This window comes from Leucoraja erinacea, chromosome 12, assembly GCF_028641065.1.
Source record: "Leucoraja erinacea ecotype New England chromosome 12, Leri_hhj_1, whole genome shotgun sequence".
NCBI classification, from domain to species: Eukaryota; Metazoa; Chordata; class Chondrichthyes; order Rajiformes; family Rajidae; genus Leucoraja; species Leucoraja erinaceus.
Window position 1 is genome coordinate 36,371,589 of NC_073388.1, and position 132,535 is coordinate 36,504,123.

General features: G+C 42.3%; 1 protein-coding gene across 4 annotated transcripts; it reads left to right on the forward strand.

Moving 5' to 3' along the window:
• Positions 1-16,223: 16,223 nt before the first annotated feature.
• lrch2 (leucine-rich repeats and calponin homology (CH) domain containing 2) lies at positions 16,224-121,694 on the forward strand. Of its 4 annotated transcripts, none has more exons than XM_055643929.1 (21): positions 16,224-16,447; positions 50,831-50,975; positions 54,907-55,033; positions 57,142-57,247; positions 57,365-57,501; positions 57,640-57,770; positions 63,417-63,504; positions 67,261-67,372; positions 68,146-68,255; positions 70,612-70,676; positions 72,758-72,865; positions 73,526-73,603; positions 75,868-75,930; positions 76,363-76,411; positions 84,531-84,665; positions 97,514-97,609; positions 97,828-97,897; positions 103,504-103,616; positions 108,370-108,507; positions 115,339-115,416; positions 117,136-121,694. In XM_055643929.1, exons 1-21 carry the CDS (start codon positions 16,261-16,263, stop codon positions 117,253-117,255), a joined length of 2,256 nt encoding a protein of 751 aa, XP_055499904.1. In that variant the 5' UTR covers positions 16,224-16,260; the 3' UTR covers positions 117,256-121,694. The 4 variants fall into 4 exon arrangements, with proteins under 4 accessions (XP_055499904.1, XP_055499905.1, XP_055499906.1 ...); XM_055643930.1 differs by having other exon boundaries at positions 76,366-76,411; XM_055643931.1 differs by lacking the exon at positions 73,526-73,603.
• The last annotated feature ends 10,841 nt before the right edge of the window (positions 121,695-132,535 follow it).

Sequence of the window (132,535 nt, forward strand, 5' to 3'; positions counted from 1 at the left end):
AAGCAGAACAAAGTTCAGTTTCTTCCACATACTAAATATGAAGTATTAAAACATGTAACTGGGAAATTCTGCTTTCACGGGTGACGTTGAGACTAGTTCCCTAAGACAGTGGGAATTGAAACTCACCAGTAGTGTGTTCTGATATCAAAGGAAAGAGCATTTGGTACATTTCAATTTGGATGATTTTTCTATTCAAAGCATATAATAATAGATAAACAGGATTGATGCAGTTAATTATTTCTTCATTCAGAAATAAGACTTTAATTCAACTGTCACCAATGCAACAATTATTTTACAAAGTGTACTGTAAATCTAATTAATTAGTTTAGTTTATTGTCATGTGTACCAAGGTACAGTGTGAAACTTTTGTTGCATAATATCCAGTCAGCGGAAAGACTATACATGATTACAATCAAGTCATTTACAGTGTATAGATACATGATAAGGGAATAACGTTTAGTGCAAGTTAAAGCCAGTAAAGTCCGATCAAGGATAGTCTGAACTGTATCAACAAATTAAATTAAAAAATAAATAATCTTAATGTGTACAGATATTTTGCTGACTGGATCTTTTTGGTTGTAGTAGAGAAAGGAGAGAAAACGACTGAATATCCCGATGAGAATGCAAACTGGTATCAGTCCCTGCCGTTGGCTCAACACTTCCAACAAACTTCCTGATGCAGTGAAGACAATCGACAGGACAAATGGAAAATTGTTCAGTCTGAAGAAAAGTCCCGATGCGAAACGTCACCAATCCATTTTTTCCAGAGATGCTGCTGGATCTGCTGAATTACTCCAGCATTTTGTGTATATCTTTTATGCAAATTGTTCAATATTCATCACTTTTATTCCATAACCAAGGTCACTCAATTTCAGTCATTAAGCTGCAATATGTGGATGTTGCTTAATTTCAGGCTGAGTGCGGCTTTCAGCGGCTGTGCCAAGTAGATATTAACTTGATTATTGATGTAGATAAGACCAAATGTCCTACACTTAATATGCAGAAAACTGGGCCCAATTACACAAGTATTTCCCATATCTGGGTATCACGTTTCGATTGAGGCATGGATCAATGTCATGAATGACATTCTCCTGTCATCATCGAAGGAAAAGAATGTTTGAAGATCAATACCTGAAATCTGGCATAAAGCTATTGGTCTACCAGCTATCCGTGGCCTCATGCACCTTTATTGTTGGGGAGACATTCTTGTGCAATTCTGCAAAGGTTTGTGGATACTAAGTGACCTTTGTCCCATATGCTTAAATTATAAATTTCCTGACCTCCTGCATACTTGTGTGACAAGAAGTGCCGAAAGCAGGATGTAGATTGGTTATTGCCAATTAGAGTGTTTGTTAGTAGTAGCCCCCCCTAGTACATGCTTTATAATATTAGGAACTCGCCTCCGTCAGGCATTAGATGTAGAAGCTTGGACATGTAATGTGCTGCATATCCAATACTGTGAGTAGTTTAATAAAGATGTGTTGTATCTTTAAATGTGTATGAGTCCGGTAATTACATGGTGTCAGACAACTGCTTCGGCCCCATTCCGCTGTTTACCACGATTCTTTTCTTTTATCAGTTTTATTTTATATTTTTTCTCTTTCCGTTATGGCTAACTCTTGCTGCAAACCGAGCCCTTTGATCTTTGATTCAGACATCACCGAGCGATGGCGTCTCTTCGAGCGTGACGACAATCATTATATCCGCATTGTTCATCGTAATAACCCTGACAATTTAAAAGCATCACTATTGCTCAATCTAGCAGGTCCAGAGGCAATGAATCGCGCCGACATCTTCGAATTTGCTCCTGCCATTCTGGATGGCAACGGGCAGATCCTAGTGCCTGCCTAGGCCATTGATAACCCAACAGTTCTACTCAGAAAATTCAGAGAGCTGTGTGACTTGCCATCAAACCGTATAATCGAAAGAACAAAGTTCTATGCGAGTTGGCAACATGTCGACAAACCTGTCGAGCGGTTTATCAGCGATTTACGACACATGGCTGCATGCTGTTGTTTCGGTGAGTTGACGAATGAACTTGTGAGATAAGATTGTGCGGGGAATGATTGATCGTAAACTGAGGGCTGAGCTCCTTCGCAACCTCGAACTGACTGGAGCAAGCTGTTCATTCATGTCATATGTCAGAAGCTGTTGCACCACTTGCAGACGCTGTGTCTCCCAGCCCTTGACAGCAACACGACATCAATCTTACTAATTACTCCTCCTGCAAAAGCCTAAATGTACCTGCTGCGTGATGTCGGAACTATTTCCACGCGAGGGATCGCCAGTTTTGTGTGGCTTACAGTAAAACCTGCAACCACTGTAAAAAGCTTAATCACTTTGCGAAATGCTGTTGTTCCTGTGGGACTGTCAGTACTTCAAGGACGAACTTGCACCTGCTCCAAGAGTTATCAGATTCTGTCTCCCAAGAGCTCGACACTGACTCCCACGAGAACCATTCTGACAATGCTGATAGCAGCCCTGCGATTCACTCCCTCCTACGATCCTCTAACAAGCTGCTTGACCCTGAAGTGAATGTGTTCATAAACAACAGGCCTTTGCTAGCCAAAGTGGATACAGGTGCAAAGGTCAACGTAATGTCGATAAGGGAGTTTAACAAAATACGGAATGCCAAACAAATGCAGAAGGACTCCTTCAGGCTTACGGGGGTGAGGTTTTGCATTCACTTGGAAAAGCTGATTTAAAGTGCACGGTAGATGACCAGACAAGAAACCTGCAGTTTCACATCGTACAGTCAGACTCGGGGACCCTTCTCAGTATTAATGTGTGCCATGACCTGGGCTTGGTGTATTTTGGATGTGCCGTCCACAAACTATGTCTCACAGACGAGCCAGCACAGCAGCTGCTATCCCAGTACAAAGACCTGTTTGATGATGGACTTGGAAAGTTGCCCACATAGTATTGGATCGCTGTGGATCCTACAGTTACACCTGTGGTCCGTGCCATGCGAGATAGAATACACAATGAACTTAAACGCATTGTTTCTAGTGGAGTAATTGCTGAAATCAGCGACCCGTCTGATTGGGTTTCCACCATGGTCGTAGCGACTAAGAAAAACAAAGAAGAGATACGCATCTGCATCAACCCCAGGGATCTGAAAATCTGCAATTAAGTGCCCCCATTACCCAATGAGAACCACAGAGGACGTCGCTGCGCAGATTGGGAATGCAGCAGTGTTCTCAGTCCTGGATACCAAAAGCTCTTTCTGGCAAATACCACTAGATCCTGCATCATCCAACCTGATGAAATATTTATATTAGAAGCATATACATATCATAACCAAAACACAAATTTGTTTATCAGTTACATATTAACACAGCTTCTATTTGTTTATTTTTGTTAATAGATTTTTTGAAAGATAGAGCTATAGAAAGAAGGGAGGGAGAAAAAAAAAAAAAGAGAAATTACCAGTAACACAATTTTGGAGATAGGTCCGTAGATTATAAAGTGTAATTATTCATCCAATCCTGGATTCAAGTTTCAGTCAAGCTTCCATGCTGGATCAATTTAACCTTTCAGAAAATCTATAAATGGAGACCATATTCTAGCAAATAATTCTGGTTTGTCAATTAAGACGTCTAATTTTTTCCAAGTGTCGGGTCTCAGACAGCTCCATAATCCACATTTTAATTGTGGGGGTTGTTGGGTTTTTCCAAAATTTTAATATTAATTTTCTCCCAATTATTATACTATAATCAAGGAAATGTATTTCACTTGTTGTAAGTTTTAGGCTTTGTTCTGATATTCCTAATATTATTAGTTTTGGATCAGGATCCAATTGGATATTAACAACTTCAGAAATAAATTTAAAAATATCCGTCCAGAAATTTTTAATTTTTATAGTTTACAAAAGTATGAGAAATTAGCTTCTAAATATTGACATTTGTCACAGATAGGAGAAATATTTGGAAAGATTCAATTTAATTTTGTTTTAGAATATTGCAGTCTATGTAGTACTTTAAATTGTATTAAAGAGCGTCTGGCATTTAACGAGCATTGATGTATAGGTTGTAGACTTTCATCCCATATATCTTTCATTATAGGTTGAGCTAGTTCATTTTCCCATGCTTGTCTATATAGTTCCGTCGACGGGACCTCACTATCTAAAATAATATTATAAATGTGAGATATTAAGTTATCTGTGTTAGGATGTTTATTCAAACATTCATCAAGGATCTCTGGCTCCCTAGTTCTATATTCGTGTGTATGTGATTTAATATAATCTCTAAATTGTAAATATCTAAAAAAAGTAATTGAATATAGTCCATAATTCTGTTGTAACACCTGAAATGAAAGAAAAAAACCTTTTCTGTAAAGATGTCCTTTCTAATTCCATAATTTTTCCATTGTACAAAATCTTTATCCAACACAGAAGGTTTAAATGAAGGATTATGGGGAGAAGGAATGATAAATTATCCAATTTTAAAGTCATTTTTAATTGTTTCCAAGTTCGTATACCACTATATATTATAGGATTTTCATTATGTTTTTTTTATTTAGTTTTGTGGGAGCTAACAAAATCGAGCCAATTTCAAAAGGTAAACAATCTTCTTTTTCCATCTTTAACCAATCTGGTTGTTGATCCATATCTTCCAACCAGAAGTTCATATTTTAAAAAATAACTGCACAAAAATAAAATAAAAAATTGGTAAAACTAATTCTCCATTCATCTTGGATTTACATAAATGTTTTTACTTATTCTATGGTTCTTATAATCCTAACGATTTTTAATCCTGACGACTTTTGCCACCCCCTTTGGCCGTTACAAATATTTCAGGATGCCCTTCGGCATCAACTCTGCCAGTGAAGTTTTTCAGCGCACAATGGAACAAATGTTTGCAGAATACCCGTGTGCCATCATTGTTGATGATATTCTCGTCTATGTTCGCGATCTGGCTGAGCATCACGCAAACCTCAAGAAAATACTAGACCGTGCCAGAGACATTAATCTCAAACTTAACCCACTTAAGTGCAGATTTCGGGTTCCTGAGGTCACCTACTTCGGATATGTTTTCACCAGCAGCGGCCTAAAGCCTGATCCACTGAAAACTGATCCATCAACCAACTGCCTGTTCCTACCGATGTCACAAGTTTGCAACGATTCCTCGGTATGGTAAACTACCTGGGCAAATTTATTCCCAACCTCAACGATCTGTCAGCCCCCCTGCACCAACTGGCACAGTTTTGTACTTCCTAGTATTGTACTTCCAGTGGCGCTGGTGCCAGCAGCCTCCACCTACAGCCCGGTATCTTTTTGTTTTTTTGTTTATTTAGTTATGTTAAAGTGTGTTTTTTTTTAATTTTTTGGTGTTTTTATGTGGGGGAAGAGGGCACGGTGCGGGGGATACCGTCCTTCAGCCGCTTCCTGGTGAGGACGCGACTATTATTCGAGTCGCGTCCCCCCCCCCCCCCACAGCGGCCTACCTACCTGGATTGGCGCGGCCTTTCCTGCCGGGATCGACCGGAGCTCCAGCAGCGGCGGGACAGCGCTGGAACATCGCGGGGCTGGTGATGCCTTACCGGGGGTCGCCGTTTGGAGCCCGGAGTGCTGGACCTGCTGTACTGACATCCTGGAGCTGCGGTTTGCAGAGCTCCCAACGCGGGCGGCGCTGACTAATCAACGCGGGGTCCTGCGACTCCGCCTGGCTCGACCTGCGGACTCGGGAGCTGCAGACTCCGGCAGCGGGAGGCGGCTGATCAGGAGGTCCGGGCCGCTGAGGAGGAGGCTGCTCACCGTCGGGGTTCGGCGTCGGCGTTCCACCAGCCCGGCGTGAGGGCCTGAACATCGGGCCACCCGGGGCAGCGACTGCGGGTGCTTGGAAGGCCCCATCCACGGATGAACACGGAGGGGAGGCTGGCTGGACTATGGTGCCGTCCTCACCTGGGTGCCATTTATGTTATGTTGTGTCGTGGACTTCTGTATTTGTGCTTTTTAAAAAATTTTAATTCAATTTCAATTTTATTTTTAATATGTTTTATTATTTATTTATTATTTATTTTTATAATTTCTTTGTGATTTTTTTTAATGATACTGCCTGTAAGGAAAATTCATTTCGTTGTCTCAAATTGAGACAATGACAATAAATTGAATACAATACAATACAATACAATACATAAGGACACAGCATGGTCCTGGTTCCTGCAGCACCAAAGGGTTTTTGACACTCTCAAACTACAACTGGCCAGCACACCGACACTGTCATATTTCGACCTCAAATTACCGGTCACCATCGCATGTGACACGTCCCAATACGGGCTAGGCACAGCGTGCCTACAGAACACCACCGACGGCGACGTAAAGCTAATCTCATATGCCTCCCGTACACTGACTGAGACCGAACAATGTTATGCCCAGATTGAAGGAACTGCTTGCAGTGATTTTCGCCTGTTCCAAATTCAAGTATATAATTTTTGGTGAAACCGCCACCATCGAAAGTGACCATCAACCATTGGTCACTATTCAGAACAAGCTGGTCCACGCGGCCCCGGCATGGCTGCAATGGATGATGATGCAGCTGCAGCGTTTTGACTTCCACATCGTCTACAAGATGGGTAAAGACATGCACATAGCAGACACCCTTTCCAGAGCACCGCACACAACCAGTGAAAAGCACCTCATCGAACAGGACAAATTCTCAGTCATGAAGGTCTCGTTTGTGCCAAAGGACCGTTTACACCGCCTTGCTGAATACATAGCTGCAGATGGAACTTTCCAATTGCTGTCCACCACCATACGGAATGGCTGGCCCCATAAACAGTCGAGCACCCCCCTCGAAATACGACCATATTTCCTAGTTCGCGACAAATTAATGCTGCAGGACGGAATCATAGTCAAAGGCCATAAGGCAGTGGTTCCGACCGCACTACGGGATGAGTACTACGACGACATCCACAGGAGCCACCCCGGCACAGATGCCACCCTCCAACTGCCCCAGGGTATGTTTTACTGGCCTGGAATGACAAAGTTCATACGTGAAAAGACCGAAACATGCGCTATCTGCAACACTCTAGCACCAATCCAGCAGAAGCAGCCTCTTCTGCCCCAACTAGCTCCCTCCCTCCTGTGGTCATCACTGGCCATAGACATCTTTGAATGGCTCTATCTAGTTCTTGTAGACTATTACTCGGGATGGTTCGAGTAAACTGCAAACCATTTCCTCTCAGTGTGATCGAGAAGCTGCAACGACACATTTCCGTACATGGCTCCCCTGTCCAGCGACTAATGTCCCGCCAGACACAACCACCCTTGCCTGTTTCTCAGCAGCAGCTGCAGCTGCGCGTTCGCTCCCTGACCGCAGTGCAGAAGCAACTGCAATTTAAACATGACACACAAAAGCGTTTCTACGACAAGTCCAGCAAGCCACTTAAACCACTGGCATATGGACAAGTTTTTCGCCTGCAAACCGACAAAAGACATACCTGGCTGGGGCACATTTTCGGCCCTTCCAAAGAACCACATTCGTACCTGGTCGAAGTGAACCGTGTCATCTACCGTGAATATATCCTTCCAGTGAAGGAACCTCGTCCTGCGCTTACAGGTCCTGATGCCCCACCTCTCATGTCGGCACCAAGGACTGTTCCAGCTAATCCACCAGCTACTCCACCTACAGCTGTTGTTGCTGCCGCGTGTTCCCCGCGTCGTTTTACACCTAGCTCGCCTGTGGCATCTTCTCCCTGCACCTGCTCCCTGCAGATGGGTGGCCTGCCAGGATGCCGGTCGTGTCCCCACTCCCGATTCCCATTTCTTCTCCCACAAAAGAAGGTGAGGCGGCCTCCTACCGCACAAGGGCTGGACGGGTTTGCAGGCCACCCATCAGATATGGTGATTTTGTATAATCTTGCTAGCATATTCCCCTCTGTATATAGCTTAAGGTACCGTAGCTACCTTTTATTTTCTACAAGAAGAGATGTAGATTGGCTATTGCATACTAGCCAATTAGCGTGTTTGTTAGTAGTAGTCCCGCCTAGTACATGATTGGGAAAAACACAACTCTCACATAGATTCCTCTATTAATTTCTGTGATGCCTTTAACCAAGGTAGCCAGTGCCTAACCTATCCTAGGAAACCCCAGTGGTTGTTCCACTTGGTCTTCCCCTTCCCCCTCAAACCATGTGATCCAAGCTCTTCCCCACCCACACTATAGTCCTCATACCCCCTCCTCCCTGACCACCCCCCACCCCCCACCAGACTTCGCCTCGGTCTCAGTCCACTCACCTGCCTTCCTCCGGCCTCAACCCGCATCCTTGCCGTGAGTTCACCATCCCCCCTGACCTCCCCCTCTGATACTGAACAGTCTGTCCTCAGCAGAGGCCTCACCTTTGTCCCCCTCCGTCCCCACCTCAATGAGTTCCGCGCCCACCACGATGTGGAGCTTTTCTTCTGTCGCCTCCACCTCAAAGCATTCTTCCATGAGAAGGAGTCCTCGTCCCCCCATTGAAGACCCCTTCTCCCGTCTCCAACGGACCCCCTCTTCTTGGACTCCCCCTCATGGCCATCTTCCGGCTTTAGACCTTTTTATTTTAAACTGCCAGCGGGACATCAACTACCTCAACTTCTCCACTCCCCTGTCTTACTCTAACCTCTCCCCCCATGACGGCACAGCCCTCCACTCACTCTGCAACAACCCAGACTGGGTGATCAAACCCGCCGACAAGGGAGGTGCCGTGGTAGTCTGGCGCGCTGATCTCTACAAGGCTTCAGCCACGTGCCAACTCGCAGACACCTCCTCCTACTTATCCTTGGACCATGACTCCACAAACGAGCACCAGGCCACTATCTATAGCACCATCACTAACTTCATCAACTTCGGCTCCCTGCCCTCCCAAGCCTCCAACCTCATCATTCCCCAGCCCCGCACGGCCCGATTTTACCTTCTCCACAAAATCCACAACCCTGACTGTCCTGGCAGACCCATTGTTTCTGCCTGTTCGTGTCCTACCGATCTTATTTCCACATACCTCGACTCCATCCTATCCCCTCTGGTTAAATCCCTCCCTACCTATGTTCAAGACACCTCACATGCTCTTCATCGACTCCAGGACTTCCGTTTTCTAGGCCCCCATTCCCTCATCTTCACCATGGATGCCCAGTCACTCTACACCATCCTCCACCAGGAGGGTCTCAAAGCCCTCCGCTTCCTCGACCGGAGAACCAACCAATCCTATAAACCCATTGACTCCCATGGCTATCTGGACTACACTTCTTCCCATATTGGTTCCTGTAAGGACTCCATCCCCTACTCCCAATTCCTCCGTATCTGCAATGCCGCATCTGCACCCAGGATGAGGTGTACCACACCAGGGCATCAGAGATATTCTCATTCTTCGGGGAACGGGGGTTCCCCTCTTCTACCATAGATGAGGTTCACACCAGGGTCTCTTCTATACCCAGGGCTCAAAATTAGTGGTTGACCGAGTGGCAATGACCACCCAAAGTGCCGCCGGGCAACCCAAAATGCCGAGTCATTTTGCCCGGCATGGCACTGCAGATACTGGTTTATACCGAAGATAGACACAAAAAACTGGAGTAACACAGCGGGTCTGGCAGCATCTCTAGAGAAAAGGAACGTGACGTTTCGTGTCGGCGACGGCTGTATTGCAGGTAAAAGATACTAGGTGCGGGGTGACGAAAGGTCAGAGCGAATGACGGGCCCTGCACAGCAGCAGCAGCGGCCGCGACAGCGGCTCCACGACCTCCTCCTCCCGCACCCAGCCCGCCCTGATAGCAGCCGCTGCTTGCAAATCCGCTAACGGCGATAACCGCTTTCAAAACAAACCCTCAGGCAGGCCGAAGCTGGGAGGATGGAGGGAGGGGGAGGCCTGCTTCCGTCTGAAACAGCTGCACCAAAGATCTTATAGCTATAGGATCTTTGAGCTGCACCGCTCGGCCCCGCACCTTGCTATTGGCTGACGGAGGAGGGGAGGCGGGGGCGAGGAGATCCCAACCGCCTCTCCCTTTGGTGGCGGCACTTGGTGGTGGACAGGGACGGCCAAGGCAGCAGGGCGATGTTGTCCGAGGAGCGCTGACCTTCCGTCCTCTGTGCATCCCTTCCTATCTAACCCCCCCCCAATCTATTCATCCTGCGCTGATCACCCGATCCACCTCGCATAGATTCTCCTGTCACCCCCCCCCATCCATCCTACACTGTTCCTCCAATTTATTCTTTACTTACCCCCCCTTCCCATCTATCCTGCACTGTCCCCCACATTCATCCTGCACTGCTCCCTCTTCCATCCTATACTGATTCCCCCAGTCATCCTGTACTGATCCCCTCAGTCATCCTGTACTGATCGCCCATTCATCCTGCACTGATCCGCCCATTCGTCCTGTACTGATCCACCCATTCATCCTGTACTGATCCCCCATTCATCCTGTACTGAACCACCCATCCATCCTGTACTGATCCACCCATTCATCCTGTACTGAACCCACCCCATTCATCCTGTACTGATACCCCCCATTCATCCTGTACTGATCTCCTCATTCATCCTATAGTGATCACCCATTCATCCTGCAGACGCTCCAATCCACACTGTACTAACCCCCCCATTCATCCTGTACTGATCCCCCCCCATTCTTCCTGTGCTAATCCCCCCCCATTCATCCTGCACTGACCCCCCCCCCCCCCTCCCGCTATCCACCCTGTACTGATCCCACCATTCAAGAAGAATGGGTGGAAGTCTGAAGAATGGTCTCGACCCGAAACGTCACCCATTCCTTCGCTCTATAGATGCTGCCTCACCCGCTGAGTTTCTCCAGCATTTTTGCCTACCCCGATTCATCCTGTACTGAACCCCCCCCCCCATCTATCCTGTACTGATCCCCCCCATTCAACACCACTAACATCCCCCGTGCTACCCCCTCACAATTTTACATACTCCAACCAACACATACTAATTCCCCTGCCTCAATCCATCCATTCCGCACCGATTGCCTTCTCAACCCCTCCCCCGGCCATCTATCCACCCCGCACTAATTTCCCCCCCCCCCCCCCTCCCTGACCCTATTGTGCTGGAAATGTCTTCAGAGCGAACATTGACTATGTTTGATAACGGAATGCAATCAAATGTGTTTTAATTCCCAATGTTAGTTTTAGTCCATAAAGAACACGTGAAACATTAAAACTGCAGTGTTCGATTGTCACTGCTACCATTGACACGTTATTACAGAATTCATTTTAACGGCAAATCAATGCTCTTAATATGGAGTATCAGTACTGTAGTTATTTAATGAGCAACATTCACAACTATACGCTGAATTTATCCAAGTCTTACTTCTACAATCGTTCATATGATACAGTGGACCATAATATCTTGTTATCTCGGCTACAGCAGTTAGTGGGCATCTGCGGCAGTGCCCTGGGATGGTTCAGGTCCTATCTGGCGGGCAGAACCATGTGTGTTAGCCTTGCTGGGTTTGAATCCTCTTCCGCTCCCCTGTCATATGGGGTTCGACAGGGTTCGATTCTGGGGCCCCTGCTTTTCTCGCTGTACATACTTCCTCTGGGTTCCATCCTTAAAAAGCATGGCATCTCTTTCCACTGTTATGCAGATGATACCCAGCTTTATTTGCCGCTGAGGGGGAAGACGCCTCTTCTGTAAAATCGCTTGTCTTGTCTTGATGACATTAAGTCCTGGTTGGCCCTAAACTTTCTTGGATTTAATGAAAAGAAGACAGAGGTGATTTTATTTGATCCCAATGGCTGCCGTGAACCTCCATTTGTTGATTTAGGTCCATTGTCAAGGTACGTGAAGCCAACAGTTGTGAACCTGGGTTTTAGGATGGACAGTGACTTTAAATTAGATCGCCAAATATGCGCGTTGGTTAAGTCCAGCTTCTTTCACCTAAGGAAGCTGGCGAAGGTGAAGCCCATTCTCGAGCGGCAGCATTTTGAGACAGTAATCCATGCCTTTATTACATCTAGGCTGGATTACTGTAACGCGCTCTATTTTGGTGTTGCTCGTTCTTCACTGGCTCGTCTCCAGTTGGTTCAGAATGCTGCTGCTCGCCTTTTAACAGGGACTCGAAAGAGGGAGCACATATCGCCAATTCTGGCCTCCCTCCACTGGCTCCCAGTGCACTTTCGAGTTCATTTTAAGATACTGTTATTTGTTTTTAAATCTCTGAATGGGCTCGCCCCGCCTTACCTCTCTGACCTGCTCCACCCATACGCTCCTGCCCGGTCCCTCAGGTCAGCTGGTCAGCTGCTCCTGGAGGTACCGAGGTCTAGTCGGAGGCTCAGAGGGGATAGAGCCTTCTCTGTTGCTGCTCCGGCACTCTGGAACACCCTGCCGTTGCACATCAGACAGGCCCCCTCACTGTCCATCTTCAAATCCAGTGTTAAAACACATTTGTACTCCCTGGCTTTTGACCATTCCTGAGACTTTGCTTCTGTTTTTGGTGTTTTTGATGTTTCTTTATTTTACATGTCTTTTCCTACTATTTCTTTTGATTATTATTTTTGGTGTGTATTAACTTTTTTGTCAATGATTAGTGATGTACAGCGCTTTGTTGCAGCTATGTTTGTTTTTAAAGTGCTCTATAAAAAAATTATTATTATTATTATTATATACATCACAAATTTGGTCAGGAGATATTTCAGTTGAAATTTTAACGTTAATTCTGAAGTGGGAATGATGGAAACAGCGTTTATCAATATTTTTTTTCCTAAATCTGGTGCGTACAAACTGGGTATCTTCATTGCTGTTCACAACACGAACATATAATCTGAATGTCCGGTAATGTGGCGTTTTGACACCTTTAAACATATTATCAAAAGAACATTTGCTGCAGTTATGTCCTTTGGCCATCTCTTGTCAGTTAGTGTAATGTTTTACCTGTCAGATGGGTATAGTTGGTTTTAACAGCTATTATCATAAAATGCTTTTAGAAATTTCCATGCAACCTGTATATTTTGTTATGGATAAATTATGTGGGAAGCGAGAATGTTGCCAATAGCAATAACGACCCATGCTATGGCCATGTCATGGTAATTTTCGGTCCTTCACAGAAATCATGCTTGCATCAATCTGTAGTGTGCATGGTTAAGCATATATATTACCATGGTCCAGGATTTATTGACACAGGTTGATCATACGCTGAATAATCCAACCATATTTTTGTTTGGAAGTGGAAAGAACTAATAGAAGTTGCATTAATTGTGCAACGTGTAAAAGGAGTTGAGATACTGTATTATAATTTTGCTGCATGTTATTGTGGTATATATCATGTCTTGATTGGTGAATATGTTTAGTTTGTGACTTTATTTGAAGCAGAAATAATATGTGAATACTTAATTGTGCATAATTCCGACTAGTAACTACGCACTTCGTCCGAGCACATTATTGCACGCGTCATGCAAACCGTGTTAAATGACCACCTAAACTGTCATTTGGCAACCTAAAGAGCTGCCTAGGTTGCCCGGCTGGCAACAGGGAAAAAAAGTTGTGAGAGCCCTGTATACCCCGTGACTCTGCTCTCATTCCCCATCCCCCCACTCGTAACAAAGTCCCCCTTGTCCTCACCTTCCACCCTACCAGCCATCATACAACAAATAATCCTCCGACATTTTCGGCATCTCCAACGTGATCCCACCACTTGCCACATCTTCCCTTCTCCTCCTGTCTACTTTTCGCTGAGACCGCTCCCTCTGTAACTCCCTGGTAAATTCATCCCTTCCCACCTGAACCACCCCCTCTCCGGGCACTTTCCCTTGCAACCGCAAGAATTGCAACACTTGTCGCTTTACCTCCCCCCTTGACTCTATTCCCCCTTGCTCTAGATGTCAGCTGCTTTACATCGGTGAGACCAAGCGTAGGCTTGGCGATCGCTTCGCCGAACACCTCCGCTCGGTTCGCAATAACCAACCTGATCTCCCCGTGGCTCAGCACTTCAACTCCCCCTCCCATTCTGAATCCGACCATTCTGTCCTGGGCCTCCTCCATGGCCAGAGTGAGGACCACCGTAAATTGGAGGAGCAGCACATCATATTTCGCTTGGGCAGTTTGCACCCCAGCGGTATGAACATTGACTTCTCAAATTTCAGGTAGTCCTCACTTTCTCCTCCCCCTTTCAGCTCTCCCTCAGCCCTCTGGCTCCATCTCTTCCTTTCTTCCTCCCTCCACATCAGTCTGAAGAAGGGTTTTGATCCAAAACGTTGCCTATTTCCTTCGCTCCATAGATGCTGCCTCACCCGCTGAGTTTCTCCAGCATTTTTGTCTACCTTCAATTTTCCAGCATCTGCAGTTCCTTCTTAAACATAGCCAGTGCCATCATAAATCTTTCTATTGGGCAATCAGGGAATAAAGATTCCCAGCAGTAGGAACGTTATGTTGTTATTCAACAAAGCTTTGATAACATCCATAATTTTTCATTTGCCTGGTAATCGACCACTAGGGGTGGCGCATGAAGGCTGCCTCTGCCTAGTCTGTCCGTTTTTTCCATCTTTTTTTAATTTTTAGTTTGTTTAAAAGTATGTTGATCAGGTTTCTTTAGTTTTTCTATGTGGGGAGGGGGGTAGGGGTAAGGGGGAAACCGTCTCCCAGTCACCTCCTGGCGAGGATGCAACTATTCTCCGAGTCGCTTCCTTGCCCCCCTCCTCACAGCCTACCACCTGGATTGGCGCGGCCTTTCTGGACGGGGACCGGACCAGAGCTCCAGCAGCGGCGGTGCAGCGCTGGATACATCGCGGAGTGGGCGATGCCTCACCCGGGATCGCCGTTTGAAGCTCCGGAGTGCTGGGCCTGCTGCAACAACATCGCGGTGCTGTGGTTTGAAGAGCTTCCAGCACGGGCAGCGCTGACTTCAACAGGGCGGTGCCCTGGCACCCTTTGCCGAGGGCCGCCAGTGCGGCCTGTGGACTTCCGGAGCCGCAGACTCCGGAAGGAAGTGGCAGATTCGGATGTCCAAGCCGCTGAGGTTGTTCTCCCGTTCCGACGTCGGAGTTTCATCATTCCGGCGAGAGGGCCTGAGCATCGGGCCACCCGTAGCGGCGGCTGCGGAGGGCTCGGGAAAGCCCGACCACGGGTGTACATCAAATAACATATAACATGGAAGAGGAGGATGACTGAACTTTAGGCCTTTCCTCACAGTAGGAAACTTTGATTCCGCTGTGCAGGGGATGTTTATGTTAAAATATTGTCGTGTTTTGTTCTTTTTTTATTCGTATGGCTGTATGGTGACCCCAAGTTTCACTGTACCAATTGGTGCATGTGACAATAAATGTCTCTTGAATCTTAACTTCTGGCTGTGACAGCTTGTTTGTTATTGGAGTCATGACTTGCCAAATGTTGATGACCGAGTTCAATCAGGGTCTCAGTGGTGGCGATTTTGTCTGGGAGAGGGCGTTTGTTTACTTATCCTTCCATTAGGTGTTAAGAAATTTATGGATAAACGTTGGTGTTATCTATCTAATACCTTGATATATCAGCTCTAGGTCTGAATAGTGTATAGGGTGGTCGCACGTAAGGTCATCAGGTCAAATGGTGTGACGCATAAGTTATTTGGACACTTGGGCTATTTAAAACTGTAATTTTGTAATTAGCTACAATTGGGTAACTAACTAATTATATGCTTTAATTTCAGGTCATCCAAGTAAGATTGTTTCATATTTGTTTCAGAATGCATTCAGTTCTCTTAATTTTTAAGAACGTTATGGGCTTTTGACTGTCCTCGATCACAGTTTTTGAGTTAAGTCAATGGAAAAGCAATAGGGAACAAGATACTAATTTCCGAGTATGAAAATGGCTATAACTTTTTTAATACAGAAGATATGAAAGTGAATTAGGTGTCAAATTAAACTTATTTTTATGCTTTATCCGATGGAATAATTGCAGGTTTAATTCTCAAAATCTCAAAATTTTATAACATTGTAACCTTGCGCGTACGCTGAGCAGATGCACTGCCATGATGCCTGTTGAAGTTTGTTGTCGACCGAGCACAAAATGATAATAGTAGTATAAATACAACAGTTAAGATTGGTTGATTGAATTGACTGAAAGTTACTCCTTGCTAACCTTCAGCGCCTCTGGCCTGAGCTCTGGGTCCGTCAGTCGGACCGTGACCGTGACCGTGAGCGTGAGCGTGAGCGTGGGCACGAGCGGCCGGCCGCCGTTGCGAGCGGGTCAGGTGACCAACGGCCGCCGCACGCGCCCCGCCCCGCCCCTCCCGGACCGGCTGCGAGGGGGATGCGTCTGCCGGCTGCGCGTGCGCGCAAGGGACCGCTCACACAATTAGGAGAAATGGCGGCGGTTTTGGGTGGGCACCAGCCTTGGTATTCGAGGACCGCCATCACATCCTCGCAGCTCAACCGCAGCCTCGAGAGAGTCTTAGAGGAGGCCGTTCATTCTGGCATTCTCAATCTAAGCGGGCGGAAGCTGAAGGAGTTCCCTGCTGTAAACTACGACTTGACAGATACGGTGCAGGCAGGTGGGTTTGTTCGCATTACCCCGCCCTCTTCTCCCCCTTCCTGGGCCGAGCCTGGCTCTTTAATAGGAAAAAATGCAGCCTTGGACATGATTTATGAAAAGCCATATATTTCTTACAAACAAAAGCACGGAGACCAGACGGGGGCGTATGATGCGCAAGCGAGCAGCGTTAGTGTCAGATGTAACTGCGCCTAACGGTGATGCCCGGGACTCGGTGCACTTCAGTGTTCAAGGAACAATAGCTGCGATCTACCGGATTTGGTGGTGAAACCACCTTCTATACACCGTGGAAGGATGAAATATAGATTTTTTTTAAATGCCGGAGTTTACACCATCTGTCATCGATTTTGTCATCAGGAAATATCATTGGCATTAATTGACTCTTGCTGTTCACTCCTTCCTCTTCCCCATTCTCCCCAATTTAGATAATATCATTTTATAGATGCAAAATATTACAGTTTACAAAATTCGTTTTGATACCTCAACGTGCACGCGTTTAACTTGTATCGTGTTGCATCCTGTTGTGGGATTTGTATATTAAGCACAATCGCACATTTGTTACTTTTAATGCAACACATTGAATTGAATGAATTGATCTTTTGGGTTTTTACCAATTAATCCAAAACGACTTCAAGTGTTGGAAATCAAAAAAAAAGATACAAAGTACCGTAGTCGGGCAGTATCTCTGGATAACATAGATGGGTGACATTTTGGGTTGCTACACTTCTTCACACTGATTGTAGGGGGGGGGGGGGGGGGGGGGGTGGAGAAGAACAGCATGTCATATTTCGCTTGGGTAGCTTGCAACAATGAACATTGACGTCCAATTTTAAGTAGAAACCTATTCCCTTCCACCTGGGTGCATACTATTTCTCCCTATCTCACTGAGTTATTCCAGCTTTTTGTGTCCAGTTTTTTAATATTTTGTTTGTTGTATGTACAAATATTTAATTCTATCACTCTTAACTGAGACCAGTAAACCTAACATCTGTGTTGGGTAAGTTACTGCAGAGGATTCTGAAGGATAAGAGGTACTTTCATTTGGATAAACAGAAGCTGATTAGGGATAGTCAACATGGTTTTGTACGTGTCTCATGAATTTGATTACGTTTTTGAAGAGGTAACCAAGGTGGTTGACGAGGGGAAGGCTGTAGATGTTGTCTATATGGACTTCCACAAGGCCTTTGAGGTTCTGCATTGTAGGCTGCTCTGTAAGATTAGAGCACGTGGCATCCAGGGAGAGCTAGCTGCCTGCATACAGAATTAGTTTCATGGAAGGAAGCAAAGCATGGTGGTGGTAGGTTGTTTTTGTAGTGAAGATAAGTGATTAATGGTGTATCGTAGGGATTGGTATTGGGCCAATGTTTTATGTGATTTATATCACTGAGTTGGTTGAGAACTCGGGACAGGTCGGGGGAGTTCCCACCGCCACGGTACCATGTAACGGTACCATGTAATCCCGTGCTACCTACTCCTGGTTTGCCAGGTGAGGAGGGGGTTGTACACCCCCAGCAGGACCAAAAAAAGACCTGTCAAAGAGCAGATGAGCTTCTAGTGAGCCAATGACCATCCACACTTTAGTAGAAGTTGCGATCACTGTCGTACACAGCATTGTAAGGAATGATGATAAAGCACACACACCCAAATCTTATTCCTCCAGCGGGGGACATCAGCAGGAACTGGAGGACAGAGATGTGTGTGTGTCCGTCACCGTTCCCATCGGAAATCAGCACCACTGTGTTGCTAATGTTTTCAATGATGATGATGTCGGTTGAGTATGTGCAAGGCATGATTAGTAAGTTTATACTTGACACTACAGTAGGTGGTATTGTAGACAGTGAAGGTAGTTATCAAAAAATTACAGAATAATCTTGATCAGCTTGGCAAATGGACTGAGGAATATCTAATCGAGTTTAATTGAGACAGGTGTGCGGCGTTGCATTAGGGGAAGTTGAATGAGCGTAGGACCTTCACAGTGAATAGTGTTCTGGGCAGTGTTGTAAAGCAGAGGGATCGAGGAGTACAAGTACACAGTTCCTTGAAAGTGGCTTCATGGGTAGATAGGGTGATAAAAATGCTTTTGGTACATTGGCCTTCATCGGTCAGATTATTGAGCATTATTGAGTTGTACTTGATGTTGGTGAGTCTGCATTTGGAGTTTGTGTTCAATTTTAGGCATCCAGCTATAGGAAAGATGTCGTTAATCTGGAAAGAGTGCAGAGAATATTTACAGTGACCTCCATAATGTTTGGGACGAAGACCCATCATTTATTTATTTGCCTCTGTACTCCACAATTTGAGATTTGTAATTAAAAAAAATCACATATGGTTAAAGTGCACATTGTCAGATTTTAATAAAAGCCATTGTTATACATGTTGGTTTCACCATTGAGAAATTACAGCAGTGTTTATACACAGTTCTCTCTCTTCTCCCCCCACACCCCCCCCCCCCCCCCCCCCCCCCCCCCCCCCCCACGCCTCATCCCAGTTCAGGGCACCATAATGTTTGGGACACAGCAATGTCATGTAAATCAGGGTGGGCGGCGCGACCAATGTCGCAGCGGCCTCTGCAGTCCGTCTGTTTTTTTTGTTGTTTTTTTTTGTCCCGTTGAGGGTATAGCTTGTAGTGGGTTTTTAAATGTGTATGTGTGGGGGGTGGGGGGGTGGGTGGGGGAAACTTTTAAATCTCTTCCCTGTACGGGGACCCGACCTTTTCCCTGTCGGGTCTCCGTTGCCGTTGGGGCCTAGCGACGTGGAGCGACCTCCAACCGGAATGACAGCTCACGTCACGGAGTCGGCGGAGCTGCGGACCTACCATCCTGGAGCTGGCCGGCTTCGGAGCGTGGAGAGCTGTGATGGCGCGCTGTTGTGACCCGACTCCGGTGGATGGTGACACCAGGAGCTCGCGGGTCCCCGGTGTGAGACTGCTTCACGGAGCAATAGCAACTTCTCCCGCCCGAATTGCAGGGTTGAAAGTGGCCTGGAGCGGGGCCTTACATCGCCCTGCACGGCTTAAACGGCCGCGGGACTTGCTAGCGCCCGCTGGGGGCTCCAACATCAAGACCTGGAGCAGGGCCTTACATCGCCCGGCGCAGCTTTAAATGGCCGCGGACTTGCTAGTGCCCGCCGGGGACTTTGACTTTGACTTCGGGAGAAGAATGGAGAGCAGGGGAGAGACAAGACTTTGCCTTCCATCACAGTGAGGAGGAGATTCACTGTGATGGATGTTTGTGTAAATTGTGTTGGTGTGCGTCTTGGTTCTTTTCTTGTATGACTGCAGAACCCAAATTTTGTTTCATCCTCATGTGAGGTTCAAATGACAAATAAATGGCATTGTGTTGTGTATATATTGTAAATGAAACTAGTCCTGTTTAGCATTTTGTTGCATATCCTTTGCATGCAATGACTGCTTGAAGTCTGTGATTCATGGACATCACCAGTTGCTGGGTGTCTTCTCTTGTGATGCTCTGCCAGGCCGGTATTGCAGCCATCTTTAGCTTATGCTTGTTTTGGGGGCTAGTCCCCTTCAGTTTTCTCTTCAGCATATACAAGGCATGTTCAATTGGGTTCAGATCGGGTGATTGACTTAGCCACTCAAGAATTTACCATTTTTTAGATTTGAAAAAAACTCCTTTGATGCTTTAGCAGTATGTTTGGGATCATTGTCTTGCTGTAGAATGAATGGCCGGCCAATGGGTTTTGAGGCATTTGTTTGAACTTGAGCAGATAGGATGTGTCTATGCACTTCAGAATTCATTATGCCACTACCATCAGCAGTTGTATCATCAATAAAGATAAGTGAGCCAGTACCTTCAGCAGCCATACATGCCCAGGCCATAAACCCCCCCCCCCCCACTGTGTTTCACAGATGAGGTGGTATGCTTAGGATCTTGGGCAGTTCCTTCTCTCCTCTGATATAAATTAATCTTCGTCTCATCTGTCCACAAGACGTTTTTCCAGAACTGTGGTTGCTCTTTTAAGTACTTCTTGGCAAACTGTAACCTGGCCATCCTATTTTTGCGGCTAACCAGTGGTTTGCATCTGCAATGTAGCCTCTGTATTTCTGTTCATTAAGTCTTCTGCGGACAGTGGTCATTGACAAATTCACACCTGACTCTCGAAGAGTGTTTCTGATCTGTCGGACAGGTCTTTGGGAATTGTTTTCGTCCTCATGTTGATAAATAGCAATAAAGGTTTCCAACGGTGATGGAAAGACTGGAGGAAAGACTAGGTCCTGAGAGCTCTCTTATACCTGCATTAAAGAGGCAATTAAACACACCTGAGCAATTACAAATGCCTGTGAAGCCATTTGTCCCAAACATTATGGTGCCCTGAAATGGGGGGACTATGTATAAACACTGCTGTAATCTCTACATGGTGAAACGAAAATGTATAACAATGGCTTTTAATAGAATCTGACAATGTGGCCTTTAACCACATGTGATTTTTTTTAACTATAAATCTCAAATTGTGGAGTACAGAGGCAAATAAATAAATGATGGGCCTTTGTCCCAAATATTATGGAGGGCACTGTATGAGGACATTGCCAGGACTTGAGGGGCTGAGCTATCGGGAGAGTTTGAACAAGCGAGGACTTTATTCCTTAGAGTGCAAGAGGCTGAGTATTGAACTTGTAGTAATGTACAAAAGCATTAAGGGAATTGATAGGGCAACACACAGTCGTTTATCCAGGGTAGGGAAATCAAGAGCCAGAAGACATACGTTTAAGATGAGAGGGGAAAGATTTAAAAGGAACCGAGGGGCAACCTTTTCACTCGGGCGTGGTGGAAGCATGGAATGAGCAGTCAGAGGATGTAATTGAGCCAGATACAATAACACCGTTTAAAAGACATTTGGACATGTGTATAGATTGGTAAAGTTTAGAGGGCTCTGGGCCAAATGTGGACAAATAGGACTAGCTTAGATAGGCCATCTTGGTCAGCATGGACAAGTTCGACTGAAGAGCCAGTTTCCATGTTGTATGACTTGTCTCACTGACTCTTCTGGACTAGGAATTGGGGTGAGTAATTTTCAGATTCCACAATTCAGATGACAATTAATTAATAAAAAAATAAACCTAAGTATGTTTGAACTCTGAAATGTAAACAGAAAATGGCGAAGCATTCATTAGGTTAGGCAGCATCTATGGAAAGGGAGACGACCAAAATAGACACTTGAATAGATTTATAACCAAATTCTTTGCAGGTATTTGTTTAGTTTAGAGATAGGACGTTGAAACGGGCCATTTGGCCCACCGAGTCCGCACTGACCAACAATCACCTGATCACTAGTTCTATCGTACACACTAGGGAACATTAACTGAAACCGATTAACTTACAAACTTGCATGTCTTTGGAATGTGGGACCGGAAACCGAAGCACCTGGAGAAAACCCATACGGTCATGGAAAACGCACAAACTCCGTGCGGACAGCACGCATAGTGGAGATCGACCCTGGGTCTCTCTCTTGCGCTGTAAGGCAGCAACTCCACATCTGAGCCACTGAGTTTTGTCAGAAATTAATATATTTTAAAGGATAAGGTCATTTGTATCAGCACTATTTACAAATAATGTTCAATGAAAAGGGTGTCTGACACAAGTTTAAATAATTGATGGATGTAGATTAGTTTAGGATATTGTCATGAAATGTAAGGTTATTAAAAGGACATATATCGAAGCTAGAGGATGTGTGTCTTCTCAAGCTTGGTTCATCTTATTTTTGGGCTCATGACATCTTATTTTTGGGCTCTTTGCTCTTTCTTGTGATTTTTTTTTTTCTCCCCCCATATCCAAGGGATTTTCATTGTCGTCAGACCCTGAAGATACTATATATCTCTGTATACACAGTGGTAGAAAGTTCCCGTTTGGAGCCCCAGAAAGTAGAAATTCTGCCTCTTCCATATTCTGAATGTTCAAACCGTTATTCTGTAGGTTGCTAAAACATTTTTCAGAATTAATTTGCACCTGTTTAAGGCAAAATGGGCATTCTGGAATCTGCCAGACTGAGGGCAGTTTCTTATGAGGCACTGTAAGTTATCTTTGTAAAATAAATGGAGCCCTGCTTATGAAGAGATACTTAATTAGTGTGCAATTGTTGTGGTTTTGCATGAGCACATCAGTAAGTTTTGATAATATAGGTGATTAGAATGTTTGATGGGATTTTTATTCAATGTTACTTTATTTGTTACATGTACCGAAGTACATTGAAATTCATTTTTCTATACAGATAGAGTACACGTATACAATGGCAGGACACTGCGACAATGTACAGAGTCGTCAGATTTGGGGGGGGAAGAGGGAATGACTGGGATGGAAGAGGTCCTTGATTATATTACCTGCTTCTCGGAGGAAGTGTATATAGATGAAGTTAATGATGGGGTGTCTGGTTTATGTGATGGACTGGACTATATTTCATTTGTCAATAAATTATATTAGACCGTGTCAACTTTGCCCAAAATGGAGGATAAAACAGTTAGCACTTCCTAATTTAGGATCTCAGTTTGAAGGAATGATTAAACTGGTTTAGGAAGTGGATTGGAAATATTAGACAATGTTATGGATTCTAGTTCTTGACTAGAATCTGCTCATATTAAGAATCTAAGCAGAAAGAGAAGATGCAGGTAATATTTGTGATACTGATTTATTTAATGAAAGGTATAATACTCAGCAAGGTGGCACTTAAGCCTTTATTGTTCCTATTCCATATATGTTTGGTAATCAAATGCTTGCTCAACTTTCCAGATGATACTAAGTTGGTGTACACATGCTGCCGGGAGCTGACGAACGATCAAAATGAGTGAGCAAAAGTTATGACAGAAAGCATGTAATGCAGGGTTTAGCTTAGTTTATTGTCACGTGTACCGAGGTACAGTGAAAAGCTTTTGTTGCATGCTATCCAATCGGCAGAAGGACAAAACATGATTACAATCAAGCCATTACAATGTACAAATACATAAGGAAATAAAGTTTAGCGCAAGGTTAAGCCAGCAAAGTCCGATCAAGTATAGTCCGAGGGTCACCAATAAGGTAGATAATAGTTCAACATTGCTCTTTGGTTGTGGTAGGATTATTCAGTTGCCTGATAACAGTTGGGATGAAACTGTCCCTGAATCTGGAGATGAGCATTTTCACACTTTTGTACCTTTTGCCTGTTGAGAGGGGGAAGATGAGGGAGTGGCCAGGGAGGGGACAATAAAAAAATTACACATTGGATGAAAATATAAGATGCAGCTAATGAAAGTTTGTGTGATTTGAATTCAGAATGGAGAGACCTGAACTAATGTGATTGCATGACAAGATCTCACTGTTGGAGCTGCTGAAACCTATTTTAATTACATTTTAAAGTATCATGGATGTGATTTTTGTTGTTTGTTTGTAATTTTTTTTGTTAAATCCATTGGCTATTAATATTCATTGGAAAGGGAAGTCTGTCATCTTTGAATTTGTAAAAGTGATAACTCAACCGTTTGACTCTTACTATCCTCTAAAATTGACTAGTAAATTCACTCTGCACCACCGCTTTTTTGAAGGCAACAAACTCTCCATGAATACATTAACTAATTTTGGAGGCAGTCCAAAAGAGTTATTCTTTCACTAACTTCTAAGTAATTAGATCTGTATTCTTAGGAAGAATGAGAAGTGATCTATGGAATCCAAAGGGGACATGACTGGGTTGATATCAAGATGTTGTCAAGTGGGAGAAAAACAACACAGTGACACGAGAAGGATAAAATTGAGGGGCGGACAAACTTCTTGCACTGTGATTAATTTCTGGAATTTTTCTTTGGAGAAATGTGAACGCTCGATTATTTGGGGTATTAGAAGAAGAGGTCACTTTTTTAAGGAATAGGGATCAATAAATTGAGCAATACGGGGAACTGGCATAAAAGAGAAGATGAGACCTGGAGCCAATCGGCATTGATCATATTAAATGGTGACGCAGGCTTAAGGGGTTGATTGGCCTATTCCTGTTTCTGTTTTGTTATTCTCAAGAAAAAAACAGTGTTTGGGTAAAGCTGACAGCTGTGAGGAACAGTGGAGTCTATAGCTTCCATATCTTGTCATAATGCGTCAGCACTTTGATATTAATCATGTTGACTGAAAGAAAGAAATCGATATGCCTGAGTTTGCATACATTTTTGTCATCCCAAACTTTTTGCAAGGCTAGTTTAAATTCTAAAATATAAAGGAAACCTCCAAACAATGGATACTGGTTGACCCCGAAAGTCCCATGGCTATGGTCATAGAGGGTGACGTGGGGCTAAGGATAGGCAGAGGTGAAGAGATGGGTCTTGAGGCGGGACTGGAAGATGGTGAGGGACACGGAATTGCGGATCAGTTGGGGGAGTTCCAGAGCCTGGGAGCTGCCCTGGAGAAGGCTCTGTCCCCAAAACTGCGGAGGTTGGACTTGTGGATGGAGAGGAGACCGGCTGATGTGGATCTGAGGGACCGTGAGGGTTGGTAGGGGGAGAGAAGGTCAGTGAGATATGACTGGAGTGATGTGATGCCAGGATTTGGTGTGGGTGATGAGTCGGGCGGCTGCGTTCTGGACCAGTTGTAGTCGGTTGATGTAGGTGGAGCTGATGCCAAGGAGAAGTGAGTTGCAATAGTCCAGTCGGGAGTGAGTTGCAATAGTCCAGTCGGTAGTCAAGCCACTTGTCTCTCCCCTCCCCCTCTCTCCCCTCCCCTCTCCCCTCCCCCCTCCCCCTCTCCTCCCCTCCCCCTCTCCCCTCCGCCCTCCCTCCCCTCCCCCCTCCCGCCCTCTCCCCTCCCGCCCTCTCCCCTCCCGCCCTCTCCCCTCCCAACCTCCCCCCTCCCCTCCCCCCCCTCTCCCCCCCCTCTCTTCTCTCTCTGTCCTCACTCTCCCCCCCCCCCCCCCCTCTAGACGCGCCTGCGAGTTGGGGGCTATGCGTCAGTAGATAGGGCGATTATGGGGTAAAAGGAGCAAATTAATAATATTAATAAGGGGGGTAGTTATCGTGTGTGCGGGGGGGGGGGTAGTTAGTGTGTGTGTGAGGTGGTTAATGTGTGTGACGCCCAATGCCCCCCCTCCCCCCCCCCCAACTGCATGTTGAGGGAACAGACCCAACGGGTCTGCACTTGGTCTAGTATAGACTTAAATGTGAAAATTCGGGTGAAGTTTAACATAAGCACTTAGCTTTGATTGGAAGAAGGAAATTAATGCGGTCTCCCAGGTTTTGCACACTGCTCTCTCTCATCTTGACAGCCAGAAGGGGGGCTACGTGAGGATGCTGTTCATAGACTTCAGTTCAGCCTTCAACACGATAGTCCCCACCAGACTGGCCGGGAAGCTACTGGACTTTCTCTTCCACCCATGCAACAGACTGTTCCAGCTGCTACGGTCAGGCAAACGCCTCCGTTGCCATGCTGTGAGAACAGAGAGGTTGAGAAGGAGTTTCTTCCCAGAGGCCATTCGGACTGTAAACTCTATCTCACCAGGGACTAACTTACTGAACGTTTTTCCTTCCAATATTTAATATGTAAAAGAATATGTGTGTGTGTTTATGATTGTGTTTATAGTTTGTTTGGTTGTTTGTTTGTCTTTTTGCACAAAGTCCGTGAGCATTGCCACTTTCATTTCACTGCACATCTCGTGTATGTGACGAATAAACTTGACTTGACTTGACTTGAAATGTCGTCAAGGAATTGTGGGACAGCGCGGCAGGGCAAGTCAAGAGGCTGTTAACATTTTTTTCAGGATCATTGTATTTGTAAGAAGTTGCAAAATAAAATTAAATGGACAACTTTATGCCAAATGCAATGGTGTGGTGCCATCTTGTAGTCAAGTCACTTGTCTCTCGAACCTTCGATGATTGGGTTCGCTCTCACGTGGACCGGGCGTGTTCTGGGCCGATCAATCACAGTCGGGGGTGGGCCGTTAAGCGGTTGGAATTCGAAGGATTGGCAGTTGGATTGGAACTCGGGTGTGCTCACAAGCGAGGGCACAATAGTAGTAGTAAAATATTAACTTGACGGGGCTGTGTCGGTTAATTATTAAACAGTGTCTACACAACGCGTGGACCTTTACAATGGACCACTTTATGCTAACCTACTTTGGCCAATTCTGGTCAGTGCAATTTAGAATGAAAACCAAGACCGTGGAAACGCACAGTTAAATGGTATAGATGATGCTGTGGATAAATTACTTCAATTTTGTGGGAAGATAGGAAAAATGAAATCCTAATCAGGGCTCTAACTTAACTTTTTTTCCCTGTTGCCAGCCGGGCAACCTCGGCAACTTTTTAGGTTGCCAAATGACAGTTTAAGTGGTAATTTAAGACGGCTTGCATGACGCGTGCGATAATGTGCTCGGACGAAGTACGTAGCTACCAGTCGGCATTATGGTCAATGAAGCATTCACATATATTTCTGCTTCAAATAAAGTCACAAACTAAACATTCGCCAATCAAGACATGATATATACCACAATGACATGCAGCAAAATTATAATACAGTATCTCAACTCTTTTTACACGTTGCAATGAATGCAATTTCTATTATCTCTGTCCACTTCCAAACAAAAATGTGGTTGGATTATTCAGCGTATGATCAGCCTCGGTGAGATCAAGTGCAGGCTTGGCGATGGCTTCGCACAACACGTCCACTCAGTTCGCAATAACCAACCTGATCTCCCGGTGGCTCAGCACTTCAACTCCCCCTCGCATTCCGAATCCGACCTTTCTGTCCTGGGCCTCCACCATGGCCAGAGTGAGGCCCACTGCAAATTGGAGGAACAGCACCTCATATTTTGCTTGGGTAGTTTACACCCCAGCGGTATGAACATTGGCTTCTCCAATTTCAGGTGCAGGGCGGCACATGCGCACAACCATGGCGAAGATGTGCTGTCTGGTTGTGCGCATGTGCAGGGGGAGGATGTGCAGGCTGTGGCAGTGCGCATGTGTAAGGTGGCCTACCGTACCGAGCGGGGACCCGAGACCCGGACACGGATGGTGGGCGGAGACGGAGAGTGACGGAGAGAGATATAGAGGGGAGGGGGGGGGGGGGGGGGGGCACTCAGAATTAAATGATAGGTGTCCTGGATTCTTGCCAAGCCAGGCAAAATGGCATAGCTTTTAGGTTGCCCGGCGGGACTGTAGATTGCCATTGGCACCCGGGCAACCGCTAATTTCGAGCCCTGCTAATAGATAAGCTAAATATTGTTCAGGCGTGTACAAAGCCTATTTCTGATGGAACAATGGAGAGGGAATGTTTCCAGCAAGTAGAGATCAAAGGGAAAATAGAACAGAATGCTGTGAGATAAAAGCTATCCAGTTATGTTCTGATATAAAATATACTACCAGAAGGGGCAGTCAAAGTAAGTTCAAAATAACTTTTAAAGTATTTTGGATGTAATTCAAGAGGAAGCATTGACTTGTGAAGAAAGACGTTGGGTGCAATTGTAAAGAGATGTCAAAATTATAATGAGAAAGGCCCCTCATTTTGTTATGCACCTTTCATGTTTCTTTATCCTATTTCTATCAGGGATGGGTTGAATTAGCCTGTTTCCATGATTTAGCCAGTTATATGAAACAGTTTTTTGGAATGAAAAATTTACCCCTCGGGTTCCTATTAAATCTCTTCCCCCCCCACCCCACCTACCCTTCTATATGATCACCCCTTATCCTCCTGCGCTCCAAGGAATTGAGTGCTACCCTGTTCAACCTCTCCCTTTAGCTCAGAACCTCGAGTCCATACAAAATTCTTGTAAATCTTCTCTGCACCCTTTCCTGATTGACACCATCTTTCCTAGAACATGGTGCCCAGAACATACTCTAAAAGCGGCCAAACCAACGTCTTATACGACTGCAACATGACATCCCAACTTCTATACTAGATACTCTGACTAATGATGGCCAAAGTGCCAAAAGCCTTTTTGACCATCCTATCTACCTTTGGTTACACTTTCAATGAATTATATACTGATAGATCTCTCTGCTCTACAACACTTCCAAAAGCCATACCGTTCACTGTATAAGGTTTGCCCATGTTAGTGGTCCCAAAATGCAACACCTAACTTTTCTGTATTAAATTCCATCTACCATTCCTCAGCCCACCTGCCCAGCCAATCAAGATCCTGCTGCAATTTCTGACAACCATCTTCAATATCTGTAATTACACCCACTTGTGTCATCAGCAAAATTACTTACCATTCCATGTACGTTCTCAGCAAGCCATGTAAGTTAATGCAGTCTAGCATAGTAGAACAGGTACTGCAAAAATGTAAATACCAGGTTGCAGAATATACAGTGGTGTTACAGTTACAGAAAACATTGTGCAGATTTTTTTAAACGTGGAAGGGCTGCAATGAGGTAGTTTGGGAGATAGGGACTACACCTTTAGCTGACCGTTCAGTAGTTTGATAACAACGGGGAGGAAGCTGTACCTGAATCTGATAGTGTGAGCTTTCAAACGATTGAATCCTCTGCCCAACAGGAAATTGGACAAAGAGGAATGATCGAGGTGTAAATAGTTATTTGCTCCATAATAATTGGGACAAAGACTCATCATTGATTTATTTGCTTCTGTACTCCACAATTTGAGATGTAACAGAACAAAATTGTGTGGTTAAAGTGCACATTGTCAAATATACCTTTTGGTTTCAGCATGTAGAAATTACAGCTGTGTTTATACATAGTCCACCCATTTCAGGGCACCATAATGTTTGGGACCCTAGGATAGCACTCTTGTCTGCTAGTCCCAGAAAAGGATCCACTATCATCCACATCAATTGTCCCACTCTTTTAAATATACTATTAATGGAAAGTTGAGGAGTTGAGGTCTGGGATAGATGTCATGACCATATTAATTGATAGGCTCGGGGGATCAGGTGGTTTGCACCCATTTTCTTGTGTTCTTGCGGCTCACTACTGTGTTTGGTGGCCGAGACCGCCAAAATAGCCAATTGCATAGTTTTTCCTATAATGAGGATATCATCCAAATAAGCCATTACTATGTGTTTCTGCACTAGTAATAGAGCAAGAGCAGGTTTCAATATTTAAGTGAATAACCTGGGAGCTGAGGTTAAATCATTAGGCAACGCTTTAAACTGCCATTGCTGCCCCATCCAGTTAAATTTCAGGTACTTCCCGTGATCCTTGTGAACAGGTACCGAGTAATAAGCATCTTTAAGATCAATTGGATTGGATTCAATTTATTGTCATTACACTTTTCAGTGCAACAAAATGGTTTAGCCTGCAGTCATAACATAGAATAAATAACAAACACTCAACACAGTTTAAAGTCCCAAAGTCATTGTCTCTTCCCTCCTTGCTCTCCCTCTGTGCTGAGGCAATCCAAGCCTCCGATGTTGTGACCCCGCCGGGTGATGGTAAGTAAGTCCCGCGGCTGAATCCGTGCTCCGCAAACGGGCCGGTTCAAACTCCACGGCCCGGGGTGGTCGAAGCTGCCGCCCTCCAGTCCAGCGGACGCAGCTGTAGTTGCGGGAGCTCCGGAAAAACAAGTCACCAACCTGCGAGCTCCCGACGATGCCGTCCAATGGCCCGCGGCAGAGCCTTCGAGGCTCCAAAGTCGGGTCGGAAATTGGGTCGCCCCGCAACCACAGCCCCGAAGTCGGCCAGCCTCGCGTTGGTAAGACCTGGCTCTGCGTCCGCAGCCTCGAGGTCGGTCGCAGATGGGCCTCAGCGCAGATGGACACGGAGACGGGGGATACGGCAAGAATGGGCGCATCCCCCCCCCCCCCCCCCCCGAAGGAAGTAAAAAAACATGTTACCCCCACCCCCCCCCCCACACATATACGACTAAATAAACCGAAATAAGCTGTAAAAACGGGACAAGAGAAAACAAAAAACAGAAAAGACAAACGGACTGCAGGCAAGCCGCAGTTGCAAGACAGCGCCGCCACTTCCAATGCATGCCATGTAACATCCCCTGGAAATCAATTGTTTAGCAGGAACAAGCTTTCCATTTTGAAATGTTGGTACTGCACAAAGGTGTTAATTTGGGTCAAATCCAAGATGATGCGGTACCCCCCCCCCCCCCCCCCCCCCCCCCCCCCCCCCCATCCTTCTTTACCCTGGTGAAAATATTGGATGCGCATTCAAGGTTCATGACTGGTTCTTTCAATTACCCTTTTTGCACATAAAGTTTCAATTTCAGCCTGAACTTCCAAACCATCCTGTTTTGAACGAACAAATGTATGGTTTGGAGCATGCTGCGTGGGTGGCAGAGAGCCAGCAAACTCTATTTTGAACCCGTCTATACTGTGCAGTATGTACAAGTCAGAAATTATCCACCTCCACTCATGCAAAAAGAAACGTAACCTACCACCAACATGCCATAAACCCACACCTGGTATGTTACATAGTGAACCAGACCCACCTACCTCCATGTTAGTTGGATTCTGGATAATTATTTCCTTCCCCGATGTTTGGGGATTTGAGGTGCTGGTGGGCGCCAGCTGCGCATCTTGGCTGTCGGCCGGTTTGGGCCATGTCCTAAAAAAGACTTCCGGCCAGTTCTTTCGGTCCTCGAGCTGGAGGTAGTTTCCGCAGCCGGTCTTGTGCTGGTCGAGGCATACGGGTGCTGACGTTCAAACGATGACTGTCTGTTTGCTGGTGGAGACCCACGAGACCCGCTGTGATATGACTCAGGACCGAGGAGCACATCATGTTGGAGCATCTTCTCCATGAGATGCTCCGCTCAGGAAAGGCGTTCGACAACGCTTCCCGCTCAGGGAGGCGAACCCTCCCGGCCGGACTCATCCGAGTCAACCGGCCTGTTGGACTTGCACTTGGCCTTCCCGACCCGCTGGGTAGCCAAAGTGCTATCCATGGGCACCAAGCCTGAAGTCGCTGGCTGTGCTGTCAGCGACCGTGATGGTGAAACGGACTGCCGCCCGCTGACCGCACTCCCGCTGTCTTCCGAAACGGTTCTCCCTGCAGCCCGTCAAGACTTCACCCTCGCCTTATCCATGGTGTTCTTGCTTTAACAAGACAGAAGACAAAACGACCGCAGACTAAGTTCAAGAACTTACCTGGAGGTCTTTTAAAACTTCTGGTGAAGTGACGTGCCAACCAGCCAGTCAGAGCGCCATGCTTTTGACGTAATGATGCGCATGCGGGCTGACGGGGTCTTCACGTAGTCACTCGCGTGACTCCGAAGTAAAATTTAAATTGTCAGCTTGTGACATGGATCACGAGCAGTAAAACCAAACTGTTGGAAATACGTAGCACTCTGGCAGTGACTGGTAATAGACTGGTGAAGAGATGTTTTGGGAAGTGAAAGATGTCTGCCTTAGATTTTGCCAATATATTTACAGAGTGAGTTAATTATAGTTAATTAAGCAGATCTAGTGAATTGCTTTCTTTTGGAAATGTCGGAATAAAGAGGTCGAGGTTTGTGATGGGGGAAAAAGCTCTGGGAAGAGGATGAATGGGAAGGTTAGTGATGGAAGAAAGACCCAGTCTGTCCCAGAGGGAATAGTCCTTTGGATTTGTCAAAGAAAGAAAGATGTGTTGGATTGTGACAACTCCATGGATAGTAGAAGATCATCTGTTGAATTGGGAGGTGCAGAGGAAAACTGAACTGGAGGAGAAAGCAATGTTTGAAGCACCTGTTATCTCTTGGCATGAGTTTTCTGCCAAGTCTGGGATCTTTATCAAATGCCCTTTTCTTGAATCAACCAACGGCAATGCTGACACATTGAATTTAATCATCACTTTTGCTGTAAGGCAGCTTCTGAGGTATGGGAAGTGGTCTTTTTCCTGTGTCTTGGTATTATTTTTTTTGTCATTGGGCTTTGTGCTGTAGTGGTAGGTATTTGTTCAAGGCTTTTTCTTTTGGAGGTAAGAGTGTTGGGCTTGGAGCTCAGTCTCGAATTTGCAAAGATGCATGCTTGACTGCTGAGATTTGGGTGACCTTGGTTCTGAGTAGAATTGCTCGAAGCTAAGTTGAGATAATTTTAAAGATCAGTTCCACTCCTGGGACATCAGTCATTCTTGCTCACCTCATGTTTTTCAATTTGGTTATCTATAACAGGCTATAACATAGGATCAAGACTGTCTCTTGAAATTCTCATTTATTGGAAGTACAAGTAAATTAATGTCAGTGTCTGCTCCAAAGACAACATTCGCAGTAATGATGTTCAAATTACACTCTGTGAGCTAGGTGCTTATCGTCTGAAGAAAAGTGTCTCGACCCGAAATGTCACCCATTACTTCTCACCAGAGATGCTGCCTGTCCTGCTGAGTTTCTCCTGAATTTTGTGACTATCTTCGGTTTAAACCAGCATCTGTAGTTCTTTCCTCCACATACTTCATATGTGTGCTAGATACCACGTTGCCAAACAGAGATTTGATGCCAGGCCCTGCCAAAGGCGAACAGACAAAAAGATTCAAAGGTGCACTCCAAGCCTTAAATTGCCGAATAGTTTACAAAAACAACAAATCCATTCCAGCTAATTATTGACCACTTGAAGATGTCATCGGCAGGCTTGTTAAGTGGCACTTACTCTTAACGAGATCCCCCTCCTCGCTCTCAGTGGTCCCCTCTCCTTGCTCTCTACACGGCAAGATTATCAAACCTGAATACTATACTCCAAGTGCTTTTGATGGCATTATGTTGTGAAATTTACATTTTGATTTATGCTTAATATATGGATGCACTTCTAAGGGAACAATGTCTTAAGCCACTTGGCAAGCATTATGAATAAAGCATGTAGATCAGATTTTAGATTTATTTTGCATAAATGTAGCATGCAAAATGTGTCGTTGAAAACTTTCTGCAAGAAACAACAAATCTGCGTTAGCAAATTTGAAAATTGTATCAAGTTCTGAAGCAGCAGTAGTCTCAGCATTCCCAGATATTTTATCCTACAGGATTTATTTCAGTCGTTATTACTTTTTCCAGTTTGTCAGAATTAAAGATGCTCTCTGTGATTTGTTGATTTACGTATTTACGTTGGAGTATTTAAGTATCAACTTTGTCAATTTCAGTGCACTCTTGGAACATAAAACAGTACAGCACAGGAACGGGCCCTTCAGCCCACAATGGCCATGCCGACATGATGCCAAGTTAAACTGATCGCACCTGCCTAGACATGATCCATATCCCTCTATTCCCTGAACTTCCATGTGCCTATCTAAAAGCCTCTTAAAAGCCACTGTCGTATCGGTCTCCACCACAAACACTGACAATATGTTTCAGGCCCCCATTACTCTGTCAAAAATAAACTTGCCCTCTGTATTAAAAAAAAAAAGTCCTGTGTAACGAAACAAAAGCTTGGCCTGCTTTAAAATCTTCTGTATCATTATTACTTAGATTTCACATTAGGTTTATGAAGGGCACATTCTTTAATTGTTACTAATTTTTACAATGTTTTTTTGATGTGGAGCATTAAAGCTTTCACGTCCAATATCCAAAATGGCGCTAGGCCGACACTGCAACGCTGCCAGGACAACGGGGGCCTTTATGGTCATACGCATTTAAAGTAACTTGGACTTTGAAAATAAGCTGGCGACTCTTGTACATTGTCTCACTGGACTATTTCTATACACTTTGTACTTAAGGTAATATTGTGCTATGTATAGTAATACTTTACTGAAATGTATGCAAAAAATAATTTTGCTGTACCTCATGTACATGTGACAATAAAGAACCATTGAACCATCAGAAAATCCTTCAGTGAAAGTGCCGTAATTTTCTCCATGCTCTCATTAATGTCTCACTTCTACCTGAAGCCTCCGCATAAGGCTTTTACATTTGACTTTTAATGATATAAAATGACAGGAAACCTTGAACAGCACCATCATAACATTAGCTTCCTTCGGAAATCTTTCCTGTAAAAAGGCTTTCTGTTTTAATACTTTGGTTAATTGGAGGTTTCAAAAGTGTTATAATAACAAGCAAGAATGTTGGAAATATATTTCCAGAAGTGAAACTAGGTAAGAATGTGTGCAAAAGCTGACTGGCAAAATAATATATTTGCTATCTTTTTTCCAGTTTTTGAGATGCTTATTAATATCAGGCTTTGTGATGGTACCATTAGTGGGAAAATGTCTATTTATCCACACGTGGAATTGAAAACTTAAAACAACTTCCCTCTACATTTAAAAGCTCAAGGGTCTTTGTATTAACTGACCATTTATAGTTTCACTTTGTGTTCCTGCAGGATGCCCACTGGAAATACTAATTCAGTTGTTATGGTGATGTCCAGCAGCACTAATATCAAAAATAATTGAAATGGGCAAACATTGCATTTATAGGCATGTTTTCCTCCACATTGTATATTTGATCTGGGGCTAAATCATGTTGTTTTTTCAGATTTATTGAAGATGTCAATGTCAATATTAATCTGCCAGTTCTTGATCTGATTTCTACTTAACTATTATGTCCAGTCGATTTATTCCACAGGTTACACAAAAAAGCTGGAGAAACTCAGCGGGTGCAGCAGCATCTATGGAGCGAAGGAAATAGGCAACGTTTCGGGCCGAAACCCTTCTGGCCGAAACCCTCTCTGTCCTGGGTCTCCTCCATGGCCACAGCGAGCAGCACCGGAAATTGGAGGAACAGCACCTCATATTCCGTTTGGGGAGTCTGCACCCTGGGGGCATGAACATCGAATTCTCCCAATTTTGTTAGTCCTTGCTGTCTCCTCCCCTTCCTCAGCCCTCCTGCTGTCTCCTCCCATCCCCCAGCCTTCTGGCTACTCCTCCTTTTCCCTTTCTTGTCCCCACCCACCCCCGCCCCCGATCAGTCTGAAGAAGGGTTTCGGCCCGAAACGTTGCCTATTTCCTTCGCTCCATAGATGCTGCTGCACCCGCTGAGTTTCTCCAGCTTTTTTGTGTAACCTTCGATTCTCCAGCATCTGCAGTTCCCTCTGAAACACGATTTATTCCACAGTTGAGGCTGAAGTAGGAAAACTAACTGTCAGAAAATGCCTACAATTCAGCTTGGCACATTTGATCTTGAAAATCATGTTCCTTTGCAATGAACACCCTCATAATTTGAGTGCAAATTATGTACATAAAGTGTATTGGTCTAATTTAATTTTATTCTATAGCATGCTGTTTGTGTACAATTCTAGTTGGTTCAGTGAAATTATTCTATTATTTGTACTTTGATATTGTAAAGGATGGGGGAGCCTGTGTTACATTCCTTCAATAAAATATATATTTTTTCAAAGTAGTCAGAGAGAGGAGGACCCGAAAAGTTGCCTATTTCCTTCGCTCCATAGATGCTGCCTCACCCACTGAGTTCCTCCAGCATTTTTGTCTACCATGTATTTTCAAGTTTCTTTCAAACGTTTGTCTTATTATGCAATAACACCCTTGTTTCTAATGTTATAAATGCCCTTCGTTAATCTAGAGGCAGCGGTAGACTTGCTGCTTCACAGCGCCAGAGACCCAGGTTCGATTCTGACTAGGGATGCTGTCTGTATGGAGTTTGTTTGTTCTCCCCGTGACCTGTGTGGGTTTTCCCTTCGATCTTCGGTTTCTTCCCGCACTCCAAAGACATACAGATTTGTAGGTTAATTGGCTTGGTGTAAATGAAAAATTGTCCACATTGTGTGTCGGATAGTGTTAATGTGCGGGGATCACTGGTCAGTGTGGACTCGGTAGGCCGAAGGGCATGTTTCCGCACTGTATCTTTAAGCTAAAATATGTGGCCGGCCAGAAAATTGGTGAATTTTGGAAATGGCAATTTTGGAATGAATTAACTCCTAAGAAATATTAAAATAGACTGTGGGAGCTTTTACAACATTTTTTTAAAAAGTAGCCAGAGGATAAGACTGGGGAAATAATGGTAGGAAGGAAGTGAATCGTTAGGACATGGACAACATTTATTGTATGTCCTAATGATAGCAGAAACTTTGTTTAGTAGAAAATTGGGATTAATTTAAAATAATCATCAAAAGAAAAGGCTGAAAATTCCCTTTCTGTTTATAGTCTATATTTTGGCTTCTTGGAAAAAAGTTCCACAGTGAGTGCATTGTTTGTGATTATCCAAAATTCTGATTCTGATAATGTGCCAAGTGGCAAAAATAATACCCCTTATCAAGAAAGGAGAGAAACTAAAAGCAGGAAACTATACATGTAGGAAAGAAATGCTGATGCTGGTTTAAATTGAAGGCAGACACAAAATGCTGGAGTAACTCAGCGGGACAGGTAGCATCTCTGGAGAGAAGGAATGGATGACGCTTCGGGCCGAGGCCCTTCTTCAGATTGATTATGTTCAGTCTGAAGACCATTCCTTCTCTCCAGAGATATGTTAGTCTTTCAGGAAATAGCATGGAAACTTCTAGATGAATACAGGGAGCAACATCAAAATAGGCTTTTTGCAGGGGGGTTAAACCTGGGGAGATTCCCGGCTCTAAGGGCCGGGGAGCCTCAGCCTCTGGCCCTACATGCGACGCACCAGGGGCGAGCCCAGTCGTCTCGCCGCCTTCATGCTGCTCGCTCTCTCCTCTCCAAAAACTGGAAGCACGCCACGTGGGGTGGTGCAACGGGAGCTTCATGCCGTTACCAGACAACTGGCACGTACTGCGAAGGAGACACAGATTTAGTGTTGCGCTCTGCGTCTGCATCCACCACCCAAGGACCTTGCTTTGTTGCAACACTGCAAACCCATGTCCAATGCAACGTTCTTCAATTTTTACCCCTCTCTCCCCGCCACCGCCTTTGCTCCACCCAACACTGCGTTTGGTGACGCCTGCCACCTCGAACGGATGTCTCAATCAAAATAATCAAAATCCGTTATAAAGAGAGCCACAATGAAGAGGGTAGACTGTAATGACTGGTCAGCAATTTGCAATGATAATAGTAGAGGTTAACACAATGTTCACCGAACAGCCAAAGTAAACAACTTCTAGAGCGCACGTAAATATGGAAACCCTGAAGTTGCAGTTGATGATTCTCTGTCCCGCCATAGGGATTGCAATCTTGTTAGGAACGGTGAAATGCATGTCATTGGGACTGGTCGGCTTTTGTGAGCAGAATTCTTGGAGGCCAGCAGCTGCTGATTGGAAAATTTATGATAGTGTTTTATCAGTTAATGTTCTTTTTCAACAGTTATTTGTGGTACCAGGAAGAAATGTGGCTGTATATTAAGTGCTACTATGCACATATGATTTAGAAGATTTAAATAAAATTTCTATGGCAAAAGTGTCGGAGACAGGGTAGCTGGCACATGGAGTGATTGATATAATGGAAGGATTGCTATACTAGGATGTATGAGCAGCAGGACAAATTCAGCAAAGATTGATGTATCAGAATCGAAAAAAAATTGATTCAAATTTTTAAAAGAAATGGATGGTATATGATTAGTACAAATGTTATATTGGGTAGTACCAGCTGGTCAATGTATTTATGTTATGTTCTTAGTATTTTTTTTAAGCTTGTTAAGTGATCGTTTTGATTCTTTTTAATTGCATTCTCAGTTGAATGAATTTTCGTAGTGAATTAGCTTGGATTTTATATTTTTTAATTGAGAATATTTGATCATATTGATCACTTGGTTTTAATTTGAATTCTGAAGTGTTAAAAATGAAATTTGAAGGTACTAAAAGTATCATGCTTGCAATGCTGTATGAGCAATATTGTATTGTAATAACTCAGATTTTAATAAAGGGCATTTTTATACATTTTGGTTTCACCATATAGAAATTACAGCAGTGTTTATACATAGTCCCCCAATTTCAGGGCACCATAATGTTTGGGACACAGCAATGTCGTGTAAATAAAAGTAGTCAAGTTTAGTATTTTGTTGCAAATCCTTTGCATGCAATGACTGCTTGAAGTCTGTGATTCACGGACATCACCAGTTGCTGGATGTTTTCGCTGGTGATGCTCTGCCAGGCCTGTATTGCAGCCATCTTTTGTTTTGGGGGCTAGTCTCCTTCAGTTTTCTCTTCAGCATATAAAAGGCATGCTCAATTGGGTTAAGATTGGGTGATTGACTTGGCCACTCAAGAATTGACAATTTTTTAGCTTTGAAAAACTCCTTTGCTGCTTTAGCTGTATGTTTGGGATCATTGTCTTGCTGTAGAATGAACCGCCGGCCAACAAGTTTAGATGCATTTGTTTGAACTTGAGCAGATAGGATGTGTCTATATATTTCAGAATTCATTATGCTACTACCATCAGCAATTGTATCATCAATGAAGATAAGTGATCTAGTACCTTCAGCACCCATACATGCCCAGGCCACATCACCCCCACCACTGTGTTTCACAGATGAGGTGGTATACATTGGATCTTGGGCAGTTCCTTTTGTCCTCCATACTTTGCTCTTGCCATCACTGATATGTTATTCATCTTATCAGTCCACAAGACCTTTTTCCAGAGTTGCGGCTGCTCTTTTTAGTACTTCTTGGCAAACTAACCGGACCATCCTATTTTTGCGGCTAACCAATGGTTTGCATCTTGCAGTGTAGCCTCTGTATTTCTGTTCATGAAGTCTTCTGCGGACAGTGGTCATTGACAAATCCACACCTGACTGCTGAAGAGTTTTTGTTCTGTCGGACAGGTGTTTGGGCATTTTTGTTTATTACAGAGAGAATTATTCTGTCATCAGCTGTGGAAATCTTCCTTGGCCTGCCAGTCCCTTTGTGACTAGTAAGCTCACCAGTGCTCTCTTTCTTCTTAATGTTCCAAACAGTTGATTTTGGTAAGCCTAAGGTTTGTCTGATGTATCTAACAGTTTTTTATTGTTTCTCAGTCTCATAATGGCTTCTTTGACTTTCATTGGCACATCTTTGGCCCTCATGTTGATGAACAGCGATAAAAGTTTCCAAAGGTGATGGAACGATTGTGCTAAAAGCTCTCTTATCCCTGCTTTAAGTAGGCAATTAAACACACCTGAGCAATTACAAACACCTGTGAAGCCATGTGTCTCAAACATTGTTGTGCCCTGAAATGGGGGGGACTATATATAAACACAGCTGTAATTTTTACATGGTGGAACCAAAATGTATAAAAATGGCCTTTAATAAAATCTAACAATGTGCACTATAACCACATGTAATTATTTCTATTACAAATCTCAAATTGTGGAATACGGAGGCAAATATATACAGGATGGGTCTTTGTCCCAATATTATGGAGGGCACTGTAGTCAGTCAGACAGCACAGAAATGGGTTCTTTCACTGTACTTTTCCAGGGCAACAGTAATGTATTCATACATATTCATGCATATGTTAATGAGTTGGTGTTATATATAAGCAGGGAATGTTGGGTAATAAATCTCTCTCATGATCCTGGCAACCTGCGTGTAAGTTGTTATTCATTCTGCCGCCCGAAATATAACAAAATTGGCGACGAGGATGGGAAAGAGTTTGTGAACTCATCCTTTAAATACAGTGCAGGACTGTTTTGTAACATGCAACATTGTAAACGGTACATCTGGAGTTGTGTCGTAGTTGTTTGTGAGCTGGACACGATAGGCCGTAGATCCTTCTATGCAGGGGACTGTAGTTTAAAACAGCAGCTGGACAAATCGTCGAGAGTTTGTCAGGCTATCTCTATGTTGTGTCTATGTGGCAAGATTGTATGATTTTATTTTTGTCGAGTTCCTCAAGCTGAATACCCTTTGTACAGCTAAGTTTTAGATGAAATGTTACACCAGAACAGACCGGAAATCAGGGTTTTTGAACGGACTTAAAAAAAAAAGAGAACGACACAATGGCAGTGTCCACGGGCTACATCGGAAATCTTGGCACATTTGACAAGAGTAGAGAGCAGCTCAGCTCCTATATGGAGAGAGCAAACATGTTTTTCACGGCAAACAACATAATGGAGAATAGTGACTGAAATAAATAAGACCGTTTGCGAATGCATGAAAGCGATTCTGTTCACGGAGATCAGTCCTGATGTGTGCGACACACTCGTGAATCTCCTTGTGCCCATAAAGGCAAAAGACTTGCCATTCAATGACATGAAGAAGTTGGAGGAGCATTTCAACCCATAGCCTCTCGAAATTGCAGAAAGCTATAAATTTGGCACTAGAAACCAGAAGCAGAATGAAACAATCAATGAATACATTGTTGCCTTGAAAGACTTAACTGTGCACTGTAACTTTGGAACCTTTCTCGGATGCGCACTACGCAACAGATTTGTTTGTGGTCTAGTGGATGCACAAAATCAGTCCAAACTCATGAACACTCCAGATCTTACATTCATGAAAGCATGCAAGATTGCTACCACAATGGAGATGGCATCAAAGAATGCTCGCGAGTTTCGTCCGCCATGGACTGCAGTGGCCATTTACAGTCCTAAGGCAGTGCCTATGGCCAAACCAAGAGGCGCTAAACCAAAAACAAAGTATAGTGGGGAGCCGAGTTCAGCCAGTTGTTATCGTTGCAACGGTAATCACTCATCCCAATTTTGTCAGTTTAAAATGGCCAAGTCCTATAACTGCCAGAAGAAAGGCCATATCGCCTCAGCATGTCGGGCCAAGCTTAAAATAGGAAACCAACAATCTGCTGTGAAATAAGCGACAACACCAGAAAGGAGTTCATAACTTGGAGATGAACCCAGATGGAAGTGAACTTGGGTACTACACCATTTATGCAAGTAACATCAATAAGCCTACAACCAGCCAAGGCAAGGACTTTCAAACTAAACTAATGATAAATGAACAGCTAATCGATATGCGTATGGACACGACAGCAGATTGTTCGGTCATGAACAAAGACCTGTACGAAACAAAGTTCCCACAGATACCATTGTTTGAGAGTAAGGTCAAGCTGAGAACCTACTCCGGCAATGTTTTGGAGACATGTGGACAAAAGAACTGTAAAGTTCAGCATAATGGTCAGTCAGTAACACTGCCCATCATAGTGGCCAGCTACAGAAATAAACCAACCCTCCTTGGAAAGGATTGGCTGAGTAGAATAGAATTAGACTGGAAGAACATTTTCAGCGTTGATTTATCCAAATCACGTCTTGAAAACATCATAAGCAAACATGCAAACATTTTGCATGTTACATGGGAATAACAGGGTACTCTGCACATATTCGACTTGAGCAAGATGTGAGACCTGTGTATTGTCAACCAAGACCTGTACAATATGCACTAAAGCAACAAGTGGAGGAAGAAGTCGACAGGTTAGAGCGGAATGGAGTATTCGTGAAGACCGACCATAGTAACTGGGCAACGGCAATTGTGGCCGTACCCAAGGCCGACAAAACTGTTCGACTATGTGGTGACCACAAAGTCTCAATCAACCAAGCCGTTGATGACGAACAATGTCCGTTACCAACCTCGCAAGATCTGTACGCAGAATGTAGCGGAGCAAGAGTCTTCACTAAACTGGATTTGTCTCACACTTACGCCCAACTCAATGTCGACAAGGAAAGTCAGCGATATTTGACTCAAAACACACATTAGGGTCAGATACAAAGCTGCCCTATGATATGAAATTCTCCCCTAAAATTGCTTCAGTCTGTCATGGACAAAATGTTACAAGGCATTCCGCACTGTGTGTGCAACCAGGATGACCTACTGATATTCACAGAGGGCATGGTAGAACATCTGGAAATCCTTGAGCAAGTTCTCAGACGATTGAACTGCCACAATGTCAAACTTCGACAAAGTAAATGTGCATTTGCGCAGTCAGAGGTGGTTTACTTTGGACTCAAAGTAGATGCCTCCGGACCACCCTATGAAGGCGAAAGTTGAAGCAATAGTGAATGCTCCAAAACCCAACAATGTGTCAAAGCTACGATCATTCCTTGGGATGGTGCAGTTCTATGCACGATTCCTTCCAGATTTAGCAACTGTGCTAAAGCCACTACATCATCTGCTACAAAAAGATGTGAAATGGATGTGGGGAAAGGAACAGCAACGTGTATATGACGTCTGCAAGGAAAACTTGAAAAGTGACAAACTCCTTGTTCACTACGATACGACACGCGAGATGAAACTTGCTTATGATATTTCAAGTTATGGTGTAGGTGCAGTGATCTCCCACGTAACGAATGACGGTCAGGAAAAGCCTATTGCTTTTGCAAACCGCACCTAATCACCAAGTGAACGCAATTATACACAGATAGAAAAGGAAGCACTCCGCATCGTGTTCGGAATCAAGAAATTCCAATCAGTTTCTTCTCGGCAGACCATTCATCCTAGTGACTGATCACAAGCCACTACTAGTAATACTTGGTCCCAAGCCAGCTATACCTTCCATGGCTGCATCAAGGATGCAGCACTGGGCAATTTTGCTGTCTCAATATGACTACAAGGTTGAGTACAGAAGCTCCAAGTGCAATGCAGTTGCAGATGCGTTGTCCCGGTTGCCACATGAGAACTCTGATGTGGGAAGTGAGAACTCAATCTACACACTACAAGTTGTAGATGAAGACTTTCCGGTGACTGCAACAGAAATTGCAGCAGAAACAGAGAAATGTACTGTGCTGAAGCGGGTCTATGAACAGACATTGAACGGTTGGACTGAAATCGACAGTTCTGAACTCAGAGCTGAAGCCTTTCCATAATCAACGCCACGAATTATCATGTGAGCAGGGATGCATTGTGGGGTTACAGAGTCTTTGAGAAGCAAAATTATGAATGAACATCATGCCGAACTTCCTGGCATAGTAAGCATGAAGTCAATTGCCAGATGTTTTGTGTATTGGCTTGGTATTGACAGCGACATCAAGTCACTGGTAAGCAAATATAGCGTCTGCCAAAATTGCCGGAGTAAACCAGCAAAAACACCACTGCAACCCTGGTCATGGCCAATTAGACCTTTTCAAAGTTCATGTAGATTTTTGTGGAAAGGGTATTGATCACTTTCTGGTACTAGCAGATAGTCATTCCAAATGGATTGAGGTTAAGCATATGGGGTCAAGCACTACTACTGAGTGTACCATAGATGAGTTGAGATCCATTTTTGCGTGCCCTGGTTTACCGGAAGAACTTGTTTCTGACAACGGGCCTCAGTTTAATTCAGAATAGTTCAAAGAGTTCATGCAGCAGAATGGTGTAAAAAAGCACACACTTGTTTTCCCCCATACCATCCAGCCTCCATTGGGTTGGCGGAAAGGTCTGTTAGAGTGGTCAAATATGCTCTCAAGAAACAGGTTTTGCAGGGTAGTTCAAAGCTTAGCATGAAACATCGTTTGGCTAGTTTCTCGCTGAAATACAGAACCACACAACACACAACAGGTTACTCATCTGCAGAACTGTTGATGAAGAGGCCAAGAATATGCCTAAGTCTAGTTCGACCCAATTTGCCCATGAGTGTTGAGCAAAAACAGTTAAGTCAAAAACGCCATTTTGACTGCCACAAAAAGGAGAGGTACTTCAAGCCAGATGAGCAGGTTCGTGTTCTCAGCCCTCCCAACAAGTCCAGTCGAGACAAATGGGATGTTGGGAAAATAGTGGAAGTGTGTGGAACAAAAAGATACTTAGTTGAAGTTGGAGATAGGATTAAAAGTGTTAGTACAGACAAAGAAACAGATTCCTCTGGTCAAAGTCAGGGTATTAAAACAGAGCTAAACAAGCCAACAGTTGAGTCAACACCTAAACCTGTTACACCTGTTACTGTTAGACGATCAGGCAAGATCCATAAACCAGTCGTCAGATTAGGTTTATAAGTTAAGTAACTCAGTGTATAGGTAAAATGAAAATATTTATTTATCATTTAAGATTTCATAAATAATGGTTTAAATCGAGTATCACCACAACAAAATTGTAACTGAGTACTTAGATTTAATACTTAAAAAAAAGGAGAGCAGTGTAATGTGTTCATGCATATTCATGTATATGTTAATGAGTATACAAGCAGGGAATGTTGGGTAATAAATCTCTCGTTGTCCAGGCAAACTGCGTGTAAGTTGTTATTCATTCTGCCGTCCAGAATATAACACCAACCAAGATGTCCCCTTCTAAACTAGTCTCATTTGCCTGCATTTCCCCACAACCTAGTAAACCCTTCCTATCTAGATTCCTGTCAAAGTATTTTAAATGTTATTGTACCTTCCTCAACTACCTCCTCTAGCAGCTCATTACTTATACTCTCTGTGATGTATATGTAATATAAATGCCAGCGCCCCCGGAGGCCAAGAGCAGAAGCTGGCAAATGTGCCTGTGCCTCGTGACTGAGGTCAAGTGACCTTCTAGAAGTTTCAGGTAGACAAAAGTGCTGGAGAAACTCAGCGGGTGCAGCAGCATCTATGGAGCAAAGGAAATAGGCAACGTTTCTGGCCGAAACCCTTCTTCAGGCTGATGTAGGATGGGGGTGGTGGGGGGGGGGGGGGGTGGCGAGAAGAAAGGAGAAAGGAAGAGGAGGAGCCAGAGGGCTGAGGGAGAGGTGAGACGGGGAGGCGGGGAGCAGACAGCAAGGGCTACCGGAAATTGGAGAAGTCCATGTTTATGCCGCTAGGGTGCAAACTGCCCAAGCAGAATATGAGGTGCTGCTCCTCCAATTTCCGGTGGTGCTCACTCTGGCCATGGAGGAGGCCCAGGACAGAAAGGTCAGATTCGGAATGGGAGGGGGGGAGTTGAAGTGCTGAGCCACAGGGAGATCAGGTTGGTTAATGCGGACCGAGTGGAGGTGCTCGGCGAAACGATCGCCAAGCCTACGCTTGGTCTCACCGATGTAGATCAACTGACATCTAGAGCAGCGGATGCAATAGATGAGGTTGGAGGCGATGCAGATGAACCTCTGTCGCACTTGGAACGACTGCTTGGGTCCTTGAATGGAGTCGAGGGGGGAGGTAAAGCGACAAGTGTAGCATCTCTTACGGTTGCAAGGGAAAGTGCCCGGGGACGGGGTGGTGCGGGAAGGGAAGAATTGACCAGGGAGTTCTGGAGGGAGCGGTCTTTGCGGAAAGCAGACGGGTTGAGATGGGAAGATGTGGCGAGTGGTGGGGTCACGTTGGAGGTGGAGAAAACGACGGAGGACTATTTGTTGTATGTGACGGCTAGTGGGGTGAAAGGTGAGGACTAGGGGGACTCTGCCCTTGTTACGAGTGAGGGGATGGGGAGAGAGAGCAGTGTTACGGGGTATTGAAGAGACCCTGGTGAGAGCCTTATCTATAGTAGGGGAGGGGAACCCCTGTTACCTGAAGAATGAGGACATTTCCGATGCTCTGGTGTGGAACACCTCATCCTGGGAGCAGATGCGGCGTGGATGGAGGAATTGAGAGTAGGGGATGGAGTCCTTACAGGAAGCAGGGTGGGAAGAATTGTAGTCTAGATAGCCATGGTAATCAGTGGGTTTATAGTGGATGTCGGTCAGAAGTCTATCACCTGCGATGGAGATAGTGAGGTCAGGAAATGGTAGGGAAGTGTCGGAAATGGTCCAGGTGTATTTGAGTGCCGGATGGAAGTTAGTGGCGAAGCGGATGAAGTCAGTCAGTTGTGTGTGGGTGCAGGAGGTAGTACCAAAGCAATTGTCGATGTAGCGGAGGTAGAGGTCGGGGATGGGGCCCCGGTACATCTCGAACAAGGATTGTTCGCATACCGTACATGGGATCCGCGTGCCCATAGGCCTTGTATTTGGAGGAAATGGGAGGAGTCAAATGAGAAGTTATTAAGGGTAAGGACCAGTTCCGCTAGGCGGAAGAGAGTATCTGTAGACGGGGATTGGTTGGTTCTCCGGTCGAGGAAGAACCGGAGGGCTTTGAGACCCTCCTGGTGGGGGATGGAGGTGTAGAATGACAGGACATCCAAGATGAAGATGAGGGGATGGAGGCCTAGAGAATGGAATGCCCGGAGACGACAGTGAGTGTCTGAGGTGTCTTGAACATGGGTAGGGAAGGATTTTACCTTGGGGGATAGGATGGAATCAAGGTATGTGGGAGTAAGTTCTGTAGAGCACGAACAGGCAGAGACAATGGGTCAACCAGGACAGTCAGGTTTGTGGATTTTTAGGAAAAGGTAAAATCGGGCCGTGCGGGGCTGGGAATGATGAGGTTGGAGGCTTGCGGGGGTGGGGGGGGGCAGGGAGCCGGAGTGGATGAAGTCAGTGATGGTGCTAGTGATAATGGCCTGGTGCTCGTCTGTGGGGTCATGGTCCAGGGGTAAGTAGGAGGAGGTGTCCCAAGAGTTGGCGCGTGGCCTCAGCTTTGTTGAAATTGATGTGCCAGACTACCACGGCACCTCGCTTGTCGGCGGGTTTGATAACCCAGTCTGGGTTGTTGTGGAGTGAGTCGATGGTTGTACGTTCAGGCGGGGAGAGGTTGGAGTGAGACGGGAGTGGAGAAGTTAAGGCGGTTGATGTCCCGCCGGCAGTTTTGAATAAAAAGGTCTAAAGCCGGAGGTCCATGAGGGGGGTTCCAAGAGGAGGGGATCCGTTGGAGACCGGAAAAGGGATCATCAATAGAGGGCGAAGTTTCAGTTAATTGTAGAATAAACTCTTCTTTCAAGATGTCGGAGATGTATTCATTGTGCTAGTCACAACAGGGTCATACAGCGGACATTATATGGTGTCAGTAAAAATGGAGGGACTCAAGCCACCGGGACCACTCTCCATGCAAGAAGAAGAAGCATGAGCGACTGTGCCGAAAAACAAAAAGAAAACTCGGAGCCGAGGACAGTCAACCTCGGACCTGCATTCATTGTGCTAGTCACAACAGAGTCGTACAGCGGACATTACACTCTCTCTCTCCCTGTGGAAGAAAGTTACCCCTCAGGTTCCTATTAAATCTTTTCTCACCTTAATCCACTGAACTCCAGTTCTCGATTCCACTACCCTTGGAAAAGACTGTGCATTCACCCCATCTGTTCCCCTCATAAGACTGCCCCTCAACATCCTGCATTCCAGGAAATAGAATCCTTGCTTGCCCAACATTACAACTTGGGCCCTCTATTCCTGTCAATGTCCTCGTACATCTTTGCATTCTTTCCAGATTAATAGCAAAGTTCCTATACCAGGGTAACCAAAACTGAATACTATAAGTGCAGCTTCATCAACATCTTGTATAACTGTAACTGCATAACTGTAAATGTTCCAACTTCTGCACTGACGGAAAGAAATGTATCAAAAGCCACCTCCACCACCCTGTCTACCAGTGATGCAACTTTTGGGGAACTGTACATATACTCCTTGGCACTACAACACTCCCCAGGCCCCTACTATTCACTGTGATCCTTCGCTAAACTCCCAAAGTGTCCTTGGATATCTATCACAATCACAACAATACTTTATTAGCCAACTATGCTTTGCAACATACGAGGAATTTCATTTGCCAAGTCAGTCATACAATAAAATGCAACGGAACACACATAACACATTTTAACATAAACATCCACCACAGTGACTCCTCCCTGTGATGGAAGGCGAAAAAAAGTACAATCTCTTATCTGATCATGTTCTGGAAACGTATCAACCATCATACGTCTTAGGACGTCCAGAGCCTTATATGGACTGTCTTCAAGGCTTCTCTTTCATTAAATGCCTCAGGTTCTCTGGTCATTGTGTCTTTCGCCGCAATAAAAATGAAGGAGAAATATTTATGGAGGGCCTTGCCCACCTCCTGTAGCTTCACACATAGATAACCACTTTGGTTTCTGGGGAGACCTATTCTCTCTGTCTCATTACCCTTTTAATATAAAATATCTTTGGATTCTCTTTGGATGCAGGAGATTTGCATTTCTTATTTTCTCCCTTTAAGGCTTGGTGTCTTTGCCAGCACTGCACCAATGATGTGGGGGGCAGCCTGGCCCAGGATTCTTTCACTGTCGTTCTGTGCAGTTACTGCAGGCTGCGCTTGATCTGCATGCAGGGCAGAAACTTAAATCTTAGCGACAAAATGCCACCATTTTGTTTCTTGAGTAAAATAGATCCTGCTTTAGTGACATCCTATTTCCCTCCTATTTTATCATAACTGTAAATACTACTAATCTGCTTTTGCCATGCTGTAAATGCCTAGGAGCATTACTGCCATCACATGTCAGTCATAGAAAAGCTCAAATGTCAGTGGCAGATATAGTTGTATAACATAGAAACAAGCCTTTCGGCCCACCATATCCATGTTGACTATGATGTCTAGTTTGTCAAACTATGCAAATTATTTCACAAGGTGGCATTGACAGATATTACATATCAAAAACAAGTTAGAGTGTGCCACCCTCTGGTAAACACGTGCATTGGCTTTGCCTCTCTTTGCAGAATGGTTACCTATATGCTGCACGCTTGCTATCTCTTGAATGGTTGTGTGACCACTTACTGGAATCGAATGGGCACTACAGCATATCTTCAGCCTCCTAAATGCCCCACATTGAATCCAACTGCTTAATAACTTGGAAATGAGGTTGTGCTTGAGTGACAAGAATTATTTGTCTGCTCATACTTGGGATGTGTAAAATATCTTGAAGTTTCCACATGGATGCACTTGGCTTGGGATTTTACAAACATGGCAAAAGTAACACTGATCCACTGCTTTGAGGTTACTGCTTTAGCTGTTCCATGTGTAGTATAGAGAAGGGATCACTGATGCCTGAGACTATGAACTTAGTCTATGTGCTGGGTTTAACATACTGATCCTCTAAAGCTCTTTAACCAAAGGTTGTGGTGGGATACTGGAGGCATTGGTGAATTTTATCACAGATATCTACGTTACTCTAGTACTTCTGTCGGGTTTTTTTAAATCAGTACGTACAATGCTTCAAAGACGTCTCTTTAACGTCTAGTTGATTTGGCCTTAAAAGGAGGCTGCAGTTTAAATTACCATATTGACAATATCAGTGCGGTAAAGGGGCGCAGCACTAGCACTGCTGCCTCACAGCACCAGAGACCCTGGTTTGAGCCTGACCGCTATGGGGGGGGGTTTGCACATTCTCCCTGTTACCATGTGGGTTTTCTTCTGGGTGCTCCAGTTTCCTCCCACATTCCAATGACGTGCAGATTTGTAGGTTAATTGGCTTCTGTAAATTACGCCTTCTGTGTAAGTGGGATAACACAGAACTGATGATCGATGGTCAGTGGGTCAATGGGCCTATTTCAACGTTGTATCTTTAAACTAAAGTGTTCCTCATAAATCGATCCAAAGTACTAGTTTTGAAAGCCTCTGCAAATTCTGCCTGTTACACAAAATTCCTGGCTCTACATCCCATTGGATCTTAATCTGCTTGGATTGTTAGTCTCGCTGTGCAATCTACCTTTTGTATACAGTAGAAATGAAGAACTGCAGATGCTGGTTTATACATAATAGGATGCAAAATGCTGGAGTAACTCAGCAGGGCAGGCAGGATCTGTGGAGAATGTCTCTGGATGATGTTTTGGGTCAAGACCCTTCAGACTGATTGTGGGGAGGAAGAAGAAAGCTAGTAAAGGGGAGAGGTGTGGCAGGCAATAGATCGATATAGACGAGGATTTTTTATGATCGGCAGATGGTTGGACCAGAGGCTAGAAATTAGAAAGGAAGGTGCGAGATGGGTTTAAAGATTTGCACATTGTGAAGCTCGAGGGAGGAATCTATTGATGAGGTGTACCCGTTGTAGCCTCCTGTACGTCGCCATGACCAAGCATAGACTTGGCAACCAATTCACTCGGCACTTGCGCTCGATCTGCTGAGGCCTATTGGATCTCCTGGTTGCTAATGATTTAAACTCCCCTTCCCATTCCCACACTGACGTTTCTGTCTTGGGCTGCCTCCATTGCTAGTGAGGCCATACACAAATAGGAGGAACAGCACCTCGCATTCCACGGGATCCTTATAACCCAACGGTGTGAGCATTGAATTCTCCAATTTAGGTAACCTTTCACACCCTTCCCCCAACCCCTTCCCCCAACCGACCTCCCCTCCCCCCCCCCCCCCCCGCTATTTTCCTCCCTGTGGCTGCACAATTCACAATTCTTCAAGCCTGTCTCACATATTTTCTTATTTCTGGCCTTTGTTCCAACCAGTTGCTTATCAAAACCACCAGTCACCTGTGTCGATGTATTACCTGCCACACTTTGTTCTGTCTCTTTTCCAACTATCTTCTCCCCCCCCCCCCCCCCCCCCCCCCCCCCACCACCTAACAATTAGGCTGAAGGGCCTCGGCCAGAAAAGTCACCTATCCATGTTCTCCAGAGATGCTGCCTGACGTACTTAGTTACTCCAGCACTTTTGTATCCTTTTTGCATTAAGTACTTTATACATAATTTGTTGAAAATTTGATTACAGCAAGATGTAATCTGATTTGTTCAGATAGTTTATCATATATTGCCTCTTTTTGTGATATCTTGTGTTTAGGTATTGGGCAGTCTTACAAATAAAGTTGTGATGTAAATGATTAATTCAACAATAAATTCTAACGCATTATGATATTGCAAGAAACCAAATATTGAGATTTAAAATTCATCACTAAAATTCAATTCTAAGATTGTTTTGCAGATTGTTTCTGTATTTAGTTTACTACTATAATATGAATTGAGTGCAATTTCACATAATTGTGCCACTGTTCTTTCTTTCAGATCTCTCAAAGAATAGATTTATTGATATTCCACAAGAACTTTGTTTGTTTGCACCATTGGAGACACTACATTTATACCACAATTGCATTAAATGCATTCCAGAAACTATTGTTAATCTGCAAATGTTAACTTTTCTAAATATTAGGTAAGTGTTTAGCCTTTATGATGAGCAATTGTAAAATTTACGAACTAATTTGATTAACCTGAATAATTTTTTTATTTAAGAAAGAACTGCAGATGCTGGAAAAATTGAAGGTGTACACAAATGCTGGAGAAACTCAGCGGGTGAGACATCATCTGTGGAGAAAAGGAATAAGCGACGTTTCTGGTCGAGACCCTTCTTCAAACTGAAGAAGAGTCTCGACCCAAAACGTTGCCTATTCCTTTTCTCCACAGATGCTGCCTCACCGGCTGAGTTTCTCCAGCATTTTTGCCTACCTTAATAATCTTTTTTTATGATATGCAACAGTATGGCAACCCCTCAACCTGAAAACTTACTCGGAAAAAGATATGTGTATCATTAAGATTACTTTAAACCTTTTGAAGACTTTTTTTAAATGTTACTCTAATAAAGTCTAATTTAAATAATATAGAAAAGTTGCATGTAAGAAAAGGTACAAATAGATTTGTTATCACTGATGTGAGCAGACATTTCATTTGAAGGGTACTGCTTCTCAACAAGCAGCATTTCCTCTGTCTGCATTTTATTTGTCAAATGTCTGCATTTTATCTGTTTAGACATGGGGTAGGAGTTTGAATCATTTCAGTGATGTTCTGATAAATATAAAACACAATAAGATACTAGTCTGCTGCTACAACTCCTGGAATAACATTAGTTTATGTGATTAATGAAGAACAATTCTAGTCAAGGGAAATATTGGATACATTAGTTGGATTTCCTAATTTAAAGAGCTTTGCTATTTTGCTTAGTAAAAGCAAAGTAGGCAACAGCTGCACCACTCTTATTGCAAGGCATTACATCTCCTGATAGGAATTAGTTTAGTTTAGAGCAACAGCATGGAAATAGACCCTTCGGTTCACCGAGTCCACACTGATCAGCGAACCCCAAACACTATTTCTATCCTACACACTTCGGACAATTTACAGAAGCCAGTTAACCTAAACGCCTGAATGTCTGGAATGTGGGAGGAATCCAGAGTACCTGGAGAAAACCCAGTTACAGGGGGAACGCGCAAACTCCACACAGATCACCCAGTCAGGATCGAACCAAGGCCATTGGGGCTGTAAGGCAGCAACTCTACCACTGTGCCACAAACTACTGAATACATTCACTAGAGCAGCAGGTAATACAGTAAACCCTCGTTATAATGGACCATGGGGGTGAGGGTGAGGGAAATGGTGTCTGTTGTTGTCAATTATCCGCTATAACTGAGTAAGGGATTACTGAGTAATCATTGCACAACTAGTGGAAAAGTAGAAAATCAGAACTGCTGGTTAATACAGAAAATAACAGTGCTATTTTAACTGACTCGGTGGGTCAGGCAGCATCTCCGGTGAACACGGATACAATGCCCACCATAATGTTTGGGACAAAGACCCATCATTTATTTATTTGCCTCTGTACTCCACAATTTGAGATATGTAATAGAAAAAATCACATGTGGTTAAAGTGCACATTGTCAGATTTATTATAGGATATTTTTATACATTTTGGTTTCACCATGTAGAAATTACAGCTGTGTTTATACATAGTCCCCCCATTTCACGGCACCATAATGTTTGGGACACATGGCTTCAAAGGCGTTTGTAATTGATCAGGTGTGTTTAATTGCCTCCTTAATGCGGGTATAAGAGAACTCTCAGCACCTATTCTTTCCTCCAGTCTTACCATCACCTTTGGAAACTTTTACTGCTGTTTTTCAAGATGAGGACCAAAGTTGTACCAATGAAAGTCAAAGAAGCCATTATGAAACTGAGAAACAAGAATAAAACTGTTAGAGACATCAGCCAAACAGGCTTACCAAAATGAACTGTTTTGAATATTATTAAGAAGAAAGAGCACTGGTGAGCTTACTAATCGCAAAGGGACTGACAAGCCAAGGAAGATCTCCACTGCTGATGACAGAAAAATTCTCTCTATAGTAAAGAAAAACGTCCAAACACCTGTCCGACAGATCAGCTAAAGATGGCTACAGGCCTGGCAGAGCATCACCAGAGAAGACACCCAGCAACTGGTGATGTCCATGAATCACAGATTTCAAGCAGTCATTGCATGCAAAGGATATGCAACAAAATACTGAACATGACTACTTTCATTTACATGACATTGCTGTGTCTCAAACATTATGGTGCCCTGAAATGGGGGGGACTATGTATAAACTGCTATAATTTCTACATGGTGAAACCAAAATGAATAAAATTTGACAATGTGAACTTTAACCACAATTAATTGTTTCTATTACAAATCTCAAATTGTGGAGTACAAAGGCAAATAAATAAATGATGGGTCTTTGTCCCAAACATTATGGTGATGTTTTGAGTCGAGACCCTTCTTCAGATACTCTGTCTGGAACTGGGCTTGGAATCCAGGTGAGTCATCAGCCTATGTGTAGGAAGGAACGGATGCTGGTTAAATCCGAAGACAGACAAAAAAGCGGGAGTAACTCAGCGGGCTAGACAGCATCTGGAGAAAAGGAATAGATGACCATTTGGGTCGAGACCCTTCTTCAGACTGAGAATCAGGGGAAATGGAAATTATATATCTGTACATCACCGTCTATATCTCTTGTTTCCCTTTCCCCTGACTCTCCGTCTGAGGAAGGGTCTCGACTTTAACAATCACCAGCGATGCTGTCAGACCCGCTGAGTTACTCCAGCTTTTTGTGTCTATCTTCTGTTAACCAGCATCTGCAGTTCCTTCCTGTACATAGGCTGATTACTTTATTTTATTGAACTTTCTTTTGTTTATCGTGTTATGTATGGGTGCTGTGTTTACGGACCTGTTACACTGCTGCAAATTAAAGTTTCAGTTACTTTTTTCTTACACATGACAAGTAAAACTCTTAACTCCTGAGTGTGCGAAGTAAATAGTTGGGCCCTGAAGAAGTACTGTTGAACAGAGACCATGGGATGCAGCTGCATAGATCCATGAATACATAACACAGGTAGACGGGGTGGTGAAGATGTCACTTGCTTGGCATGCTTCTGCACTGTATTGCTCCATGACTATAGGTTTATGATCAGTGGGAGAATTCCTCTTGGTACACAAAAATGCTGGAGAAACTCGGCAGGTGCAGCAGCATCTATGGAGCGAAGGAAATAGGCAACGTTTCGGGCTGAAACCCTTCTTCAGACTTCTTCCTCTTCAGTTCCTTCTTAAACAGAGAATTCCTCTTGATGTGTTCCACATGACTGACCCTTATCCTGAGGTATTGGCACTGAGTTGTAAAGTTTCCAATCAAAGGAAGCAGTGGGGCGCCATCAATCTGTCGAATCTTTCCAGAATTTCATCTTTCAATGAGGCAATATACACTGAATAGTCCTTTAATTGTGGAACTGAAATATTTTACTCGCAAATTCTAGTATAAATCATGGTTGTTAGGAGTCTAGAGAATATTTATATGCAGGATAATTCATCAAAAATGTATTCTGATGTTAAAATTGTTGCAGCCTTTCAGGTGGATTTGTTTTTTGTTGTTTTGAGTATTCACTTTATTAAAACATTGCTGGAGCTCCTCAGTTTATGGAAGGCCTGACTTGTGGAAATTCAACTGCATATTTTCCGATTATATGCTTTGTTAGACAAATAAATTTATGCGGAAATTTGCATAAAGTCTAATGGATATGTTAAGGTTGAATATAGAAATTGGATGATGCAATACTGAAAGAAAACAAAGTAATATCTGAGGCTCAACTATTTGGGGCAATGGGTTTTTATATTAGTTTTGAAGGAATTTGTTCATTTGACTTGCAGAAAAAAACAGTTTACAGCCAGTTCTGAGCAGCTGAGCACTTGTATAGCCTGAGGAGTGCCTGTATTCACCAGCTATACCAGATTTATTTTCTTTTGAGGTTTAAGGCACTGCTTGGCTTTGAACTCTTGTTTTGTTTTGTAGTCGAAACCTTCTATCAACATTGCCAAAATACCTGTTTAATCTTCCACTTAAAGTTTTAGTCGTGAGTAACAATAAGTTAGTTTCTCTACCTGAGGAAATTGGAAAACTCAAAGACCTAATGGAATTGGTAAGTCTGGGGTTGCTTCCTGGTATCCATTCCTGCAAGTGAATTAGTTGTTCTTGCATGTATTGAGCGTTTAAATGTCTTGTGTAAGCACATTTGAACTAATCAGGGAGATGGTAACCAGAAATTTAATGTTCGTGTGCTCACTAAAAAATAAATTTTTAATTTAAGAATCGGAGGAATTAAAATACAAAAAGAAGCCTGTACAAGTAATCATGCCTATGTTACACCTGACAATACAATAGAGCCTTGTTCGCACTAAAGTAAGCTCGCTGGTCCCTTCAGCAAAAAAATATAAACTGGCTTCCAACCTTATCCCGTAATGCTCATTTCTATCTCCTACCCAACATTCGCAACAGGAAAGCTCTGGCAGGCTGTTTGTTTTCCCCCCTGCTCTTGCTCTGCTGAACTCATCTCTCCATATCTGAAGCTCCTCTGGTATCACTTTCCAACTCACTTTGCTACACTGATGGCTGCACAGGTAACCTGCTCCTCAGTCCCTCTATCCACTAGAATCCTCCCTCACACAGCTTTCTTTCCCACAGCACCATCTTTCACCCACCTTCTTAAACACTCACTCGATCTGCTCAATACCTCCACACTCCAAAATTGCGTCTCCTTCCCATAGATCTCACCTGCTCACCCCTCCTCCCTTATTTGGTCCCATTAGATTCCATCATTTGCAGCCTCTGGTTACCCGCTCCAATCACTTCCATGCCCTTATGGTAAAATTGCACTTTTGTCGTGTGCTTTTGTAAGATAATATGCAAGTTAATCCTCCAGAATATATCTGACGACTTCAAGGGCAATATTCAGTTTAGTCTTATTACAGATTGCAAGATTTTAGGTACCTGTTCATACAGGCAGCGAATGTCTTCATGTTCCAGCCTTTTCAGCACTTAAGTATCTATCTTATAACTATTAAAAGTCTGATCGTGTGTGTAAAAAACAACGCTCTGATGGTAAGATTTTTACATATTCATGTAGTTTTATCCCGTGAAGTCAATCGGCTTACCTGAAAATTTCTAGCTTTATTTCTTGAGTTATTTATCAAAATGTTCAAAGATTTCAAATAACTTAGAAAATAAACAAGCTCATGATGTCACATTGGGTCTACCCGCGTGCACTGTTTCCATGCGTAGCCTGCTCTGCACTGTTTTCCACCCGCCGCGAGTGACGTCACCACCCCCCCCCCCCCCCCCTTCGACTCTCAGTCCTTTTTATCGATTGGCCATGAGCCCGGAAGACCGCTCGCCCTCGGTCCCGCTGGCCGTGGTCCCGCAGCCCGCTCGCTGTGAGCCCTGCTCTCCCCCCTCCTGCTCTCCCCCCTCCTGCTCTCCCCCCCTCTGCTCTCTCCCTCCTCCTCTCCCCCCTCCTCCTTTCCCCCCCTTCCCCTCCCCCTCCTCTCCTCCCCCCTCCTCCTCTCCCCCCCTCCTCCTCCCCCCCTCCTCCTCTCCCCCCCTCCTCCCCCTCCCCCCTCCTCCTCTCCCCCTCCCCTCTCCCCCCTCCTCCTCTCCCCCCCCTGCCCCCCCCCTCCCTCCTCCCCTCCTCCTCTCCCTCTAAATGGAGCAAATAATGCCCATCATTATATGAAGACCCTATCTGATACCTGTGCTTCAGTTATGATGAAAAACTCTATTTTGAAACCATTCCGTGATTTCAGTTTCTCCCTGCGTTTCATGCATTGCTTGATGATTTGACACTGGAACATGTTTCCGATTATTCTGTGGGTGGGACGACATATTTTCTGGGTTCTTTATATTTAAATATTGAATGTGTGAATGGGGTGAATAAATTCTTAATACAAAAAGAAAATATTGATGCTGAAAATCTGAACAGAAAATGTTTCAAATCATCTATGTAAGGATAAACAGAATACACAAATGATCTCCAATCAATTTCGTGGAAGGTCATTGCCCACAAATATTAACATTCCCTACAAACACTGCCTGACTTTGCAAAGTACGTCCAGCATTTTCCAAGAGATTCCCAACTTCAAAAATGCAAGTCATGTTTTGGCTGTGGATGCTTAGTAAAGAGTAGATTGGAAAGTGTAAAGCCAACAATGAATACACTTGGTTTAAATTTAATATGCTCTATTTTGTTCACAGGATGTTAGCTGCAATGAGATTCAAATCCTTCCTCACCAGATGGAAAAGCTTCAGTCACTCAGAGAATTGAATATTAGGAGAAATCATCTGCATGTATTACCTGAAGGTTAAAACAAATATCTGTGCATTTTACTTTCCTTTAGAGGACAACTGTGTCTTTTGATGATTTTGAAACATTTATTAATCTGCATATTGATATAATTCTTTTTCTTTTTTTTTTCAGAATTAGCAGAGCTTCCTCTTGTAAAATTAGACTTTTCCTGCAATAAAGTGACCAAAATACCCATCAGTTTTAGAAAGCTCAAATGTCTTCAGGTTATAATATTAGATAACAACCCAATGCAATCTCCTCCAGCTCAGGTTTGTATAAGATATGTTCAGAGTTGTGTAATATCAGTTTGTTTTGGAACAAACCTTTTCATTGTATGATATTTAAATATAATTCATTAGTTAACATAATGCATTGAGTTCCTTAAAAATAAACTTAATTTTTTGCAGATTTGTATCAAAGGTAAAGTACATATATTCAAGTTCCTGAATATCCAATCATGTCGCATAGACAAGAAGCCAGATTCTTTGGATCTTCCTTCTTTGGATAAGAGATCACATCCTCAAGCCCTTACAGATAGGTTAGTTTTGTATTTGATATAAAGTGGTGTTGTTGTATGGAAACAAATTGTTGTGAAACTGACTTTTAAAATTGACTTGACATTTTCTACTAATTTTGCCTATGTGTGAAAAAGCAAAGAGTCCTCAAGCAAATGAGCAATAGTTGTTAGCTGTAAGGAATACCAAGATAACAATTTCCACAATTCATGTTCAGGATTGTTTTAAATTTCAACCAAGTCCATTTTTGAAGGACTATGGAGAAGAGAAATTATTTTATGGCTTAAAAAAAACAGTTGAACAGCCAAAACATTTGGAAATCTAGTGTAGATGAAGATGATTCAGCTATCATTCAGCAATTAAGACCATAAAAATGCATAATGACATTAAAAATGGTGTGGTGCAATAAAAACTTCACTGATTCATCCAGTCCCGTCTCAGTTACTTCTACAAGAACTGTTGCATAATACTATTGCATTACACATGCCAACAAAATAAGCCAGCTAAGCATGTGGACAGGTTCAAATCACCAGAAAAGTAGCACTGAAATCCTGCATTTGGGTTTCTGCTAAATGCATTAACTAAATAGGCTGTGTTGTATACATCAATATTCTGACTACATTTCTGATCACCGATTTCATTGGCAACTTCACTCTTGAAAGAATTATAACCACCAACTCTTAACAACAGCATTGTACAATTCCAAATGTTGTCTTCAACTACATCCCACACTAGGAAATCTCTGTAATATGCTCTCTGCATTTTGAGTTGATAATGTTTAATTAAGTTTTGAAAACTCACTGTATTAATGTACCTTTTCTAAATAAATGACATCATCGGTAGGAAAAGGAATGAGGTGCTGCAAATTTTGTTTAGGAAGTTGTGTAAAAGGCTAAAATTCTGGACCTCCAGGGTAGTGATAGATTCATAGAGTGATACAGTGTGGAAACAGGCCCTTCGGCCCATCTAACCCACACTGGCCAACATTGTTCCAGCTACAGTAGTCCCACTTGCCTGCACTTGGTCCAAATCCCTCCAAACCTGTCCTATCCATGTACTCTGGCAGCTTGTTCCATGCACCTACCCACCCTTTGTGTGAAAATGTTAACCCCTCCGATTCCTATTAAATCTTTTCCCCTTCACCTTGAACCTATGTCCTCTGGTCCTTGATTCCCCTACTCTGGGCAAAAGAGTCTCTGCATATACCTGATCTATTCCCCTAATGATTTTGTACACCTCTATAAGAACCCCCCTCATCCTCCTGCACTCCAAGGAAGGGAGACCCAGCCTACTCTCCCTGTAGCTCACACCTAGTCCTAGCAACATCTTCGTAAATCTTTTCTGAATGCTTTCAAGCTTGACAATATCGTTCCTATAACATGGTGCCCAGAACTGAACACAATATTCTAAATGCGGTCTCACCAACGTCTTATACAACTGCAATATGACCTCCCAACGTCTGTACTCGATAGTCTGATTGATGAAGGCCATGTCAAAAGTCTTTTTGACCACCTTATCTACCTGTGACTCGACCTTCAAGGAACCGTGAACCTGCACTCCTAGATCCCTCTACTCTATAACACCACCCAGAAGCCTACCATTTACTGTGTAGGTACTGTCCTTGTTCAACACCGCAAATGCAACACCTCGCACTTCTCTGCTTCCTTAGATATGGTGCCCAAAATTGCCCACAATATTCCAAATGCAGCCTTACCAGCACCTTTGAGAGCCTCAGCAATACATCCCTGAGGGGGTAAAAAGGTAACCAGAGAGAGAATAGAGGCCACTCAGAAACTCAGTGGTCATATCTGTGGAGCTGCAGGAAATAGGCAAGGTCCTCTAGAGTATTTCTCATTTGTTTTATACCGTGGAGAAAGACGTGAAGATTGGGGATCTTGGGGAACTTGAGTACAGACGAGGAGGTGCTGAACAACCTAATGCATCTGAAGGTAGACAAATCTCTCAGGCATGATCAGATATAACTGAGGACAATATGGGAAGCTAGAGAAGAAATTGCAGGTTCCCTGGCTGAGATTTAAGAGCTACAGGTGCACAACCTTTTATCCGAAAGCCTTGGGACCAGACACTTGTCGGATTTCGGACATTTTCGGATTTCAGAATGGAAGATTTTTAGCGTAGATTAGGTAGGTAGCGCGGGCGGCTTGAAAAGTCTGGAGCAGCTGCCTCCTCCCCGGAGACCGGGAGAATCATTGCATAAATGTTAGTCAGTTAGTTTGGAGGGATTTTATGTGGTGGTGGTGGTGTAGGGGTGAAGGGGGAAACTTTAATTCTTAGTCCCCTACCTACCTGGTCGGCGACTCCCAACCTCGCGGAGCTGGGGGCTCCGTCCGGCCGCGGGCGGCGCCGGTTGTAGCTCCGACCCCGGCAACTCTACCCCTGGCTGCGAGGTGCTCCAAATCCAGCGCGGCCCGCGGCCGGACGTCCCAGCTCCGAGAATGTCGGGAGTCGGCGGCGTCGCAGCGCTGGGATACCAGCGGGGAGCGAGCAATGCCTTACCGGGTCGCCGTGCGGCAAGCTCCGGAGCGCTGTGGCCGCCTTCTTCCAACATTCGCGGAGCGTCGCTGGATTTGGAGCCGCGGAGCTGGGGGCTCCGTCCGGCCGCGGGCGGCGCCGGTTGGAGCTCCGACCCCGGCAACTCTACCCCTGGCTGCGCGGCTCCAAATCCAGCGACGCTCCGCGATGTTGTGTGTCGGCGGCCACAGCGCTCCGGAGCTTGCCGCACGGCGACCCGGTAAGGCATTGCCCGCTTCCCGCTGGTATCCCAGCGCTGCGACGCCGCCGACTCCCGACATTCGCGGAGCTGGGGCGTCCGGCCGCGGGCCGCGCTGGATTTGGAGCGCCTCGCAGCCTGGGGTAGAGTTGCCGGGGTCGGAGCTACAACCGGCGCCGCCCGCGGCCCCACCGGCCACAGCGCTGCGGAGCTTACTGCACAGCGACCCGGTAAGGCATTGACCGCTCCCCGCCTCTCCGACCAGGTAGGGGACTAAGAATTAAAGTTTACCCCTTCACCCCCCTTCACATAAAAGCCCTCCAAACTAACTGACTAACATTTAAGCAATGATTTACAGATGTTTAAGCGTCTCCCGGTCTCCAGGGAGGAGGCAGCCGCTACAGTAGTACAGACCTGGGTTGACCGTGGGTCGTTTTGGGTCAGGTTTGGCGCCAAATGCGAGCTTTGGTGCGCAGACGACATCTGGAAAAAATGGCCGGTTTTCGGAGCTTTTCGGTTTCTGGAACACCGGATAAAAGGTTGTGCACCTGTATAATTAAACACAGGTGAGGTGCCGGGAGGGTTGCAAATGTTGTGCATTTATTTAAGAAGGGCTGCAATGAAAAGCCTTTGAGTATAGGCCGATGAGTCTTAATATCTCTTGTCGGAAAGTTACGAGAGAATGTTCTGAGGGATAAGATATACATGGATTCAGATAGACTTGGGCTGATTAGGGATAGTCAGCATCGTTTTCTACTTAGGAGATCGTTTCCCATTAATCTGAGTTTTTTGAAGATGTAACCAAAAAAATTGATGTGGGCAGACCTATAGATGTCTGGATTTCAGCAAGGCATTTGCCAAAGCTCTGCAAGGTAGGAAGGTTAGATCACATAGGATCAAAGGATAGCTAGTCTATTGGATAGAAAATTGGGTTCATAGAAGGAAGCAGATGGTGATGGTGAATAGTTATTTGTCGGGCTGGACGCCTGTGACTGATGGTGGTGCCTCAAGGATTAGTGCTGGGCCCAGTGGTGCGTGGTTTAGGTCAACGATTTGGATGAGGATGAACAAGTCATGATTAGTAAGTATGCAAATAACACTAAAGTGGTTGAGATTGTAGATAGCAAAGGTAGTTATCAAAAATTTCAGCAGGATCTTGATCAGTTGGGCAAGTGAGCAGAGGAATGGTTAATTAAGTTTAATGCAGATAATTGTGAGATGTTGCATTTTGATAAACCTAACCAAGGCGAGACCTTCACAGTAAATGGCAGGGGAGTGCTGCAGAGCAAAGGGCTTTCGGAGTTGAAGTACATAACTCATTGAAAGCTGAGTCACAGGGAAATAAGGTGGTCAAGAAGGCTTTTCACACACAAGTCAAGGTTTTAAGTCTAGAAGTTGCAGATGTTGTGTTACAGTTCAATGGTTTCTTTATTATCACATGTATCAAGGTAAAATAATATACTATTTTTGCATACAGATCCACAAGACTATCACTACATATGCACCATTACCCAGTTAGTACAGCATGTACAGTACAGCCCACTGAATCTATATATAAGAGGTGCCATTTTATAGTCCAAGCTGCAGCCCTTGCCTCCATTCTGATCATCCCACAAACTGTCGTCCTCTCCTCTTCAGCCCTTGTTCCCCAGAGAACCCTCAGCCGATCTAAAAGGCGCGGAATGTAAGACCCCCCCCCCCCCCCCCCCCCCCCCCTCCTCCGGTTCTTCTTTCCGGGCCTATGATCAGTGTCTGCTACTGTTGCTTGCTCCCTCCATCCTCCTCTCCGATTACCAATTTTCAAGGGCTCACCAGACTTCCCCCTCCGTGCAGATTCTCAGTTCCGCAGTGAGTAATCAAAGAGTACAGAGAAGATTTATGAAGATGTTGCCAGGACTTGTGGGCCTGAGCTATAGGGAGAGGTTGGGCAGCCTAGGGCTATATTCCTTAGAGCGTAGGAGGATGAGAGGTAATCTTTGGGATGTATAAGATCAGGATGGGGGTAGGGTAGATACAGTCTTTTACCCAGACGAACCGAAGGACACAGGTTTAAGGTGAGAGGAAAGGTTTAATATGAATCTGAGGGGCAACATTTTCACAGAAGGTGCTGGGTATATGGAATGAGCTGCCAGAGGAGATAGTTAAAAATTATTACATTTAAAAGACATTTGGACAGGCACGTGGATAGTAAAGGTTTAGAGGGATATGGGCCAAACATGGGTAGGTGGGACTAGGGTAGATGGGACACCTTGGCTGACATGGACAAGCTGAGCTGAAGGGCCTGTTTCCATGCTATATTACTATGACACCTCTACTTATTGCTGGTTTGCAGGCCCTCCCATTTAAATAGTTTTAAAATGTAAAAATATTCTAACATTTATGATAATCAGAGGCTGAATGTATTAAAATTTATACAAACTATTAAAATACCCATTAAAATATTAACATTTAAACATTTAACATATTTCTAAACATGTCTTTCAAAAAGTTTTTATTTTGTTCCTTTCAAATTGTTCCTTTATTTTGTTCCTTTCAAATTCCTTATGTGGTTCAAGCTGGTTCTGGTGGGAAACCCTTAAGGTTGGCTGAGCCTAGGGAACATGGGCTGAAGAGCAGTGGAATCGCAGTTGGTAACAACATTTGACCTTGCACATTTTTATGGAAATCTCACAACTATTGCCACTATTTGGATAACTGCCAGTTTGCCCCAAAATCTGCAGCAATAAATTCAAGTAACTCACTTCATGCTCAGAACTGTTGACTGGTGTGGAATTTACCAACATTTGGAAAAAGGTTCACACTATGGATGTATTCAATTAATTACAAAGATAGTGTAATTATTAAGTTTAGATTATACGAAAAAAGTTGTAAATTAAGTAAAAGGATGATTTTCCCTTTTCACTTAATTCTGTTAAATAATCTTTAATTTACTTTCCAGCATGGAAGACTTTTATCCAGTTAAAAACCATGGTCCTGATTCGGGCATTGGTAGTGACAATGGTGATAAACGATTGTCTACAACTGAAGTAAGTTGCATTAATTTATTTTGCAGTAATAGATGTAAACTGTCAACAACGTTATGAAAGCACTAATTATCATTTGATTAGCTCTAGTTTTAGTTCATTATGTTTATGCAGAAAAGATGCTTTTCACGTGGCTGCAAATCTTTGCACTCTACTTTAGACTCCAAATTAACTGAAAATCCCTAGTTCATGGTGAGTTACCCCCTTGAACTGTTGTGGTCCTTTGGATGAATGCATTCTTACAGTGTTATTGGGTTCGGCAATATAAGGAATTCCTGCGTTTGTATTTCTTTGCAGCTTGGAGGTAGTGGTATTCCGATGTCTTTCCTTTCTGCCCTCATCCTCCAAGGTGCTGGAGATTATGGGTGCTATTGGAGTTGCCTAGCAGTGGTGCAGGGTATGAAGGGTTATGGTTTGGTGTGTTATTGTGTGTTGGAGCTTAATTCATCCAGGAAGCTGAAGAGTTTTGTAAACACGCTCCTGCCTTTTACCTTAGTGTTGGTGAGAAGACATTGGGATGTCAGAAGATGAGTGACTTGCAATTTCTGTTTGGTTACCAGAATTGTAGGGAACTCAATGATGTTAATGTATTTGAATATTATGGGTAGGTGATTCTTTTTTTTTAAACTATATAGGAGGTGGCCAATTGATGCCTCAAGACTATGCGGATTCTCAGAGCAAGCCCATCAATCACATTCTCCAATTTAGGTTCTCGTAAACTATTTATTCACCGCCCATCGGGACTGAATCTTTTACACACACCATGCAAGAGCTAATTTACAGGAACTAATTTGGGGATATGGGAAGAAACCAGACCATCCAGGGACAACCTATGTCAACAAATGGAGGTTGTGAACACTTCTCATGGCTCTGGTGAAATTGAACTAAAGCTGAGGAGGCAACGCAATGACATCATCTACTGTGCCATCTTCTCTCCTTGGAAATGGTTAGTGCTTGGTACTTGTAGGTCGAATGCTGCTTGTCGTTTATCATTATCTAGATCTTGCTGCTTCATTTACTGAGGAGTGTCGAATAGAATTGAACATTATGTAGTCATCAGCATACATCCCCACTCCCGATTCCTCATTGGATGGAAGGCCATTAATTAACCTCTTGCAGGTGCTTGGGTGTGGGACATTGCCTTGAAGAGCTGCTTCTCTATGGCTTGACTGACTGAACTCAAATAGATAAAATCTTCTTCCTCTATGTGAGCAGCCACTTCATCCATTGGAGTGTTTAAACATGACTCCATTGATGGCGCACACCGTCAGATGTTGCCTTGACCTCGAGGTCATTCCCTGCTCTCCTCCATGATATGCAAGTATTTGCCACAAAAAAACAAGGCGATCTTGAGACTAAGTATTCCTGATGAATATCAATTTGATCAGGTTATTAGTGTGCAAGTTTTGCTTCATAACATTGTCAGTGACACTTTAGGGCTTTGCTTTTGGTTTATATTTTAGAGGTGCAGCTTAAAAACAGGCCATTTGGCCAACTGTGTCTGTGCCGACTAGTGATCACCCGTGCACGAGTGCTATCCGACACTCGGGATAATTTACAGAAGACAATTAAACTGCAAACCTGCACATCTTTGGAGTATGGGAGGAAACCGGAGCACCCAGAGAAAACCCACGCGGTCAGAGGGAGACCATACAAACTCCGTACATACAGCACCTGTAGTCAGGATCAAAACCAAGTTGATCTCTGGTGCTGTAAAGCAGTAACTCTATCACGGTGCCATCCCTGCGCCAATTTGTTGATGGATGAGATTATTTGGATAATTGATTATTAGTGGTCCTGGATTTGGCCTGCTTTGTTGGGTAGATGCCAGTGATGAAACTGTACTGGAACTGATTGGTTGAAAGAGGTTACTTCCGGATAGTAAGTGCTGTATCTGAAGAGGGGTTCCAACCTGAAACGTCACCCATCCTTTTTCATTATACGAATCAGTAGAAGGCTAACTTCTGTGGGATCTTGGTAAGAAACCGAAATAGATAATTTTATTTTGCATTTAAGGAAGAATGTTTCTGATTTGTCTTAAACATCTGCACATTGCACCCACCATTTTCTTTGGATGAGGTGTTATACAGCATCAAAATGGGCTCTTTGGCCCAAATAGCCCATCCTCATCAATATGCCTCACCTACACTAGCCTACCTGCCCAGTTTGACCCATAATCTTCTAAACCTGTCCAAATGTCTCTTAAACATAATGCCTCAATTACTTCAGGGCTCTCACTTAACTTTTTTTCCCTGTGGCCAGCCGGGCAACCTAGGCAGCATTTTATTTAGCCAAATGACAGTTTAGGGGGTCATCTAAGACGGTTTGCATGACGTGTGCGATACTCCATGACACTCCATCAGCTGTTAAGGCAGAGGTTTACCTCCTCCAATCTCATCTACTGTCCCCCATTGTTCTCGGTGTGGGCTCGTATATATCAGTGAGGCCGAGCGCAGACCGGGCGATCATTTCGCCGACCACTTATGCTAGGTTCGCATTTGTCTACGCTATCTCCCGGTTGCCAAACATTTAAACTCCATCCTGGGCCTCCTCCACTGTTAGAGTGAGGTCACATGCAAATTGGTGGAACAGCAACTCATATTTACAACCCAGTGGTATGAACATTGATTTCTCTAATTTTCAAGTACCGCCTTGCATTCTCTAGATATGTGAAATTAAAACTCATCGAGCTTGATGGAGAATCATGCAAATTGAAAAGGGTTATTTGAGAAGGCTTAGGTTTTGAGTTGCCTGGCTGTTTGGTTTTTGTTTTTTTGGATTTTGTGCTTCATTTTTACAAAAATGACCAGCAAGTGGCAGTAGACTCCAGGTAATTCTGCTTTTACAATTTATTTTCTCTTAAGCGAACTAACAAGCATTCAGCTGTGTTTTATTTGCAGGGATTTCTTAACACATTTTCTCCCACATTTTTGTGCTTCAACTTAGCCACCAAATTTAGCACCAATCAATTGTGAGGTTCCTCAATGAAAATTAAAATCCCAGGAAAAGAAGGCAAATTATTGTTTTAGGAAATTGGCTTAATGGTAGGAGTCTGATGGAATAATGGTTGTTTCTGACTACTGGTGATCTACAAGAATCTGTGTGATGTCTATAACTGTTCTTGTAAGCAACATTGGCGTATTCAAGTTTAGTGATAACATAAAAATTTACATTTGAAACGTTAAATTGCAGTCTTAATAGAAAAACAGAAAAAAAAATGCTGGCAAATGAACTTGCGCATGTCAGAAAATGCTAGATCATATTGTTAAGACCTAATAAAGATTAGTACCTGAATGCTAAAAAACCTGAGATAGTAGAGATCCATGTGTATCGTAAAACTGCCATTAATAAATAAGTAATGGAAAAGGATAATAAACTTCCTGTTGTTAATGTAGGGCCCAAATACAGGAGGGCAGAAGTTGTGCTACAGTTATTTAAAGCATTGTTTTAATGTGGCTCAAGTACTGAGAACAATTGTGGATATAGTGGATAAGAAAGGAATTGTTGGACCAGGGAATGCAATTTAAGTTTGAGAATGTACCTGGGTCCGAGTAGTAAATTCTGAGTTTGCACTAGCCAGCATTTTATTCCCTGGAATATCAAAATTTAAACTTAATTTGATTGAAGGAAAAAATAAACTATGGTAAATAGTAAAATGTATTCATGACTAATGTTCTGAATCTGGAAAGTTTCAGCAGTTAGACGAGGGCCAGGTAGCTAGATTCTATTTGGAAACTGATTTTGTGTTTATTTGTTTAGCCCTCAGATGATGATACAGTTAGCCTACATTCACAATTATCTGAAATAGCCAAGGATATTCCTCTGAAATCGGACAATCATTTGACTGGAAATAAAGTAAACTCCCATAAGAGTAAGTACGTTGCAGATGTGTTAGTTGAATTTTATGTATTTGTACTTATTTATCGCCATTTTGTTCCCCACCTCTTTTCTTGAAAGTGCTGACTTTTTGGTGAATTAGCATTAACATGGGAGCTGGGTAAATTTTTAGTTGTTGACTACTTTAGCAAATTGTTAGGTTGTTGGTATAGTGACAACACATGAAGTCTGTGGATTCCAAAGACGCTATTAGTCGGAGCTGCTGGGTGATCAAAAATGCTAATTATTTTCCTTGGTAATGTGCTCAGTGTAAAGTGGTTGAAAGAGATTGAAATCAAAATGCTCCTAGTCCATGTAGATTGGCTGCTTGTGGAATGATAGTATTAAATTAAAGCAGAAAAGAGTGGAACTATTCAGCAAAGCAAGCAGCATCAGTGGAGAGAGTTAAAACCAGAATTGGCAATTCTGGTTCATGTCCTAATTTCAAAACTGGGAACAATAATCTTTGTTTTCAAATATATGGCCTCTCCACTTCCTATCTTTGTATTTGTTTCTATCCTGTATCACTCAAATTTCTGTGTAAATGCACATTGATAAACAAATTCTCAAGACCGCAAAATATCACATTTTTTTCTATAAAATAGGGTGAACGTTTTGCTTGGTGAAAAGCACTATTGATGGAATTTGGTGCGTTAATACGAAAAATGATGGTTTGCAGGATTTTCTTAAATAATTTGAAACTTTGCACCAGTTTCAAGTGATTTTTTTTTTTCCCTTCTGCATTTCCTATTCTTTTCTGTATTTTAGGCACACTGGATCAGGACCATTTTGACTTTATTGAGAACACTGAAGAGGAGGAAACACCGTCATCTGAAGCAGATGTTCATCCAAGAGTTCCATTTGTGACCTGTACAAAAGTACGATGATTACCTATTCATATAAGGGTAACTGATAAAAACATGCATCTCTGTGACATCAACAGTGCTTATTATCTTTGCATGATATTTTATCACTTTGTTTATTAAATTAAATTAAATGTAATACGGACCTCTTTATCCATAATATTGGATTACACACCGATGCTATGCTTCTGTTTCACAGCTGTAGGGACCTGTATAAGTCTTGGATGGATGCTCTAGTTTCCTGCGACATCCCACATGTAAGATCCTTTTGCCACTTACTACATTTCAGAATAATTTAGAGTATGTTATCCGTTTTGGCAAGTTGATTAGCAACTGTAAATTATCCTGAGGTGTAGTAAGTGGCAAAAGAATCACAAGATGAGTGGATGGAAGAACAGGCGCAGAAATGGAGCATACGACTGATCCTATCACATTACAGAGAGTCAGCGTGCACCCGATGGGCTGAATAATCTCCTTCTGTTTAATAATGTCCACATACTACCCCAATCCTGGATGTTTAATAATGTCAGCATAGTATCCCAATCCAGTGTATGTAGTTATATGAATATTAAACTAACTAATATTGGAGCTGCAGATTATTGCATACAACAATCTCAGTAATAGCACAACCAAGGACCTCTGCCATTGGAAGAATATCGATACCCAACAAAAGTAAAATTTAGTCTTTCAAAATTGGAAAAAAGTAATAAAGCAAATGAAAAATAAAAATAAACAGCTGGAATTACTTTGGTCCATGACTTATCAAAACTGGAAACTTGAATTTTAGTTTTCAAATATTTTCATGACTTCCCATTTCTTATTTTTGAACCTGTCTCTACTAAACGTACCTTCTATAGTTTTATGAAATACATGTTTACTTTTTACGGGCAGTGGAGCATTCTATTTCAGTTAAAATAAATTGTCCTGTTTAATAACTCTGTTTTCAATATTTGTAGCCTCTTTAGGTTGTTCCTTTGAAGAAATTTTATATTGTTCACAAGTTATTGATATTAGTAGAAATATTTTCCATTATTTTATTTTATCAGTTTATTTTATTTTTGTTTTTATTTATTTTTAACTCACCAGTCTGATCTCTAAACTGAACGTATTCCAAAAAAGTAAATGCTAGCCTTGATAGCTGGTGTACATGAGAAAAGGGCTTCACTGACTTCAAATCTATCCAAACTGCTATGGGTTCTCTTGCCAAGATGATCCCTATGTGGCACTAGGTCACACTGATGTGCAGGAAATTGGTTCTCGATGGAAGGCAATACACAGGACTATAACGGAAGAAACATTTAGATTAGGAAAATGCAGCCACCAAAATCAGTGCAGGCAAATGTTTGAGGTTAATTTAATTCCCTTGCACAGAAATGTAAATTCAGCCATAACTCTTTGCTGCTGTACCCTTTATTCCATTTTTTTAAATCTAGAATGCGATGTTTGTCTCACTTTTTAGTTTGACAAACTTTCCCTCTAATTGGTTAAGATTTAGTTTTGTGCAGCTCGACCTCACCCTATGGCTCATTTATTTTATTTCCCCAAACCTTATTTCCTCATTCATTCTATCAAAATCTGCAGCCTTTTTTCATAATTTCATAACTTTTTTTCCCTCAATTTTCTCATGCCATGTGTCCTTTACCATAAAAATTAAAATCATACGAACCCTTGGCTACTATTGGAGCATGACACAAGATGCATCTCTCATCTGAAAATGATCCATTATTGATATATTTTCTGTTCTTTAAAATCTATTTTCTATAAAACAATGCCTTAATTTTATCAAGAGTTTCTATGCAGCACTCTTATCGTCTTTGACTGCATTTTATTTGTCAATGAACTTCAAAGACTGTTTAAGTTTGTCAGACATGATTTTCTTTTCTTTTATTGAAAAATATTCGTTATTTTCCTTAAAATAATATGAAGTAAGGGTATTGCAACCCAATGCAGGTTTTCAATTGTTTGCCCATCATTGACAGATCACAAGATAGTGAACAGGAGCTCTTGTTGAATTCTGGCACACATTTTCTCTTGCGTCACCTCCAATCTTATTTCAAAGAAATGTTGATCAATGGGAGATTTGGTGGCAAAGGAAATATTGATTATTGGAAAGATATGGCTGAATACTTTGTTTACCATTCGGTGGAAATCATTTCTCAAAATACAATTGGACAATTAAACTGGCAAATTTGCAACCAGAATTATATAAAAGTAATTTTCATGATGATGGTCTGGTCATATAATCGCTTGATTTTTTTTGGGGGGGGGAGGACTCTGGTGATAATTGGGAGAAATTTGTGCTTGATACTTTTATTTATAATTTAGCTTGGTTCAAAATAGATGACATTTCAATAATCAATTTTTATCTCAGGATCGAGGAAAGCTATCTGAAAGATCACTGTTTATGGAAGAAAATAACTGGGAAGAAGAGTCAAGGTATGAATGTGTAGTTGCTTACATGGATCTACAAAGGAAACGATAGAGGGCCACTGATCTTAAAAGCACTGTATTGTTTTTTTTAAAAATTAGAGCAAATTCTAATATCCCAGTTAATTCCTCTGAAATAGATCTTGCAACTAATTATATTCCAGTGCATTAGAGGGCAGCTGGATGTTGCTTAATTCATGAATGTGTCTTTCCAAAATATGTTTGATAAATTACCTGTTAGGCATGTTGGCAAAATTGAAATTCTGATCAGCGATTTGAAAATTTGAATTTATCATTTCCACTTGATAATTTGCAGTGTATTTTTAACATTTGCAGATTAAGCAAATGTAAAAATATAGTAAAAAATAAGGAATATACCCCTACTCTGGGGTAAAAGATGCTGTCCATTCACCCAATCTATTCCCATGATTTTATACACCTCTATAAGATAATCTGTTAGCCTCCTGCACTCCAAAGAATAAAGTCCTCGCCTGCCCAACCTTTCCTTCTAGCTCGAGTCCTGGCAATATACTCCTAAATGTTCTCTGCACTCTTTTAGTAGCTTAATTACATTCTTCTTATAGCAGGGTGATCAAAACAAAACATCATACCTCAAATTACATCATATTAACGTCTTGTACAACTGTAGCATAACGTCTATGCTCTGTACCCAGAATGATGAAGACCAATGTACCACAGCTGCCTTTATGTTCTATTCACCTGTGACACCATGTCTGGACTACCACATGTCCTGGACCCTCACCATTCACTGTGAAGGCCCTGCCCTGGTTTGACTTTACAAAATGCAAGACCTTGCACTTTTCTGCATTAAACTCCATTAGCTGTTCCTCGACTCGCATGCCTTGCCCCTGCTGTAATTTCTGATAACATTCTACACTGTCTATGTTATCACATACTTTAGTGTCAATCAAGGGCAGGATCTTCACTGAAAGTGGTGTAACATATAGTTACGGTTGTGAAAAGTACTTTTGGCATGTTCGCCTTTATCAGACAGGGAATTGAGTGCAGAACAAAACAAAATGCTGGAGTAACTCAGCAGGTCATGCAGCATCTGTGAAGGGAATGAACAGGCAATGTTTGGGGTTGGGACCCTTCTTCAGATTAATTTTCCTCAAGATCCCAGCAGCTGCAGGAATAAAGTCCTCCCCTACTCAATCTCTCTCCGTAGCGCACGCTGTTGAGTCCTGGCAACACCCTCGTAAATCTTGTCTACACTCTTTCCAGATTAACAGCATCCTCCCTATAGCAGGGTGGCCAAAACTCAACATGATACTCCAAATACAGCTTCAGCAACGGGTTGTACAACTGTAACAGAACATCCCAACTTCTGTACTCAATACCCTTACTGATGATGGCCAATGTACCAAAAGACCTTCTTGACCACCCGATCTATTTGTCATGTCACTTCCAAGAAACTATGTACCTTTATTCCAAGATCGAAGATAGACACAAAATGCTGGAGTAACTCAGTGGGCTAGGCAACATCCCTGGAGAGTAGGAATAGGTGATGTTTCGGGGCGAGACCCTTCTTTCCTAGATCCCTCTGTTCTACAACATTCCACAGGGTCCAGCCATTCACTGTGAAGGTCCTGCAATGTTGTTTCTGTAGATGCAACACTATTCTGCATTCTGATTATTTTTCTCTTTGCATCACCTTTTCTACTTACAAATGGCTTGATTGTACTGGATTTCGGTATGATTTCACTGGATTTTTTCGCTGGATTTTCATATACATGACTATAATAAACTGTACTTAATATTTTGAGCAATATCCTGCTTCATTCCATTATCTATGCACTCTGAAGTTGCACTGAAGTAAAGTTATCACCACTTTCTGAATCTTATTATTTTTTTGTCCAATGCAAGACCCACCTATATTTTCTTAACACAAATCAAAATAGGTAGTAAGTAAAGTGGTCAATTAACGCACATTAAATTATTTGTTTAAGAGCAAGAAGTTAAGCATTATTATCGAGTTCAGGATATATTTTTCCCTGAAGAAAATTGTAGTGTTAATTTATTTTCTCCGGGAGGGATTTATAAAATATTACCTGTTTGTGAAATTGCAGACCCTCAAGTGTTATACAGCAAATGGTTCGAGATGAGGATGAGTTGAAGGAAGTTATGGATTTACGCAAAATAGCAGCTCAATTATTGCAACAGGAACCACAAAACAGGTAGAATAAATGGATGTGCTTCTAAATAGATTATTTGAAATAACGACCTTTTTGATATTACAAAATTGTTTGCGAACAATAATAAATATTGCAAATTTCTGGAGATATTAAGTTGCTTAATGTTTATGAATGTCTTGTCCCAAATGCTGATTTTCAGTGTTATGTTGCTTAATTCTTATCACAATTTGAAAAATTTATGGTGTAATAGTACAAATTATCAGAATAGAATTATCTGAAAAGATTTTATAGCAAATTTGTATCTAATAGACTTTTTGCTAATTATAATTGTAAAGGTGGTCAGCGATATGGTTATAAATGTTATGAATTTCAAGAAGATTTTACTATAGAAATCAAACTGATTGTGAACTGAATTTGGGAGCAATCGTCTATGTTCTGCCTTTTTGGGCATTTGCTTTCACTTATCACTCTTTTTCACTGTCTTTTATTTTTAGTTTATTTAATAAGCAGCCCACTTCCAAAGCTGCTATTCTTTGTCTTGTGTACTTCTGTAATGCCAAATATGGCAAGTTTAAAAATACTAAATACCTAATCTTGATTTTTCACATGTCATCACTAATAATTTCCATATAATTTCCGAATACCTTTCTTACTTCCTTGTTTCATATTGGAATGATTGGTGCTCATGGTGTGTGAGTGCAGACGGAGGCCAGTAACTTTTAAAGCATCATTCAATGAAAACTTTATCCAAAGGAGAAGGTCAGCAGGACCAGGATCAAGGTACATTTACAGAGCAACCAGAAATCTGAGTGTATTTTGTACCAATGTGCGAATCTTTGTAAAACTTGCATTAGGCAATTTCTTCACCAGTTAGCATGTGTAACATCAGCACAAAACTATGCTCATTTTTGTGGTTTTGGAAAGCGATGTATAGGAATACTGTTAAAGATTTTGTAAGTTAATATTTTGTCATATTTGGTTTTTAAATTTTAGCCTTTAAAAAAAAAATTGTTCATACATAACGATAAAGTAATGAGATTAAATAGGAATTAACATACCATGTAATCCAAAAACTTGCTTAAGATATTTGCAATACTTGCATTTTTTTTACTAATTTCCACGACACAGGTTTGCAACTTCCTTGGTTGTATGCTATCTGTTCCTAAGATTTCAAATCCTTTTTGGATTTGTGAATCAATGTCAATCCTTGTAGGATTATATTGAATCAATATCTGCTTGCTACCGCTTTAGTACAGACTGAGGTTGTTCGCTTATCTTCCAAATAACAAAAAACTATGCTGTAAATGTGAAATAAAAACAGAAAATAATGGAGCTAAGCAGGCCAGGAAACATCTATAGAAAGATAAAAAATTAACATTGCCGGTCAATTATCTTCCATCAGAATTGGAAGAATGAGAAAATAAGCATGTTTTGAAGAAGAGAGTGCACAGTAATTGCTCAAAATTGGAAATAATTTTTTTTTTCAGCATTTTCTTGTATCAGATTTCCAATAGCTGTTATATTCAGCATCATACAGTTCCAATTTTGTTATTTTTGTTCTATTACCCTCTACATTCCTTCGGATAAATCACCTGTGCTATTAAACATTCATTGTTGCCATCTGAGAGAGAATATCAATCATATTCTTGGTCTGCACCTATCACAGATATGTTCTTTGGCCTTACCACCCCACTACCTCTACTACATAAAACATCATTTTTTAACTTTTCCTGTTCTAATTAGGTAATTAACTAAATTTTTACTTGTTTTGGTGCCTAACTGCTCATTTTCTTAATTCTCTGTATTCTTTCATTTCCATCAGTATTGATTGTTAAACTATCTCATCCATACATAGATTGATCTTCAAATTTGTGTTCAACATTTTTATTTGGCCATAGAAATGTCAAATTATCTAATTTTTCTACTGTTACAGCTGCAGAATGAAAGCAGTTTTTGCTTCTCAATAGCTATATGTAGTCTGTTCAAAAAATTGTAACTCCAATTATGTATATACCAACTCGCAAATATTGTTTTGCATCTAACACTGCAGATCTACATTAAACATTTTCAATTGAGCATATTATGTGAGTTTATCCATGGTATTTTTTTTCCTTTTCGTCAGATAATAACATTGAAAATAGAATATGTAGTTAAAATAATAGAATTCTAAAATGATCCAAAGAATGTTTTTTGCATATGAAACTTACCAGAAAATTGTTTAAATACAACTTTTCAAAAATTCTTCATCTTTAATTTTTAATTACTTGGTCTTTTGCTCAAGCCAATCCATTATCCTACATGGAAAATTATCTCTTGACTTTTAGTAACTGATCTTTCTGCCTTGTATTTTAATTTATTATCTTTAGAATTTAGGATTCTTTCTATTTTCTTTAAACTTGCTCAGGGAATATTGGATCACCTTGAACAGCAATTGTTATTTGAAGATTATTGGTTGTAAAATTCCTTTTTAAAATTATACCATTTGATGACGGGCTTAGAAATATTTGCCGTTAACATATATGTTGTTTAAGAAGTATGAATTGATTTTGAAGTGTTTGTAATTGAATGTTGGGCCACTTATCTTTCAAACTATCAATTACAAACCGTGGATGATATAGGTTTATGGTAATATAAATTCAGAATCCTCTTCTATGTATAAATTGGTCAGAAAGCTTGAGATGGTTCAGTGAGTCATTATTCTCATTTACAAAAGAAAATACATCACCGTTGGCTCTGAATTATTTCGAAAAATGTGATCAAATAATTTTAAGAGTGTCATTCTGATTTTTATATATTTTTCACCTCTGACAATGGGTGTGAAAGAAATATGGTATATGAAGTTAGTAACCTGTACCCATGAGAGGTGTCAGTGTTTATAATAAATGAATAATCAGTGCCCTGAACTGTAGTAAATAGTTGCTTCTTGATAGATTTAAATAGTCCATGTATATGAAACGATACCTCTCAGTATTTCTCATGCTGAGACAAGGGAAAAGATAATTTTGAGCTTGCTGAATTATTGCTCTTCACCATTCCTTTTGCAGGCTGTTAGCACACTCGTCTATAAGTGGAAGGGACAAGAAGAAAAGAGCACTGGAATCTAACAGGTATTTTTATTTGTTCTGCATCACACGTCTGGCCTTCCCTCCCGACACAGTCGTCATTTGGAGCTTCAGTTCTGCTTTGTTCTTAATCCAAATACTTAAATACATATCTAAAACTCTGCACCAGGTAAAAGTCAAAATTATGTTAAAATGTCATCATATTAATTTATCAAATTAGATCTTCAATAAATTACCTGCAACAGTGAAGTTATTTTTGGAAATAAGTTTACATTTAAAATCAATATTGCATGTATGATGATATTAATGGCGGCAGGCGCGGGCACACCGCGACGCCCTGTGTCTCCCTTTCAAGGGAGATGCTAAAAATGCATTTCGTTGTCTCTGTACTGTACACTGACAATGACAATAAATTGAATCATTTCAATCATTTTTTAATGGGAGTTGTTACATTTAAGTTTTGACATTTCCTTCCAGTAGATCAACTGATAAAGTTACATCACCACGATTGCTGTTCAGCTGTCAGGTAAGATATAACATTGGCAATTTTTCTATCAAGCCTTTTTGTTAGACAATTCTTGTGTCTAAATTCCCTCGGAGAGTAGAAGGGTTTGCAGTTTATAAAGAAGGATTCTAGGTTGGGAGAATTTGACAGCGCCATGATGTCGCTGCACCAGTCCTGGTTGGTATAGAAGTATATTCCACCGCCTCTTGATTTCCCCGCTGCCTCCACTTCGCGGTGAAGTTGGAAGCCAGCCAGGAGCAGCGTGCTGTCCAGGGTCGACTCACACAGCCAGATCTTGGTGAAGCACAGGGCAGCGGCTCGAGAGAAGTCCTTGTTTGTCCGGTGCAGGAGTTGCAGTTTGTCCACTTTGTTATTGAGAGAACGTACGTTTGCTAGGAATATGCTCGGGAATGGTGTGCATGATCCTCGGCACTGGAGTCGGGTGAATGCTCCAGAGCGCTTCCCACGGGTCCTCCTCCGTCTCAAGACCTTGAATGCAGCCACTACCCCGCTGACGAGTATGTCCAAATAATCCAGTGAGTGAGAGAAATCCGGAACGATGTTTGGAGGCACTGTATGTCCGATGTTAATGAGTATCTCTCTCGTGAAAGTGATCTTTGTGGGGTTTTCACAGACGACACAAACGAACAAACACATAAAAAACAGCCATCGTTGGCGCCAGCAGCAACAGGCAGCAGCGGCTACACTGCATGACCTTGCATGTCCTTCCACATCTTTTTCCATCCCTGGCCACCATACTTTTGTATGAAGATTTTGTTTAGTTCCAACAAATTCTGAACATCCTTTGTGAGCCAACTTGATCATCCTTGATCTCAGCTTTGTTGGCAGTACGATCCTGTTTTCTCTCAGCACACACATTCCAGTTGTGCATAGCTCATCTCTGATAGCTGCATATAGCTAGGTGGACATTCCTCCCGGTCATCACTTTGGATCCGCTCTCCAACATCTTGTAGTTCTGGATCCTGGTCCGACTCTTCTATTTTCAGTATAGACCCTTGCAACCTTCAGCAAACTGGATAACGAGTCAGCTATATTGTTCTTTCCAGCCACAATCTTGCCTTCAGTTGGATTGATGCCATTACTGGTCACCTTGTGGCTCATAAACACCAATTCTAAAACACCAAGCAAACATTTGTCTGCATTCCCTGTCAATCCAGCAGCCTTCAACTGAACTAGTGTCTGCCTGAGTCATCATGTTCCTCACGTGTGGTATCATGAATAATGATATAATCTGATATGTTTGCAGTTCCATTAATCCCCTGAATTTCCTTTTGAATTTCATATTGGTAAATCTCTGGTGTGGCATTGACTCCGAAGAACAACCTCTTATATCAGTATAGTCCACAATGTGTGACAAAAGTAGTTAATTTCCTTAACTCTGGGTCTAGCTCCAACTGATGATAACCCTACTTTAGGTCTAGCTTTAGAAACATGGAAACATAGAAAATAGATGCAGGAGCAGGCCATTTGGCCCTTTTAGCCTGCACCGCCATTCATTGTGATCATGGATGATCATCCGCAATCGGTAGCCTTCTCGCCATATCCCTTGATTCCACTAGCCCCTAGGGCTCTATCTAACTCTCTTTCTAGTGAATTGTCCTCTGGCCTTTTGTGGCAGAGAATTCCACAAATTCACAACTCTCTGGGTGACAAAGTTTTTTTCTCATCTCAGTTTTAAATGGCTTCCCCTTTATTCTTTGACTTTGGCACCTGGTTATAGACTACCCCAACATTGGTAAAATATTTCCTGCATCTAGCTTGTCCAGTCCTTTTATAATTTTATACGTTTCTATAAGCTCCCCTCTCATCCTGAATTCCAGTGAAATCAAGCCCAGTCTTTCCAATCTTACCTCATATGACTGTCCCGCCATCCTGGGGATTAACCTCGTGAACGTATGCTGCACTGCCTCAATAGCAAGGATGCCCTTCCTCAATTTAGGAGACCAAATCTGCACACAATACTCCAGATGTGGTCTCACCAGGGCCCTGTACAACTGCAGAAGGACCTCTTTACTCCTATACTCAAATCCCACAACAGCTGCTGGTGAGCTTCTACAGGTCAGCCATCGAGTCAGTTCTCACATACTGCATCACAGTATGGTACTCTGGCTGCACCGCAGAGAACAGGAAAGCTCTCCAACGCGTCATTAAGACTGCTGAGAGGATCACTGGCACCCAGCTCCCCAGACTGGAGGACATCTACCGGACTCGCTGCATCCGGAGGGTCAAGGGCATCATTAGAGACAGCACACACCCTGGACACTGCCTCTTCACCCCCCTGCCCTCAGGAAGACGATACAGGACACTGAGCGCCCGCACGACAAGACTAAAAAACAGCTTCTACTATAGAGCTGTGACACTACTGAACTCTATCCCCCTCCCACACTGATTTCCCCCCCTCTCTCTCACACACCCGCCCATACTCCTATATGTTTATAGTCTAATTTTTTTAATAGTTCTTATTTAAACGTATTTTACACTCATATTCCTGTGCAGCTGGAGGACTGCTCCAATAAAATTTCGTTGTCTTATACAATGACAATAAAGATTATTATTATTATTATCCTCTCGTTCTGAAGGACAATATGCCATTAGCTTTCTTCACTGCCTGCTGTACCTGCATGCTTACTTTCAGTAACTGGTGCACAAGGACAACCAGGTCATGTTGCAGTCCCCTTTTTCCTAATCTGACACCATTGAGATAATAATCTGCCTCCTTGTTCTTGCCGCCAAAGTGGATAACCTCACAATTATCTACATTATTATATCGCATCTACCGTGCAGCTGTCCATGTCACCCTGCAACCTCCCAGCATCCTCTTTGCAGTTCACACTGCCACCCGCTTTGTGTCATCTGCAAATTTGCTAGTGTTACTTTTTAATTCCATCATCTAAATCATTAATATTTATTGTAAGTAGTTGCGGCCACAGCATCGAACCTTGCGGCACTCCATTCGCCACTGCCTGCCGTTCTGTCAGGGACCCGTTTATTTCTACTCTTTGTTTCCTGTCTGCCAACCAATTCTCTATCCATGTCAATACCTTACCACCAATACCAGGTGCTCTAATTTTGCGAACTAATCTCCTGTGTGGGACCTTATCAAAGTCTTTCTGAAAGTCCAGAAACAATACATCCACTGGCTCTCCTTCATCCATTTTACTTGTCACATCCTCAAAAAATTCCGGAAGATTAGGCAAGCAGTATTTCCCCTTTATAAATCCATGCTGACTTGGACCAATCCTTATACTGCTATCCAAATGCGACGATATTACTTCTTTAATAATTGACTCCAGCATCTTCCCCACCAACGATGTCGGGCTAACTGGTTCATTACACAACACTAAATCCAGAATTGCTCAAGCTGCTCAAAGAATCCACTTTGTTACATGCCAATTTTAACTCCCGCTGCAACTTGCACCCTATATCCAGGCTACTGTTTAGGGGCCTGTAGATAACTCACATTAGTGTCTTCTTACCTTTACAATTCCTCAATTCTATGCACAGCGTCTACATCGTCAATCCCCATGTCACCCCTCGCAAGGGACTGAATTTTATCCCTCACCAAATCCTCTGCCCATCAGCTTGTTTTTTCTAAAGGACGTATAACCCTGAATATTCAGTTCCCAGTCCCGATCCTCCTGTAGTCATGTCTCTAACCCCCAAAATATCATATCTACCAATCTCTAACTGAGCCTCAAGCTCATCCATTTTACTTCTTATACTTCATGCATTCATATATAATACTTTTAATCCATTACTCACCTCACCATTCACATCGATTCCTATTTCACTTGGCCATACTCTCCTATCCCTTCGTGAGCTTTCTGCCCCGTTAATTCTGGTGTCTTTCTTAACTTTTCCTATACTCTCTTTCCCTTTAACTCCATCCTTGTATTTCCAATTTGTCTCGTCTCTTCCTCCCCCCCCCCACACTATTTAGTTTAAACCCATCTGTGTAGCAGTGGCAAACCTGCCTGTCAGAATGCTGGTTCCCTGCCTGTTAAGGTGCAAGCCGTCCCATTTGTACAATTCACCCTTACCCCAAAACAGATTCCAGTGGTGTAATAAAAATCTAAATCCCTGCCCCATGCACCAGCTCTTCAGCTCAGCCACATTCAGATCCCCTATCTCATTGTTCCGGTCCTCACCAGCACGAGAAACTTTAAGCAAACCGGAGATAACCACCCTGGAGGTCCTGCTTGTCAGCCTTCTGAGCTCTCTAAAGTCACGCTGCAGAATCTCTTTCCGCTTCTTCCCGATGTCATTTGTGCCGACATGCACTACCATGTCCGGCTGCTCACCTTCACCCTTGAGGATGCTCTGCAATCGGTCCTGGATCCTGGCACCAGGGAGGCAACACACCATCCTTGAATCCTGCCTGTTGCCGCAGAAACCCCTGTCTGTACCTCTCATGATGGAGTCCCTGACTACCACGGCTCTGCCTGATGTCTGTCTTCGGCTTTGCTTCAGCGCCATGTGTTGACTCGCAGACCTGCTCCCTGACCCCTGCTCAGAATGGCAGTGTCTTCTGTCCCAACAGCTTCCAAGAGAGTGAACCTGTTTTCAAAAGGTACATCCCCTGGGGTCTCCTGTACTCCAAACTTCCTTCCCTTCCTCATCTTCACCCACCTCTCTCTTCTGGTACCTTCAGTGTAACGATCTCGCTGCAGGTCCTGTCCTCCCTCAGCCTCCTCGCCGAAGACTCTCAAGCCAAAGACTCGCACTTTTCTCACAAGGCAGTTCCCTCGACTTTAAAAATACTTTACTTGTAGATAGCTTGCGTAGGATCTCATCGACTCTAGGTATGGAGTGTCTCTCGTATTATTGCCTCATTTACCCGTCTCATGTGCACGCGAAGCTTTATCTCTCCGTTTGGTTTTGATACAACAACAGGACTGACCCATGGTGTCCATTCTTCAACAGGTTCAATGATATTCTGTTCAATGAGCTCTTGGGTCTTGGCCTCAACCATTTCTCTTAATCCCAATGGAGTTCATATTGGTTGCGCTGCAGGCTTAAAATTTGGGTCCATCTTCAGTTTGACTTGACGATCATGCATTTTTTCAATTTCTTCAAATACTGGCTTGAACCCCTTTAAGTCTGCATATGACTTCAGTGAGCACATTTATCCCAATGTGTAACATACCTAATGGTTGAGCAGTTTTTTCTACTCGTGAATGGCTCACCTTTCCCCATGAAGACCACAAATTCAGCCATAGTGTGCTTGTCACCTGCTTGGAACCTGCCCTGAAAAATTCAACCATCAGGAGTGGTTTGTAAGCTTGTCACTTTCTGCTTCCATTTTAAGTCTCCCACAGTGCTCTAACCCTGCTATCAACATGTCTACCACATCTCCATCAGGACCTTTGTGGCTTATTGTCGATAGAGGTATATCCTGATCCATCCTTACAATTTGCTTCTCACACTTGACGTATATTCTGATAGTATCTATCTCTGTGCTCTTCTTCATCCAAATCTATTTCCTTTTCCATCATCTCTCTTTGGTTTGCCTGATGTTTGATACTTCTTTGCAAAATGGTATTTCTTTTCCACACCTTCTGCATGTTTGCCCCCCTGGCAGGGCAACATGAATGTCAAAAATGTTCACATCTAAAACACTCAGTCATCTTCGAAACATTGCAATAGAAACTTCGAGCCAGCACCGCCATTCAATATGACATCTCCAATTCAATATAACACCACAACAGCTGCGGCAATTTTGATGTGCTGTTGTATTGTTGATAGCAAAGGTATATCAACTGGAGTGCACCATCCATCTTAGTTTTGTCAACCACGTTTACATTCACTGAGGTGGACCACAGGTACCTTGGTGTGCAGCTTGACAGTGAGCTGGACGGAAGAGTCATATGGAGGCGATTTGATAGTATCTAGTAGACTGTATTCTAAGGAGGCTAAAGTCCAATATCTGTCAACCCCTACTTTCCTGTTTCCATCATGGCCTGCTCTGTTTTTGGTTGTGGCCTGTTGGTTTGATACCGAATTCTTTGCAAAATGACTGGATTTCTTTTCAGGAAGGCCTTCTGCAGTGTTTGCCCTAATGGTCAAGCAGGGGCAACCAGAATGAAAAAAATAGGCTCAATAATTCACCACTCCAAAACAGGTCAAGTCATCTTCGTCAAACTGATTGCACCAATGTAGACATAGGAAGTCTTGTATACCAGCTGCTATAAGGTTTTATAATGCACAAACATTTTAACTTATTATGTATTGAAGATATCTGTTGAAATGTGTGGTGTTATGTCTGTCTTGAAGCTGTTGTGGCACTGTAATTTCCTGTAAAGGATTATTAAAGGTTATTCTATTCTATCTATTCTATTCTATTCAGTACCCCGTTCCTGCTTTCTCCCGATATCTCTTGATTCCGTCTCGACATCCACCATCTTCAGTTTTGGATGACCCTTACGATGTCCATGTCCCTTGCAAGTGCCAGAAGATAACATCTTGGTTTCCTCCATCCAATCTCATTGGTCTGGAACTGGGTTTACACTGCTTCAAATGAACAGTTTCTCCTAATGTTAGCGTGTCACCTTTCTCCAACAATTTGCGTCTTAAGCCATTTGAATTGCAACATTGTACAACCTGATCCCTGATTTGATTTGCCAACTCGGCTCCATAGTTGCATCCCCCAGATACTTAACACAATCTTGTGACAAACTGAGCAATGCTTCCCCCCATCTCTCTGGGTTGATTGCCAGAATACATGTTGTTGAAATGTAGCATTTTTGTTTGCACCAGCATATATATTTACTCAGCAAGCATAGTATGTACTCAGTTGTTCATCAATCCTGCTATATGTGTTCCAGAGTATTCAATGGGAGTGAATAGTCTAAACTTATTTTTATTTTTGGATATGTACATAGAAAGCTCAGGCAACAGTATTTTTAATGCCACTGCTTGTGTTTAACACAGATATTGGGGCAAAGAACATGTTCATGTGCTATGATGTTCTATGCTCTATTCTATGAAAACCTGGTAAAAACTTTAATATGAACAGATATTGTGAATGTCCTCCACATTTTCTGCCAGCTCCAACATGATTCCAGCTACATGTTCTCCTCTTTGCCCCTTTCTGCATTTGAGCAGGGACCATTCTGTGTCCATTCATCTGTTCCCAGCATTAAATGCCCCATCCCATGACATCTTCCCAGGCAACCAGTGAGGATGCAACATTATTCACCTATTCCCTCCACACAAGGAGCCAAGCATTAATTCCAAATGAAGTAATGATTAATTTCCAATCTAGTTTACTGAATTTGGTGCTCTTCTCAATTTTGGAGAAACTAAATGCAGAATAGGTGGTCACTTCCCAGAGTCTTAGTCATGCAGTGTGGAAACAGATTGAACTCACCATTGTCGACAAAGTGCCCATTTTAAGCTAGTCCCATTTGCTTGCGTTTGACCCATATCCCACTAAACGCCTATCCATGTACCAGTCCAAATGTATTTTAAATGATAGTGTACTTGCCTGAAACACCTTTTCTGGCAGTTCACTCCCTTTACATACCCCCTTCCATTTGGAAACGTTACCCCTCAGGTTCCTCTTAAATCTTTCCACTCAAGCCAATGCCCTCTATTTCTTGAATCACCTACTCTAGGAAAAAGACAGCATTCACCCCATCTATGTCCCTCATGATTTATACACCTCTGTAAGAACGCACCTTAGACTCTTATGCTCCACGCGATTTTGTCCTAGCCTGCCCAAACTTTCCCCATAACTCTGTCCCTCAAGTTTTGGCAACTTTTTTTATAAATCTCTTCTACACTTATTCCCGGTTTGCACTTTAAAACTGCGCTTTGTTAATTTAATTTAATAAGAACGAACACTGTAAAGCACAATTAAATGTAGACTTTATAGACCTTCAATTAAATGCCTCCTACCCCACCTTCAGTTGTGTGTGGACAGACCATAATTGATTCATGGTGCAAGCCTAGTGCACAATGCTTGTTACCATTATTTATATTGCAGTATAATATTGAACAGAGAACTGTACAGAAAGTGTTTGTAATCTGATTTGATTATAACGTTTGTTTGTGTAATTCTTTCATTGGTTGAGTAGTTTTGCATCATTGCTGTTTATCATTTCTGAATACATTGCAGTCAACAGGGTACTCTGGAGTTGAGAAACAAGATATGAATAATGCAGAACAAAAATATGGTGAGGCACAGCGGCATGTAGAATGGCGTCATGAAGAAAGGAAACACGTTAAACAGATCAGGAAAGACCACATGAAGGTATCTGGTCACAAAGACCACATGAAGGTTTCTGGTCGCTAATATAATTCTTTTTTTCCCAGAAATATGAAAAGGTGTTATGGATAAATTCTAATCCAGAACAGAAATTTAAAAAAAAATCTAAATTGTCTCAATTATAGTTATAGTGTGGAAAGATTTATTTGGGTAAGATGTGAGAGTACAATATGTCTGTGCTGAAACATGTATAATGAGCAGTGGGGGCGAGATAAAGTCTGGCAAGTTATGGGTGGATCCAGACTTCTGCTCCCAAGATGAGGTTTTTCCAGTCTAGAATGAATGATCTGAATGATCTCTTTCTTTAGTGATGTTTAAGAAAGAACTGCAGATGCTGGAAAAAAAGAAACTACAGATGCTGGTAGACAAAAATGCTGGAGAAACTCAGCAGGTGCGACAGCATCTATAAGGCGAAGGAATAGGTGACGTTTCGGGTCAAGACCCTTCTTCAGCATGATGTGGGGGGGGAGGGGGCAGGAAGAAGAAAGAAAGAGGCGAAGACAGTAGACTGGGGGAGCTGGGGAGGGGAAAGAGGGAGAAAGCAAGGACTACTTGAAATTGGAGAAGTCAATGTTCGTACCGCTGGGGTGTAAACTACCCAAACAAAATACGAGGTGCTGCTCCTCCAATTCTTTAGTAACCGTGGTTTACCTTCTGCTGTTGTAGATGGATCCCTCACTTGTGTTTCCTTTGTGTCCCACAGTTCTGCTCCTTCTTCCACTTGCTCTAGACAGAACAAGGATAAACTTCCCTTGGTCCTTGCTTTTGACCCTACCAGCCTTCGTGTCCAACACATAGTTTTCCAACAATTCTTCCACATTCAATGTGATCCCACAATACCAGGAGTAGACTGTCCTAGGCCTCCATTGCTCCTTGTAAACTTGAGGAATAGTTAACTTTTAGGTAACATTTTCCTGACCATCCTCCCCTTGTCTGTTTCCCACCCTGGTTTGCTCGCATTTTTCCCCCATCCCTCCTCGGGATTTACATTTCACTCCTTATCAGACACTATTCTGTCTCTTTTTCAACTCTATCCTTTATCCACCCATTTGCCACGTTTGTCCTGCCCCCACCTCTCTTCCAGCTTTCTTTTTCCCACTACAATCAGCCTGAAGAAGAGTCCCAAAATATTGCCGTGTGTGTGTGTGTGTGTGTATAGCATCTACAATTTATTGTGTCTCCACTTTATAAGAATCTTGGTATATTGCTATATATAACATTTTCCATACTGTGTGCTCCGTATGATTTATTGCTCAAAAATGTCCTGCAGAATAGAACTTTCTATCAAATTTAACCCATCTCATCAAGCTTTCTTTCCTCAGCAGTTGAGATCTTCAAAGAAGACTAAAGAGGAATTTGCATATGAAAATAAGGCATGTAGTCCTTATTTTAAGTTTATAATATAACTTAATCTCTCATATCTATGCTGTAGAAAGTTTAGAAAAGACTGGAAAATGCAAAGTGAAACTAAAAGTGAAAATTAACAAAATAGAGGCTGCGGAAAATATTGTCAATAGGCTGTGGGCCGAGGAGCTTTCTCCTTCAAGTTTGTGACAAACTCACGGAACTACTGAATTTTTAACATATTTGGTAAAAATATTATAGAAATGATAGCTGAAACTCGTCAAGAACAAAACCTGCACATTTTTTAAAAATATGACAAAAACTTCCAATTTTCCATGTAGTAATTATCCAATCAAACCACGTTTGACATTGAGGTCGGGCGCAAATTGACCAATCCCGCACTTTGTGTTATGGTCACTAGGCAGCGAGGACCCTGGGATCATGGCTGTCTCCTCATTACATCAATAACAATAGCAACGTTTCTGAGGAATAAAGGTAATGCTAACCTTGCTGATAATTTGTTTTTCAATGGACTTGTCTTTATAAAGTAATGATGTGAACGGTTAAATAAAAATGATAAATAACAAATGTAGGGTCAGAGTCGGTCGGTCAGTCTGTCAGTCGGGCTTGTCGGTAGGCTGAAGGATGCTGTGGAGGATCGGTCGGGCTGTCGGTAGGCCGAAAGATGCTGTGGAGGATCTGACGGGCCGTCAGTGGGTGGTGAGAGTGGCGGGGCCGCCGGTGGATGGTGAGTGTGGTTGGTCCGCCGGTGGTTGGACAGATGGTGGGTGCTGAGAGGGGTCGGTCGGGCTGCCGGGCAGCCGGTGTTGCAGCAAGCGAGCGGGCAGTCTGACGGAGCCAACGTTATGGTGGTGCTGAAGGTGGCCTGGGCGGTGTGCAGGGCAGTGCTGCTCCCCACCATCATCACCACGATGATCGAGAAGGGCATGCTGGCCGAGGTGGATGCGCTGCGGGGCCACACGTACGGAGCCCGCAGCCGGTCCCAAAGCGGCTCCAGCTAAGCCGTGCGCAGCTCTGGAAGGGGGGGGAGAGTTAAGGTTAAGGTTTTCCTGTCAGTGGAAGATGCCTTAGCCTTCCCCCAGCCTGGCACTGCCCCAGTCCCACTATGGCCGTGACCCCCACTCTGCACACTGGCAGTCACTGTGGTTCAGTAAATGGGGGAACCCACAGGAACTGCCCTCACCCATTAATTAGGCTGGTTCAGGAGCGGGACCTCTGTGACAGTCTCATTCAAAATACACACAATTATATGAATTATTATTTTTATATCATATAATTATATGATTACAGTCATATATATATTATATATATATATATATATTTAAAAAAAAAATATCTATATATATGGCCATCTAGTGTCATATATATATGTGTGTGTGTGTGTACATATATATATATATATATATATATATATGTGTGTGTGTATATATATATATATATGTGTGTGTGTGTGTATATATATATATATATATATATGTATGTTGTGAAACGTATCTGAAGCGTCGCTGAATATCTGTCCCAGCCCGTGTGCGCGATTTTCGCGCCGTTTAGAGGGGCGCGGGTTTAAAACGTGATTTTCCCTAGGCTGTTCAAATCGAGGATGTTCAGCCTAGTTAATTATTAACGAAAATTCGCTGGAAGATTCCGTCGCTTTAGCTATTACAGGTGCACAACCTTTTATCCGGCGTTCCGGAAACCGAAAAACTCCGAAAACCGGCCATTTTTCCAGGATGTCGTCTGCACACCAAAGTTCACGTTTGGCGCCAAACTTGACCCGAAACGACCCACGGTCAACCCAGGTCTGTACTACTGTAGCGGCTGCCTCCTCCCCGGAGACCGGGGAGACACTTAAACATCTGTAAATCATTGCTTAAATGTTAGTCAGTTAGTTTGGAGGGCTTTTATGTGAAGGGGTAAACTTTAATTCTTAGTCCCCTACCTGGTCGGAGAGGCGGGGAGCAGTCAATGCCTTACCGGGTCGCTGTGCAGTAAGCTCCGCAGCGCTGTGGCCGCCAACTCTCAGCTGGGGCTGCGGGAGTCCGGCCGCAGGCGGCGCCGGTTGTAGCTCCGACCCCGGCAACTCTACCCCTGGCTGCGAGGCGCTCCAAATCCACCGCCGCCCGCGGCCGGACGCCCGCAGCCCCAGCTCCGCGAATGTTGGGAGTCGGCGGCGTCACAGCACTGGGATACCAGCGGGGAGCGGGCAATGCCTTACCGGGTCGCCGTGTGGTAAGCTCCGGAGCGCTGTGGCCGCCGACTCCCAACATTCGCGGAGCTGAGGCTGCGGGCGTCCGGCGCTGGATTTGGAGCGCCTCGCAGCCAGGGGTAGAGTTGCCGGGGTCGGAGCTCCAACCGGCGCCGCCCGCGGCCGGACGGAGCCCCCAGCTCCGCGATGTTGGTAGTCGCCGACCAGGTAGGGGACTAAGAATCAAAGTTTCCCCCTTTACCCCCACCCACCACCACCACATAAAATCCCTCCAAATTAACTGACTAACATTTATGCAATGATGTACAATGATTCCCCGGTCTCCGGGGAGGAGGCAGCCACTCCAGACTTTTCAAGCCGCCCGCGCTACCTTCCTAATCTACGCTAAAAATCTTCCATTCGGAAATCCGAAAATGTCCGAAATCCGACAAGTGTCTGGTCCCAAGGCTTTCGGATAAAACGTTGTGCACCTGTATTACTTTTAAGGGCTTTATATAATTGTTATAGTAGTGTAAAGATTAACCTCTAAACCCCCGACCGCTGGCAACGGGTAGGTAGGCTGTTTATTTTTACATTAAAAAGGGCTTCTTAAGATCCCTTTATACAAAGTTTAAAGTTACGAGTAGCTAATTTTGGGCCCATTATATCCCGCAGTATTTTTCTGGGCATTTGAGGGCATAAATCTAGCGCAATGTGAACGTTCACGGGATCCCACTAGAAAGCTGATTTAAATTGACTTTAATTTACAGCAATTAAACACTAAATTCCTTCCAAATGAGATTTAAAAATCACGTTTTATAGTGAATTATTTTTGAATATTATTTGGACACATAGGCTATTTAAAAATGTTAATCATTTATTAAGAAATAGATAGATGTTTAGATCTAGTAATTGAAGTCTGAAATTAGCTACAATTGGGTAACTAACTAATTATATGCTTTAATTTCAGGTCATCCAAGTAAGATTGTTTTATATTTGTTTCAGAATGCTTCAATCTATGATAACTGAAAATTTCATTCAGTTCTCTTAATTTTTAAGAAGGTTATGGGCTTTTGACTGTCCACAATCACAGTTTTTTTGTTATGTCCATAGAAAATCAATGGGGAACAAGATGCTAATTTCCGAGTATGAAAATGGCCATAACTTTTTAAGTACTTGAGATATGAAAGTGAATTAGGTGTCAAATTAAACTTCTTTTTATGCTTTATCTGATGGGATAAATTGCAGACTTGAGTTTTAAAATCTCAAAATTTTGTAACATTGCTAATATATATATATATATATATATATATATATATATATATATATATATATATATATATATATATATATACATATAATATATATATGTATATGTGTGCGTGTATGGGTATGTATATGGATATATATATATGGTTTAAATAGACTGCAACACGGAAATAGGCTCCCCATGGTGTAATATGGGCATTGGACACTAGATGGCGCCTATTTTATCCCATTTTCTAATTAGTTTAATTGATGTGCAACTTTTGGCACTGACGAGTTATGACTTCCTTCTCAATTCTATTTTATCTAAATCTGTGCAAAATTTCATGTAGTTCCAAGACATGGGTCACAAAAGTTGATTTCAAGACACATTTTTGATGCTCGGCCCGCAGCCTACAAATAAAATTAAGGGAAACACCAACTATTAAAATATAGAAGATGAGTGTGTATCTTTGATCGGTCCTTGAAAGAATGGGATACAATGCATGTTATAATTGAGGAGAAATATAAAATTGTAGGAGAGGAAAATAGTTACAGGAGAATATTACGTTTTTACACACTTGGACATTGGTAAATTGAGTCTAAGATTCAACTTGGGTAAATTAGGTCCAACGTACCCAGGTTGTTCTGAAAAGAAATGAGAAAATGGTGCTATCCATGCTTATCTATTCTTCCCCTTTATGAGCGTGACGCTGGAGTAACATGGTCCTGTTTTACAGAAGAAAGAAATAGTAAGTTGTTACTGGCCAATCATCCTATCCTCAGCAGTGGGTAAATAATAGGGAACAAGTCTTAAAAGTTTGGACAATTTGGCATTAAGGTAGAAGTGGTTTTATCAAGAACAATTGGCATACACTGATGATAGAATAGTTGTCTCTGAGCAATATCTGAATTTCTGAGAGAATATCAATGAGAATTGATGGACAATATGAAGCTGTAGATCTTCGTAAATATTTTTGATAAAGTAATGTCGCTGGTAAAGTAAAAGTCAATTGACTTTGGGGGTAAAGGAGCAAGTTAAAACCGAAATGGTTCAATGGCATGAAGTAAATAGGTGACAAGCTATCTCTCTTTGCATCCCACACAATCTAACCTACCATACGGAACCTTGTCAAATGCCTTACTGAAATCCATGAAATTATCAGATGATAAACACATTTGGCTTTCTGATTGGGAATAAGGAAGAAGCTTTATGTTGCACAATAATTCAACAGAAAAGTAGCAGCTGGAATTCAGTCAGAAGAATGTCAGGTGCTGCACGAACTAAGGGGAAATGAGAGTCAGGAAATAACAATAATGGTAGGATACTGGGAAGTGGAAGAATTCAACCTTTAGTGCATTCCAGAAATTGCTGAAGATCTAAAACCTGGATGATTTCCTTCAGTGGCCAAAGTATAGAATGTAAGAACAAAGTGTTAATTAAATATTTAAGCCTCAGCTAGCATACTGTATACAGTTCTGTTCACCAAATGATAGGGAGGCAAAAGTTGGATTCAAGAGTACAGAACTAGTATTGTGTTCAGTTCCGGGCACCATGTTATAGGAAAGGTGTCAAGCTCGAAAGGGTATAGAAAAGATTCACGAGGATGTTTCCAGGATCCAAGGGTCTGAGCTGTAGGGAGAGGTTGAGTAGGCTGAGATTCTATTCCTTGGAGCGCAGGAGGATGAGGGGGTGATCTTTCGAGGTAAATAACATAATGAGAGCAATAGATTGGGTAGATGCACAGAGTCTCTTGCCAGAGTAGGTGAATCAAGGACCAGAGGACATATGTTAATGGTTAAGGGGAACATATTTAACAGAATCAGAAACAGATGGATAATTTTTTTGTACAATGAGTGGTGGGTATATGAAACAAGCTGCCAGAAGAGTTGAGGCAGGGACAACCCCGACTTTTAAGTTAGACACGTACATGAATAGGACAGGTTTGGAGGAATATTGGCTAAACATGAGCAGGTGGGACAAGTTTAGCTGGGACATGTTGGTTAGTGTGGACAAGTTGGACCGAGGAGCCTGTTTCCATGCTGTATCACTTTGACTAGCAATGTGACCCTATTGTTTAGGATCCATCTTCAGACAGAAGAAGAGTCTGAAGAAGGGTCTTGATCTGAATGTCACCCATTCCTTCTCTCCAGAGATGCTGCCTGTCCCGCTGAGTTACTCCAGCAACTACCAGAACAAGGGGTCATAGTTTAAGGATAAGGGGGAAATCTTTTAGGACCGAGATGAGGAAAACTTTTTTCACACAGAGAGTGGTGAATCACTGGAATTCTCTGCCGCAGAAGGTAGTTGAGGCCAGTTCATTGGCTATATTTAAGAGGGAGTTAGATAAGGCCCTTGTGGCTAAAGGGATCAGGGGGTATGGAGAGAAGGCAGGAACAGGATACCGAGTTGGATGATCAGCCATGATCATATTGAATGACGGTGCAGGCTCGAAGGGCCGAATGGCCTACTCCTGCACCTATTTTCTATGTTTCTATAATAGTACAATGTCTTTGGTGTAAGAGGGTTTGAGTACAATATGTTTTAGTGCAATTATAAAGGCCTCCAATGGAATAATGTGTATATGTCTGACCTCCCTATTTAAGAATATCTCATCTATGCATTTGGTGCTCACAATGTGGGCTCCTTTTCATCAGCGAGACCTAGGCGACTTTTGCCAAACATATGTGTTCAGTCTGCCAAAGCATGCTGGATCTCTCAATTGCTAATTATTTTAACTCCCCTTCTCATCTCCATACTGACCGTTCTTTTCTGGGAGACCTCCACTACCCAAGTCCACACGTAATCACAAAGGACGGTATCTCATAACTTGTTTGAGAAGCTTGCAAATCAACAGTATGAACATTGAATTATCAATTTTTAGCAATACCCCTTACCACTTCTTTCTGGGGTGGGGAACAGGACCCTGTTCCTTTTCTCCCAAGGCCCCTCACCCCACTTTATATTTTGTCTCTCTTTATCTGACACCCTTTTGTTATGATTTTATCTCTAGTCTTTGTCATTTACTACACCAATCTACAAATCAAATTCCCCTTTCCCTGTATCTGCCTATCATTTACCAGGCTATGTCCTACCTCCAGCTCCCTTTTCTAGCTTTCTCACTCCATGGCAACGTCTGAAGAACGTTCCCAACCTAAAATGTTGTCTATCCAATCCCTTCCCAGACACTGCCTGACCCACTCGCTTACTCCAACACTTTGCTTTGCTCAAGATTCAAGCATCAGCAGTTCCTTATGTCTCCCTTTTTGCTGCTCCACTGTGAAATCTCCTCAAAAGTATGCCTACTTTGAAGAGGTTCTCTGGGAGTTCTGAGAACTCTCTCACTGCTCTCTATCTGTGATGCCTGCTGCTCCCCAACCACGTTCTGACCCAGAATTGCTACAGCCATGTGTGTTTCCTCAACAATTGCCACTCTCTTGTCTTTCATGTCCAACTCTGTTTCCAGGCCTCCCAAGGCCAACCAAGGTATCTAAACTCCATCCATCAGTTCTCGCACTAGTTCTTCATCCACACACTAAATTCTTCATTCTCCACTATGCATTGGTAGTTTCTAACCCTCTTAATTGTTCCAGGCCTCACTTACCCATAGAAACCTAGAAAATAGGTGCAGGAGGAGGCCATTCGGCCCTTCGAGCCAGCACCACCATTCATTGTGATCATGGCTGATCGCCCCCTATCAATAACCCGTGCCTGCCTTCTCCCCATATCCCTTAACTCCACTAACCCCTAAAGCTCTATCTAACTCTCTCTTAAATCCATCCAGTGATTTGGTCTCCACTGCCCTCTGTGGCAGGAAATTCCATAAATTCACAACTCTCCGGGTGAAAAAGTTTTTTCTCACCTCAGTCTTAAATGACCTCCCCTTTATTCTAAGACTGTGGCCCCTGGTTTTGGACTCGCCCAGCATTGGGAACATTTTTCCTGCATCTAGCTTGTCCAGTCCTTTTATAATTTTATATGTTTCTGTAAGATATCCCCTCATCCTTCTAAACTCCAGTGAATACAAGCCTAGTCTTTTCAATCTTTCCTCATATGACAGTCCTGCCATCCCAGGGATCAATCTCGTGAACCTACGCTGCACTGCCTCAATCACTAAGATGTCCTTCCTCAAATTAGGAGACCATAACTACACAATACTCCAGATGTGGTCTCACCAGAGCCCTATACAACTGCAGAAGTTACTCTTTACTCCTTTACTGAAATCCTCTTGTTATGAAGGCCAACATTCCATTAGCTTTCTTCACTGCCTGCCATACCTGCACTCCAACTTTTAGTGACCAGTGTACAAGGACACCCAGGTCTCCCTGTACCTCCCCCTTACCTAACCTAACCCCATTGAGATAATAATCTGCCCCCTTGCTTTTGCCGCCAAAGTGGATAATTTCACTTTTATCTATATTATACTGCATCTGCCACGCATCTGCCCACTCACTCAACCTGTCCAGGTCACCCTGCAACCTCCTAACATCCTCTTGACAGTTCACACTGCCACCCAGCTTTGTGTCATCCGCAAACGTGCTAGTATTGCTCCTAATTCCCCCTCACAAATCATTAATATATATGGTAAACAGTTGCGGCCGCAACACCGAGCCTTGCGGCACTCCACTCACCACTGCCTGCCATTCTGAAAAGGACCCGTTCACTCCTACTCTTTGCTTCTGGTCTGCCAACCAATTTTCTATCCATGTCAACCCCCTACCCCCAATACCATGTGCTCTAATTTTAGTCACCAGTCTCCTGTGCGTGGCCTTATCAAAGGCTTTCTGAAAGTCTAGATACACTACATCCACTGGCACCCCTTCATCCATTTTACTTGTCACATCCTCCCTCAGACCTCCAGACTCAGCTCTACTTCATCCTCTGCTGGATCCACACCTTCCACTAGTGCATCTTCATTTACCTATCTCCACTAAGTTTTGCAAGTGCACAACTCCAGACCAGAACCCTCCTAAGCTCTATACTACCCAACCACGCTCCACATCGCTGCATTAGCGGATCATGCCGCGCGCCTGAATGACACCTCGCTGGCCGCATCCCAGCCTGGGCCACAAAACCTACCTGTCCACACGATCTCGGACAGATGATGACTGCCCACAGGCCAGGGCCACTGTCTGCTGATCTTCACAGTCTTCCTGTACGCCCACAGGCCAGAGCCACTAATGCTGCTGGCCCTCACTGCATTTGCAGCTACTCCCATCCTTTGAGCATCCCCCGCCAACCATCTAACTTCGGGACCAATTTTTTTTCCACCACCAGTACACCATCAACTGCCTTAATTTCTCTACACCCTTAAGCATTGCAAACTCTTCATTCTGAATGTGCAGCCCTCCACTCAATCAGTAACAATCCCTATATTGTTATCAAACCGACTGACAAGGGAGGTTCCATCGTAGCATGGCATTCAGATCTCTATCGTGCTGAGGCCGCCATCAGATCTTGAACACCTGTTCATATCTACCCCTCTGCTCCATATTGCATTGGTAGTGAAGGGAATGAAAATGTTGTGTTTAATGAGGTGTCAAATCAGCAGCTATTTTCTTCTGTCAGATCATAGTAATGCACAGCACAGAAATGGACTGTACAGTCCACAGTATGTGCTGATCCATACTAAGCATGGAATAATCCCAGTTTTTTTTTAAATGTTCCCAAAAATTCCCAATCACTATCCCCAGATATTACCACTCACCTTCACAATGGGGAAATTTACAACGGCCAATTAATGTGGCAGCCCATGCATCTTTGGAATGCGTGCCCAGAGAAACCCATGAGGTTACAAGGAGAATGTGCAAATTCCACAGAGATGGCACCAGAGATCAGATTTGAACTTGAGTTGCTGGAGCTGTAAGGCTGTAACAGAAGATACAGCAGGTTTACATGGTAAACTAAAATTGTGTACATGTTAAGCAAATAATTTATTAGCCTTCAGTGTAGACCTTGAGTCCTTGTTAAAGTATTATACTCATTTTGATCAGGCAGATAGATTATATTTAACGGTCTTCATATAACTTACTCAACAACTCACTTTAAGCTGCATTTTACTAAGCTGTAAATCAATATCTTGCTGTTCAAGAGTATTTATTTGACCTAGGCACAGGATATGAACCTAAACAATAAAAATCATATTTGATGTATCTATAAGGCTACATGACAAATAAACACTCTTAAAATGTAAGATATTGATTTGTAGCTAAATACAATTCAAATTAAAGTAGGTTCTCATAAATTATCTGAAGACTTGTCACATTCATTAAAATGAGTTATTGCACATGCCTCTGTATTAGAATTGATTGGAATGCATAATCCGAATATACTTTGTTGAAGAATGTCAAGCTGATTATTAATCATTTTATAGTATGAAAAAGAAAAGAAACATCACCCCTAAGTCTCTGCAATTCTTCAGAACCCCCAGATCTGGATATTTGAAATGGCAGATCTCTACATAGAAAGGAAAGGGATTAAAACATTTTCTTTGTTACCTCCTTTTGCTTTTTCATTTGGTGAAGAAATTGACTCGCATTGATATGTTTTTCATATTGCCAGGATACCTCAATATACATCTAAAACCAAAATTCAATATCTTATGATTAAAATATACTACAGGTTCACAACCTTTTATCCGAAAACCTTGGGACCAGACACTTTTCGGATTTCGGAATTTTTCGGATTTCGGTATGGAAGATTTTTAGCGTAGATTTTAATGTTTTTTAGATAAAACATTACAGGGGCTCAGTGGTAGAGTGCTCGGCTCGTGGACGCAAGATCGCGAGTTTGCGCCCCGATCCCGGCAGTTACTCGGTGAGGGAGGTAGCGCTCCCTTGTCACCCTAGCGGGGCTACATGGCCTTAGGTGGCCTAGCTCGGGGATTCTTGAATCCCCCAAATAAATAATGAAAAAAAAGATAAAACATTAAGTAAAACTTTAAACATAAACAGGCTCAAACTAAGCTAAACACATGAAAATATACTTGCATGCAGTAGCCAGTCCGATGATTTTCAGGGCCCTCTTGCCGTGAAAGATGGAACTCCAGCGTCGGGTGAAACAATTCCTCAGCGGCTTGGAAAGTCTGGAGAGGCTGCCTCCTCCCCGGAGACCGGAGACCAGGGCACTTGTAGCCCTCAGGCCGCGCCGCTCCGACCCGGCGAACTTGATCCCTGGCTCCGCTGCGCTCCAAATCCAGCGCTGCCCGCGGCTGGACGCCTGCAGCCCGAGCTCCGCTATGTTGGGAGTTGGCGGCCACAGTGCTCCGGAGCTTACCGCACGACGACCCGGTAAGGTATCCCAGAGCTGCGCCGCCAAAGCTGTAGGCCCGGCCGGTCCCGACAGGAAACACCGCTCCATTCTCGATGGTAGGCCGCGAGGACGGGGCGAAGAAGCAGCTTGGAGGGATGGTGCCTCTCCGGCCAGGTAGGGGACTAAGAATTAAAGTTTCCCCCTTTCCCCCCCCCCACCCACCACATAAAAGACCTCCAAATTAACTGAGTAACATTTAAGCAATGATTTACAGATGTTTAAGTAGCTACAGTAGTACAGACCTGGGTTGACCGTGGGTCGTTTCGGGTCAGGTTTGGCGCCAAACGCGAGCTTTGGTGTGCAGACGACATCCTGAAAAAAATGTTCAGTTTTCGAGCTTTTCGGTTTTCGGAATTTCGGATAAAAGGTTGTGAACCTGTACTGACATGCATACGAAATATATTAATGATGTAAATCTTTTTGGTGTCATTTGGGAGTCAATATTGGCCAGGACTTAGACAGTTCATCTAATGTTCTTCCAAATAATGGCATGAGGTCTTATAGTTATATTTATTGGACAGTAGTTCCTTTGTTGTGGCACTCCTCTGTGTTACATTGTAAGAACAGACTAGGTTTTTGTATTCGAGGGTAACTTCTCCCTAAAAGATAATCAATTGAGCCGTGGATGTCCTAAGAACAAAAACATAGTGTACTGAAAGTACTATGTCTATCCTTTTCTCAATTAATGAAATATCTTGATATATTTGCATGTTTTTACCATTACAGTCAGATATTGAAACTACATCCATGCCTTCGGCAGCATCTGCTCAGATCATATCTTCTTCACCTTCTGTCCAGGTTATACGTAGCCTATCGTTTGAGGTATCGTAACTGCATTTATACATTTTCTATTTTGCCTTTCTAAATATTCCAAGATCATTCATTAGAATACTCTTACTGCAAATTAACTAATCCAATAGAAATTTCATACAGTAACTTTTTTTAAAATATGAAATGCTGAACTTTGTCTCTTTGAAAATTCTACAGTTATGGCTTTCACAAAAATAAAATATTTGTTTAAACATTGTGTCCTGTCACAGGAGGAAGGCAGGTCCGTTGCCTTTTCCGCACCATCCGCAGCTGTACCTTTTGGTCTCAAGCCTCGATCTGGTAAGTTGTATGCTGTTTCCTCAGAATCCTACTCCCTATTTCACACAATGTTAAGCTTCACATTATTACCTGTAAATATTGAGGTTGGAAATTAGTCTGTAAAATTAATCTTTGCAATACATTTACAGGTAATTTTGATATAGTACCAGTAAATGTGGTTATCGTTATCATTTTATGTAGATATAATGACTGTTCAAAGACTCAATAGCACGTAAATGGGCTATATATCTAAAGATCTAGAACAAATTTATAAAGCAGCAGTCTGTGAATTAACACTGTGGTCAAATTTGTGGTTGGCAAACGTTGTTGTGACGGAGAACAACTGAAGTTATATTTATGAGTCCCAGACTTGAAAACTTGCCTTTTATGTTTGCAAACTTGTATTTTTGTTCAATTATATTTTTGAATAGAATTCAAATAGTAGATTATGTATTGTTTCTTTGTTCTTATAAATAATTGTGAGAAATGACAGAATACTACAAAATATGGCAGTGTATTTAGATATGGCAGAAAATTTAGTATTACCTCAAGATATAAGGGTGCCACTAACCTTTCCAATAAAAATGTGATATCAGGGAAACATTTTATACTTGAATGTGATATTTCACAACATTAAACGCTTCATTAACTTACTGTGCTGTGATTGACTATGGACCATAATTTGCTGTGGCAATGTGTCTAAAATTGGTTTCGCTTTATTGAACTTGCGCATTTAAGTTTTAAGTTTTTTGTGTGTCAAATTGCTAAAAGTATGATCTTGAGCTGTTGCTGCTAGGAACATTGGACATTGAAGTTCTGTGTAAACATGGAAATATTTGAGTATCACATTGAAAGAATATTAAACCAGGACTGAAAAGGAAGTGTAAATTAGAATGGGCAAGTTCATTTTTAACTCGCATATGAATGGGGAAAGTAATTAGTTTGAGAGCAAAAGGAAAGAAAAGTATGAAACTTCAACAATTAAAATCTGAGGGTGCTCAGTTTTGGCTTTTATTTAACACAGGATATATTTGCTTCAGAGGGAGTGCAGTGAAGGTTCACTGAAATAATCTCTGGGATAGCAGGACCCAGATCTGAGGTGGGATTGTGTTGCATAGCAACTAGGTCTGTATTGATTGAAGTTTAGAGGATTAAGAAGATTGACACTGAAAAGTACACATTCCTGATGAGGCTAGCCAAATTTGATGCAGAGAGGATACTTCAAGAAATGTCAAGTAACTTTGCATTCCCCCTCCCTGTGGCTATTAAACTGTACAACTACTCCCCCTTCTGTTGTTGGGTTGACTGACTCTCTCCCCCCCCCCCCCCCCCCACCAAAAAAAAAATATTTGCACATCCCCAATCCTTTCCACTCATCACTTTAATTTTTCAAGTATCTTGTGTTTTATGACTATTGGCTGATCAATTTCCCTCCTGAGATAAATAATGTTCCATTGTATCCAATCAGGTTATACTTTAGTCTAGTTCCGAACAAACTCCACTGACGTAACGAAACGCAGTTTAGTCCATGCTCTTATCTGTAACCTCTCATGAGATCTCCAAGTCTTTTATCCTTGATTTCCCACTGAAATGTCCACCAAACAGCTTCCATTCTTGACATCTGTGTTAGTTCACAATGTATCTCAAGCCATGCTAACTCCATCAAATCTATTACTAAAGCTGCCTTCTCCAAAAAATAATCCTTAACATCTATTTACGCAAATTGTTGCTCCATTTCCAATTGCCGATTCCTAAAGTAACCTCAATTGGTCCCTTGATTGCGCTGACACAGGAGTAAGCTCCACCGCCCGCTGTCCTGTTATCCATTGCCCACTGATCCGCTCCGCTCTATGATCTTTGCTCTTGAGCTGGTCCCCTCACTGTCCGGTCTACATTGAAAGACACGGACCGGGCAGTGAATGTAATGCAGTGTCATCCAGCGCAGCAAGTGAGGCCATGTCCTGCTCCCGGTGGCAGTCGGAATTTGAGGATTTGTGGGAAGCGGCTGACATGAGCGAGGCCGGCGAGCGGCAGGTGAGAGTTATTCAGATGGAGAGCACTGCCAGAGGTGAGCGAGCTGGCAGAAGGCGCTGAGGTGGCGGCCAGTTCCGCTGTGCAGTCCCGGCGACCGCTCGCAGCCACCTGAGCTACAATGCGGTGGCTCCGCATCCGGAGTGTCGCGGCAACGGTGAATGAGTTTCTGGGATGATCCCCGACCCCCTCCTTCTCAATTCTACTGCCCTCCCCGCAACTTTACCCCTGGCCAGACTCCCCACACGCTGTGAAAGGAACACTTTCCCTCCCCCTCCCAGCAGCATTGTCCTTTTACAGCCGCTTCCCAGTTTACAGACACTTCCCATCAGCTGCCAGCAATGAGGGATAGACTTGGCTATCCCCTCAGTACAGCAACATTGTTCTTGATGTTGCTGTACTGGGGGATAGCCAAGTCTTATCTTTCTTGGCTAACAACCTAAGCTTCGGCCTCCAAGACGCAGGTAAATTTTCGTGCCTTATTTTTGGGTAAAAAATAGCGTCTTCATTGCAGGGAAATACGGCATTTAAAAACATATAGCTCAAAGCAATTTACTTACCACATTATTTGTACACAAACTCCATTATTCTCTCTTTGTTTCTTAAGATACTCTTAAGATAATGCCAATCCATGTTTGAAAAACCTGCCAAGAAACTTGCGCTGCGCTTGCGCAGTAGGCTGCTGCACAAGCGCAGTCCACACTGCAAAGGCAGAATTTCAGCTGCCTTTAGCTCCCCTTGTCATTGAAGGCTTGAAGCAGCGTAGACTGCACGTGAGCTGCACATACTTTCGCATGTTACTATTGTGGATGAATGGCACGGGAGAATTATGCCTACCTCAGAGATCGATCTCTTAGTTAGGCATAATTCTCATGTGCCTTATCTATTCATATTTAATAATTACCATTTTATAATTTTAGTCAGGGTAGGCAGTGCCTACCTCGCCCACCGTGACGGCACGTGCCTGCGAGGTACAGCAAAAAGCTTTTGTTGCATGTTAACCAGTCAGCGGAAAGACAGTTCATGATTAAATTGAGGCGTGCATAGTGTACAGATACATGATAAAGGGAATAACATTTAGTGCAAGATAAAGTCCAGTAAGGTCTGATTAGAGATAGCCCGAGAGTCTATAGTAGGTCAGGACCACTCTCCAGTTGTTGACAGAATGGTTCAATTGCCTGATAACAGCTGGAAAAAAACTACCCCTGAATCTGGAAGTGTGCACTATACCTTGGTAATTCAAGTGCTCATCCAGATAAATGTTCTGAGAGTACCCACCTTCACCTCAACAATGCATCCCAGATTGCAACTAGCTTCTGAGTCATAGACCTATACTCTATTGGACTGTTTGCAAGGAAAATAATGTCACTGTGCTAACAATTAACATGTGACAATAAAAACACTATTGAGAAACAGGCTCTTCGACCCAACTTGTCTATGCTGATCAAGTTGCTTATCCGAACTTAGGCGCCTCGATCTCTACCAAGCTGAGGCCACGCGCCAACTCTCGGACACCTCCTCCTACTTACCCTTGGACCATGACCCCACTGATGAGTATCAGGCCACCATATCTAGCACCATCACCGACTTCATCAATTCCCACGCCCTGCCCGACCAAGCTTCCAACCTCATCGTTCCCCAGCCCCGCACGGCCCGTTTTTACCTTATCCCCAAAATCCACAAACCCGGCTCTCCCGGCAGACCCATTGTCTCTGCCTGTTCGTGCCCTACCGAACTCATCTCCACATACCTTGACTCCATACTATCCCCCTTGGTCAAATCCCTTCCCACCTATGTTCGAGACACCTCAGACACCCTCCGCCGCCTCCACGCATTCCACTCTCTAGGTCCTCACCCCCTCATCTTCACCGTGGATATCCAGTCACTCTACACTCTACACTTCTCCATCCCCCACCAGGATGGCCTCAAAGCCCTTCGGTTCTTCCTCGACCAGAGGAGCAACCTATACCCAGCCACTGACACTCTCCTCCGCCTAGCGGAGTTGGTCCTCACCCTCAACAACTTTACATTTGACCTCCCATTTCCTCCAAACACAAGGCGTAGCTATGGGCACACGCCTGCCTCTTTGTCGGGTACGTTGAACAATCCTTGTTCAGTACGTACCAGGGCCCCATCCCCGACCTCTACATCCGTTACATTGACGACTGCTTTCGAGCCACCTCCTGCACCTACACACAACCGACTGACTTCATCCACTTCACCACCAACTTCCATCCGGCACTCCAATACACCTGGACCATTTCCGACACTTCCCTACCATTCCTTGACCTCACCATCTCCATCGCAGGGGACAGACTTCTGACCGACATACACTACAAACCAACTGACTCACATGGCTATCTGGACTACACGTCTTCCCACCCTGCCCCCTGTAAAGACTCCATCCCCTTCTCCCAATTCCTCCGCCTACGCCGCATCTTTTCCCAGGATGAAACATTCCATACCAGGGCATTAGAAATGTCCTCGTTCTTCAGGAAACAGGGATTCCCCTCCGCCACCATAGATGAGGCTCGCACCAGGGTCTCATCCATACCACGCAACACTGCTCTCTCTCCCCATCCCCGCTCTCGCAACAAGGGCAGAGTCCCCCTGGTCCTCACCTTTCACCCCACCAGCCGGCAAATACAACACATAATCCTCCGCCATTTCCGCCACCTCCAACGTGACCCCACCACTCGCCACATCTTCCCATTTCCCCCCATGTCTGCCTTCCGCAAAGACCGCTCCCTCCGCAACTCCCTTGTCAATTCTTCCCTTCCCTCCCGTACCACCTCCTCCCCGGGCACTTTCTGTTGCAACCGCAAGAAATGCAACACCTGCCCCTTCACCTCCCCCCTCGACTCCATTCAAGGACCCAAGCAGTCGTTCCAGGTGCGACAAAGGTTCACCTGTATCTCCTCCAACCTCATCTACTGCATCCGCTGCTCTAGATGTCAGCTGATCTACATCGGATAGACTAAGCGTAGGTTGGGCGATCGTTTCGCCGAACACCTCCGCTCAGTCCGCAATAACCAACCTGACCTCCCGGTGGCTCAGCACTTCAACTCCCCCTCCCATTCCCAATCCGACCTCTCTGTCCTGGGTCTCCTCCATTGCCAGAGTGAGCAACACCGGAAATTGGAGGAACAGCACCTCATATTCCACCTGGGCAGTTTGCATCCTGATGGCATTAACGTTGAATTCTCCCAATTTTGCTAGCCCTTGCTGTCTCCTCCCCTTCCTTAACCCTCGAGCTGTCTCCTCCCATCCCCCCGCCCTCGGGCTCCTCCTCCTCCCTTTTTCCTTCCTTCTCCCCCCCCCACCCCCCATCAGTCTGAAGAAGGGTTTCGGCCCGAAACGTCGCCTATTTCCTTCGCTCCATAGATGCTGTTGCACCCGCTGAGTTTCTCCAGCAATTTTGTGTACCTTCGATCTTCCAGCATCTGCAGTTCCTGTTGCACCTAAAACAGGTTGGGACTTGTTCGAAGTATTTAGAAACACTGGACTCAGCAAAGTGTGATCCGGTACACAGTTTTTAGGGTCATTGCCCGCATGGCATGATTTCAGCTTACTGGAACGTTTTCTCTTTTTAATAGCTTTCACGCGTCCATCTCGCCAGGAATTTGAATCAATGGATCCGGGATTTACTATTCGAAGGAGGATGGAACACATTAGAGAAGAATTGGAACAAATTAGGCATCTTAAACAGGTGAAACACATGACACTATTTCTCCGTATCAGCATGTCTTCAATTAGCCATGTTAGAAAAATAGGCAATTAAGTAGAACCATTTAATTACTGAACAATTATCTAAAGGTTTAGAGTTTCAAGTACATGAAACAAAGATTAATCTATAGAAAACAAAGTGCTCATTGCCTGAACTTTGCAAGGGGATTTAAACAAATGATTGTTTTACTCAGAGAGTGGTAGCTGTGTGGAATGAGCTTCCAGTGAAGGTGGTGGAGGCAGGTTCGTTTTTATCATTTAAAAATAAATTGGATAGTTATATGGATGGGAAGGGAATGGAGGGTTATGGTCTGAGCGCAGGTATATGGGACTAGGGGAGATTATGTGTTCGGCACGGACTAGAAGGGTCGAGATGGCCTGTTTCCGTGCTGTAATTGTTATATGGTTATATTATATGGTTATTGCTATGGACTCTTGCAAGGCCTTTAAGTCCCATATGGTAGGATGATCCAGAAGGTTCAATCCAGGGTATGCTCGCCAATTGGATACAAAATTGGCTTTGTTTTGAGAGTCAGAGGGTGGTAGTAAAGGGTTTATCAGATTAGAGGCTTAAGACCTGTAGTGTGTGGCAGGGATCAGTGCTGGTTCCACAAGAGTTCATCTATATTAATGATTTGAATGAGAAAGAAGTTGGCACAGTCAGTAAGTTTGCAGATTAAGTTCAAGTTTGTGTTTTTTGCCACTTAATCGACTAAGGTACAGTGAAATTTGAGTTACCATACAGCCATACTAAGTGAAAAGCAACAAGAAAATAACATTTAACATAAACATCTTTTGGTATAGTTATAGTTAGACAGCTTGGAATCAGACCCATTGGCATATTTGTTCATTCAATGGTTCAATGTACTTTATTGCCACTTGTACCTAGATACAGTGAAATTCTTTGTTTTGCATACACTTCAGTAAAGTCATACTTATTGTTGAGTTACTCCAGCATTTTGTGTCTATCTTCTATATTTAAGCACAATAGGTACAAACGTACAATGATTGTACTGCATAAATAGTAGACCACTGACAATACAGAGTTGTCACATTTCCTGCGCCTTCTTGTGCCCTTCGAGTTTCAAATTCTTAAGTATAGGGTCTTATCGTGGCCTGCATAGCGACACTGTCGGTGTCCTCCACTGCCTCTCTGTGACATTGTAGGGCTGATTCGATCCACGTGTCGCCTCTGTGTGCCCTTCAGCAGTAGCCCAACCGCACAATCGCCAGGCTATTGCAGAGTCTCCATCAGCAAACTGCACGGAATGGCTTCAATGGCTTAGGGGGCGAGACCACGGCCTGCTCACCGGCACCGATCTAACCAAGTGGAAAGTGAAGAAGATTATTTACGTTTACAACAGGATGCAAATCAACTGGAAAGTGAGCCAATGGCAGATGGAATTTAATTCTGACAAGTGTTGTATTTTGGGAAGTTCAACCAGGGCAGGAATTGCGCAGTAAAGGGCAGCACTGTGGATAGTGTCATATAACAGAGGGACCTGGAGGCACAAGTAAATAGAATAGACCCCTGAAAGTGGTGACATTGGTAGACAAGGTAGTAAAGATGATGTTTGGCATGCTTGATTTTAACAGACTGGGCACTGAGTACAATGGTTGGGACAGCATATTAGGGAGACATGATGTGGGTGAGACCACAAATGGAGTATTGTGTGCGAGGAGAAGATTTAAAATATACCTTGGGAGGAGGGAGGGGGGGAATGAGTGACAAATTGTTCACACAGAGGATGGTGGATGTGTGATGAAACCCACAAGGGTAAGATGTAGAGGCAGGGATAATTACCATGTTTAAAATATATTTGGATAGAAATGAATAGGAGGGAGATGGGCTATAATCTTCCAGAGCAGCATGATAGGCTGCTCTGGAAGGTTAGATTGTATAAAATCCAAGAAGATAGCTGACTGGATAGAAAATTGGCTTCATGGAAAGAATCAGAGGATGATGCTGGAAGGTTACTTTTTGAACTGATCCTGTGACTAGTGGTGTGTCTGAGTGTTCGGTGCTGGGCTAATTGCTGTTATATATCAATGAATTGGATGAGAATGTACAAGGCATGATTAGTAAGTTTGCATATGACACTAAAGTGGGTGGTTGTCAAATTGCAGCAGCATCTCCACGGTTTGTCCATGGCCCAACCGCATCTGCCACTCGTATGGTCTGTCAATGAGCCATCCCTCTCCTCTCCAGGCCTTCATCCTTTGTGCCTCGGGAGTCACCTCCCGCAGCTGACCCTGAAGAGGTTCCCAATCTTCGGGGGGAAGCGGGAGGTGAGACTTGACCCACACCTGGCGGTTTAGACAATGTCTCAGGGCCGAGTTTACCGGTGGCTCGGGGCCAAATTTACAGGCGGCTCCCCTCAACACCAGTGGCTTTGGGCCAAGTTCAAATGCAGCTCCCGTCGTCGCTGGTAGCTCTGAGCCGAGTACAGAGGTGGCGCCATCGAGACACTAATGTTGAGGAGGTGTCGGAGTGGGCGAGTTACTGGAGCCCATTAAACAACCTGGAGCCCAATTATATTAGGTACCACTCCAAGTAGCTAAACGCACAGAATGTTGTGGCATGCGGTGATGTGGAGCAGCAATTGAGGACACGGATACATCGTGTATATATTTTACATAAAATATTATATAAAACCTAAATCAACCACCTTACATGGGGTGCCACCAGACTTTAATGCAATAAAAGATATGCCCAGCCCAGTTGACTCATGCCAAACCCTCCTTGACCAAACCAAACCTTCTGCAGTATCCCTTAATTGGAAGAGCCATGCCAAAGGGCATTTGAGCAGCAGTTTAACAGGCTTGTTTATAATACACAGGTTTCTCCTGTTCCATGCAACTACATTAAACTCAACAGTGTCACACAGGAAATGACCCAATAATGTTCAGCATTAACTCAGGGTATCTGGTCAAACATGGAAAAGGAAGGTATTTTTTCTCCCTTGAGCTGATAGACCAGAAACTCTGGAGACCATAAAATGCTGGGGATAGTAAAGCTAGAATCTAATTTCCATAATTAAAAGTGCCCAGTGCCACTGACTTGAGTCCTGAAGGACAAATCTGATATATTGAATTAGGAGCATGCCATGAGGGAACCAACCTGAAGCAAAAAATATTTATTGCTTTCTTCTTCCTAATGCTCTCTCACAGATATGCAGCAGTACTCTCAAGGATCAACAGTACTCAGTGCTTGTGGGGAGGAAGCCTGCTCTAAAGCTGGCATCAATTGGTCACAGAAGCAACTTTTTTCCATAAAAGTGGGAAATCACCAAGGAATATTCTGTCCACACAATATCTAATGCAGCTGATTATTTTTATTTTTACTGAGGTTGGCGAGGGCAACATTGTGAAGACATGTTAAATAGTACTTGCCAGTAAATATTTTGTTTATATTCAGATTGGAATCTTTCAGGATCTGTATTCTCTGAATTTCATAATGATTGTTTTGTAAAAATGATAGCATGAGATTGTCCTTGACATTAAGGTTTCATTTGACTGAGTAGAGCATCAAGGCACACATCAGGAGTTGGGTTGACTACTGCCCACCTGGTTGCATGACAGCAATTCCCAAAACATTCCTAAACCTACCCAGGATAAAACAGGCTGGTTGATTTGCACCTAAGCCACCACTTATTGCTTCCATCTACATCATTTTTAAAAGATTGCAGTGGAACCATTCACTCATGCCTCTGACAGTAAAGGGCCTGCCCCACTGTATGCGGTAATTCAAGAGTTCTCCCGAGTTTAAAAAAAAAATCAAACTCGTGGTAAGTAAGTGGCGGGTACGTCGGAGCTCGGGACGTCTCTTAGCGTCTCGTAACGCTAACGGCAGGTTCTCGGGAAACGTGGTAAGCGTGTGAAGATTTTTCAACATGTTGAAAAATGTCCACAAGAGCTCCGAGTAGCTATGAGCAGCTATTACTGTAATTCTCCAAGTTCGAATCAGGGGAAACTCTGGAGAACTCTTGAATTACCTTGTACAGTGGGACAGGCCTCTTATGGAAAGAAAGTTCAGAAGATATGAAGATAAAATAATATTAATAGATGAGGGGAGGGAAACAACATGGAGGGATGGATAAGACATTTTCTGAGGGCAGTTTCTAGTCAGTAATTTCGGTACACGCTGTGCAGAAAATTATTTTATTTAGAATTTGGACACTCGTCGGAAAATCACGTCATCATGTATTGAATACATTTCAAAGGAATTCAAGCATTCCTCCTCATTATGGATTTCTGCTTGCTAATTACTATTTGACGGGTTGTAATGAGGTTTTGACTCGATCAGTGAAACTGGAAAAGGGAAAATTAACATGTGTAAAACATATTATGTTTTTCATCTACAGTGCCCTCCATATCGTTTCAGACAAAGACCCATCATTTATTTATTTGCCTCTGTACTCCACAATTTGAGATTTGTAATAGAAGAAATTGCATGTCGTTAAAGTGCACATTGTCAGATTTTAATAGAGGCCATTTTTATACATTTTGGTTGCACCATGTAGAAATTACAGCAATGTTTCTGTATAATGATAGGTTGTTGGCCCTAACATTATGGAGGACACTGTATTTTTTCATTCTGTACTCCAAATTCTTTTTGGGAAAAATTCTGTAACCTCATTTCTTATGCATGTGTTTTATGCTTAAAGAGAAATAAATAATTGCTCTTCAAATGAATTGCTCTTAAAGTGAATTGCTATTCCTCTCCCCTTAAACAGAACCTTGAATTAAGGTTAAAAGTTATTTTACCAGAAGACGTAGGTGCAGCATTAATGGATGGCGTGGTACTGTGCCATCTTGCCAATCATATTCGTCCACGATCAGTGGCCAGCATTCATGTCCCATCACCAGCAGTGGTAAGTGCATCTACAGTAAATGCAAATGTTATAATTGACAAATATCATATCAATTCAGGCAATATTTATATCTTGGGTATGGTATGTGATAGACTTGCATCATAACGTTTCTGTGATGCCATGAAGATTTTATTAATCCCATATTTCCTTTTGACTTTGAGGCTATTTTCCTATGCTCTAATTGCATCTAATTTACTGCTGCACTTCCAAAGCATTTTATTTGTTCTAAAGCTCACAACAATCCTTTCCACCACCAAATGCTGTTAAAATGCTGCGTCTATTTAATTTAAAATATATTGAATAATTTTATATGAATTCTTTAAAATAAGGGGGTATTGAAGTGTTGTGTTTTCCATTCAGAGTTTAACCCCTCTTTTATTCATGAGTGTCTATATTCGTAAGTCACAAGAGCAGAATTAGGTCATTCGGTTCATCGTGTCTATGCAGTCAATCAATCATGGCTGATCTATCTTTCTCTGCTTTAAAAATACCCAAAGACTTTACCTCCACCACAATCTGTGGCAAGAATTCCACAGATTCACTACCCTTTATCTCCTTTCTAAAGGTGTGTCCTTCTATTCTGAGGCACTATACTCTCCCACTTCTCCATCACAAACATCTTTTCCACATCCACTCTATCCAGGCCTTTCATCTTTCAGTAAGTTTCAATGAGGTCCTCCCTCATCTTTCTAATCTCCAGCAAGTACATGCCCAGCCATCAAACACTCATCATATGTCACCCCAATAATTCTTGAAAACCTCATCTGGATGCCAGCACATGCGTCCTTGGATATAGGGTCCAAAACGGCTCACAATACTCCAAATGCGGTCTGACCAGTGCCTGGCTAATGCCTTGTAATGCCTCAGTATTACATCCCTGCTTTTATATTCTACTCCTCTTAAAATAAATGGTAACATTGCCTTTCTCTTCCTTACGACCAATTTAACTTGCTAATTAAACTTATGGGAATCCTGCATCAGTGCAGGACATATCTTTATGAAGTCCCTTTGCACCTCCAATTTCTGAATCCTCTCCCCATTTAGAAAAAAATTACACCCTTATTCTGACTGCCAAAGTGCATAACCACACACTTTGCTACGCTGTATTCTATCTCTCACTTCTTTGCCCACTCTCCTAACCTGTCCAAGTCCTTCAAGAGACTCACTGCTTTCTCTCTCAGTCCCTCTTAAAGGATTGGACAGGCTAGATGCAGACCCTGCTACCAGTCCCTCCACCTATCTTTTTTTCTAAATGGGGAGAGGATTCAGAAAGGCAGAGAAATAAATTAAATTAAATAAACCTATTTAAGTGTAACAATGAAATAAAGCGATGTTTATCTTAAGATTTATGAGCAACTTGATATCAAAATTTGCCTACAGGAAAGACAGAAATTACAAAATAAACAATCAATAGAGAATCAGACTGTCATCTCCAGTCTCATCCCCATTTTGGTTCTCTACCGTTCTATATTTTACCTAGTAAAGTCCTTGCCCAATTTTGATTAAGAGATTCTAGTTTTGCTTCAGGTGAAACAGTCCATGTTGATAACTTGTGCTCAACTAATGGATTCCAAATTTGCTCCATTGCTCCATGTTCCCCAAGTGCTCACTGAAGAGTCTGTGACTCGTTCATACCAATTTGCCAAACAGTTAAACCAATCTTCCTTGATCTACTCTTTCAAAATATTTCATATTTCACATTTTTATTCAGTAATTTCATGGGATGAGGATTTTGCTTACAAGATCAGCACCTTTGATGCTTGTCTTGATTACCCTTCATAGGTTCCAGGAGCAGAATTGGGCCATTCGGACCATCAAGTCTACGCTGCCAAGGCTGATCTATTATTCCCCCACAACCCTATTTCCTGCCTTCTCCCCATAACCCCTGACACCCTTACTATTTAATAATCTGTCAATCTCCACCTTAAACCCCTGAGAATTGGTGGTGAGACCCCTTCTTAAATTGTGTAGTCCTTGTGCTTTTTTTTTTGGCCTTTTGCCTTTTTGAGTTAAAATGACTAATCTAGTCCAACTTTCCAGCGCCATATATGTAGCCATGCAAGTTGCAGCTCTTCTTGTACATATCCAAGTCATTGTCATGTGATAGGAGCAGAATTAGGCCACTCGGCCTATCAAGTCTGCTCTGCCAATCATGGCTGATCTATCTCTTCATCCTAACCCCATTCTCCTGCCTTCTCCCCATGAGGGTTTCTGCCTCTACTATCCTTTCAGGTAGTGAGTTCCAAATCCATACTGTATATCTTTCTTTTCTTATATCCCTTCCAATCTTTATACTGGTTATTTAAATACTTCTTTTGAGGCCTCTTTTGGAGGAAATAGCCCATCCAATTTATTCTATGTTAGGGACCTCAAGAATACTTCAATCTGGCTCCTCTGTCAAAAGGATAGCTCATCCGGTTTTTCAACAGCTACAATTTTTCAGTCCTAAGGTTCCTGAATTCATCTTGCCAAAACAAATGCTCTCCCATTCATGTTCTTTCCACCTTCTCAGCTTCATTTGTAAAATTTAATTCAGAATGACACAAATTTAAACTTATTCAGTTTAATATATGCTAGCTAAAAAAGTATCCTGCTTGCACACTAAAAGATTTGGCCTTTTTTACTCGATTTTCCAATTATAACTAGGGTAATTTCAATTTTCCAATTTTGCCTTATTCTTTTTGCATTTATGAGGAATTTGTTGGCAAGATTTTGGCTGTTCCTTTTTTATTATTAGTCCATCCATATAACTGAGAGTGATGCAGCGTGGAAACAGGCCATTCGGCCCAACTTACCCACACTGGACATCATGTCCCAGCTACACTAGTCCCACCTGCCTGCTGTCCTGCTATTCTGTGGACCCATTTGGTCCACATCCCTCCAAACCTGTCCTATCCATGTACCTGTCCATCTGTTTCTCGAACGTTGGGATAGTCCCTGCCTCAACTATATCCTATGGCAGTTTGTTCCATACACCCACCACCTTTTGAGTGAAGAAGTTTCCCCCTCAGTTTCCTATTAAATCAGGGGTTCCTAGCCTTTTTCGTCCCATTTACCCCTGGCAACTTTAATAGCATATCACAATGTTATTTCACATATTTATGAACAGATACCAGTATACCAGAACCGAGCAGAGTCAGTCAATGAGAAAAAATATGTACAAATTCAGAATCAACAAATTTACCCCCTGAATAGGTGAAATTTACCCCAGGTTTTGAACCCTTGTATTAAATTGTTTCCTCTTCACCTTAGACCTATGCCCTCTGGTTTTGATTCACCTACTCTTTGCATCTACCCAATCTCTTCCTCTCATGATTTTATACACCTCTATAAGATCATCCCTCATCCTCTCGCGTTCCAAGGAATAGAGTCCCAGCTTATTCAACCTCTCCCTATAGATCAGACCCTCTAGACCTGGCAACATCCTCGTAAATCTTCTCTGTACCCTTTCCAGCTTGACACCATCTTTCCTATCACATGCTGCCCAGAACAGAACATAATACTCTAAATGCGGCCTCACCAACATCTTCTACAACTGCAACATGACCTCCCAACGTGTAAACACTACTCTGACTGATGAAGGCCAATGTGCCAAAAGCCTCTTTGACCACGTTATCTACCTGCAATTGGACCTTCAAGGAACCATGCACCTGCACTCTTAGATCCCTCTGCTCTACAACACTCCGCAGAGCCCTACCATTCAATGGTAGGTCCTGCCCAAGTTACACTTCCCAAAATACAACACCTCTGTATTAAATTCCATCAACCATTCCGCAGCCCACCCAGCCAATCGCCCGAGATCCTGCTGCAATTTTTCACAACCATCTTCACTATCTGCAAAACCACCCACTTTTGTATTATCAGCAAACTTGCTAATTTGGCATGTATGTTCTCATCCAAATCATTGATATAGATGACAAACAGTAACAGGCCCAGCACTGAATCTTGAGGCACACCACTAGTCATAGGCCTCCAGTCCGAGAAGCAACCTTCCACCATCGCCCTCTGCTCATTCCGTGAAGCCAATTTTCAATCCATTCAGCTATCTCTCCTTGGATCCCGTGTGATCTAATCTTCCAGAACAGCCTACCATGCAAAGCCTTGTCGACTGCTTTGCTGGTCCTTGTATACAACATCTACACCTCTGCCCGCAACGACCTTTTTGGTCATGTCTTACAAATACTCAATCAGATCTGTGAGACACGACCTCTCATGTACAAAACCATGCTGACTATCCCTAATCAGCCCTTGTCCATCTAAATGCCTATATAACCTATCCCTCAGAATGTTCTCCAGTAATTTTTCAACTACTGATGTTAAGCTCACTAGCCTATAGTTTCCAGCATTTTCCTTGCAGCCCTTCTTGAATGGAGGCACAACATTTGCCACCCTCCGGTCTTCCGGCATCTCTCCTGTAGATAAAGATGACTGGTAAATTTCAACTAGGGCTCCCGCAATTTCCCCGCTAGTTTCCCACAATATCATCGGATACATCTGCTCAGGTCCTGGAGATTTGTTTACCTTCATACACGATAGGACCAACAGCACCTCTTCGACCGTAACACTGACTGCTCTCAAGCCACTTCCTTTGACTTCATTTGTTGATCTTTCAAAAATACAATCTCACCTCACTCTGATTATTTTTTGAAACCAAGTTCTCCTTTTTAAGCCCTTCTCATATGACAAATCCATAACTAACATTTTAAGTTGCTTGTTCTTTGTCAGTCCTTCAGAAGCCTTGATGTGAGTATAGTCAAATTTACAAGATTGATAGCATTGCCAATGATTTAACTTTTTGTTGCATAATGGGAGTAGTTTCACTTGAAGTTTTGATTAGAAGGGTTTTGTTCCAACTTCTCATAGTTTAAATAGGTGTAAACTGCTCAATGTATATTGATTACACTTAGGGAACGATTTATATATTGATTTTCCTTAAACGTTTTGGAAACAGAAATTAGGTGCAGGAGTTGGCCATTCGGCCCTTCAAGCTAGCGCCGCCATTCAATATGATCGTGGCTGATCATCTAAAATCAGTACCCTGTTCCTGCTTTTTCTCTCGTATTCCTTGATTCCTTTAGCTCTAAGAGCTAAATCTAATTAGGAGACCGAAATAGCACACAATACTCCAGGTGTGGTCTCACCAAGGCCCTGCACAACTGCAGTAGGACCTCCTTGCTCCTAAACTCAAATCCTCTTGCAATGAAGGCCAACATGCCATTAGCTTTCTTCACTGCCTGCTGTAGCTGTATGCTTACTTTCAGTGACTGATGTACAAGCACATCCAGGTCTCGTTGCACCTCTCATTTTCCTAATCTGACACCATTCTGATAATAATCTGCCTTCCTGTTCTTGCCACCAAACTGGATAACCATGCATCTGCCCACTCGCCCAACCTATTTGAAGTCACCGTGCAGCCTCATAGCATCCTCCACTGCCATCCAGCTTTGTGTCATCTGCAAACTTGGAGATGTCTAAATCGTTAATATATATTGTAAATAACTGGAGTCCCAGCACCGAGCCTTGCGGCATCCCATTAGTCACTGCCTGCCATTCTGAAAAGAACCCGTTTAAACCCGTAATACTACGAAGGCCTCCTGAAAATTGGTTGCAGAAAAGTTAATTACATTAACTCCAGTGAGTTTCCAATCTTACACATAGGAAATGTGAAAATCTGATATGTTATACAAGGAAGCAGAATCATAGGACAGTTTGAGTTACAAATACTACAAGTGAATCTTATTTTGTATAAATTCTAGGACTATGTTCAACCATAGGGCCAAAGAAACTGCTTTCAGATGCACAGCTTGGGATTTGTTGCTAATATTTTTCGGAAAACATTAATTCTGACGGGAATTTCCCGCTAATGTTCTCACTATTCTCAAACACTAATTGTGGCACTCAATGCTTAAGTAGTTTTAGATATCTTAATCTTCTCAAAGACCAGAAGAAATGTTGAATATCATTATGTGCCACAGCACTATCTGTCTCAGTTAAACTCCATTGCATTTTGCGAGGAGGTGTATTTTATCAAGGCGGGAAGATGATGTATGATAGTCAAGAATAAGTTGAGATAGTCCATTTATTGTAATAAAAGTGGCTCAAATGTTTTGCTTTTTTTTTCAATCCTAGTGAAAACAACCTATTTCTGCATATTTTTCCCTTTAGTTTGTTTCATTGATTTCCAAAGTGGAAATTAAATCGTGTTATCTTTTCATTACATTCCTAATAATATATATGTAATTTAGTTATGACTGGAGTTACTTATTGTTCAGCATTAACTTAACATTATTTAAATGGAAGGGAAATGAATAAGATAAAAATAAAGTGCATGATTATTATCTCAGCCAGACATCGAAACCTGCAGTGGAAATTTTGATAATTGTCACAGATTTCTGATCATCTAAAAAACAAGCTTGAATTTCCTTTCAAAAATGAATATCTGCACAAACAATCATTTTCATGAATAAAACAATGGTGTAAAAATTGCTTTTATTTGTAAACCTTGATTAATTTTCAGTACCTCATGTTTGGGTTAATTTTTTCAGCATTGCACGGCTACCAAAATTGTTTATAACTGCTAAAGTAGTACATAGACAATAATTCATTTGGAAAACTATAAATTTATGCAAAACCTTGAAGTTTTACAAATCTGGAGTTTCTTAATTTTCTTAAATAGTGCTTTAAATGTTTTATTTTTACAGTTTGTTTCAGATGCGTTATTTCTTCAGGTAATGTTTACCAGATATGAAGGTAGATTAGTTTTATAATCTTGAATGCTCTTTCTTAGAAGAAGAATGCATTATATTGACCTAGTTTTTTTCTGTTCTCCAGCCTAAACTGAGTATGGCAAAGTGCAGAAGAAACGTTGAAAATTTTTTGGAGGTTTGCAGAAAATTAGGAGTTCCAGAGGTAATGTGTTGATTGCGTGATTCTTCCATTTTAAGTTAAATAATGCCCTTAAAGAACAATTTTAACATTGTTTACATTGAAAAAGATTAGAATTTAACACACTGCTGTAATTGGCAGCTGAAAGAGTGTATATTTAAATTCTTGTGGCTATTTTTATTAATGCCTCATCAAATAGGCAGTGTGAAGAAAAATCACCTTATTACAAGCCCTTTCAAATATGATTTCCTTTTTTCACATCCTATATGAGGCCATCCTCCAGCTGGTTATTTTAAATATTTTTTTGACCATACTGGGTTTTGTCATGGATCTTTCCTCCTGATAGTTCTCACTGTCATTATGAAAAATGAAGACTTGAGTTCATTAATAAAATCTGTGTTAAGTGATCCATAAATTCAAATAGTCGGGTAGAAATCTGGCTTCATGCACTGAAAGTAGCTTTTGTAATTGATAAAATAATTGTAGAAATAGTTCTCTATTATTGACAATGGGATTTTGGAATTCTTTTTATGCCTTAAAAATGAAACGGGTATCTCCTCAAACTAATGATGTTCAGGTCAATTACTTTTTAACCCCTCTGAGCTCATACCCCCCAAGTTCATGGATCTTTCCTCCTGATAGTTCTCAGTCATTATGTAAAATTGACTTGATCCAGTGTTAAACTAAATTAGGGAAAGTTGGCTTTTGAACTGAAAGACTTTTCCAATTGCCATGATTTTAGTAGTTATTTAAGGTGGCATTTTTGGAATTTTTTAGTCACCGTAGGTCAATGAGTTTTAATCTTCCAGCCGAATTGACTTTGCTGAACACCAATCTTGAAACAAAGATCTTAATGTTTGCAGGTAAACATTGTTTTTTATCACCGTAATAATATTTTCAGTTCATGTTTGCATAACATTGTGAAATAATATTTTCAGTTCAGTCAGCACATCCTCCACCCCCTACACTAAAAGTCAATTACCTAGCTTATCTTTTCAACTATTTATCCCTCTTTGACTCACACCTGTCTCAATCCAATAATCTGCCTATCGGTTTCAAATTTATTTTCCCCAATCAAACTATAAATTCTCTCTTATGCCCCCTATAAAGTCAAAGGACTCATTTGATACCTGTTCCTATACATGACTTTGTTTTATTTTTTCCTTATTAAATGTGTTATTGTTTTAGGAGTTGGTATTGGTCTAGTGAAAAACGGCATTGCCTTTGGTAGATGCTGCTCTCTGCAGTTGCAGAATGCCAGTTGGGGAAGAAGAGGATGTTTGGAATGGAACAAAACAGAAAATGTTGATAAAACTCAGCCAGTCAGGCAGCATCTGTGGAAAGAGACCCGAAATGTTAATTGTTTCTTGCTCAACAGATCTTGACCTGCTGAGGTTTTCCCATATCTTCTCTTTTTATTTCATATATCCAGTGTCTGCATTTTTTTGGTCCGGATTGGTTTTATTATTGAACAGACCAAAATACATTTGGTTTAAAAATGAGATGTAGAACATTTCTCCCCAGTGAAAGTCAGTAAAGACTTGAGTCTTGGTTTTGAATGCTGAGTGAATATGTGAAAAGAACTATTTAAAAAAAAAACGAATTGAAAAGTTGTTTGACAACTAATGCGAAAATATCTTAGACCATTGGTACCGACAATTAAATTTCTAGAAGAGGTGAAATTGATTTTGAGACATGCAGGTAACTTGAAAGATCAAATAATTAATCTACTCTTTTTTTAAGGATAAACTTTGTCTGCCTCATCATATATTGGAAGAACGTGGATTGGTGAAAGTGGGTTCTACAGTGCAAGCTCTACTTGAGCTACCTACATCTAAACATATACAGTTATCTGCTGTGTAACTAATGTTTGTTGTTCAGCCATTTGTAAATTATCATGTTCATAGTTTACATTTTATAGCCAAGTTCAAACAAAGCTGAATTCAAAACTCGAATTTGCAGAAATAACATTAACTCGGCACTTTCTTTTGAAACAAATCAATCTTATAGCTCACACTGCTTAAGCCAATACGTATAAAATATCAATAATCGTCTGTTTAGCCGGTAATTGCACTCGGCTTGCTGGAGCTGCCATATAGGAAACCTAAGAATAAGTTATCATGTCTTTGCTCAATTACCATAAAAATACCAGATGTTCCTTCTACGCAGATTTATAAGGCAAATACATTATTGTGACATCATCCATTTAAATGTAATACTTATTACATTGTCCTGTTCCTTGAAGTTGTATAAAAATATTTTTATCGTACACTATGGGGGTCATTTGATCCACTCTTGTAGAAAAGAGATGAATTTTCAGTGCCATAAAATTTTTGAATCTTTTTTTTTGTATAATCTAACCTCCACTGGTTGCCTTCCTATTTGAGATTTTAGTCTTGATTTGTAAATTGATCAAATCAACGGTTGCTCTTCATATTTTTTAGGGGCTATTCGATTTTCTGTACGAGTTATGTGTGCCATTTCATATAGAACTTCTACATATTGAATGCCAAGGATTTTTTTTAAGTCTCAAACATTCATGACTTATTACTTTGAATTCCTTGAGCATGCAGGTCAGGTTGGCTTCTATCATCTAGCACCAAGGGGCTGGATGCATTCATGACTTATATTGTACTATGTTTATTCTAACCAAGGGAAACCTCAATTATTAGTTCAGTGAAACTGCCCCTTAGCCCCTAATTTAAAGGAGTTGTCCAAAACAGGATATGAAGTATGCTGATAATAAAAACTTGTAAAGCTTTGATCATTGCATGGGAAAGGTACTTAGGCAACATCCTACGATACTAAATGCCGAGCTGCGCCCAGATGTCGTATAAAAGACTTGAATTGAATAGACCATTCAGCTTGTAGCAAATCACAGACTAATGGACCATCATCATCCAAAATGTATGTTTCTTAATTTCCCCATTCATATATTGTGAAGCCTGTCTGTAGGAAATTTTAGAAATTTAATTTTAGTCACATCTCAATCTTTTCCATACACAAAAATTATTATCCGGATATTGAATGTTTGTAGACAGTTCACTTTGGTTTGAAACCAAATGTATGCAAAGAAAATTAATTACCGACAAGGCCACTTCCACATACAATCGCTCAATCAAGTGATCAAATAAATTATTTTTCGCAGTCAACTTCTTCATTCAGGCCTAGCATAGCATGTTTATCTTCTATCATGAACAGAATAGCTTTTGAATATTTATTTTCATATGTTTTTAATGTAGATGCTCCCTTTGATTTAAATACTTTAATTTGTTCACCATAAGTTCATCTCATAGGTGCAGAATTAGGCTATTCGGCCTATCAAACCTACCATGCCATTCAATCATGACTGATCTATCTTTCCCTATAAACACTGCCTTAAAAATACCCAATGACTTGGACTTCACAGGCGTCTGTGGCAATAAATTCCATACATTCCTCACTTCATGACTACAAAAATACCTCCTTGTCTCCTTTCTATAGATGTTCTTTTATTCTGAGGACATGCCCTCTGGTCCTAGACTCTCCCACTACTGGAAACTTCCTCTCCGCATCCATTCTATCCAGTTCTTTCACTATTCAGTCAACTTCAATGAGGGTCCCCTCATCTTTCTAAACTCCAGCAAGCACTGGCTCAGTGGTGTCAAATGCTTATCATAGGTTGACCCAATAGTCCCTGGATCATTCTCGTAAATCTCCTCTGGACTCACTCCAATGCCAGCACATCCTTCCTCAGATATGAGGCTCAAAACTGTACACAATACTCTAAATGCAGTCTGACCAGTGCTTTATAAAGCCACAGCATTACATCTCTGATTTTATATTCTAGTCGTCTTGAAATAAGCACTAACATTGCATTTGTCTTCCTTACTGCTGTTCAACTTGCAAAATACCAAAATACCAGCACCCCCATGTCCCTTTGCACCTCCGATTTCAGAATCCTCTCGCACATTTAGAAAATAATCTATGCCTTTATTCCCACAATCAGAATGCATAACTGCACTTTGCTGCACTATATTATATTTTTCACTTCGTGCTATCCCAACCTGTCCTTCTGCAAAGTCCCAGCTTTCTCTACGCTACCTGCCCCTCTACTTATCTTCATATTATCCACAAAATTGGCCACAAAGCCTTCAATCCCCTCATTGACATGCAACTTGAAGAGTAGTGGCATCGACACCAACCCCTGCAGAACACCACCAGTCACTGACAGCGAACCTGAGAAAGTTCCTTTTATTGACACTTTTTACCTTCTGCATTCAGCCAAACTTCTATCCATGCTAGTATCGTCCCTCATCTTCTTTAGCAGCCTCACATGCGGCACCTTTTCAGTCCTATTATATCATCCTTTATAATGGACTCTCAAATCTTACCAACCACTGAAGTCAGGCCAACTGACCTTTTGTTTCCCCTCTTGCTTTCCTCCCTTTTTGAACAGCGGAGTAATGTTAGCAATTTTCCAGTCTTCTGTGACCATTCCTGACTCCAGTGATTCTTGAAAGATCACATCTAATGCCTCCACAATCTCTAAAGCTTCCTCCTTCAGAACCCTAGGGTGCAGTCCATTGGGTCAAGGAGACACTCGCCTTTCAGCTTCCCAAGCACCTTCTCCTTAGTTATAGCAACATCACTAACCTCTGACTCCCTTGAATTCCAGGCAATTTACTGGTGTCTTCCGCTGTGAAGACTGTCGCAAAAAACGTATTCAATTCATCTGCTATTTCTTTATTCCCCATTATTACTCCTCCAGTGCATTTTCCAGCAGTCCAATGTCCACTCTTGCCTCTCTCTTACACTTTATACATCTGAAGAAACTTTTGCTATCGTCTTTACATTATTGGCTAGTTTCATCTTTTCTCCTTGTATTGCCTTTTTAGTTACCCTCTGTTGTTTTTTTTTTTTAAAGCTTTCCACCAATCTTTGCAATATTATGTGCCTTCTCTTTTAGTTTTATTTGGTCTTTGACTTCCTTAGGCAGCCATGGTCACCTCATTCTCCCATTAGAATCCTTCTTCCTCTGGGATGAAAAAATCCTGCAACTTCCAAATTATTCCCATAAATTCCTGCCTTTGCTGCTCCATTGTAATTCCTGCTAATCCCTTTCCAATTAACTTTAGCAACCTTTAGATGAAGATAAAGATTTATGCTATCCAGCTTTCTCGCAAAAATGTGTTAATTTGTACTAGGTCTGGAGTCCAATCTTTTTGAGAAATTATACACATAATTCCACATCGGAGGAAAAATGCATTCTGTCAAGATGGCTATTAAACCATTTTACAACTAAAATGGTTTAAAGATCATTTATTATTTGTATGACCATGAACTTTCAAACAACCCTGAAACTTTGATGTTTGAGGTCCAGTTAAGGTCATGGGATAAGTTGAGCATGGCGTGAAAGGAGGATTAGGGAATTTAGCTTGCAAACATAAACTCAAGAATTTGGTGTATGGGCTCTTTGAGCAGCATTTTTCAGTCATAGTTATGCAGCACAGAAATATGTCCTTCTGTCCATCTTGTCCATGCTGCCTTTTGTACTTATCTATACTAGTTCTATTTACCATTAGGTTTATAGTTTACCATTGGACTTCTCTGCCTGGGTTAGTTATTTTTAAGAGCTAGATCATTGATTAAATGCAAAGTTGAAATTAGGTATACAGGCCACAAAATATTTTGCATTCCAGCATAATTATAAAAATCATTGGAAAATATTTGACTGATTCTAAAGTTGAAACAAATTCAACAATTTTGCAGTGTAAAAAAAATTTAGCCCAATAGTTTTATTGGCAGTGGTTTGAAGTGATTTGTTTCATAACTGACAAAACAAACAATTAATTTGAGAAATGTTAATGGCTCGTCATGACTTTTCAAAATCATGAAATGTTGTACTTATTGATTTGATACAAATGAATATTGCCTGTACAAGGTTTGTGTCTACATTTCTGCACATGCAAAAACATTCAATTTTACAGCAGTTTGATCAAGGATTATCCTCAGGCACTTTGATTCTTAATTTATATAAACTAACATTAACAATTGTATTATAGTTTGAGTGAATTAATTCCCATCAGCTTCTGTAAAATTTATTTCATAAAAATACTATGTTGCAATAAATTTATTACATCTTTGCTGACATTGATGCAGTCAAATGTAACTCGATTTTCATTTGTAGAATTGGTTTCAGACCGTTTTCATTGGGTTTGCCAAGATCAACAGAATTTATCTGAATATGAGACCAGGTTTTGATGCCGGCATGGCATCAAAGATGTTGTATTTTTAAATGGTTTGTTAAATTTGCCACCCTCCCCCTCTCCCCCCCCCCCCCCCCCCCCCCCCCCCCCCCACACACCTGTTCCCCATTGCTTTAATAGGGTATCTAACCTATTTAATGATATGTACAATTATACATTACAATTATGTGTTTAAGAGAAGGTTTTGTTCAATCTTTTTTCTATTCAATGCAAATTAATTTATTTTCAAAGCTTTTGGTGGGCAATGTCATAACAAGCTGCTGGCATTTACAGTCCACCAGTGGAAAACAGCAATGAAATAGGATAGGTTATATCTTTGAGTGTCAATGGTCTTTTGGAGCTGGTGCTGTCAAAAAATAGTTTTCTTAACGGTACAAAACTTAGAATTTACGACATTTATTTCAAGTGGCTAATCGTAGTTTAACATTTTAGTGGGGATTTTTATTATTAATACTGAAATTTATGCTTGAATTTACTCACTTCTCTTTTTAAGCTAATGTTTTAATTCAGTTTATTTTGAGGTAAGTCTTACAATTGCTGCAAGGAGAAGGATATGGGCTGGGAATATGCAGGATATTTTTAAATATGATTTGAAATCAGTTTATCTGGATTTTGGGAGATGGATGGTAAAGCTGATTGAAAGATGAGTGGGTAAGCTGATTGAAAACCAGGCCCATGCTTCTATTTTGCTTGTGTTTGATAAGTTATTTATTCCCTCCATCCATATAAATTGACTCTGTCAAAACGCATGTGTTCAGTACAATGAGTCATTTTGTCTCACAGTTCACATTCCAGGAGTAATTATATGAGCATTAGGTTATCAACACACTTGACATTGGCCTTAAAACAGTTTTTAAAAATGTTAAGACCACCAGCTTTGAACGTATTTACTGCTCAGATTTTGAAATCTGCAATGTCATTGTTTATTTTCAATCAGAATATGACATTTTTTTTATCATGAAATTGCTGACGGGTTGTATTAATGTTTTTGAAATGTTGTTGCATACCATTATCAGTTAACTATACAATATCCCTTGTAAAATATTGTTTGTATCTTCCAGATACTTTTGCTGGAAGAGTAGTTGCTGTTGTGGAATCAGTGGAGCAGTTTGAATTGTGAATAATTTTGTTGCAATCATTTCTCTATGTTTGCAGCACTTTTGTGAATATAATGCAAAATTGGGGAGCAAACATTTGCACAGAAACAAATGGGATTTATAGTGATAAACATGGGGGCTGATTTTTTAAAAATTATTAGCTAAAATTCAAAAAAATGTCTGGCAGTTGGGAGGACACCAACTGTCAAAGCAGAAAAATTTGGGAAATAGGCTTTCCATTTGCAAATTTATAGTAATTGATTAATGTTTCATTATACATATAAAGATTTGAACTGAGAATTTGTGATGGAGTAAACTGGGCAAAACTGACATAATTTGGAGTTCTAAGTAATATATATTGCAGAATCACCTGCAAAAATTATATTCATAGATTCCATGTGGAAGTCAATACGCATAATTTACATTGTTGTACTTAAATTTCCTTTATTGATATCAGCCTTGAAGATTGTATTCCCGTTAACCAGTTTTCCAGTTGGAATTTAAGGGAAGATGAAGCCCCACAATTCTTTTAATAGGCCAGTGTATATAAAAATCCAGTGTATATATGGAAGATATTTGCAATTTGTAAAAAATATTTTGTAATTATAATTTTTCATTGCTAATACTGGTAGTAGCTTGTTATTTGCAAAATAATTTGCAAATTTGGTCATGGTTTAAATAAAAACTAGTTCAATGTTTTCACTTGGCTCTTTAGATACAATAGGATTGTTTAAAATCACGTGTAAATAAATGTAGTACTGAAGTCCTACTTTCCTATTTTACTTCATACAAATCATTTCATTTGGGTTCAGTACAAAATTCTGTATATTTATGTATTTTAGTTGTCAACCAGGTGAATCCGATTGTTAAACTTGCTCAATATATAGGTTTTCCCTCAAGGGGACTAGAGATGTAAATAATTTGTATTACATTTTGCATGCATGGAGTTATTTGACCAAACCCAAGACTGTATACATGTATGTATAATGTACAGTATGTTTCATAAATGATTTCATGTTTGAGAAACAAAGCGATCTTTTCGGACAGTGGTGTTATCATTTTGCCTGGGCTGAATAATTATAGGAATTGGCGGTTTTTTTCTACTGTTAAATAAATCAATCGCAATTCCTTTCAATAGTCCGCGGGAAAGTACTTTGTGTTTTATAATAACCTGTCATACAATATCTTCCCCAAATCCTTCAATAGACTTCCATCTCTTTAAGCTGTAGTCTTATGAACCATGGCTCTGTCTGCCTATTTTTCCATTTTCTCAGTTTCCTTCACCCCCAGTCTGAAATGTCATGCGGCATGTTTCCAGACTGTTCACACTACTTCTCGCTTTAATATATTTTTGTTTTTGTGCATATCATACTGCAAGAGAAGAAGAACAAGGTGCTCACGATCTCCCAATGTGTAGTTGAGGTGGTTGTAATGAGGAAAAAAGAATAGTTCAGAGGACTTTTTAATTATTTCTTGAACTTTTTGTTTATTATAAATCTACCAAATACTATGTTTACATACCTGTTATACTGCAAATACGGATTTCATTGTTCGATTTTGGGACATATGACACTCTGGACTGAGTTCAAAGGTTTGTGGCTCTTAGAAGGATTGTGTAGGTTGATAGAGATTAATTGATCGCTCAACTTTTGACCATACATTTTGTTCAGTACAACATTTGAAACCAATCCAAGATAGATTTGATCCTTTTTACAGGGTTCCATTTTCCTTAATGAGAATTACGATGCCTAGAACTCATTTTTCCACCATCAAAATTATAGTGTTGTTTCATATATTTATTATACTGTAAAAATATGAGAGGATGTAGATCCTGATTTTAAATGTTGCTCACCATTGAATTGTTTTAAGTTAAAGTCCAGTGATTAACAGGAGCTTTTGTTCCTTATTGTACTAGCAAAGGAAAATTAGGCTAACAGCACATGCGTTTACAATTATGTAATACAGCCCTTGGAAATAATAAATCGTTTCACATGCATGGGATGAAACCATTGATGTATTTTTGTTATTACTCCTTCCTATTCACAGGATTGTTAGCATTGGACTGATTTTATGAATAGAGAGGAAAGGATGAACAAAATAATTGTAGACTGTGGAGGACAGTGAGGAGAATACTCATATGCAATGACATTTTGAGGGTAAAGCGGTGGATGTTTGATGGTAGGCTGATCCAGAAAATTAAGATGCACAGGATTAATGGTGAGTTGGTTGTCAGGATTCAGAATTTGCATACTACTAGAAGACAGCGTTGGATAATATTTAGGCTGGAGATCTCTGACCAATAGAGTTCTGCAGGAATCTGTGCTGGGACCTGTTATTTGTGACAATATAACATTAATATAAACATAGACAGGTTGGTTAGTAAGTGAAGATGACAGCAAGATTGCTGGGATCATGGACTGAAGAAGTTGTCTAAGTATACAACAGGAAATAGATCAGCTCCAGAAATGGGCATGGAATTAGTAGATGGAGTTTAATCCGAGCAAAAATGAAGTGTTTCACTTTAGGAAGTTGATATTTATAGGACAAATATACAATTAATGTCAGGACCCTTAACAGCATTCCTGTATAGAGGGATCTAGGGGTTCAACTCCTGTAAGTGCCAACACAAGTACGCATCAGGTCAATAGAGTGCTAAAGAAGGCATTCGTGGTATGCTTACCTTCATTGGTTGGGGCATTGTGTATATGAGTCAGGAAGTCATGACACGGCTTTATAGGACTTTAGCTCGGCCACGTTTGGACTATTGCCTGCAGTTCTTGTCGCCACATAATAGGAAGTACGTGGTGGCTTACCTAAATGATGCCTGGATTAGGGATTATTAGCTACAGTGAGAGGTTGGACAGACTTTGATTGTATTCTCTGGAATGCCAGCGGTTGAGGGGAGACCTGATAGAAGTATATAAAATTGGGAGGTGTAGATTGAGAGGGTAGAGTCAGAACTTTTCCCAGGATGTAAATATCAAATATGAGGGAGCATAGCTTTAAGATAAGGGGGCCAAAGTTTAAAGGAGATTTTATATAGGATGGTGAGTGCCTGGAATGCACTGGTGGGATGGAGGTGGAAACAAATCCGATAGTGGCATTTAAGTGTCAATACTATAGGAGCAAGGAATGGAGAGATATGGGTTATTTCTAGTAACAGTACAAACTCACTACAGTTTGCCTACCACCACAACAGGTCAATGGAGGATTGTATTGTATTGTATTGTATTCAAATTTATTGTCATTGTCTCAATTTGAGACAACGAAATGAATTTCCCTTACAGGCAGTATCATAAAATCATAAAAAAGAATAAATAAATAATAAATAAATAATAAAACATATTAAAAATAAAATTGAAATTAAATTACAAAAAAAAGCACAAACACAGAAAGTCCACAACACAACATAACATAAATGGCACCCAGGTGAGGAAGGCACCATAGTCCAGCCAGCCTCCCCTCCGTGTTCATCCGTGGTCGGGGCCTCCGAGCACCCGCAGTCGCCGCCCCGGATGGCCCGATGTTCAGGCCCTCACGCCGGGCTGGTGGAACGGCGACGCCGAACCCCGACGGTGAGCATCCTCCTCCTCAGCGGCCCGGACCTTCTGATCAGCCGCCTCCCGCTGCCGGAGTCTGCAGCTCCTGAGTCCGCAGGCCGAGCTGGGCAGAGTCGCAGGATCCCGCGCTGTCCATCAGCGCCACCCGCGTTGGGAGCTCAGCAAACCGCAGCTCCATGATGTTGGTGCAGCAGGTCCAGCACTCCGGGCTCCAGACGGCGACCCCCGGTAAGGCATCGCCAGCCCCGCGATGTTCCAGCGCTGTCCCGCCGCTGCTGGAGCTCCGGTCGATGCCGGCAGGAAAGGCCGCGCCAATCCAGGTAGGTCGGCCGCTGTGGGGGGAGGGGGGGGAGCGAGGACACGACTCGAATAATAGTCGTGTCCTCACCAGGAAGCGGCTGAAGGACGGTATCCCCCGCACCGTGCCCTCTTCCCCCACATAAAGACACCAAAAAATTTAAAAAAAAACACACTTTAACATAACTAAATAAACAAAAAAACAAAAAGATACCAGGCTGTAGGTGGAGGCTGCTGGCACCAGCGCCACCGGAGGATGCGATCTCACTGGTTCTCCACTCTGCATTGGACCATTTGGACAATCAAAACACATACGTCAGGCTGTTGTTTTTTTACTACAGCACGACGTTCAATACCATCATCCCCTCCAAGCTGGTTACCAGGTCCGGAGGGCAAGGAGCACCACCACTCCATCTAGGGTCCATAGGGAGAGGTATGCTGTCAGCGACTGAAGGACTGGTGATGGGATCTAGGGAGTAGGCAGGTGCCCTGGTTGGGTTGCTCGTAGGCCTGGCCATGCGGGTCATCCGTGAGTCATGGCTCCAGGCTGAAAAGGGCTTTGCCCGAGCCTGATGCTTGCCCCTTTACCGGCGTTACGTCTGTGCCCGGGTGGGACATAGTTGTTTGGAAATTTAGTGTCTGAATAATTTGGTTATTTTGTAATATGGTGGGTGTGTCACCACGGTTTTGTTTTTTTGGGGGGTGGTTTGGATCGTGCTCGTAATCAACTAAATTATTTTTGATACAACAAAAAAAGCTGGTTACCAAGCTCACGGAACTGGGTCGCTACACATCTCTCTGCATTTGGATCCTCATCAACAGACCACAGGAACAAATGATTCATTGAATTAGTCTAGGTGTGACCATGATTTAGGTTTATTTAGGATCCACGTTTATGTACTGTGCCACAGTGAATAGCTTTGTTGTGCTTTGCTGTCTCGGCCTTGAAACATCACCCATTTCTTCTCTCCAGAGATGCTGCCTGTCCCGCTGAGTCACTCCAGCTTGTTGTATCTACAATAGATAGAGCAATCGGTATGTCTGTAAATGCCCCTTCCAGCTAATCCGCACAGATCCTGAGGACGCAGTCAGAGACAGCATCTGCACCAGTTGTTTTCTGCGGATTCATTCTCTCAAAAGCCAATCTTGCATCTGCCTCATTTAACCATTGGTACAGGTGCACCAGAGACATTACAGGGCAGTTAGCATTCCAGCACTGACCTACCTGTTCAAAGCTGGAGTAGATAGACACAAAGATCTGAAGTAACTCAGCGGAACAGGCAGCACCACTGGATAGAAGGAATGGGTGACGTTTCGGGTTGAGACGCTTCTTAGAATACGTTGATTTCTTCTGGGGGGGGGGTGCCAATTGTTGCCAGCAACACTGCTAGCCTCGGTAACCTGTTGTAGCGTGCAAGCCTTGCCACAATCTACAGGTGGCTGTGTTGAGGCATCGGGACTCCAGCTTAGTCCAGAATTCCCTGTTGGCATTCTAATGGTGCTGCAAAGATTGTAGATTGATTTCTTGTATCACTCAAGATCGTTTGACTTCAATGCTGCAATTTTGGATTTCACCTGGTAGTAGACGTCCCGGAATATCTATGGTTGGGGAATACACAGTGGCTTGCAAAAGTTTTCATACCCCTTGAACTTTTCCACATTTTGTCACGTTACAACCACAAACGGAAATGTATTTTATTGGGATTTTATGTGATAGACCAACACAAAGTGGTGCATAATTGTGAAGTGGAAGGAAAATGATACATGGTTTTCAAATTTTTTTACAAAAAAAAAACTGAAAAGTGTGGCGTGCAAAAGTATTCAACCCTCCTGAGTCAATACTTTGTAGAACCACCTTTCACTGCAATTACAGCTGCAAGTCTTTTGGGGTATGTCTACCAGCTTTGCACATCTAGAGACTGAAAATTTTGCCCATTCTTCTTTGCAAAATAGCTCAAGCTCAGTCAGATTGGATGGAGAGGGTCTGTGAACAGCAATTTTCAAGTCTTGCCAGAGATTCTCAATTGGATTTAGGTCTGGACTTTGACTGGGCCATTCTAACACATGAATATGCTTTGATCTAAACCATTCCATTGTAGCCCTGGCTGTATGTTTAGGGTCATTGTCCTGCTGGAAGGTGAACCTCCGCCCCAGTCTCAAGTCTTTTGCAGACTCCAACAGGTTTTCTTCCAAGATTGCCCTGTATTTGGCTCCATCCATCTTCCCATCAACTCTGACCAGCTTCCCTGTCCCTGCTGAAGAAAAGCATCCCCACAGCGGATGGTGTGTTCAGGGTGATGTGCAGTGTTAGTTTTCCGCCACACATGGCGTTCTGCATTTAGGCCAAAAACTTCAATTTTGGTCTCATCTGACCAGAGCACCTTCCTCCACATGTTTGCTGTGTCCCCCACATGGCTTGTGGCAAATTGCAAACAGGACTTTCTTCTTGCCACTCTTCCATAAAGGCCCGATTTGTGGAGTGCACAACCAAAAGTTGTCCTGTGGACAGATTCTCCCACCTGAGCTGTGGATCTCTGCAGCTCCTCCAGAGTTACCATGGGCCTCTTGGCTGCTTCTCTGATCAATGCTCTCCTTGCCCAGCCTGTCAGTTTAGGTGGACGGCCATGTCTTGGTAGGTTTGCAGTTGTGCCATACTCTTTCCATTTTCAGATGATGGATTGAACAGTGCTCCGTGAGATGTTCAAAGCTTGGGATATTTTTTTATAACCTAACCCTGCTTTAAACTTCTCCACAACTTTATCCCTGACCTGTCTGGTGTGTTCCTTGGGCTTCATGATGCTGTTTGTTCACCAATGTTCTCTAACAAACCTCCGAAGCCTTCACAGAACAGCTGTATTTATACTGAGATTAGATTACACACAAGTGGACTCTATTTACTAATTAGGTGACTTCTGAAGGCAATTGGTTGCACTGGATTTTATTTAGGGGTATCAGAGTAAAGGGGGCTGAATACTTTTGCACGCCACACTTCAGTTTTTTATTTGTAAAAAAATATGAAAACCATGTATCATTTTCCTTCCACTTCACAATTATGCGCCACTTTGTGTTGGTCTATCACATAAAATCCCAATAAAATACATTTACGTTTGTGGTTGTAACGTGACAAAATGTGGAAAAGTTCAAGGGGTATGAATACTTTTGCAAGCCACTGTACGTATTGGTATCTTTAGTAAATAGTCCTCTACACACTTGCCAATGACGTCTGACAACATTTGCATTCTCATCCAGGATAGCCGCAGATTGCCTGAATACCAACCAGTCCATTGATTCAAAGCAGTCGCAAAGTGTGTCATGGGTTTCTTCAGACCAGTACTGGATTGGGTACAGCATTAAGAATTTTAAATTTTATGTCCGCATGGTTTGTACATGGGAGATTGTGCCTGACAAATCTGAATATTTTGAAGTAACCAAAATCATTAACATGGGCTAACCCATTGAAGTTGTCCAGCTGATCAAGATCCTTACTGAAATTATTGATAACCATCTTATTTATCAATTATACCAAATATTTCAGTATCATCTGAAAACGTATTCATCATGCCTCATATATTCTCATTCAAATTGTTGTTAGATGGGGGGGGATTGGGGGAAACTTTTTTAAATCTCTTCCGACTTTTTCCGTATCGTATCTCCGTCTGCACTGCGGGTGAACATCATGTAGTTGCCGGTTCCTTTGTTAGGGATCGACGTCAGGACCTCCAACCGCAGGAGCCTCAATCGCCCCATTGTGGGGCTTCTATCGCAAACTGTGGTAACTTCGATTGCCCCGACTACGGATGTTTTGATCGCCCTGACCGCGGGAGAAAAGGAGGAAGAAGGTAAAAGTTTTTCCATCACAGTGGGGAATGTGAAATCGCCGAAAAACAAGATGGACGTGCTACCTGTGCTGGTGAGGACGGAGGGATCTCGGTGTTTGCGGGGACATCGCGCCATGAGAACACCTTGGAGTCTCGTGCGAGTGTGGACGGTTTTCTGACTGTTCGGATGGACAGGGACTGCAGAGAGAGTGACAGCGGTCGGTACAACTCTGGTCACATCACGGTGAAGGAGTGTGTGTGTGTCCCAAACATTGAACTGATGGCTGTGGGTCTCCACTTAAGCTGTGTGCCCTAGGGATTCTCACACCTCGCTGTGGTGGCTGTTTATTTTAAATTTTTTATGTAGTTTTGTATCTTGTTGCTTTTTTGGGAGGATTGTATGGTAAATCAAATTTCACTGCACCTCAGTACACATGACAGTAAAGGACATTGAACCATTGAACGGCAATGGGCCCAGCACCGATCCCTGAGTCACAGCACTGGTCACAGGCTTCCAATCTGAAAATCAATCTTCCACCTCTGCTTCCAACCATGAAGCCAAATCTGTATCCAGTTAGCTAGCTCTCTCTGGATGCCATGCAATCTAATCTTCCTACCTTGCAAAACCTTATCAAAGGCTGAAGCCCATGTAGACTGCATCGAAGGCCTTGCCCTCATCAACCTCTTAGTTACCTTTTCAAACAACTTGCGGGCAGCATAGCAGATGCTGCTTTACGGAGCCAGATACTCGGGTTTGATCCTGACTACGGGTGCTGTCCATATGGAGTTTGTACTTTCTCCCTGTGACATTCCAAAGACGTGGGGTTTGTATCAGGTAGAAGTAGCGTACGAGTGATTGCTGGTCAGCATGGACTCAATGGGACAAAGGGCCTGTTTCCACGCTGTATCACTAAACTAAAATTAAATGACTAAAATGATCTCCCATGCTCAACCATGTTGCCCAATTAATTCTTGTCTTTCCAGGTGCATGTGCATCTTATGCCTGAAAATTGCTCCTAATGTGTTGGGAGTGGATGAAAAAGTGGGATAACTGAACTAGTGTGGACTAGGGGTTGATGTTTGGTGTGGCCTCAATTTATCACATCATTCATGGTTCTGCCAGACTTTTGGGCAGTACATTTTAGACTTAGCAACCATTGAGTGATTTCCAGCTTTACCTGCTTGATTAATTTGTGCAATACATTAATTATTCATGAAGCAAAGGGGGGGGGGGGGGGGGGTGAGTAGCAGGACAAAAGAAGTATAGTCATGAGATCGATTCCTGAACATATTGTTAGTATCAATGTGATAGAGAGTGGTTAATAACTGAAAACGTTTTGGAAATTGTGTAACCAATGAGTCTTCTTTGAAACTACATAATGTATCTGAGTTGCTTCAACTAATACAAATAATAAAATACAATTATTGGGCAAAGTCATTATTATGGAAGTTATATAGAAGAACACTTAATTAAAACATTTATCATAGCCAGCAGATGTCAGCTATTTTACGTAATCAGGCATCAACTTATTTTACTTAGCCTCACGTGATTGTTAGCCATTTAGCAGCACTTAATTAAATCATGTATCTAGTAATCAAGACACTAAACAAGTTACTTACTTCTACTTTTGCAGCTTTGTATTCTTAATAAATACATTTACATTTTTTGTATTAAACATAAACTAATATGTAACAGTATGAAATGGTGTGTGTAACCTTGGCTTTAGCTAAAGCACAATGGTGGCAAAGTAGACATAGCTGGGAGATTAGAAGTAACAGTTTGGAATTTGAGGGCGGCTGAAGGAGGAAGAGATATGAGGGGAAATGTAAAGACTGAACCAAGGTCGGAAGTTAATGGTGGCGAGACAGAGAATACTAGAATCAAAGATAGATTGATGCAAGAGGAGTACAGCATGCAAGATAAGGTGGGGAATATATGGCTGGAAAACTAATAAAAAGCTGCCTGTTTCTGTGAATCAGAGAGCAATTAGAGAACGGACAGGTGGTGTCATCTCTGAATGTTCCAGCCGATGTTTGCAAATAAAGGCTTTCGTCTTCTTGAAGAATTATCCGTGTCTGTGTCACCTTATCCAACTTTGAGTCTTTAAACCACGACATTATCT

Bases quoted from the DNA above. Each gene is read 5' to 3' on its own strand.
- lrch2 (XM_055643929.1), top strand. From the start codon at position 16,261: ATGGCGGCGGTTTTGGGTGGGCACCAGCCTTGGTATTCGAGGACCGCC. The intron at 63,505-67,260 runs GTAAGTTGCATT...TTATTTGTTTAG, and splicing joins AACGATTGTCTACAACTGAA to CCCTCAGATGATGATACAGT. The intron at 67,373-68,145 runs GTAAGTACGTTG...TCTGTATTTTAG, and splicing joins TAAAGTAAACTCCCATAAGA to GCACACTGGATCAGGACCAT.